Source organism: Loxodonta africana, chromosome 4 (assembly GCF_030014295.1).
Source record: "Loxodonta africana isolate mLoxAfr1 chromosome 4, mLoxAfr1.hap2, whole genome shotgun sequence".
In the NCBI taxonomy this organism is placed as follows: domain Eukaryota; kingdom Metazoa; phylum Chordata; class Mammalia; order Proboscidea; family Elephantidae; genus Loxodonta; species Loxodonta africana.
The window spans coordinates 87616639-87724447 of record NC_087345.1 but is presented as its reverse complement, the minus strand read 5'-3'; the positions used below and the strand labels follow the sequence as shown (position 1 = coordinate 87724447).

The 107809-nt window shown below is 44.7% G+C and overlaps 3 protein-coding genes and 1 long non-coding RNA gene across 13 annotated transcripts; 2 read left to right on the top strand and 2 right to left on the bottom strand.

Annotated features, from left to right (window-relative positions):
- The first annotated feature begins 18993 nt into the window (after positions 1 to 18993).
- LOC135231398 (uncharacterized) lies at positions 18994 to 21396 on the top strand. Its single transcript, XR_010321997.1, has 3 exons — positions 18994 to 19368; positions 19476 to 19654; positions 20101 to 21396. It is a non-coding gene; the product is annotated as an uncharacterized LOC135231398 (long non-coding RNA).
- A 13528-nt stretch (positions 21397 to 34924) lies between these two features.
- CBX5 (chromobox 5) lies at positions 34925 to 83972 on the bottom strand. Of its 5 annotated transcripts, XM_023557102.2 has the most exons (6): positions 70760 to 71061; positions 69697 to 69762; positions 53934 to 54112; positions 49566 to 49752; positions 46029 to 46129; positions 34925 to 44412 (listed from the first exon to the last, which is right to left on the bottom strand). In XM_023557102.2, the coding sequence occupies exons 3-6, from the start codon at positions 54068 to 54070 to the stop codon at positions 44262 to 44264; spliced, it is 576 nt and encodes a 191-aa protein (XP_023412870.1). In that variant the 5' UTR covers positions 54071 to 54112; positions 69697 to 69762; positions 70760 to 71061; the 3' UTR covers positions 34925 to 44261. The 5 variants fall into 5 exon arrangements, with proteins under 5 accessions (XP_023412870.1, XP_064140190.1, XP_010595589.1 ...); XM_064284120.1 differs by lacking the exons at positions 69697 to 69762; positions 70760 to 71061 and adding an exon at positions 83888 to 83972; XM_010597287.3 differs by lacking the exon at positions 69697 to 69762 and having other exon boundaries at positions 46029 to 46126; positions 70760 to 71063.
- On the top strand, positions 71466 to 78077 carry HNRNPA1 (heterogeneous nuclear ribonucleoprotein A1). Of its 3 annotated transcripts, XR_010321832.1 has the most exons (12): positions 71505 to 72082; positions 72169 to 72285; positions 72569 to 72715; positions 72837 to 73047; positions 73133 to 73225; positions 73307 to 73399; positions 73734 to 73808; positions 74035 to 74187; positions 74815 to 74970; positions 75151 to 75216; positions 77634 to 77733; positions 77938 to 78077. XR_010321832.1 is itself a non-coding variant. In XM_010597290.3 (11 exons), the coding sequence occupies exons 1-10, from the start codon at positions 71581 to 71583 to the stop codon at positions 75204 to 75206; spliced, it is 1116 nt and encodes a 371-aa protein (XP_010595592.1). In that variant the 5' UTR covers positions 71466 to 71580; the 3' UTR covers positions 75207 to 75216; positions 75453 to 76167. The 3 variants fall into 3 exon arrangements, 2 of the variants coding, with proteins under 2 accessions (XP_010595592.1, XP_064140187.1); XM_010597290.3 differs by lacking the exons at positions 77634 to 77733; positions 77938 to 78077 and adding an exon at positions 75453 to 76167 and having other exon boundaries at positions 71466 to 71595; XM_064284117.1 differs by lacking the exons at positions 74035 to 74187; positions 77634 to 77733; positions 77938 to 78077 and adding an exon at positions 75453 to 76167 and having other exon boundaries at positions 71466 to 71595.
- NFE2 (nuclear factor, erythroid 2) lies at positions 77716 to 88666 on the bottom strand. Of its 4 annotated transcripts, none has more exons than XM_003405068.4 (3): positions 88436 to 88666; positions 83888 to 84058; positions 77716 to 82711 (listed from the first exon to the last, which is right to left on the bottom strand). In XM_003405068.4, exons 2-3 carry the CDS (start codon positions 83999 to 84001, stop codon positions 81704 to 81706), a joined length of 1122 nt encoding a protein of 373 aa, XP_003405116.1. In that variant the 5' UTR covers positions 84002 to 84058; positions 88436 to 88666; the 3' UTR covers positions 77716 to 81703. The 4 variants fall into 4 exon arrangements, with proteins under 4 accessions (XP_003405116.1, XP_064140188.1, XP_023412891.1 ...); XM_064284118.1 differs by lacking the exon at positions 88436 to 88666 and adding an exon at positions 84990 to 88370; XM_023557123.2 differs by lacking the exon at positions 88436 to 88666 and adding an exon at positions 84198 to 84983.
- Between the last annotated feature and the right edge of the window lie 19143 nt (positions 88667 to 107809).

The following is a 107809-nucleotide window of genomic DNA, read 5'->3' as shown; positions in this document are numbered from 1 at the left end:
GCTACACTTTTCCCCAGGCTCCCCTAGTCTGTTACCAACAGGCAAAAAGTTAATGGATGTAGCAGGAGCTTTAGAGAGCTGTAACCAGTGACTCTGAACAAAGGTTGAGAAACCACCCTTTCCACCCTTGCGAAACAGTGAAAATGGAATTACTCGTCCACCACACAAAGCCCAGTATTTGCTGAGCTATAACTTGTACCAGATTCTCTCCCTCTTCCTGGTTCTTTGCCTCTTTCTCCACCTATGTAAATGTATCTCTCTCTCTAAGTCTCTTGTATAGCTTTCTCTCTGTATCTGTGTATCTCTGTCTCCTTCCGTGTACATCTGACTGTCTCTGCTCCTTTATCTGGAATGACTGAAATAAGAATATCCTAAGCTTCTAGGGGGCAGTGAATTTATATTAATGGAGGAAGAACAAATCAGAAAAGGAAGATGAGAATGGTTGCAGAACTCGAAGAATATAATCAATGTCACTGAATTGTACACATAGAAATTGTAGAATTCGTGTATGTTATACTGTGTATATTTTGAATAACAACAAAAATGAAATAAATTTTAAAAAAAGAAAAGAGTATCCTAAGCTTCTAGAACATTTGAATCCCATCTCAGGTTTCCCCTACCTGTGAGTATCTATGCATTTCTGTGTGTCTACACAGAAATGGAAGCCTGATGGCACAGTGGTTAACAGCTTGGCTGCTAGCCAAAAGGTAAGCAGTTCAAATCCACCAGCTGCTTCCAGTTCAACTCTGTCCTATAGGGTCACTATGAGTAGGAATCAACTCAATGGTACCTAACAACAACAACACCATCCCTTGGACAACACTGCCTGCCAAACCCACTCCTCAGCCACTTCCTTGGCAAGCACTTCTAGTTTATCATCTTGGTAGCCCCTCCACACTCCAAGCTGGCTGGCAGAAAGTTTCAGATAGGACATTAAGGAGTGGTAGGTGAGCAGAGGTCCATCAGCACCCCTCCCTCCCATTTTAGCTTCCGGGACAAATTGAATAACTGTTTCTGTCCCTATAAGCCCATCCACCACAGGGAGTCCATGGCTAGGGAATCCAGACAGAAGGAGAAAATGAGGTTTGGGCAACCCACCATGAGTTCCTGTGGAGACTCCAGAAGGTCATGGGAGCTTCTCTGCCTCTAGTCCATGCTGCCCCTCCCTACCTGGTGAGTGCCCCTCTGGGAAGATGGGAGTGAGGAGCTCCCTCGAAGTGGGGGTGGGGGAGTTTAGGAACAGAAGTCCTAAGACTTCCAAGAGATAGAGCCTGAGAGTTGAAACATGGGGTGGGGCCTTCCCAACCTGTCTTGTCCCTTTCTTAGTCTCCTGGCCCTCTGGAAGGTCTCCAAGAGGCTAGCTGACTGTGATTTATAGACAGCCTGTTATTTGTGGAGGCAGGGGCAGAAGCAGATCCAGGCTGTGGCTTGGATGAGAGTTTAGAGAGCTGGGTCACCTAGGCTGGGGCCAGCCAGGCTCTCAGCCGCCCAGCAGCCTGCTCCTAGGACTGGGTCCAGGCGAGAAGGAGTTAACCTGCTCGTCAGGTTTTCCTTTGGTCTCTTCGGGCTGCCAGAGCTGTGTTGAGCCGTGAGCGCCATCTATCGGCCTCTGGAGGTCCTAGCTCTGGCTGCCAGCACACTTGGGCTAGGCAAATCTTTCAGCCCTTCCAGGGTCTCCACGTTCCCAGAATAGGAACGTGGAGCTGTCTAGCTTCAGGAAACAGAAATTAGGTATGGGAGAAGTTGAGGATCGTGCTTCCCCCTCTTTAGGCACCGGGTGTCACCCTGTCAGCTCCCACGACCTATGGCCTGGGGAACCTCAGGAAGGTTCTGGTGTAGCCACCTCCCCTAGCTCTACAACACCAGGCAGTGGTTCTCCCTCCATCAGCCTGCCAAACATTGAAAGAACATTGTGTGTGGAGGGGGGAGCATTAGAGAGAAGGAGGAACATGGCAGAGGTCTTTAGAGTGGGGGCTCTGGAATCAGACGGCCTTGGATTTGAATCCCAAGGTCAACTAGTGTTTGACCTTGGATGAATTACTTCTCTATGCCTCAGTGAGCTCAGCTGTAAAATGGGATAATCATTGTAACCTGTGTCTGCTTTTGTGATAATTAAAAGATTTAATACATAAGATGCCACTATGGTGCCTCACACAGATGGTGTGCCCCATAGACGTTAGTTGTTGTTGTTGCAACCATATGCCAGGGTCTCAGGCAGATGCTGGGTCTCAGGGCCCAAGATTCAGGCCATAGACACACAAGCACAGAGGGACAAGACTGGGCAATTCATTCCTAAAGATATCAACAAAGAAAGTGGCCCACATGGGCTAGGCTTGGGGGCTAGAAGTTCAGAATCACAAGCAAAATACTTTCCCAAGGTCAGCAGAAGGGAGGAGGGGGTCGGAGAAAGAAAGCTTGAGGTAAAGATGTAGGAGGTAAAGACATTGACAGGCCCTGAAAAGGTCGTGGATTTAGGGAAAAGGAGGGGTCCCTGATCTGTGGGGTGAGCAAGGGCAACTGCACCCCAAGGACGTGCCCTCCTAGGCACAGCCACAAAAGTCTTGAGGTTTGTTCAGACTCCCAAGCCTCCAGAGACACAGTGTATCACAGCCCTACTCCAACTCTGTGGAGCCCTTACCCTCAATGTCTTTCTCCCACAACGCAGGCATCTATCTACAGGTCCTACAGGTCCCATCTCCAACTCCCTACCAGAACTGGAGAACCAGAGGAATTAGTCTCCAATTTATCAATTTGTTTCTTACCAGGCTCAGCCATCTTCCTATTTCTGTATCTTCTGTATTGCTGCCTCCATCTGCCTTACTGGGAAATGGGTACATAGGATTCTTCTTCAAGGGGTGAGGGTAGGAGGGGAATGAAATCCTCTCAGTTAAGACAGAAATGCACAGCCAGTGGGGATCCCTGGCTCAGCCTCATCACCCTCTGCCCCTCTACCAAACCCAAGGCAGCACAGTGAAGCTTTATGGATTGATGACCACTTAATTGGAGCTCCCAAATCTCCCCAGCTTAGGTGGCCTCCCTCTCTTTGGGGCCTAAACACCTGGGTCTCCAGGAGAGGAGTACAGAAAGGGTGGATGGGCTGATTTGCATCGCTTACTTGGGAAGCAATTATCGAAGGAGCTGTCAGCTCAGGGAAGCTCTCTCCTCGCTAATCGGATTTCGCCAGAGCCCAGGGCTGGGGGGGTGCTGAGTAATTTGGCTTGATGCAGTGGTGGGAAATGTCGGGGCCAGGTGGCTGCACAATCTGTCTGAGCAGTGTTAGAGTTGTCCAGAGCAATTATTCTGAGGGGACCCCACAGATATCAGATGGACACCCAGCCAAGGGGACTGGACTGATCCCCAAGTCCTGCAGCAGGAAAGAAGGAAGTCAGACTTTTGGCAGAGTGGGAGGAGCATCTCCCACGTGTCAGACAGAATTAAGTAAGACGAGGCAAGATGAGGTCGGGAGAGGGGGCAAGCAGCTAAGTGGGAAGGAGACTCAAGAACCACAGCTTCCAGCCTGCCCAACACTCACACCCTTCTCTGCCCTCCCAGGGTGCCAGCAAGAGCAGGGACTTGAACCAAGGATTAGCTTTCCCAGCCCTGCTCCTCCCTCTACAGCACTCCCACCCCACATTTTTCCTGCCTCTGTCTCTGACACTGTCACTTGCCTGCTTTTGCCCCTGCAGCCCTCTTGAACCTATCTCCTCCTTCTCACCCACACTGCCCCACCCATCTCTCCCAAGGTTTTACAGGGGACTGTTGACCCCACTCTCTGCCTTTGCTCTTCTGCATACCACCCCTTTCAGAACAGTGGTAAGGATGATAATAATCAGCAGCTAGCCACTGGGGAGAGGGGCAGTGGTGGTTCAGTAGCAGAATTCTCACCTTCCATGTGGGAGACCTGGGTCTGATACTCAGCCAGGGCACCTCATCTGCAGCCACCACCTGTCTATCACTGTAGGCTTGTGTGTTGCTATGATGCTAAACAGGTTTCAGCAGAGCTTCCAGGCTAGATAGGCTAGGAAGAAAGACCTGGCAATCTACTTCTGAAAATCAGCTAGTGTAAACCCTACAGATCACAACAGTCTGATTCACAATCAGTCATGGAGATGAAACAGGACCAGGCTGCGTTTTGTTCCGTTGTACCTGCGGTTGCCATGAGTCTAGGGTTTACTCGTCGGCAGCCAACAACAAAAACAAACTTTACTGAGCGCCCTCCTTCTATATCAAACACCAGCCTAAGTGCTTTACATGGCTTATCTCACTGAATCCTCACAGTAACACTGCGTTATACTATCACTATCTCCTTTTTACAGATGAGGACACTGCTGCAGTCTGAGCTTCCTGAGGGTAGGAACCACGTCTGATCTTTGCATCCCCAGCTACCAGGACAGCCCCGGACGCTGGTTGGTATACAGTAAATGTCTGCTGACTGAATCAATGACTGAATGAATGATTTACCCTGCTCCCCACTTCCAGCCAGCCTCCAGGTAACATTCACATTCCCTGGCTTGGCCTTTCAGCCCTCTCATTTTCTGACCCCTTACCATCTTAGCTACCATCTTAGCTTGGCCTCCCTCACACTCCTGCGCACACTGCATGCTCTAACCCATTGGACAGCTCGACTTCCTCATCCTCTCCTGCCTTTGCATGATAGCCCATGTTGATCCCTTTGCTTGGAACATTCTTCCCACCCCATCTTTGCCATTGAGTACATTCTACCTATTTTCCAAGGCCCAAGTCAAATGCCACCTCCTCTCAGAAGCATTCCCTGGTCCCGCCTTTGCTTGTGCCTCCCTGGTGACCCTTGTCACCAACTGGTTAGTGTTTCACTTATTGCTAAAATGCCTTATGGCCCCTGCTGGACCATGTGTACTGAGAGGTGAATGCTCAGTCTTCTCTCTCCTAAGCACAGGCCCACTGCTTTGTACAATCAATACCTGTCAAAAACATGAATCTCTGTTTTCCATTTTTATTTATTTCATTCAGAGATGCTATTATGATAAGTTGAAAGGTGCACTGAACTTTCAAGCAGGAAACTTGGATTTGGGGTCTGGCACTGACCAGATGTGTGACCTTGGACAGATCATTTCTTTTCTTTTAATTTTTTTTTTTTGAGCTTTAAGTGCAAGTTTACAAATCAAGTCAGTCTCTCATACAAAATCTTATACACACCTTGCTATGTACTCCTAGTTTGTCTCACCGTAATAAGACAGCATGCTCCTTCTCTCCACCTTGTATTCCCGTGTCCATTCAGCCAGCTTCTGTCCCCATCCAGGGTATATTATTTCTTTTCACTTGGAAGAGAGGATGACAATATCCACCTCACAGGGTGTGTGATGCATCCTTGTCTTACCTGCTCAGGGTCTGTCTCCAAAGCTGTTGGGGTCTGTCTGTCTCTCTCCATCTTGCTGCCTCCCTGTTGAGTCTCTGCCTCTCTGACCACCATCAACTCAGGCATGGAGTCCAGGAGTCCTGCCACCTAGCTCCCTCACTGTCACTCAGGCCTGTCAATTCTCCTGATGCTACCATTCCCAGGGGTGACCTCACCCTTTCCCAGTGATCCCAGAGGAACAGTCCCACCTTGGCTCCCCCACCCCCTAAAAAAGTGAGACCTTGAGTTCTCCCTCTGAAAAGATTAATAATGAAGAATCAAGGCACTGGGCAGGGAACTGGATGCAAATTAGCCCCAATTCTCCATCCAGGAAAGAGAATGCTTGAGCTATGGACCTAGAGAAATCCTGAGCTCGTTTGCATGTCATTTGCATTATATTTACATGTGATCAATTTCATGTTCAAATGCACAATCCTCCCTTCCCAGTTTTTTCCCCCAGGGTCCCCTAACTCACTGCCCCCATCATGCCCCCCAGCCCCTTCCCCTCTTCCCCTAGCCACTGCCACAACCCTCCTCATCTTTCTCCTTTTTCCTGCCAGGGTCCTCAGCCGCTACTCCCTCCCCTACCGGCAAGGACACACTTGCCCAACACTCAGAGTAGCTTCCTGGGGTCTTACCCCGTAGTTCAGGAGGGGCATCCCTGCCTGCCCCCTCCCACCCTGAGCCGGGCAGGCGCAGCAGACAGCAAGCGCGGCTCTCAGCAAATCCCAGTCCCATTCAGCCTGGTGATTAATGGCGCTGCCCTCCCCATGAACCTGCCTTTAATACTGAGGAAGTTATGAAACCGCTATACATCAGCAGCTCCGGCCCCACTGCCCCCGCCCCGCTACCTCCTCCTCTCCTCCACCCCCTACCCTCAGCTCCGTCTTCAAAATCTCATTTGGGCTCTTGCCGCCTGGGCCCACCCCTCCTCTGGCCTTTGGAGGGGGTCTATCTGCCCCTGCTGCACTCCCCGGTGAGGACCCACATCTCATTTTCCCTTCCTCTCTCCCCCCTGCTCCGCCCTCTCCCCCCTCTGCCCCCCCCCCCCCCCGCCACGGCTGCATCTCCGGACCCATTTAGAATTGCTGACATTTTATCTGCATTACATACATCACTCCGTCCCCAGCAGCCATCTCTCATGGATGGGGGGGTGTAGGGGCGGGGTGGTCCTGAGCTTGGGAAGATGGTGGAGAACAGGGTGGAGGTGGGGAGATGGATAGCACTTCATCCACACCCCTTTTCCCTTGGCGCCCTTTCCCCAGCCACCTAGGCAGGTGAGAGCCTAGCCTCTACATGTAAGCCCCAGCTACCTCATAACATCAAAAGACCTTTTTTTTAGGCTTCACAGATTCTGGGGAGGGTCGTGTTGCCCATCCCCTTGCAACAGGGCTCCTCCACAGGAGATTATGAAGATGATTGTTTAACCTCTTTTAGCTGACCTGCTTTAGTATTTCCTACATCTTGCTTTGGGGAAGTCCCTCTGGATATCTAACCACTGTGCCTCATGCTGCAGTCCCATTATTTTCTTCTTGCTTTGTCCTTAAAAGGTTGAAGAGCAGCCATTGACTCTCAAATGCATTAAGTCCTTTGTTCCAATGCCTTAGAAATCATAAATACAATCATCTCCCCACACACTCCTCAGTCTTACAAGAGGTAGAGGGTAGGGCCACCTCAGAAAGGAGGAAACCCAGACTCCAAGTCAGGAGGAGGAAAGGCAAGAACCTTCCCAAGACCAGGAAGCAAGAACCCAGAGGTCCGGGCATCCCAGAGGGCAGCTTTTCCTCCACTAAGAGAGATGAACGAGACAGAGAGCAGCAACAGACAGAGAGGTCTGGACCAACAGGCAGTCAGCAGAGGAAGAAGGTGATCTGGGAAGGAGGCAGACAAACAAAGAGACAAACAAAGAGCTAGACAGACAAAGGGACCATCAGCCAGGGACAGTCTGACGTGTGAGAGGAGGCTGACAGAGGCACCGATAGAGATGTTCCAGGCAGGACACTTGAGAAGAGCTCTCGCAGTCTCTCTGTCTGTCCCTGTCAGTCAGGGTCTCTGCTGGAATGTGTCTCTCTGGGTCTCTGGGTTTTCTGTTTTTTCTTCCTGGGTCAGCATCTATTCATCTTCTTGGGTATCTCCGTTTTCCTTGGGCCTCTCCACCGCCCCCCCCCCCGTCCCTTACCCCTCAGTCTCCCCTCTGTGGCCCCATCCCAGGCCCTCTGTCTCAGGCCATCTTTCTGCCCAGTCCCTGCTTTCCTGCTCAGCTCTGAGAGGCTCCCACAGGAACCAGGACAACCCTCCAGGGAGGGACAGAAGGGGCCAGGGATCCAGCCCTGAGGACCTGAGGAGGGAAAGAGCAGGATTGGATAGGCTTCTGTCCCCACTCTGGCCAGGCTTAGGCAATGAGGCAGGAGGCACCTTGGCAGGGAAGGTAAAGAGATCAGGACCCTCTACTCCCTGTGGCTCAACCCCAGACAAAACAGACTTAAGGAGAGAGGCACAGGGTGGAGTGACTGATTTACTTGTTGTTTGTATCTCATTTGCACCTTCCTAATTCCCAGCCACCCTCACCTACCCCATCCTTCCAATTTTCCAATTCTGGGCTCTCTCTAGCTCTGTTTAGCCCCTAGAGGCTGGGGGTGGGGGGTGGTGTAGAGGTTAGGGTGGGGCTCCCATGCTGCTGCCCTTGAATCTTTCTCACGCACCTCCTGCTGGCACAAGACTCATTCCTGCCCTGCCAGCGGAGCCTCCTCTCCTATCTTAGTGCCAGCATCTGAACCCTGTGCTCCACCCAAACACGCTCTCCCAGGCATGACTTTTACTGTCCTGCCTTTGACTTTTGCCCGCATGGTCCCCCCAACCTTCCCTACCCTTCTCTGTTTAGCTCAACCTTAGTCATCCTTTAAGGCCAGGCACCAAACCTCCTCTTCCATGAAGCCTTACTTGGTCATACAAACCCAGAGTGATCATAAAACTGCAGCTCTCAGTGCTGAAAGGCACCTCAAGAAAATGAACAGCCTGACTTACCTTCAGGTAGATAATGCCTTGGTGTTGCTGTTGTTAGTTACAGTTAAGTCGGCCCCCAACTCATGGCAGTCCCATGCGTTATAAAATAGAACTGCTCCGTAGGATTTTCTTGGCTGTAATCTTTATCTTTATAGCAGTTTTCCAGACCTGTCTTCCGCAGAACTGCTGGGTGGGGTCAAACTGCCAATCTTTTGGTTAGCAGCTTATCAAAAACTGCTTGAGCCACCCAGGCTCCTAGATAATGCATTATTATCCCCGTTTTATAGATGAGGCAACTGAGGCCTAGTATGGGTTAACTAAATTCCCCAGGGTAGTATAATCAACAAGTAGGGAAGAAATGAGAACACTCTTCTCAACATCCCCACCTCCTACCCTCTCCTACAGAGCTATTGGCAGTTCCCTGAATTCTCTTTGCTCTTAGAAACATCTTTGTCCATGGTGGTCTCTCCGCCAGAATTGCCTTTCTCCTCACCTCCTTATGAACCTGGCAAACTCCAGCTCATCCATCAAAACCCAGCTCAACTATCACCTCCTCTGTGAAGCCTTCCCTGATGTTACTCTTCACTCCTAGCACTGTAGGTAAGCTTCCAAGGCAGCAGTTGTCACACTGCTGCCAACAGCTCAGCCTCCCTCCCTAGCCACCAGTCCTTCAAGGGCTGGAACCACCCCATCCTGTTCAGCTCCTTCCCCAGAACTCACACAGACAGAGGCACAACATCTTTTAGTTGAACCAGATTTCATTACCTTCCTTCCCCATCCTAGGCTCCCAGAACACAGGAGCATCAACCTACTGGGGAGGTCAGGAAGAAAGGCCAAGAAGTTGGGGCAAAAAATGCAAGATGAGAGGTCCCAGGAGATGATCCAGGGGTGCAGGATGTACCTTTTTGCTTTTCTAAGTAATCACTTTCACCTAACTTAGTACTTAGTGAATGAATGAATGGAGAGAGGAAGGTGGAGAAACAGAGGAAGTAGAGCTGAAGGGGAGAAGGAAAAAAATAGAGACAAGAAAGAAAGGAAGGAAGGAAAGAAAGAAAGGAGGTAGGATGAGGGACAGAAGGGGGAAGAGGCAGAGAAGGGCAAAAAGAGACAAGGGAGGGGAGTGAGCAGAGAAGCAAAGAGAAGGAGGGAGCCAAACTCCTGACCTTTGAGCATGTCCAGCAGAGATCTTGGCCTTGGGCCATAGTCTCACCCCTGCCCCTATTTTCCTGTGTGAGAAATGGAAACATCTGCCCTTCTCCAGGATTAAATGAGACTGCCTGGGTGTGGAGGGGGGAAGGGGGAATGGAAGGACCTACTGTGCACCCTGAGGCCCTTTCACACACATTAGCTGAAAAAGCTCACAGCAGCCCTGAGAGGTAGGAATCATTATTTCCACTCTAAAGATGTAGGGACTGAGGCAGAGAGGTAAGCTATTTGCCTCCATGAGGTGGGGTCTGACTCCAAAACCCTGCTCTTCCCACAACTGCAAGGCCCTCTCAGCACTGAAGAGGCAGAAGACATTTCACTTTCTGCTGGGTAAGTCGAGATGCAGAGGATAGAGGGGGATCAGTCACCTCAACACCCCAAGAAGGGAACTCCCTGCACCTACTCAGTCTTTACCTAATAGGTTGATGATGTTCAATCCAAGAATCTGAAGACCTAACAGGGGCTCTGAAAACATAGTTAAGTAGATGCAGTAAACAGCTCAGTCATTTCCTCTGCCAGAGATCAGCAGCCAAGGGAGTATTTCAGGTGTTTCCCCGTCAACCCCTTTGAAAGGCACCACAGGGATCTCTTGGCTCTCTTCCCCATCCCCAAAGCCCAAGAGTATAGCAACAGCCATGGTTCCCTGAGGCTCAGAGATGCACAGTGGCAAGTAACGGTACCCAGCCCCCTAACCCCACTGGGAAGTATAGATGGGGGGAGGATAATGAATCACAGAGGTCTCCCCAGCCCCACAGGACCAGAGCCTCACTCCAGATGAATAGGCAACTTCCCTGTGCTTAGCCTCCCTTAGATACCTAAATCCAGTGGTCCATGCCCCTCTATGTCAGGAAGTCCCTCCTGATGTCTAGCTTACATCTCTCTGGTTATCTATACAGTCCTCAGCAATGATGGGAGGGCTGGAGTCTGAGCTCCAATGGTCAGGAGACTGGCAAGAGAGCAAGCACTTCCCTTCAAGCCTGGAGAGGGGATGGTAATGCAAAAAAGAGGGGTGGCCCAATCTCTTCCCCCTAGTCACAGCAGGAATTGAGTGTAGACAGCTGGAAGGACTTACGGAGAGAAGAGAGGTACTTCCGAAATAGGATTATGACAGGCAAAGGCTGTGTCCCCCTCCAGTGTTCTCCCAGGCTGGCAGAGACCCTCAGCAGCTGCAGGAAGATAGCCCCACTCTCCAGAAAGGCCTTGTGCTGGGGTTGCTGGAAATCCTTGCAGCTCCAGAGGAAAGGAGAAAAACCAGGCCCCGGAGCCCCCTTGTGGTCATACGAGGAATGACAGGTCGCCCTGCCTCTCTCTGCCCCAGAGGTCAGAGCCAGAGTCCAGGGCGCAGATGGAGGGGCACAGCGCCCAGTACCCCACCTTCAGTGAAAGGCCCAATAGACAGCCCCAAGGGCACCTGGTCAGGAAACAGAAGGGCCCCAAGAGAACTCTGGAAGGGGAGACGGATAACCCGGCTCAGCGCTTAATCTAATCTGCTACTCTCCATGTATGTGACCCTGGGCACACCTTCCACCCCTCCTGCGCCCCACCCCCCGCACTGACCCACCAATACCTTATAGGAATGTGATAAGAACCAAATGAGATAATAATGCTCTATATGCAAACAACTATGAATAGTTTTTAAAACCGCTTTTCAAATACGTGGGGCGAGGAACTGTGGGGTCAGGAACTGGGAAGAAATTTCAGACTTGGAATGGAGGGTACAGTTGGGACTAATGGGTTCTGTCCTTCCCTAAGCCCCCACTCAAGATCTTTTGGAGGAAAGGGGCAGGGGGCTAGGAGCCCTTAGAAGGAAGAACAAAAAGTACCCCAATACAGAAGAGGAGAAACTAGAGTAAGGAAGAGGGTTATAAGCCTATATAGAGGCAGATCAGTCTTTCCCCCTGGATACATATCTTCCTTTCAGGAGTGCTCTCTTTGGCTTTTTGGAAGTTCTCCCAGACATCTAACCTCAATCCTTCCTGCTGGGGTCAGAGAGGATTTCTCCTGGAGATTCCTCTAGCTTTTTGACTTTGTCATAAGCTAAACAAACAATTCTCAAATCCTAAAGAGGAAGGAGGGGCAAAGATTTGCGATGGATGAGAGGGAGGGAGGCAAGGGGGAGTCAGGTAGGACAGGTGTCAGAAAGGAGGTCCTCTCTCCTCTGTACCCGTGAGGCAGGACCCATGAGATGGACTCCTCTTGGAGGAGGGACTTAGGGCAGATGACAGGGAAGACTTCCCAGGAAAGGGTTGATGAGGACCTTCTCTCTCTCTGAAAATATTTCAGATTATTAGGAACTGGAGATGACAGGGAGAGAGAGAGGGAAGAGGGTAGGAGACGGGAAAGGGAAGAGTCTTATGCATCCCAAGAAGAAAAACCAACACAGAGTGGAAAAGAAAGCTGTGGATCGGAACCATTGGGACCTAAAACAGAAAAAGCTCAGGATTCTCCCACTTATTTCTCTGGGTTGTAGTTTCTTTCCTAGGATGGGGGGTGATAGTATGTATCTGGGAACTGAATGAACATGGTATAATGTCTAGTACTGTAGAAAGTCAAACACAGTGGCTTCCTCCAAACCACAGGCTGACGAGTGAATCAGAGCAGGAGGGGCCCTGGAAGGCCCTAGCCTTCAAGAGGGGCTCTAAGATGTCCCCAGGCTTTAGGATGCTCCCCTTCCCCCACCTTTCAAAAGAGGCCTTAGAAGGTCACCAGACTTCCAACTCTACTCCCGATCACCCAGAACCGATGAGAACCATGGCAGGGCTTATGGGAATAAAGCTAGGCTCCCACCCCAGAGCTCCCAAATCAGACTTTCCAGGCTAGGCCCAGGAATCTGAATTTTAGCCAGCTCCTAGGTGATTCTAACTCAGCCTCTGCTGGTATAGCCTCATGTTGTCATTTTGCAGGGGAGGGAAATGAGGCTCAAAGAGGTGTGGCAATCTGCCCAGGTCACCATCTGAGACTGGGCCCCACATGTACAGGCAGGGAGGGCTCCTCCCCTCCCCTCCAGAGCTCCTCTGTCCCAAACTCCAGGAAAGGTCTTCCTGGCCTTGTCCCTGGGTCCTGATAGGGCAGGGGCCTCCCTCCTACTCTCTGGCCCCTGTCCAGACCCCTCCTCTTTTAGCCACCAGGACCAATGTCCATCCCAGCACCTGACACAAGGGAAGTGTGCAATTGGAATTTGCAGAATGAATGACTCCAGCAGTGATCCCTCTTGGCCCCAGCCCAGAGAGCAGGGACTCCCCTGGAGTCCCCGGATGAAGACAAGGATGAGAGAGAAGTGTTTTCTCCTATTTCTTCCTGTTCAAGTTATATGGGGAGTTAGGACCCAGGACACCTTGGCTCCCAGTTCTCCCTCAACCAGAAGAACATAGGACCCAGCTCTGAGATGTGGTTTCCTTGGGGAGATGAGGGGCTGGTTTATTCATCCTTGAGATAAACCTGTAAGTTCACAGACCCCTCAAGAGACCAGGCAGTGTGGGTGGCATAGAAAGACCAGGGGTTATAGATGTTCCATCCCACCCCCATCCAAAGCTCTGGGCTGGAGATCAATCTGAAGGCTGCTGCTAGATGCAGGGGTGAGGTTCCCCCATCCAGCCTGGCTCATGCAGGAGGTACATCCCCCAGCCTGGCTAGGGAGGAAACCCACCTTCCTGCTCTAGGTTTTCCCAAACAGTCAGGCCCCTCTCTGTCAGCCCCAGGGGGTGCTGGCCTGAGGTCTCTGCTGCAGAAGACCAGAGGGCACAGATCATGAGAAGATCAGGTTGAGCCTGAGGAGGGGAGAGTGAGTAGGCTGTCCATGCAAATTGGTCAACAAGCATTCAAAGTAGCACCTGTGACTCTTGAGTCCCTGCAGGCTGGGAACAGGTGGGATGGAGTCAACCAGAGAGGAACAGAAAAGGGAAGATATGCCAGAGCTTGGAGCGTAGAGACAGCAAGAAGCAGAGAAGGTAGGGAGAGGGAAAGAAAAACCAAAACACACAGGATGGGGCCAAAGAAAGGAGGGTGATCTGCTTCCACATGCCTTCATTTCCCCTGTGAAGCTGTTGCCCGTAACAAGCACTCATCATCCAGCCTGTCGAGGGAGCCCCCAGTCCTCCAATTGTCCAACAGTGGGACCCCTCTATGAATTCTTAGAGCACCCAAGACCCTTTCAGAAATAGCACAGAGCACTGGACTGGGAGTCAGGAGCCTGGGTCTCGTTGCCCATCTGTCACTAATGTGCTCAACGCATTGCCATCAAATCGAGTCTGAATCATAGCCCCCCTATAGGTCAGAGTAGAACTGCCCCATAGGGTTTCCAAGGCTATAATCTTTACAGAAGCAGACTGCCACATCTTTCTCCTACGGAGCACCTGGTGGGTTTGAACCACTAACATTTTGATTAGTAGCCAAATGCTTAATGACTGTGCCACCATGGCTCCCCTACTAATGCACTCAGTGACTTTGAAAAGGTATCTACCCCCACCAGGTCCTTAATTTCCCCAGCTGTTAAAAAATAGGGGGTGCACTATTGTTGTTATTGTCAGCTGCTGTTGAGTTGGCCCTACTCACAGGGATCCTATGCACAACAGGATCAGACCATTGTGATCCATAGGGTTTTCACTGGCTGATTTTTAGAAGTAGATCACCAGCCCTTTCTTCCTAGTCTAACTTAGCTTGGAAAGCTCCACTGAAACCTGTTCAGCATCATAGCAAAAGCCTCCACTCCCAAACGGGTGATGGCTGTGCGTGAGATGCATCGGCCACGAACCCAGGTCTCTGGCATGGAGGGTGAGAGCTCTATGACCAAACCACCAAAGCCCCCAGGGGGTACACTAGGAGGTCTTTAAGATTGTGTCCACCCACTCCACTCAGAGAGGTCATGATGCCACGTGCTTCGAGATGGTATAAGGCAGTGGCAGGGTGGCATAAAGGGCCTAAACTGAAAATCTGGACTCCTAGGATTCTCGTATTTCACAGATGGGGTCACTGTGCCCCAGAACAAGCCCATTGTGCCAGGACTAGGAGGCACTACAGACTTTGGAGCTCAAAGTATGATCCATATACCAGCAGCATCAGCACCAACTGAAGGAGCTTATAGATACACAGCATATCAGCAACGCCCCCCCAGACCTACTCAATCAGAATCTGCATTTAAACAAGTCCTCAAGTGTAAAGTTTGAGAGCACTGAGACAGTGGATAGTTAAGTGCATAAGTTTCCCATGAAGCCACAGAGCTCAGACCCAGGCCTTCATTTTGCTCATCTGTAAAATGGACAAAATCTGCTTCACAGGATTGTTGTGAGGATTATAGCCAATATTGAATGAGATGTGTTTGACACAGTGCTTGGCACATGGTGAGCACCCAATGAGCAATAAGAGATGGTTTGGGAGACCATGGTTTTCACCATTGTATGGGATATATTATGCCTAAAAGATCCGTTGCCATTGAGTAGATTCCGACTCATAGTGACCCTATAGGACAGAGAAGAACTGCCCCATAGCGTTACCAAGGAGCTCCTGGTGGATTCAAACTGCTGAGCTTTTGGTTAGCAGCCAACCTTTTTAACCACTGTGTCACCAGAGTTTCCGTACATTATGTCTAACCCATTAAAAAAAAACCCATTGCCGTTGAGTCAATTCCGACTCATAGTGACCCTATAGGACAGAGTAAGCTGCAACAGTATGTCTAGTACTTGGCAATTGGTTGGGACAGCCTGGTTTCCTGCTGGCTGTGTGATCTCAGGCAAGGCCCTTGACGTCTCTGGGCCTCAATTTCCTCATGTGTAGAATGAGGTCAGAGTACCTTCCTTGTAAGATTATTGAAGGATTAAGTGATTAAATGATGTAGATGGTAATAACCACTTCACAAATGTTGGCCACAATAATAGTAACAATAATAGCTTCTACTATCATTATTATTATTATGAGAGCCCCCATCTCAGATACCCAGATTCTAGGGAAGGAGGGAAATCTCCTTTATCCAGATTGTTAGCTGGGGCATGAGGAAGAAGCCAGAGCAGAGATGGGAGCCAGAGAAGCAGAGGACAACTAGACCACTTCCAGGACGGAGGCAGCCTCAGCCACGGAGGACTAAGCCGTCACTTGTTCTGAGGCCCAAGTTTCTGAATGGAACAGGATTCACACCCACATCATGCTGACCCACAGACCCTGATAAGAGCAACGGAGTAGGAGTCTGAAAGCTCTGCTACAAACTCACTGTGCAAGCATGAGCAAGCAGCTTGCCTTCTCTGGGCCTCAGCCTGTTCACCTGAAGATAGGAGGATTGGACCCTTAGACAATCACCAAGCTCCTTCTGGCTGTAGCAGGCTGATTTGGTGGTTCTGGTACATTCTAAGATACACACCTGCCCCTGTAACATGGATAACCACAGGGCAGGCCATCTGCCTCGCCACACATACACACACAGAGGCACAGGAGTAGGAAGAAGGCACCCTGGAATCAACTTGGCCTTGCCACAGACACACAACCACTGTGCTCCCTTCATTGCCCTCCTTGCCCACTTCCCTTTTAGGGCCAGGTGAGCCTTGGCACACCCCTTCCTGGGTAGCACAGTCTAGGCATCTGCTGCCCCCTGCTGGCTAGCTAAGGGATGGCCGCCTAGCTTGCAGAGCCAGGCTCAGGGGGCCTGACCTGGTAGGAGGTGGGATGTCCATGCACCCTGTCCTCAGAGCTGCTCCATCCCTCCAGGATCAGGGTGAGAGTTATGAGAAGGAATTAAGAGAAGAAAATCCATTGGTCGACTGGATCCCTCTGCAGGGAAGAGAAACGAATGAACAGACACGCTGATACTTATGACATTAACAATGAGGTGGCACTTATGAGCTAGGCACTGTTCTAAGCACCTTAAAATATTACCTCATCTGTCCTCACAGCTAGGGACTGCACTATTTTCCATTTTACAGGTAAGGAGAGGTTCAAGGCAGGAAAGTTCCAAAGTTACCCCACACAGAGGCATCTGTCTAGACCACTAGGCTGTTCTGCTCCACAGACAGGAAGGGGCTGAGAGAGACCAAGCAGAGGTAGAGACACTTGGACACTGCTGTGTGAAACAAGAGAGAAATCTCTAGAAGAGAGGAGGGAGATGGGGGGGTGGAAATGGGAGGGGGAGGGAATAGGAGAGAGCAGCAGGATGGCCAGGACAGGGAGTGGAGGGAGGCGGGCTCCCCTTTGACCCCAGGGCCCCAAAGATGCTATCAGGCCAGACCCGGCCGGAAAATCCTTCCTGGATCCTTCCACATTCCAGCCTCTGCCGGGCTGGTTTTACAGCCTTGTAGTGCAGCCCCGACACTGTTTATGACAGCCCCATTCTCCGGTCCTTGTCTCCAGGCCCCAAAGGCATCTGGCCAGGCTGAGGGACGAAAGGCTTGTGGGGGCAGGGGTCCACCGCCCAACTTCCCAGCCCCTCCTTTGAACCCTGCCGGGCGCCGGAAGGAGGGGGCTGGGTGGGCGCCACCAGGGCCCCTTCCAGGCTCCTTACTTTGACTCTGGGAGGGAGGAGGCATACCCCCAGCATGGGCCACCGTGAAAAGGCCAGACACTTAATTCTAGCTCTGCCAGTTCCTGGCTCTATGACCTTGGGTACATGATTTAACCTTCTTCAGCCTCAGTTTTTCCTTCTGTAAAATGAAAATAATAGTATCTCACATTCGTTTTGAGAATTTCGCTTATTACATATAGAAAGTGCCTGCCCTGAACTGTAGCTGGTATCATTAGCTATTGTAGAGTTTGTGGATAAAACGAAGAACTAGAGATTCCCACCCCATTTAGTATCGTCTTCATGGTCCTAGAAGTGTCCTGCTACCACTACCCCCAAGTCAGTCATTACGCTGCAAGCTTCCACTGTCTTACCTCTCACCAGGGTCATCCCACCCTGAGCCCCTCCGCCTCCTCACCCTTCTGCCTGGGTTTGTGTGTGTTGCCCTCTGCTGGCAATGGGCAGAACTGCATGCTGTTCTCCCCTTAGCAATCTGGAAACCTGAGGAGCCAGAAGGTTCTCCCCAGTGCTTGGGGTGTCTGGGACAACCACTAGGGCATCCATAAAAGGGCCTTGGAGTATAGGGCCCAGGGATGAATGGAGTAGGATTCGGGGACTAGAACACCTGTTTTCTAGAGGAAAGTTTGGGCAGATGAAACTGAATGGAAGAAGAAGAGACTTGAAGGAGGGATTCCCAGTGATGCTGGGCAGGGTTAGCGAAGAGGAATAGGGTGAGAGAAAGTATAAGACGCCTTTTTCCAGAGAGGTCCCAGCCTAAGAAAGACTGGGGAGAGGGAAGCACATGGAGACAGAGTCGTATCTGTGATGTCTCCTAGAGACATACAGAAAAGGGGGGCACCAGGAATGGGAGGAAGATGCCCTCCCAACATACACCAAGGATAAAAAATTAGGAAGAGTTTAATTGAGTCTGTCTGCAGTCAAGAAAAAGACTCAGGCAGGGCTGGAGCTGGTTCCCTGGAGTGTCTTCTGGCTGAGAAGTGTCTTCTGGCTGAAGACTGTCTTCTAGCTGAAGACTAACGACCCCCAGTGAGAATCTGGAGGGAAGAATACGCATCCCCTGCCCTCCCTGCTCTTACCCCTTCCACTCCCCACTCCCCCAATCTCTTGCAGAGAAAGAGATGGAAGTAAGACAAGGGGAAGAACTTGTAACCTTGGCTGAGACTGGGCTGCGTTACCCTTTCTGACCCTGGGGTCCTGAGAACCCACCCATGCCTGTGAGGTGCCCACTCAGAGGTGGTACCAGGTGATTTCCTAAGAGGGCAAGTCAATCTCAGAGGACTTTGGATGCTAGTCCTTTCCTTCAAGCCCTCAGCAACAAGTCCTTGAACAATGTCAAGGGCTGCAGGGCTGCGGAGCTGCGGTCCCCCTTTCCACCTCCCCAGACTTTGTCAGGTCTGCTCTCTCTGCTCCATACCCTTCCCCACCAGCTGCCTCCACCACACACCGCCACCATCCCCAACCGCCAAGAATTCCAAACAAGAGGCCTGGTTCCCGGCCCCATGTTTATCTCATGACAGGCTCTATCATGTCAGGAGCTGCCCCTGGGCCTGACCCCCTGCCCGCCCCTGGAGCTCTGCTCTGATGAGAAGATACACTGAACAGGGATGCCCAGTGGACAGGCCCCCAGGGGCCAGGGTCTATGGAATGCAGGAGTCCCATAGCCTTACAGCAGCCTAAGCCCCAAACAGGTGGGGCCAGACATTTGAGGGCCTCTTCTTTCTCAGGATCTCTGGGCCACCTCCAGCTCCTTCCTCTTCCCAGCTATCCCTGCATTCAGCCTCCCCAACCCAGGAACCTGACCCACGACCACCACCACCACTGAGCCCCCTGTCAGCCTGACTATCTCCTCTAGTCGGCAAGGTCCAGGCTCTCAGACCGAGGCCCTCCCCTTCCCTGTTAGAGCAGGGTCTTGGTGAAGGGCCTGCAAAGAGGGCACCAAGAGGAGGAATAAACAAACAGTGAACGGGAGAGGAACTGGAGATACAAAAATGAAACTGATCCCGAGCAGGTCATAAACAAAGCAGTACCCACTATAAATAAAGAGTAAAATTTACCATAAACAGAAAGTGAAATGAGCTATGAACAGAGGGATCTGGAGCAGTTAAAAACATGATCACAAATCTCTTCCCCCTCCGCTGAGTAGAAGGAAGGGGATCTGGGAGCACCTGGCCCCAAGGAAAAGGAGCCCTGGGAAGTGGGACACAAGGGACAAGAGCTCTCGGTTTTCTGAAGGGACACCACATAGGCATATAGTTGATGGTATCTCCAAACAGCAAGATGGATGGAGGTAAGACTTGCAAAAGAACTTCCTGGTGTCAAAGGCAAATATAATCTGCTACCACTTCACTATCCATTTTTATTCTCACATCTCCCCTTAACCGCCCTTGGCTATAGTCCCAGGAAATGGCCCAGAAGGAAAGATTCAAGGAGCTGGGACCCACTCCAAACCTCAGGAAAGAGAACCTTGAGTGGGGTGAGAGGTGTGGAAAGGAGAGCACAGAAAAGGAATCCCCAGCCACCCCAGCAAGACAAAAATCCAGAATTCTGGAGCTGACAGGATTCCAAATCCAAAGGTAAAGAACTATTTCTATCCTTCTTCCTCCTCTTTTCTCCTTACCTGTCTCACCTTGCTTTTCCTCCTCCCTGTGTTCTCTGCCCCTTCTATTTCTCTCTGTCTCTGGTGGCATCTACACCATCCCAAAGCGTCATGTCCAAAGGCAGAGTTTTTAATCAATGCCAGAATGGTTCTCATGCATCAAATGACCAGTCAGACCGAGGTAGTGGGAATATCTGGCACCTTAGGGACTCTCTCCTCCAACCCGTCTTTCCCAGCTCCGTTCCCCCTCTGTCCCATACACACAAGTGTGCAATTTCTCTTCATTTCCCTTTCATTTTGTGTACATCTCCTGCCTCCTTTCTTCTATCTAAACTCTGGAAGACAGGAGGAGAATGTCGACATGTGTGCTGCCCTGGCAAAGAGACCCAAATAGACCCACCCATTTCTTTCCTAATCTCAAAGTGTGGCTGTGAGGGTGAGGGAAGAAATGGGAACTACAAAACTTCTCAAGCCTTGCTAGCATCAGGAGGAAGTCCAGATGAAGCCAGACCTCAGAGCCATAACCTGCTCCACCACTGCTCCCCCGACACACAATTACTATGCATAGTGCACAGCTGGGTGATTAATGACCTGATTAATAATTACTCAGGCTAATAAAATAATTAATTAATTTGGCAAGCCATTTTTTATCTGTTCATCCTCAGACTGGAACTCTGCAACTAGGAGTTTGGGAATCTCCCCTCCAGGCTCTTTCAGAAATGTGATCATTAATATGGGGAGGGAAGGGCAGAGGATGACACTCCTTCACCCTGAGACCCTCCCAAAGTGGAGAGGAAAGGGGCCCAGGGCTCTCTGAGAATGAAGACTTGGGAAGGACTGAAACAAACCGACCAGGTAACCTCAAACCCAGGAAGGAAGCTGACCAGGGAGGCAGAGGATTGGGCTGGGGTAGGGGAGATAGAGAGCACCACAAGCAACTTAGGCTAGGGGTCTGAGCTGCCGAGTACCCAGGTTTTGGGGAATTCTTGGATGTGTTCTCTCTAGCAAATGATTGATGACGCTATTTTCAACAAATGGTCTTTATCTCACCTCTTGTCTCCCAAATTCATGATTTTCCCCCAAGCCCCAGGCTAGACAAGGGGGACCCAGTGAGTTCTGTAGTAGGGGTAGACCGATTTGGGGATGTAGCCCAGGAGTCAGTGGGGAGTCTCTGGACCTCTATAGAGGGGAGAAGCCTTCCCCCAGCTGTTTCCAGGCTCTTGCAGTACTAAGTTCTGCATCGGACTTAGATTTGGATCCCCAGAACCAGAGGATCTGGAGTGTTCCCTCCCCACAGGAGGGAGGAAGAAGGAGGGTGGGGGAGAGGCAGAGGCCTGCCCGGAGAGTGAGGTGACTGATCAGGCAGTCTTTAAACAGATAAAGGCAGCCGTGCCATGTTCCGGGCCCAGGGGCAGACAGGAGACACCCCTTCTCTGGAGGCAGGACCGTGTCTGGGACTAAGGCACCTGTCGGCCATTAGCTAGGCTGACCTATATCGGGCTCTCAGTTATCTGGGCTTGAGGTTATCTGGTCAGCTTGTTTCAGTCCTTCCCAAGTCTTCATTCTCAGAGAGCCCTCAGGCCCTTCCACTCCACCTTGGGAGGGTCTCAGGGTGAAGGAGTACCAATCCCAGCCTTTCCCTCCCCCCTCAGACCTGGCCCTAGAGAACTCTAGTGCTAGAGGGAAAACGGACTTGTAAATAGAGAACACCTCAGGATAAATGGCATTTAAAAAAGAGATGTTGAAAAATGTTGAATTGGCAAATGTTGTTATATATATATATATATATATATATATATATATATATATATGACTTTTTTTTTTTTTCCTAAGTGTGTATAAAGTCCATGCTAGCACAGGAACATCCTGCCTGGAGTGTCAGAGGAAAAAATTCCAGAGGAAAGGACATTTGAACTGGGACTTGAGGAACTGGGAAAAAAAAAAAAAAACGCTTGCCATGAAGCTGACTGACTCATGGCGACACCATGTGTGTCAGAATAGAACTGTGCCCCATAGCATTTTCAATGGCTGATTTTCTAGAAGTAAATCACCAGGGCTTTCTTCTGAGGTGTCTCTGGGTGGACTCGAGCCTCTAAATTTTTGGTTAGCAGTGGAGTGCTTTACCTGTTTGTAACACCCAGGGCTCTCGGCCTTGAGGAATGTAGAAATTTGCCAAGTGAAGACAGAAAAGCATGTGCGAAGACATGGAAGAGCAGGGTGTGTTTGAAGAATTGCTAGCAGGGAGGCAAGCAGGGAACCTGATGAGATGGGAGGCTTCCGCTTGGCCAGATGACAAAGGGTCAAGGTGGCATGAGCCACAGTCTGGACCTTTTCTTGTAGGCAATGGGGAGACTGGACTTTTAAGTGGAAAGCGATCTGTACAGATTTGTACGTTAGAAAGAAAATATGGGAAGTGGAGAGGAGGGGCCATGGGAGGCAGGGAGCTAGAAGGCAGGAACAATCATTCAGGTGAGAGATTCTGAAGGATTGACAGGTCGGGACCAGGCAGTGGCCAGTCATCTGGGAGAAGGCAGACTAGATTTCAAGTCTCCATAAGCCTGGACATAAAGAGGTCCTGGTGGCGTAGTGGTTAAGAGTTACGGCTGCTAACCAAAAGGTCGGCAGTTCGAATCCACCAGCCGCTCCTTGGAAACTCTATGGGGCAGTTCTACTCCGTCTTACAGGGTCACTATGAGTTGGAATCGACTCGACAGCAGTGGGTATTTAAGCCTGAGGCTGTTGAGATTTTTCTCCTGGCCGCCTCCTGCCTGCCGTCCAGTGTGGTTGCGGAACTGGGCAGAAAACTTGGGACTTTGATTCACCCACACTTCTAGTGACGGGAGAGAGCTGGACCCACCACGGAGCTGAGGGGTGGGCAGAACCGGGCCCAGCTAGGGAGTCGGACGTCCTGACTTCAGCTGGAGGGGCGTGGCGGGGATAAGCAGAAACCCGCCCATTTGGTGGCGATAGGAAAGAGGGCGGCCGCAGTGGTGCCCCCCATGGCCAGCAGAGGGCGCGCGGGAGGCGGGCCGGACCTAAAAAGGTCTCTATAGCTGCAGTCGGCGCCCTCTGCCGGAGGCCAGGCCCAGAAATTCGGTCTGGTTGCTCCCACAGTAGGGCCTCTCTAGTCCTGGCTTCCTGGGCCTGCGCCACGATGGGCAACACCCAAAATCCCCCAGGTAACTAGGATCCTGTTCTGGAGAATCAGATCCTGGGTCTGGAACAGCAGGTTCCGAGGACCACCGGTCGCATTCTTGGGTTCCCTCTCTACATCTAACCGCTCTCCAGCTTCTGCTTGATAACCTCCAGGTAACCACTCCAAGAGTCTCAACACCGGTGTATGTGAGTGTATCTACGCCTGTGCACGCAACTGTCAGAGTGGCTGGAACTCCCGTAGCTTACATTTGCATAAAACAAGATACTTGCGCTTCCATTACTTCCCGCAGTCCTCCTTTTGACAGCCTGGGAAGTGAACAAGACATGAGTGCATTTCCATTTCACAGATAAGGAAATGGAGGCTTAAGCCGAGGTCACTGGTTAGTAAGGGGAAGACTTAAACCCAGGCCTCCACCCCAAGGCTATATGTGGTGTCCTTGTTGCTAACTGCCATCGAGTCCATTCCGACTCCTGCTAATCAAGGTGTGGTCCCTGTTCACAGGTAAAGAGTCCACCCAGGGAAACAAACTAGAGAAGCGAGAGGACTCCAGATCTGGCTGGTGCAAGCAGAGCCGGCTACCTGGAGGAGGGGGCACTTATGCTGGGCCCCAGCAGCCCTTTTCTACAGATGGGGGAGGACATCTCGGGAGTGAGCCTGAGGGCGCCAAGATGACTAGGTGGGACAGGTGAGGTGGAGGGCTCTGAGGGGATCTGTGAAGCCCGTGTGTGGCCCAGCCTCCGGCTCATCCAGACACAGCTCGGCTCATCCAGACACAGCTCGCCGCATTAGGCTCAGGAGAGGCACCCGAGAATACCGGGGCAGGGGCGGGTCGTGGGCCACCCAGGTGTCCGTCCCGATGGGCGATCAGAGGAATAGCACCTGGTGGGACTCAGCTTACCCCTCCGGCTCCACTACCTGTTCCCTGGGGGAAGGGTGGCTGCCTCCTCCTAGGCTTTAGCATTCTGCAGCTGACCCGTAGCTATATCCCACGGCCATTGAGGAGTTTTCATTGCAAAAATGTTTCAGAGGATTCACTTCCAATCCCGGGAAGGACCTCGTCATACTCTCACCCCATCCTCCAGGTCTGACACCAATGGGGAAGTCCTTCCTGGTATCTGACCACCCACTATTCCACCTGTAACAGCTTCAGCTAAACCTAAAAAGTTCTGTTCTCACTGGAAGAAGAGTGGGTGCCTCAACTATCCTTCTCTGAGCTAAACAATCCAAAATTCCAGCCCCTTTTCCATGGTCACACTTCATTTCCCCATCCTGACAATCTTTCTTCTCTCCTTCCTTCTGTCCTCAGGGTAATCCAAGCTGCGTTTCAATTGGCCGCTCCCTCCCTTCCAATTTTTCCCTCTCAGCACAGGACCTCCCCAGCTGTGCTGATCTCACACAGCTGGACCTATCCATGGCCTCAGCACCCTCCTGCTCCATCCCATCCAGGTTATCTCATCTCTCCTTCTTGCCTCTGAACAGAACACAGTCGCATTTTTTTTTTTCACCTTAAAAACATTTATTGAACTCATATTGTGTGTCTGCCTCGGGTTCCTTGCCTGGCTCCCTGCACTCCGGCAGTTCCCAAGGCTCAGAGGAAGGAGCAGGGAGCTACGCAGTGCAGATCCCCAGCCCCGAGCCCGGAGAACGCGGCTGAAGGTTGTCCGCGACTGGGCGAAACTGGTGGGGTGGGGTTGGGTGGGGGACATCGGGACACCTAAGGGCTTGGGCGCTCTGGGACTGCAGGGAGAACCCCACGCCGGGTGACCTGCCTCCCGGCGCTGGAGGCTTGCGTATTTCCCATTCTTAACGCAAGGAAGACCCCTTGTGGCCATTGTGGAAAGATCCAGTGAGGAAAAAGGGCCAGAGCGCAGAGAAGAAAGTCACCAACCCAGACACACTTCCAGGTCCTGCTTGGGGCAGGGCTCGGGGGTGGGGGCGAGGGGGAGGTTTTAGTGGCTAGCTGTGCCCAGCAATTCTTCACCCCCTTCTCACACCCTCAAAACCTAACAACTGGAACTTCGGGAAGAGAGTGTTCTTGCCAAACCTAAACTAGCAAGTGTGACTGTGGTTAGACTTCTGGAAGGACTTCTCAAGAAGCGGGATGGGAGGCGGGAGGATGGATCAGCAATGAAGGAATGAAAGAAGACAAGCATCCTAACCCATCTCTTCCCCGGCGGTAAGGAAAGAGAATTCTTCGAGGCTGGGGACAAGTGGGATTCTCGGACCCTACCCTGCGACCCCTACCCTCCCATGGTGAAGGAAGCAAGTACTGACCAACATAGGAACTTAGGCGTTCTTGCGCCAGGGGTCTTCCCTCTGCCAGCACCTTACGCCGGATGGGGGGGGTGGTGAGAGCGTGGGAGCACAAGGTCATTGGGGACACGCTGTCACGGTGAACGATCACGGTCCTGAGTCGGGACCGTCAGGACAGGGAAGATACACCCTCCACCTGCTCTGAACTCCTTTGGGGAGCAGAAAAGCAGTAACGATGCTGTTCCCCTTCCCCCGCGCAGTGACTCAGCTCGCCACCAGTACTCGGCCCGGACAGCGCTGATTTGCATACATTAGCATACCCAGCTGTGCGCAGCTGCATCTGGCTTTGGGCCATAAATTCGTGGCGGGTGGCTCCAGGCGAGCGGGCCCTAAGCGAGGCGGGCGCTCTATCAGCGCGCCTCTGCAGCGGCTGTTCACGCCCCGGGGGCAGGCGGGTTCCCAAGCCTCTGAGAGCTGCCGCCGGTGCAGCTCTGCCCTGACCAGCCTCCCGTGGCTCGCGCCACCGTCTGGGCATCTGTCTGCCTCGGCCTCGCACAGCCGCAGGCCAAACCTGAAACTGCGATGCGGGTGCCTGTCACTCTTGGATTGGACCCTTTCAATGTCTCCTGAAAGTGCGCAATCACCTTTCCCTGACGCCTCGGGCCAGGGATGTCTGGTCAGGTTTTCCTGCCAGGATTGGTGCATAATCTGTTAGGTGGTAGTCGTGCCTCCGGGGGTACCTTTCTAAAAGAGATCTGACCAAGGTCAACAGCTTAAAACACTGTGGACTTCCTAGGCTTGCAGGATAAATCTTATGGTGTTCACAGTCACCAAGGAAAGCCCCTCCTCATATTCTGCCTGCTTCTGTCTTATCTCTTGCATGAGGCCAAATCCAGGCAGAAAACTGAAGCCTGTACTTCAGTTACACAGAACTGCTCAAGATTCCTGAAACTACATGCACTCTCTCCCTCTCTCTGTCCTTCGCATGAGCCTTGCTTCCACCTGGACTGTTCTTCCTTTTTGTCTGATTGACAAACACATTCTTCAAATATTAGTTCAGATGTTTCCTCCTCCAGGCAGGCCTCCTACAGTCCTCTCATCCCCTGCAGATATGTAAAGCCATCTATTAGCATTTACTGAGCAAACGTTCTGTCAGTTGCACCCACCAGATTGTGAGCTCCCTCAGTTAAGTCAGAGACCTTGTCTGTTCGTTGCTGTGTCCCAGTTACCAGGACAGAGCCTGAAGGCCAGGAGATGCTCCAAAATACTGAATGAGTGAATTAACAAATGAATGGAGCCACGACTCTTCCAGGCACCCCTAGCACACAGACATACTCAGGGCTCTGCTAGTCCCAAGCAGCATTTACTTGACAACCACGAGCCCATAGCAGAACCCCCTCTTCCCCGTAACTTTTGGGTCCTCACATACTGCTCCAAGCACCCCAAGATTGTGAGCAGTGGGAAACCAGGGGGATTATGAAAGGAGAGCTGTGAAAGGGCACTAGACTCAGTGTCAAGAGACCTGGGTTCAAATTCTGGTGCTGTATGACCTTGGAAAAATCACTTCCTCTCTCTGAGGCTGTTTCCTCAACTGTAAAACAGGAATAATATTGACTGCTTAATCGGAACTTTGTAATGATTGAATAATATCGTACATAAAATGCTTACATATGTCAAAGCGTGTTAGATTTCTTGAGATTCCAGACAGAAGACATGAAGATCTGTCTTGCCCTTTTTCCCTTGGGGAGGACAGCCCCTCCACTAACATCAAAACCAAGAGGCTTGAGGCTTTCAGGGCCTAGAATTTCAGCAGTATACATTCTGCAAGAACATGCTGGACAGCAAGATATCCATCTGGTAGGATTAGGGTCCTGGGCACTAGTTTTTTTGTTGTTTTTTTTTTTAAGGACTTAGAGTGGCCCTCTCTGCTGTTCCCACAATGGCTACCAGAGGGCAGCACAAACCCCCCAAATGGCCTCAGACATCATTCAGGCTGCCTAACTGGACTGCGTTTTCCACCAGGTTCCTTAAAGGCCTATGGGCCCTTCTGGGTCTTCCTCTGAGGATTTAGTTCTAGTCCAAACATCCTTCTCCACTTTCCCCCTCTCCCAGGCAGGTTTTGGTCCCCATTTCCCAGGCCAGAGTGTTTTCTGTCTTTTCCTAGGGCTTTTTGCTCTGCTGGCTGACTTAGAGCACGTGCCAAGGCCCAAATTACCCAGGCTGTCCTTGATCACAGCCAATCATGCCCTAATTTTGACCCATGAAGAGACATAGTCTGGATCCAGCTTCACACAAGACAGGGATGTGCTCAACAGTAAGAGACTGATATAGGACTCCTGTCCACTCCACCTATAGAGTCCCACCAGGCATCTTTTCTGGGTAAGACAACTGAAACTCAACTACCTTATAGAGACTGGGGGTAGGAGGGTCAGGACTTATTTTATCCAAGAGGTTGGGGCACCACTGGAATCCCCCGCCCTCTCACCCCTCATCCTAGGTTTGATGAAGTTGTCCCTGCCAAGACTCTCACCACCTTTCTTTCATGGTAAGTGCCTGGACAAAACTCAGAGAAACACTACCCTTACTCTTACACCTTATCCTTCTCGCTTTTCTTTTTACTCTTTTCCTCTCCTTTAATGCACCCATCCTTTCTACTTCCATTTCCTCACTTCATTGAGGCTAAGTTCCTTCCTATTCTTTTCACCCTGTAGAAATCCTCTCTCCATCCCAAATGCGTTCCCCCTAGAACTGTCACCACCACCTCCAGCTCTTCATCACCTCCCTCTAATCCTCTTCTCTGTACTGTGCTTCCTCTCCCAGGACATCACCAGAGCCCAAATGATTTGCGAACCACGTTTTGGAAACCCCAGACTCAGAAGCCAACACCTTCTGGTGCTGCAAGGGGCATCAGGTGCAGCCTCACTGCTGGAATTAGCCTTACTGGTAGTGTATCGGGACTAGAACAGTCCAATGCAGAAACCAGCAAGGAAGAGGGAGGACTGTGGACAACAGTCTGAGCAAGTGAAGATCTTGCCAACCGTTGTTGGTGTTCTTGGTGACTTTCAAATTTGCTGATGATGATGGAGACAAATCCAAACTCTCTCATGTCATATAATTTTTCACATCCTTTTTCACTGTTCATCTTCAGAAAGTCTGTAATGACCATCCCCAAGCGCCAGCTATGTCTTAGACCATGAGCCCCAGAAGGCAGGGATGACATATAACTCCATCTGTAAAGCTCTTTGCATACTATCCCCTGGGACCAGATGTTAATGAAGGTTTTTCGGGGTTGCTGTCATTGATGAGATGGTGCAGGCAATGGAGTTAATAATGCTGGCTGTGAAGGGAGTGTGGTCATGATGGAGTTAATGATGGTGACAAGTGAGGGTGCTGACCAGTGGCAATAAGGACAGCACTGGTGAAAATGAAGCAAGCAGGAATCATGATGCTGACCACTCATTCATCCCACAAATATTTAGTAGGCACTTGCCAAGAGGCAGGAATCGGGGATCCAGAGATGAACTAGAAATGGACTCTGTCCACAGGAATTCAAGTTTATATCTTAATATAGATGAGATGCTGAGGGCTGTGAAAAACACAGAAGAGGGAGTGAGTAATTCTACTTAGAGAAATTCATGGTCTCAGGGAGGAAGGAACCACTGAAAATATGCAGAGTGGTTTGGTTGGGGGTGGTGGTACATGGTTTGGCCTGGAGCATACCCAAACCAAACCTGTCACCTTCGAGTTGATTCTGACTCATAGTGACCCTGTGGATTTTCCAAGGAGCAGCTGGTGGATTCTTGACCTTTCGGTTAGCAGCCAAGCTCTTAACCACTGTGCCACCATGAGGAATGCAAGGAGAAGGGAAGGAAAGGATGCAGTAAAGGGAGGTTTGGGTTAGACTGTGAAGAGTCTACATTTGAGGAGTCCCCAGGACGCTGACGAGGCAGCAGCAGAAGGCAAGTGAGCAACACAGAGAACAGTTGAGCCCTAGAGATACAGATTTGGGGTCATCAGTCCATAAGCAGTGGCTGGGATTATAAGGGTGGAAGAGATATCTCAGAAGGAGAAAGCAAAGTGGGATGAGAATAAGAGCTGAGGATGGAACACTGGAACCACTACTACTTCAAAGGTAAGAGGCTGAGATGAATGAAGTGGTCAGAGGTAGAAGGGGGACTTCCAGACCACAGATACTGCTAGAATCCACGCAGAGTACTTTATCATTTTAAACAATATTAAGAACATATAGTGTTCCAGATGTTTGTGATGTTACATATACAATATTTATATAAAAATAGGAATTTTTCTTATATGGGCAAAATCTGGTGAAGCACACAAAAATATAATAAGGTGATAGGAGTATGGTTTCTAGTTTTCCCTTTATTAAATTTTTTGTTAATTTTTTAAAAGATAAACTATTTTGTGAAAATAAAATTATTCAACATTTGAACTAAATTCCCTCAGGAGACTGATGTCCAGAGAGGTGAATTAATTTACCCAAAATCACAAAGACTGTGAATGACAAAGCCAGGCTTGAATTCTCATCTAATGATTTTTTCTCAGTGCTCTGGGACCTTATATTGCCTCCTAATCTCCCTCAATCCACGCTTTATCCTGCCATTGTGTCTCTAACCTTCCAACAGCATGCTGCCCCAGAGGCCCTCATTGCCTTTCCACCTGAAGAGGCACAATGCCCGCAAGTTTTTGCTTCGGATTTGTATGGTTGTCCTGGTGCAGGTCTACAGCAGTACCCCTTAATGACTTCTTCCTGGCCCAGAGAAGCCCACAAGGCACCTTCCAAAGCCTTTCCTGCGTGCCAATCTATACCACACCCAATGGTCCAGTCAGCTAGGGTTTTGAAAAGTATCAGTGTTCAAGTATCCTCATGGTGGACAATGCATAGCAAATGTCTAACTCTGAGACTGCTTGCTAAACCTCCTCCTGTCCCTCTCCCATCTTTGCCAGCATGTGCTCATTCTAATGCTGATCCAGGCAAAACAGTGGATCTGCTGGGGAATGGTGGTGAGGGATCCAAAGTACCTTTCAATCATAGTCATAAATGATTTGGGGAGTATCTGGTGCTTTGAATTGCCTAGGCCATTGGTTACCTTCCATTAGAGTGATTCAGCTTGGGTTCAATAGAGCTTAATATATTCAAATGAGCACAAATGTATGGAGAAAACCCATTGCCATCAAGTTGATTCTGACTTATAGGACAGAGTAGACCAGCCCCATAGGGTTTCCAGGGAGCAGCTGGTAGATTCAAATAGCTGACCTTTTTTGCTTAGCTGCCACAGCTCTCAACCACTGTGCCACTAGGACTCCAATGTACGGAGAGCTACATTTCAATTACTAATATTCCTCCAACTCTCATCCACATCTGGGCCTGTTTCCTTGAGGGGTGGGGGGCTGTTTGCCCCACTTCATCTTTGGAGACAACAGCAGCAATTCAGTTCTGAGAAATCTCCAAGGTGAAGTGAGGTACCACTACTTGTGGCCCACAAGTCCTGTACTGCCCACCTCCCTCCCTATATGCATTCCCTGGGATCACCTAAGCAGAACCGGGGATTGAGGGAAGAAATATTGAGATTCCAGGTTCTTCATCCCCCATTCCAGCATGGAAACTGAAGTCATTCGGGATGCAAAATCGTCTTCTGCAATAATCAAAATAGTTTCGATTTTAGGGAGGTCATGCAGTCCAGAGCAAAGACTATTCTAACTCAAAACACATGAGGATGAATGCTAAAATGATTCATTGCCCAGAGCTCCTCAGTAGTGAAGTTCCTGCCATCTGTGTTTGTCTAGGTGAAGAAGACATTTTGCCTGGAGGCAGGATACACAGCCTCAGAGGGTCTCGCCTGCCCTTCTCTGAGCTTCCACATTCCTGGGATCTGTGTCTTGGCATACACGTGTCATCTGTACATCATTTGTTTTCCCAAGGCTCTCATCGTCCACTCTTTCTTATTTCATTCCTCAGGATCCCACAGTTTTTCAAAGGTACAACCTTGTGCCTCTCTCCTTTTTTCCTTTTACCTCCTCTATCCAAGCTTGCAACTTGGTTCCCAACCAACCCCAACCCAGCTCCTTAATCCAAACCAGAAACCCTCTTCTCTGCTTTTAATGAAAGAAGCATGGGGAGAAGTAAAGGGTGGGATGAGAGATCCAATCTCTGTGCCTGCTACTGTCCTTCACCTCCTCCGTACAGGCAGGCTGGGCCTGTCTACTAGGGATGTGGGAGCGGGTCAGGAAAGTGGTTCTCCCTGCCCCATGGTCTCTTAGGCTAATAAATGGGGCAAAAAGAGATCCCCCCAAAAAAGAAGAAAAAAAAATTTTTTTTTTTCCCAAAAAGGGAGCAAAACATTCAGGCAAATAAGAATCCAACTGATTTAACTGGGCACTAAAGACCAGTGATTTCCAGTCTTGTTTCAACACCCCAGATGGCTCCAATCATCTCAAGGAAGCCTATGAAATTCTCAAAAATGAGCTCTTAATTTTAACAGAAATACACCACAAAGAGAACTGGCTTTGTTTTCCTGAAGATGGCAAGGGCCTCCCTCACACACTCAATTGCTAGGAACCCTGTAAGAATTGAAACTATTTTTCAAGGTTAAGAATCCCTGTTTTAGACATCATTGCTGAGAGAATCAGGAGAGCTGAGGGTGCAGAGATGCTAGAGAAGCAAGTTCCTCCTTCCCTAGAGCAGCAAAGGGGAAGAGGAAAAACGATCTATACTTTTCCCTTTGAACGCCTCCCCCCAACCCCTCTCATTAGCTCTCTACTGGCAACATGAAACTGAGAAACAGGTTGAAGAAAAAAGGAAAAGAGGAACTGAGAAGATGGGAAAAACAGTAACTGAGAAAGGGCGATGAATGAGGAGTCAGGGAGAGAGAGAGAGGAGGTTAAAGACAGAGAAAACACGGAAAGGGTGTATCCTCCGAGTCCTGGTCTAGAAGAGAGGAGAGATGTGCCCGCACCCTTGAGCAGCAGATAGCCCCAACCCTGCTGTCTCCTGGGGCCTTGCGGCAGCTCCAACCCCTTTACCTCCCAACTCCATGTGCAGACATGACTAGAATGCTGAGGCAGAAACTAGAGGTATGTGACAGAGGACAAAGGAGCACAGTCAGACCCAGGTCTCTGGGAGCTGGGCTCTCCCGGCCCCTGCTAAGAATAGCTGAAACTTAAAAGAAGCAGAGGATTATAGTGGGGATGGGTTGTGCAGTAGGAAGGCAAGGGGGAAGCAAGCTGCACAGGGAGGTGCTGTATGGTATTGGAAAATGCATGAAAGCATGGCCCACCCCATTCCTGCACGGCACAGGCAAGGGCCCCAGATCACCCGCCCACCCCCGACTCTACTGCAGAACTCTCCTGCCCTCCCTCCCCCCCCCACCAGCAGATATAGGAGCAGAAGTTCACAAGCTGGAGCAGCTGTGGCCAATGCCTCAGCTCCCTACCAACTTCCTTCCCCAGAAGACAGCAGCAGCAGGAAGGGGTAAGAAAAGGGGGAAATAACCCCCAAACTTATTAGCAAGCTCAATTCTCAGCATCCCTTCCACTCCCCCTGGCTCAAATGATCAAACAAGGGTGAGAAGAGGCATGAGGCTACTGAGCCGGCATCACTTCTAAGTCTGGGAGGGCGTCACATTATACACAGAAGGAGCTGCACCTGTTTCCTAGAGATAGCCGGGGGTAGAAACAGCTCATAAAGAGTCCCAGATTGCTGCAAGAAAGAATGTGATGGGGCTAAAACTAAATGTCCAAATTGAGGTTGCTTATGAAATTTAAAGGGAGTGGAGAAAACACAGAAATGGGAAGAAAAAAGAAAACACACACACAATACAGTAGAAAAAGGGGAGAAACCACTAAAAAAAAAACAAACAAACACAGACGCACAAATAGATAAGTTGAAAGAACTGGGAGCCAGAACTTGGAAAGCAAGACGTCACAGCTGCAGAGAGGGTGGGTAAAGTCGGAGAGCAATGGGGAGAAAAAGGACCCCGAGCAGGAGCCAAGAACCAGATCCTTCCGCTCATCTGCCTTCAGCTTGTCTTTGATTTTATGGAAGCAAGTTCTTGGTTTTCTGTACAATCATTCCCCCATCACTGCTTGAATAAAAGAACCCTACTCCGCCTGTGCAGGCACACAATAGTTAGCTCAGCTTTTGCCTGTTTGCCAATCTGTAACCCCTCCCACCCCCCCGACAGGTCACTCTCAAGGCTCGGGTAGCAGCTTCGCGTGTCCATAAGCTCTAAGGGACTCCACTCTGCACATGCTCTCAGCCCCAGCTCACACTCCCTTCCAAAGACAGAGGCTGTCTGGGGGCTGCGGACTGTAACATGGCGCTTTAGAGCTCTGAGCCGCGATCCCCTTAAGCGGCCCTCCCATTTTCCCCAGGCTGCCACTGTTTCATCGATTTCACTAGCTGTGCAGCCAGTCAGTGAAGACAGAAGAGGAGGCAGAAGTGCTCAGCTCTGGACATCTCCAGCAGACTAGGAGATTCCCGGGAGGAGTTATGAGTGGAGTTCATCTGAATGGAAGCCATTCAGGCACAGCCCCAACCTCACTGGTTTTTAGGTGCCGTCAAGTTGATTCTGACTTATAGTGACCCTATAGGTCACGATAGAGCTTCCCCGTAAGGTTTCCTAGGCTTTAATCTTTACGGGAGCAGATCACCAGGTTTCTCCCACAGAGCCACTGGTGGGTTCGGACCACTGACTTTCGATTAGCAGCTGAGCACTTAACCAGTGCACCACCAGGACTCCTTCAACTCACTGGAGGGAAACAAAAACCAAGACCCAGTTGTTTAGGAGTGGGAGTAGGGGTATCAAAATCCTGCAGTCACACTTTCCAGTGGGACTGACTGAGGCAGAGACAAAGCAGCAGGATGGTGTGAACTAGAGAGCAAAAGGACAGGGGCAAGCAGTCCAGGCTTCAGAGGTAGGAAATAAATAATGTCCAGAAGGGTCTGGCTCTGAAGTGGACCAAATGGCTCTCTTGTCCCATGTTTATGGGGTCATGGACCATTAAGCCAGCCAACCTACAGATGTCTTCATAAGACTTTACGAGATTAGACTGATGAGACCCTATAACTCAGCAGCAAGAAGGGAAAACAAGAGGAAAGAACTGCAGATAAGAGATGGTGGAAACACAGGACTCGGTCTTCAGAGTCACATCTCAGTGGAAGACGTGTGGGTTCCGGGAATGGCTCCATCTTCACTTCTCACTCTTCCGTGACAGTTTATGCCCATCTTCATTATTCAGAACTGCATCAGGCTTAGACCACCCAGTAAATTCTTGATTAGCCATGTAACTCTTCTTCATCATCCAGCTTCCAACTGTTCCCCCAGATCCCTGGTTCTTACCCCAAAAGCATTAGGTCCTGAGAAAAGACAGTTTCTTTGATATTTATGAAGCAAACCAGAAAGATACTAAAATACAAAGCTATCAAAAAACAAAGCTACTTTCACAAGCACATATTGGAATTTCCAAACCTGATTTACATCATTGATGTAGTGATACAAATTCTAATAACCATGAGCTGACTGATGTAGGGGCCCCTGGGCTCCTAAACGATAACGTTTATTCTCTCAACAGTCCTGGACAGACAAGAGCATGAAAACCAGGAAGGCATACAATCTCAAGTGGTTAAGGGATTAAAGTGCTAACACAATACACTTTCTCTTCGGAGAGCGTACGCTTCCGCCACCCAGCAGCTATTTGCAGTAAGTCTGAGACCAACAATCAGAAGCTGGGATGAGTGACTGCTGGCTGACACTCCAGGGCCCAAATTAAAGAAGGGGTGTGAGACCCATATCTTCAAATCACCACTCAGGATCCATATTTGAAAAGCAACCATTTATTAGAACCAATACAAGAGTATGAAAAGAGGGAAAAGAGGAAGGTAGAAGAGGGGGAGAGAATGAGGTCTGCATTGGATGTCAGTTGTGGAAACACATAAATGCCTACTTTTAAACACTTACATTTAAAATGTGAACATATATATATATCACTTATCCTTAAAAAAAAAAAAAAAAAGCAGACATGTTTGGCTGAAATAAAACCGAGACAAAACCTAAACTCTCCCACAAACCAAAAAAAGTCCACAGAGAATCCAATTTCCCACTTTCCATTCGGAAGTCTGACTACGAAGTATAATTTGTTTTGCTACTCAGGATGGTAGAGTGCTGAAAGAAACCCAGCCTCTTAGGCCTTAGATGCCATCTTGTGGAAAGTGGTGGAGAGGCCAGCAGGCCACGGGCAAGTTGACTCCTGGCTACTTGGCAGGGTATCAGACTGTGCTCCCCCCATCCTCCACAACTCCACAGAACCGTCTGGCATACCAAGTGCTGAGTCAACAGTGGGAGCAAAGTCCACAAAACACAAAGAGAACCGCAATACGATAGCAGCAAGGGGCCAGGACCTTGTGCTTTTTTATGGGTTACAAATCGAGGGCCAAGGAGAAAGTGCCCTATTGGGAAGAGGAGCTGGCTGTGCCCCTACACTGAGATGGGAAGAGTAAGGCTCTTGAGCCCACACCTGGGCAAACAGAAATAGTGTCCAAAGTTTTCCTAAACCAGAGAAAGAAAAGGTCAGGTTCAGCCTGTGGACACTGAGAAAAGAGATGACAGATGCCAAATACAGTGAACTGGATGACGTTTTAAGGAGTATCAATGCCCAAATCTGAGTGTTAAACGTATTTCTGAAAGAGAAAAAAAACTTTCAATGTGGCTCTTTTTTCATGGGGTGAGGTGGGGTGGAGGTGGTAGTTAGGTTTATTGAACCAGCTGGTTCCTATGAGCCGGAGGCTCGGGTACAGATACTACTAAGGTGTGTAGTGACTGAGCTGTCCTGGCATCAGTTCAAGGAGTGATAAGCAAGGATATAAATCAAAACCACTGGCAATCGCTTTGCTCCTGGGACACCCTAAGTATGCTCCGAGGCCAGGAAGAATGGGACCTTAATCTCCAAACTGCAGAAGAGAAGTAGAATCTCTGCCTCATGATTCCCTAACCCAATGCTCTTCGGTCTGAAACAGTCTTTTTTTGTGGATGCAAAACATAGAAAATACTAAGTGCCTTCCCCCATAACCTCTTAAGTCTGGTCTATTAAAACTCCAACATTCATGAAAACACTGTCAACATCTGAACTAGCAGCTTTGATGAGGGGTGGGGGGCAAAGAATTTGCTGAGATCACTAAGTAGTTCCAACCCTGGAGACAGCTCAGTGAGGACTGAATTAAGCGTGTGACAGGCTTAGATTTCGGCTCAAGGCATCCTCCATTGAGAACTCTATTTTATCAACTTTGATTTACAATGCCTCACAACACCCCTGTGAGGTAGGTCAGTATTATTACCCCCATTTGACAGATGGGGAACTGAGGCATTGAAAGGAGCGACTTGCCCAAGGTCAGTCATTAAGAATCAGTTGAGGAGGTTGGCAGATATGGTCAGCATCCACTCAATTCCTATTCTACTTCCTAGAGCATTTTACTTCTCAGAGAGCACATGATGGCAAAAGGAAACATGCTGGTAAGTACACCTCACTCTGTGAACTCAATCAATGCACAAGTATTAACTGAGGGCCTGTTATCTACCTAGCATAAAGTGAGGAACCTTGCAGAAACAAAATGCTTCTGAAAGTCATGTTAATGGATGTATAAGATTACATTTTAAACATGAAGGGCATCACCTATTCACAGGAACCCTGATGTGAATTCTTTTCCAAAGAAATACTTTACCCTCACTCCCCTTTGAGTTCAAAATTTCATGTATTATATTCTTTCAAACCTATCCCTAAGAGGTGAAGAAGGACTAAGTCACACTGATTTCTCAAAGTTCTATATCGAGAAAGAGAGATCCCTAAAATCTAGAATGAGGCGAAGACTGCACTCAAGCTGGAATAAGAATGAGAACCATGTCCTCACTGGTGGTCATGGTAGTGTTGTCTCAGTTGCAAGGCTGGTGGGGAAAGGTCAGCAACAGCAGTGGTGGCAGCAGCAGTAGCATTCTCTCTAGGTTAAGCTAGTAGCTAGAAATCCTAGCATCTCCAAACACCCTCCTGCTGCTTCTCATCCCTTCTCCCATAATACCCAGAGGGCAGAACCTCTCCCCTTTCTGCCTCAACTCAATGTCAAGAGTTGCAGTATCTTCAAACTCAGCTAAAGACTAAGGATGTAAATGGTGACCCCTGCTTTTCTATTGGGGGGTGAAGGGAATGAGTGTCTAACTAGTCAGACTCTTATAATGTTCTTTCCTCCAGCCAGAGGCATAACTTCTCTAACAAAAGAAAAAACATCTAATGTCTCTCCCCTACCCCCCATATTTATTCTGGATTCTGGTGTAAATCATTATGTCCTTCATCCTAAAATGAGGGCAGAAGGGGAACTAAACCCATAGACAGCCGTGGTTTGGAATCAAATCCTAACCGCAAAATACTAACTTCAGCTCTGAGTGTTATGACACAAACTCTATCTTTTCAGGTCTTCTCAAAGGCAGGAAGCCTCTCCTTCCTTCCCTACCCTCTCACAGCAGCCAGTGCTACACGATTCTACATACAAAAGCTCAAATAACAATTTATCAACACACACAGTACGATCACCAGGGATACTCCACTCACAGGGAGAACCAAACATCCCAAGATCTAAACATAAACTTTGACTGCTCATCACACTGGACAAGTCTAGGTGGTAGGAAAGTTCAAGACTAATGTTTAAAATGACAATGACAGTTCAGGTTCAGTCAGTGTTTGGAGTGGGCAAAATTCCTTAAAAAGTGTGATGAATCAGCCACTTGTGCCTGAATCAATGCTTAGGGTCACACCTGCCAATCCCAGGGAACATCACAGAAAAAAAGACAGAGAGAGAAAGAGAGAATGACAAGATAAAAAGTTCACTGGATTCAATTTGGCCTAATTTCTTGATAATAGTTTCCTATTAGATTTTCCGATTAATACTGATGGCTCTTACCTAGGCTGTGATAATTAGGTTTTGATCTATTGTGACATTAATGATCACAATCAGTTGACTTTGAAATTGTCTTAATTAATGGCTCTTTCCTCCCCAGCTGCCTCTAGTGCAGGCTCCTTTGATGATCACTGTCACCTCCCCCAGCACCTTGTTTTAACTCCTTCTCTTACTGACCTCAGAGACAAATAGAGGATCACTTTCTTCTCATATACCAAGATTTTAAATTATTTTAAAACATTCTGACAGAAGAGCAAGATGAGATGATGTTAGATGAAACGAGGATCAAGGTGACAAAGCAGGAGAACATGCTATCACTGAACAGGAAAAATTCCATCTTAGAAAAGATCCCAAATCAAGCATGTTAAAATGGCAAGGACAAGAAGCTGAAGTAACTCCAAAAAGACAAGATGAGGTAGATTAAAATTCAAGAAATTCAGCTCAAGCAAAAAAGAAACTAGAACTGTGTTTTTGTTTTTCTGAAGCTATTCAAAGAACCTTTATACTTTTCAGAACAGTTCATCTAACTTCTGAGAATTCTGACTTCCAAAGCTAGTCAACATTGAATTATTCAGGCAGGGGTAAGTATCTTTTCTTGTGGTCACATGGGTCAGAACTGAAAACCTTAAGGTCAGGCTGTTTCTTAAAGGGGTTAGGCCCCACCCTAGACCTCTCTAGATCTATTGAATCAGAAAGTCCAGGGAATACGTATTTCTAGGAAAGGTTTCCACATAATTGATATAAGTCCCTACTTGGAAAACACTGCCCAAAATAAATGCTCAGGTGTTAAAAGATGTGCCCCAAGCTTCCATTTTAACAAATCTTTTGTCATTGAAAAGCACATCCCTGCTTTAGGCTCAAAGCTGGCCTCACTTTACTGTCTCCAAAAAATAAAATGGTATGAGCAACTCTGATAAAATATCCATGAGGAACAAATTTTGTTACAGAACCCACAATAATGTAACCCATAACTGGACCTGCAATAGTCAATACTTCCTACAACCAATGATTAACCATTAAATACTATGGCAAAGAGCCTAAAATAGGGACAGAAATCAGAGGTTCTCAAGCCCCCCAAACCTGTTGTTGCTGTCTCAGTATAACAACATTTCTAACTAGCCCTCAGACATATTTATTTTCTAGAATAAAACAAACCTTTCTTATGGTCTATGGCCAGGTAGCTCAGTTCATCCAAGGTCTTAAGTCTTTTCCACAGATGAACCAATCTATGTCACCCTCCTACTCTAAAGCCACACACTGGACTCACATCAGCCAGTTGTCTCTGCTTCCATGTCAGAAATACATACCCCTGTTTACAGCACCTATTACACTGAAATATTATTATTATTGGTCAGTTCATCCTTATCCAGTACAACAGTTCTTGATGGGGGTGGCGGTAGGGGGTAGGCCTTTTGTCTTTTTGAACTTTGTATCCCCAGGGCAAAAATATTTGTTGAATGAAATGAATGCTGTTGTAGGCTAAAGTGGATAGAATATAGACCCGAAACCCAATGCTGTCAAATTGATTCCGACTCATAGTGACCCTACAGGTCAGAGCAGAACTGTCCCATAGAGCTTCCAAGGAGCACTTGGTGGATTTGAACTGCTGACCTTTTGGTTAGCAGCCATAGCACTTAAGCACTACACCACCAGGGTTTCCAGAAAATACACAGTTCAATGCAAATCCACCACTATGATTTGGGGGTGGGGGGGCAGATGGCACCCAATTCAGAGCATCTAGTTTTAAAAACGTAATTTTTATGATTACTGGGTAAGGCTAGCATGAACCTGGAATATACTGGGTCCAGATCTTTCCCTTCTCTGCCTTGCAGCAGGTACGCCTGGTGGTCTGATTACGAAGGCATAGACCATAACACTGTTAATTTTTACTCTAAAAAATCTATACCAAAAGGATGGGGTAGTCATAGATGTAAAATGAGCTTTTCCTTTGACATCCTTTGTGGGAAACAATTTCTGTATTTCAAATCTAATGATCTAACTCTTCCTAGGGTTCTCATGCTGTTGCAAAGTAGTATTTTAGGCATCAACTTCTAACTCTAAAGGGCAGAGACAATCACCCCCCAGCCCTAACACAGATCCCTCGGACCCCTTATTGTACCTCAGGTGAGCTGGGTCAAATAAACAAAATGACACGATGAAAATTCCCAAAGACCTTTCCCAAGGTCCTGTAATTTGGCCTGAATATAAGGAAAATGGACTGCAGTGTGGCTACCAAACAGGAATAAAGAGTTAAGAATAATCTATCTGCCCAAGCTATGGGAACAGGACCAGCCCTTCATCAACAACAAAAAGCAGAAGGCAGATATGGCTGGAGGACTGCCAAGGATCATCTAAAAACTTCTGAGTGTTAAGGAGCACCACAGCGCCAAATGCTCCCTAGAGCAGACAAAAACTGGACTGGTATTTGAAGGAGGGAAAATGATATGCCTCTCTACAGGTTTAAAATGGGCGCTTGCATCCAGGGTGACTTTTTCAACAGCTGACCATAACATTATGGCTATCTGCCTAGCCCAAGAATCAGACAGCTGCTAAATGGACCTTGGTAGACTCTGCTTGGTGAAGCTCTGCAACAGTTTGTGGAAAGGGAGATCATTTAATGCTGATTACTAGAAGAGATGTTTGAAAAAGGACTAAACACAGAAAAAGTATATTTTGAGAACCTGGGACCTAGACTTTTAAGGGTGCTTAGCCCACATCTACTAACTCTTAACGTATGAAAACAGGTTTCTGTTTGAGGCCGCAATTCTCCAAAAGGGCCAGGGCAATTCCTCAACACAAACAAATGCCAGGGGCATGGGCGGACATCTATCTGGATTCCTTTGTGCTGAGGGCTCAAATCAGTATTGGCCTCTGGCTCCCTACATTTCTACAGAACCAGCTGGGAGTAGATATGGAGAGAAAAGAAGTTGTTCTAGCGATAACTCAGTACAAGACTGCGATTCAATAAAATAAGGACGGAAAAAGATGGAGTGAAGAGTAAGGTATTAAAGGGTGATGGGTACATGATGATAATGGAATTATTTTGTTAAAAGAAAATCAGGTTTTGATGAATGTCTTAAATATTACCAACCACGTGACCCAGATTTCTCAGGACCAATCTCAGAACCAATTCTGTTGTGCTGTTCATCCACATCCTAGATTTTTGGTTTTAAAAATATGGTCATGGCTTGAAGGTAAAGGACCATATAGGCTTGGGATAGCTATGTCAACTGGCACAGCAGAGTCCATAAAAACAACGTTCTGCATCCTACTTTGGTGAGTAGCATCTGGGGTCTTACAGGCTTGTGAGTGGCCATCTAAGATACAACTATTGTTATCTTCTAGTCTGGAGCAAAGGAAAGTGAAGAAAACCGAAGACTCAAGAGAGTAATTAGTTTAGAGAACTAACGGACCACATAACTACAGCCTACACGACCCAGAGACCAGAAGAACTAGATGGTGCCTGGCTACCACTACTGCTTGCTGACTGGCACCACAATAGAGGGTCCCGGACAGAGTGTGAGAAAAATGTAGAACAAAAAGATCAAATTCACAAAAAAGGCTAGACTTACCGGTCTGACAGAGATTGGAGGAACCCCCGAGACTATGGCCATAAGACACCCTTCTGACCTGGAACTGAAACCGTTCCCGGAGACTGCCTTTCAACCAAACAACTGACAGGCCCGTAATATAAACAATAACACCCCAGAGAAACGCGCTCCTTAGAACAATCAATTATATGAGATCAAAAAGGCAACATTTACCCAAAAGCAGACAAGAAGGCAGGAAGGGATAGAAAATCTGGACGGAAGCTACCTGGGAACCCAGGACAGAAATGGGGTGAGTGCTGACACGTTGTGGGGAAAGTAACCAATGTCATGGAACACTCTATGTACAAACTATCCAATGGGAAACTAATTTGCTCTGTAAACATTCATCTAAAGCAGAATAAAAAATAAGGAAAACAAAACTATGGCCATTGCAGTTTATATGCCCACTGCCAATGGGAGGTACACACTCACTACATAGGTAAGACTGCCATTTTCTCTGACTACAAGTCAAGAGACCCAGATTACCACCTCAGGGGCTCTGGCCCACTCCTGTCCTATTTTTGTCTACCCTAGTTGATACCCTTGGTTACTTATATGACAAATCTGCTTCCTGATCATCATTTCTTTTTTCTTTTAGATGCCCATCAAATTAAGTACTAACAACTGTCAATTATCTAGCACTTGATTTTGGCCTTTAATTCTTTTAGAGAGAAAATAAAGGAAGGTGGAGATAAAATTCCCACCTACTTCAGCTTTAGGTTATGAGTTCCCACCCAATCAAATTACCATTCAGAAGGATCTCCCTAGATGACCTAAACCAAAAGTTTCATTGTTCCAGTCCGTCACATCACTGCAGCAACAGCTTTCTCAATTGTGCAGTATAATTTTTTGACATAATTTACACACGCATACAGAATTCAATCAGCAGCTGAGCAGGGAAGCAACGTTAACAAATGCTATGAATGGGGATATGATTTGCATATTGTTTGGCTCATCTGTGGACTGGAGCAATCTATCCATTCCCCTCATTACTGTGAATAATCCAGAAATGGTTGAACGCTCCTGGCCAGGTAACTGTATGTTTTAAAAATCAAAAGCAACAACAAAAACAGCCTTAGTGGCTAGTGAACTCTAGAGTTAAGGCTATTTCAAGCATTTATTCTTATTTCCTCAGCTTTGAGGCTGGGACAAAGATGCTCAAAACCCTGCTTATTTCCTTACTTTTAGTCCTGATCCTCTAGCCCTCCTCAACTGCAAAAAGAGGGTAAAGAGAAGTAGGGCATTTCTTGGGGGACAAAAGTAGGATATGTTCAGAAAAATAACCTCAACATAATGGCAAAGCAAGAGAAAACCGAAAAGGAAATATTTTGCTGTGACGGGGGAGACGGTTGTGCCAACATGCAAATGCCAGGGCCTGTCATTTTCTGAGGTGATAGTCTTCCAAGGAAATGCATTTTAAAAAATACAACTAAAAGCTTAAGGGCAGAAAAAGGGACGAGCATTAATACTTTAGGGACTCTTGGTGACAAATCCAAGAGTCAACAAAGCAGGAAATGTATGACTACAACAAACACTATGAATGTTTAAAATTGGTATTGTGGCCAATGGCTCCCCTCCAAGAAATTCCCACTGAAAATAATCGCATGAAGGGGCAACTTGCATCCACTGAGGAGTGAGAGTCAGGTCTGAAGCCTCTTTGGTAACAGGAATGCTTCGGGAGGCCACAAAAGTTGGCAGGGTTAGAGGGTGCCTAGCACCTTGGCACAAGCAAGCACCAGGCAGTCACTCATACCTACGTAAATACATATTCCAAATATGAGAGATGGAAGGAAATAATACATATATACCGCATGTGATAATAATAAAGACAATTGTATCCTACCCCTACCCCATCACCCTCACGTACGACAGCTAAAAATGTCCACAGTTAATAATCTGGCCATCTTATGGCAGACTGACACCACCTTGCAGAAGCAGAATAAGGGACTGCTAAGAAACAGGGCCAAAAATCCTGGGGCTCAAGAAACTTCACCATAAATTTTCCAGTCCTCCAAAGGATGGAGTTATTCTGGGAGGATGGGCGAGAACAACAACAGACGGTGGCCCAAAAGACCACACCAGGAACCCCGTATTCTTCTGGGTAGGGCTGAATGAGACTGAGAAAGCCCCAAAAGGTAGGCAGTTGCTGCTGGCTTTTTAAACAGATGGGCAGCATGCTTTCCATCTCAACATCTCAAAACAAAGGCCAGCTGGTCATCAACATGTTCTAAAAACCAAAGCAAGAAACCAAAACTCATCATCATTGTAACAAAATTCCCCTATCTAAAAAGTGGCCAATTCTGAAAAGACCAAGACTCTAAGGAGATTAAAAAGTTAAAACGCATCTTGAGGTCACAGGAGAGCAGGAGGAAGAGACTGGGCAAGGAAAAGGTCGTAGGAATTACACACAGTATGTAAATGCCTGGTCTTCACAGAGACACTTATCATGAATCAGACCATCAGTTATGTTACAAGAGAACCAATACCAACATTTCTCCTGTGGAGCACAGTGATAAGCACATTTTTTATGGATGTGTTTAGGATAGATAGGGATGGGTAGACGGGACAGGAGGCAGGGAAGTGAATGTATTATATACAAAGAGAAATGACAGAGACCACCCCTCCTTTAGCTCTTGGCCGTTTCTTTCTCTTTGTTTTCTGCATCCTCAGGATATGCATGCCATGTCAGTCTCTCTTCATAAAATGCTATCACAATCTGTGGACATTTCACATTAGCTTCTTTTGCAAGAACCAGGTCAGCTTCATCTGTGTCTTTCCTGGAGAGAAAGAATACAGAGGCTTATGCCATTGCATGGGTTTAGCTTACCTGATTTCCTCTTCACTCTGATTTCAAGGTGAAAAGGACCCCAATAGTTCAATATTTTCAAGGAGAAATATAAGTAAAAGAACTAAATTACTCATCTTTATCATTTAACTACTACATCAGACAGAAACAGGAGTTTTCAGCTAGAATTTAGGAGCAAAACATGGTAGGTTCAGTCAAAAAGACTGAATAAGTTACATTTAGTCTGCTTCCATAATACTTATTTGTGAGCATATGAGTGAACATATAATCAAGCCTACATTCAGACCTATTGATCATGTATAAGTTGATTAATCTAGTTTTTGGATCATCTAAGTGAAGAGGTCCTAGCCCTCCTCACCTTGTGGACTTTTAAACACTCATTATCTCCTTGGTCAGAACTGTGGATTGGAACAATAAGAAAACAGAAATTTACATCAGCAACAGTACTTCTAAAAGGTGGAGTAAGGAAGAATGTAAAATCTAGACACTAAAATGAATGTAGGATTAGCTGACTAACTTCATTTATACAAGTTACGCACAGGCTCTGCTACACATATAACAAAAATCTAGCAACATCTCCTTAACCATGATCCAAATGAAGAAAAAATATTTTGAATTAAAATTCTGAGACGCAGGCAGAGATAACTACCTCCTTTTCTAGAAAGGTGAGATGTTTAATTCACAGAAGTATTATGGGCCAAAAGGGGAATACACACAGCTTAGAGAAGGTACTTAAATTTGGACTGTGGTGGAAAAAGCTAGTTAATACGTACATATAAACCGTAAGTATCACATATAGCTGAGTGGGAAAATGCAGTCTCTAAAGTTCCTTACTTCTGACAGAGTACAGTGATTCTTTAAATATAGGCTTGGGGGTAATTTATCAGCAGCATTTCAATCAGATAAAATATTAAACCTTTTGATTATACAATTTTTAAGGTCATTAGCTTCCTTAGTGGCACTGTAGCCCGAGTCCTCTATTTAGAGACCAAGCGTAAATCAAAAGCCCAGAATACTTGGAAACAGAGAAGTACTGAGGGCCACACCATAAATCATACTGTCTTTAAAAACCAAACTGAGGGGAAGGATTACACTTTCCTCTAAGAGCCATTCTTTCTGCCGGGTGAAATAACTTGTGCTTTGGCCAGTATTAGCCTTAATGCTTTTTGTTGAGATTATTTTTCTCTTTTAAATGTTATTCAGTGGTCTTGGCCTTCAGTGACGGCAGAAATACTCATCCAACGCCTGTCCCATGGCCACAAGCTCAAGGTCTGACGGTAAATGATTCAGAACTGTGTAAAAAAAATGGTTAGGTCATGTTTATAACTTTCCCTACCTCAATTCTACATTTTCCTGGTAAGCAGGCTAGTATCATATAATTTGGCTTAATACTAAAGCTTGAGAATGTTTTAAGTCCATTCTGAACATTAATTCCCATTTAATACCGACAGCTGGTACCGGTTGAGGATCCTCGACCATCAAAATACTCAGTTTGGGAATACTTGGTCTTACCACCCTATCTTCCATACAAATTCAAGTCCCTGGCAAAAAAACACCACTGTGAAGTGAGGCCCCAATATCTCTCACCATTTCATTAGGAACATTAAATCGCCACAGGAATCTGTTGCCCCAATGATCTTTTCTGGTTCCAGTCCTCTCTCAAAGCCCCGAGCGATATCATTGCTCTGCTAGAAATAGAAGATAAAGAAAGGTTACGGCTTGGGAGAAAGAGCAAAAACCCTGTTTCTCAGTTCAACAAAGCACAACCTAAGTTAATACCATGACACCATTTTTGTCACCAATTCAGAAAAATTCTCAGAGCTTAAGTACAACACTGGGTCTGCCTGTGACACTGATGCTAAGAGATGTCTCTACAAGAAGATATGGCTGCTCTTCCAGGTATTCCTTCAAAAGATTAGGAGTGATCCTTAAAATCCTTTAATATCACTTAAAATGTTAAGTCGCCATCCAATTTCTCTAATCTCACCCTGAATTGCTTTAAAGTTCTAAGTTGACTGCCCCTAAGCTTTAGCTTGTAAGATGATAAACAAGTCCATGTTCACGCCAACTAAACCCTTTTTCATTTTATAAACTTCAAATATACCACTATTTTTTTTTTTACTTTTAGTTTACCTTAACATTGACCAATATTTGTAATACTTCTTTTCACAATCATCTATTCTTATGAAAGAACAGAGGTAAGAGGTAAGAACGAATCAAGATTAACAGTATAAAATGGCAAATTTCAGAGATCAGATATACCAATTCCCATGCACCTGGGTGGAGAAAAAGCCCTGATATCTGTGCTTCTCCCCTCTTGAAGTGCATGAGTTGTTAGCATTAGACAGCAGAACTGGACGGTGATTAAAACAAAAACAAGCTGATAATTCACTAGAGGATTATTGAAGCTTGGCTGAAATGCAATCCAGACAAGCGGCAATCCAGGTGTAATGGCACTGGTAAGAGCAAAATGGTATGATTTTATACAAACCAGGTAGTCTTTAGAAGAGAATACAAGCAAATCTAGTGGTAACACAAGAAGATTTAGAAAGATTGCCCAAACAAACTAAATCTCTGATATCTGATTTTCATAATAAAGTCTCTTTGATCTGATATTCACCTTGCTTTGCTCTGAGAGATACAAAGCATTCATGGTTCAGGTAGTGCCCAAAGATACCAGAACCCACGTTGAGAAGAAAATTCCATTTACGTACGGATCAAGCGGAAATACTGACTCTTAAAAACATAGCCTCTTTTGGGGGTGCTTAGGGGGAAGAAGTTCCCAGATGTGCACACAGCTGGTCACAGCTGGAATACTGGCACATGGACTGAGTCGTAAATCATAGCTGGCGGCTGAAAACAGTTTGCCACATAGGGAGGGAAGGGAGAGAGAATGAAAGAAAAATGTTCAAGCTGCTGAAAAGGAGCCGAACCGAGGAAAATGCTAAAATCATCACACAGGCAGTAATCTTAAATCAGGCATAATGCCGACTAACAAATTTCTTCTGCACTGGTAAAGAAAGAAACGTAACCCCCTCCTGTACCTTTAAAACATACAATCACCTATCTGCCCAGCTGCCTACCTGACTGCCGCCAGCACTGCTGCAAATGCTGCCAGGGGCCCCAGATGAACAGTACGATGTAAGGGATGCGTGGGGGTTGTTTCAAGGTCGGCAGCATTAGAACCTGGGCTAGGAACAAAACTCCCTGCCGTAGCCAATGATTCTAACTAGATTGCTCAGATTACGCCTTCTTAAAAGGACAGAAACCCAAGGTTGAGGGAACACACACTATATGCCACAATGGCTAGTCAGAAGTCTTATGCTATGTTGTCTTCGCTTTCTTTAGGCATTCTGAAGTCCTTTATCAGTACAGCATATCACGATATACAGACCTTACCAGAATAGGGCAGTTTTAAATATAAGATTGTGAAAAATAAAATGGATCAGGGAAACAACTACGGACACAAACCCAGAGTGCATTTTCACTTGCACCTTCTAATCTCTCACGTTCATTTCAATTCTTTTTAGAAAATCTTTTTAAGAGTGGTGGAAAAACTTGGAAATGGATAATGGGATGGTTGAACAACATGACAAATATAATTAATGTCACCAAATTTGTATGTGAGAAAGGTTGAAATCACAACTGTTCTGTAACATATATAAATGTATGTATACACACACACATATATAAACATATATCACCATTTCTCTCCAAAGGAGGCCAGGAATCACCTGTTTAAGCCTTTGTAAAGGTACTTCTGGCAATTCAACAGGAAAACACATGCTAGACCAATTAGAAACAGAAGCACAAAGTATAACTTGCCCTTTACTACAAATGGAAAATGGTGTGTTGGCGTTATTAAAAGGTACCTGTCTACTCTTCTCCAAGCACTGTGGTGAGATTAGAAACATACAAAAATATACAGATAGTTCACTTAAAATCAAACGTGCTTCACTTCACCCCCAGGAAGGATTCCCAAAGTTAAAAGGTGTCTTCCTTCAAAATTTATCTCTAAACAGTGGTTCTCTGCCTTGGTTCCATACTGGAGCTTTAAAAAATACCGATGCCTAGGTCCAACCCATAAAAATCGGAATTTACCTGGTCTGGGGTGCATCTTGGGCACTGGAGATTTCTTTAAACCCTTCTGGTGATTCTACTGTGCAGCCAGGGTTGAGAACTAATGCTCTAGAATGATGGGTATCCAAGTAAAATGAAGGTAAACAGGGGTGCTTTGCGGCAGTGATGCTAGAAGACTCCGAAGTAAACGTCTGCTTTTATTTTATTAAAGTTTAAGCATATGTTACAGCCTTTACAACAAAGGCCTTCACAACCTTGAAATAAATGAAAGGACTGGAAGCTCAGTGGAGTGTGCGTGCGCATGTGTGTGCGCGTATGTGCACGTGAGCACATTCAAGCAGATGGAAAAAATATATATAAAAAAAGAGAGGCAATTAACAGTGCTGGTACGGGTTACTTGAGAGCTAAAGATCAAAAGGAGTAAAGCAACGGAATCAAACCAAAATTTTATAAACACGCTTAACAGACTGAACAATTAAAAAAATTGAAAATGAAGATAAAAATTAACTTCTTCATTCAAAGTAGAAATAGGATTGAGAGTATAAATGCTACCAAACTGTATACTTTACAATTACTATTGTTTGTTACGTTAATTTTAATCTCAATAATAAAAAAAAGAGGGAATATAAAGGGTTGAAAATAATTGCTATCTTTGGAACAAAAGAAAAAAGGAAGAGAAGTGGTCAACACTTCAAAGTCCTTTCCCATCCTAAAAAATTCGCCAAAGATCTTCCCTCTCTAAGATAACTAAGTCTTCCATTTATGGAGACAGCAGAGAATTGTTTAATGTTTTAAAGAAATTTAATTTTGCCAACTGAATACAATTCACTGGACACAAATTACGTTTCTCACTTAGCCAGGAGGGGGCGCTGTAGTTAATCAACACACCACACAGGAAACTCTTTGTTCCACAATTTTCCTTGTCGAACAGAAATAACGAAAATAAAGCTTTTCTTTTCAGGAAGAAGAGTCTACAGAAAACAACACAAAACAATAACAAGAACAAAGAAGAAAAAAAAAACAAAACAGGGAAAGGAAGCTTACCTCCCTCTTTCTTTTAGATTTGATATCATCAGTACTGTTTGAGAAATTGGATTTCCTCTTGTTACTTTCTGACTTCTCCCTGGGCTTGTTATTTTCACCCTCCTTCATCTTCTTATACTTTTTCATAAACTCAGAAATTAACTCAGGACAATCAAGGTTTTTCTCAGGTTCCCAAGTATTGTGCTCCCTGGGCAAGAGGAATGGAGAAAAAAGCAAAAGAATGAAGGGGGGAAAAAAAATCCAATGCCCTATTTAAAGACAAAATGACATGTATACAAAACGGAAAGCAACCTTATGATTAAAGGAGATAACAGATTTTATCCTAAGAATCTATCCAAGAGAAGCGACAACCTATGTCTACACAGACACTTGTACACAATTGTTTATAGCAGCATTCGTAACAGCCAAAACGGGCAACAATTCAAATGTCTACCAACCAGTGAACGGCTAAACAAAATGTGGTATATTCACACAACGGAATACTATTCATCAATAAAAAGGAAATATCGATACCAACCACCACACTGAAAAACCTCAAAAACATATTAAGTGAAAGAAACCCGACACAAAACACCATATATTGTCCCATTCCATTTATATGAATATAAAATGTAAAAAAAAAAATTTTTAGAGAAACAGAAAGCAGATCAGTGGTTACCTGAGGCTGAGGGTAGAAGTTGGGATTAACTGCAAACGGGCTCAAGGGAATTTTAGGGGGTTATAAAAATGGCCCCAAGACTGGATTGTGGTGATGACTGCACAACTCCATAAATTTACTAAAAATCATTTAGCTATGTAACTCTTGAAAGGCAGACAACCTAACAAATCATGCAACCCCATTCCACACTGTCTTACATGTTACTCATATTTTGAATGTTACTCATACTTTGAAATGCCAACAGATTATTGAAGATCAGAAATAGTTATTTTTGAAAGGCAATAAGGTTTAAAATCATTAGAATACGGACAAATGATAAGAAGGAGAAGTCTCAGAAGTAGAATCTGGAATGTATTAGTTTAAGTGCTCTGGATTCAAGTCAACTGTCACAAGGCAGTCAAAATATATTTTCAAATTAATAAAAAACCAACTAAATGATCTGATTAAATTTGGATTAAGGGAGTCTTATTATGAGGAAAATAAACCGCTGGTATTCTCAAAGTTGTTCTCTATATTCCTGGCATAGGTTTTAAAAACCAAACCTCTAATTGCATCATTAGCTTATAAAATCCAAAGCCAGAAATAAACCTATCTGGGAAAAACTAGACCAGGTATCCTCTTCACCCCTCACCTGGTCACAGGCTCTCCTCCATAAATGCATCATAGAAACAATTTATGTAATCCCTCAACTGACTTGGGAAATTCTTTTAAAGAATGCACTACAATTTTAGATATTTTTAAAATAAAGTATCTTTAGATGGTTTGAACGCATGCCATAAACCTGATTCAAATAGGAAGCAGAATGATGCTACCCAGGGAAACATCTGAGCTATTTACTCAAGACCTAAACAACTTCCTACAAAAGGAGCTTAAAAATGAGACAAAACGTATTTCTAAGTCGTTTGGACTAATACTGAAAAGGCTTCTCCTCATATCACTTCTCTCTGTAGAAAAAAAATTCCGTATACAGTAACTTTCCCTAAAATTCAAACTAAGCTTCTATTAAGGGTGGTGGAAAACCTTGGAAATGGATAATGGTGATGGCTGAACAACATGATAAATATAATTAACGTCACCAAATTATACGTGTGAAAAAGGTTGAAACCGCAACTGTTTTGTAACATATGCATATACGTACGTATACGCACACATATATAAATATATATCACAGTTAGTTATCAGAGGGGGAAAAAAAAAGACTACATAGTTTTACTATCCCAGAGGAAGTGAAGGCACCAAAGTAGACTTGGGAGTGGGGGAAGAATTTCTGCTGATAGCAAGGAAAACCAGTCCTATATTTGGATTATTGCTTTTTCTACCATTTTGCTACCATTGCTCCTACTCGACCAATTTTCACACACACACACACAAAAAAGACAGCATGGTATAACGTAAAAAGAGCCTGGGCTTCAGGACCAAAGAAATTTGATACTGGATCCTTGTTCTAGTTCGGCTCTCATTTCTAGGGTAAGTTGTGATATTGCTCCCCTTTAGAAATCCGGGGGGCATTTTATGATTGTTGGGGTGATTGGGGGAAGGCCTTACCCACATTTAGTGCTCTAGGCCCAGAGATGCTAAGCATTGAATCTAAATGCCAACAAGTGCTTCAGATAAGAAATCCTGATCCATGTAATAAAATCACCTTCTGTAGGTTTCAAAGGCTACTGACTCACACCTTTATCCAAAGGCATTATCAAAATATTGAGTCTTTTAGTAAATCCTATACTTTAAAGCTATTATATTCAATTAGCTACTGAGTACTTGAAATGCAGCTAGTTTGAACTGAGATGTGCTATAAAATGTAAAATATACACTAGATTTTAAAGACCCAGTATGAAAAAAAAAAAGTAAAATATCTCATTAATAATTTTTATATTGATTAATGTTGAATGTTTTTTGTATACTGGGTTAAATAAAACATTAAAATTAATTTCATCTTTTTTTTAATGTGACCCTAGAAAGTTTAAAATTACATACGTGGCTTACATTATATTGTTATGGGACAGTATTACTCTAGAGCCCAAACCAGCTTCTATCAGTTCACTGGGGTTCACAGAAATTCATTCTTTGTTATCAGGCACCCTGGGAAGATAATTCATCAGAAATTGAATCAAAATGCCTAATGATTATATAGTCTTAGGTATTTCGCCTCTAATCTATTTCTTCCATCTTTCAGTTTGTACTCCTATTTATTCTAAAGAAGAGAATAATTTACTTTAGCATTTCAACACAAAAGCCAGTTGCTACCTAACAAAGATTGTAGTCAACAATTCATTCTTAAGGCTCTGCGATTTAAAAACAGGGTTTTTAAGGTCTTTTAAAAGAGAATGATAAAGAGATTGATAAAGAGATTTATCCTATTAATATAATATTAATTGTAATATTAATATTAATAGGAATATATTAATATTCTATTAATACATTACAACGTTAATAGGAATATACACCAATGTCTACTGCAACACTATTCGCAGTAGCTGTGATCCTTGTTTTCTGATTATTGCAGTGATTGAGGGAAATAACCTAAATGTTCATCAATAGAAGAATGAATAAACAAAATGTGGTTCATGCATACGATGGAATATTATGCAGGCATGAAGAGAAATGAAGTCCTGATATACACTACAACATGGACTAACCTCAAAAACATCATGCTAAGTAAAATAAGTTAGTCACAAAAGGTCATATATTGTACGATGCCACTGATGTGCAATATCTAAAACAGGCAAGTATATATAGACCTAAGGTTATTAGTGGTTACCAGTGGTGGGTAGGAGGGAGAGATAAAGGGGACTCATTGTTTAGGAGACACTGAGCTTCTGTTACAGATGATGGAAAAATGTGGAAACAGACACTGGTGATGGCTGCACAGCATGATGAACACAGTATCACTGAGCTGTACGTATGAAGAATGTTGAAATGGCAAATGTTTTGTTACGCATATTTACCATACCAAAAAAAAAAAAAAAAAAAACCATGTTGCCAAGAAGTTTCTAAAGTTTAGAAAGACCACCAAAAAATAAATAAATAAATAAGTTTTTAAAAAGCAGAAACTATGTTTTATATTTGAGTACTGCAAATTTCTTTTGCTTTGGCTGTATGTTTGAAATTTTTCAAAATAAAATTTTGGGGAAAAAAATGTGGCCTCAGCTTTAAGTCTCTCCTTAAGATGGGTGCTTTGTTCTGCAACACTTCTGAGATCCAAGGATCATTTTGGAGAGTTATGGGCTATAGGATTGATTTCTTCTTTTTTGCTTAATTTATACATTTTAGCTTAGTTGTATCCAAAAGAATAGTAACAATAACAGTTTATATTTACCAGGAGCTTATCTGTGTCAGGCTTTGTATATCTACCCAGAAGCCCTATGGTGCAAGCACTATTTTTTATCCCTATTTTGTAGAGGAGGAAAAAAAGATTAAGTAATTTTGCCAAGGTTAACCAGTTTGTATCATAGATGTGGAACAAGAATCTGGATCCAGGCAACATGTGCACCTAACCAATTCATTATACTGCCTCCCAAAAGGAGTATCAATAGAAGGTCAGCTCACAAGAGTGGAGACTTTTTTTCATTTACTGCTATGTCTTTTGACTCTTAAGAAAGGAATGCAGGTAGGAGAAGGAGAAAGACAAAGATGGCAGTGGTTCATGGGGAAGTAAACCAAATGAGACTACTCCTGCAGAGTTCTAAAGCCTGAGAGAGGACACTTACTCAGAAAAGCCTTTCCACTTCAGTAGATACTCCACTTGCCCCTTAACCACACGCCTGTCTAGCACCTTCTCCACGACATACTCCTCCTCATCCTCTGAAGAAGAACTGTCAGCTGTCCGCTTGGTTTTCTTTCCCATGTCTCACACTGTTTCACCTGAAGAACTAAGGCCACCAGGTTCCTGCAAATGGGAAGGACAATATGATTAGAATCAATGTGAGGAGTTAAAACTTTGTTTTGCCTGGATGGGATGTAGGGGGCAGAACACAAAGTTGCCACATAGCCTTCTCTTGGGTCCTGGAGCATTCTGTAGATGAATACCAAGAATTTAATTTAAAAAAATAGGTCAAGCCCCACCCACAACTTTCCTTTCAGTTAAACAGACCAAAGTTATTAGATGCCACAATTGTCTCTCTCTTCTAATTTCAGATCCTAAAAGGCAAGTAGTGTGGTATGTTACCCCTGGCTACTTTTGTAACTATTCACAAGCCAAGAAGTCAAAGGGAAATGTGGAAAATCTTCAGAGTTAAAAGAGCCTTAATAGAATTAAAATCTTTCCTCCAGAGTGAATGAAGTTCTTTATAAAAACAAACAAACAAACAAAAGCCACCAAAATTTAATTTCCCTGCCTGAGCATCTTGACCAGTCTCTTAGCAGCATAAAAACGGTCTGCTCAGGCATCTTTCACCACATTTTCAGTGACTCGGTACATTTCCCTTAAACAAATTGAGCTTGTCCCTTCAGAGTATCCATCAGCTCACAAAAGCAAGGCTGACATCTCAAACACACTAAACCTCCTTTAGCAAACTCATGGATGGGGGTGGGGGGGTGGGAGCAGGGGAGGGGTTTAGGGCAGGAAGGAGTAAGAATTTTTATTTTTAAATTCAAAATTAGTCACTTGACTGTTCAGTAATTCCCAAGGCTCAACTAAGCCAAATAGTTAAGAAGGTAACCTCTCCTCTCTTCTCAACTGACATTGACTTCGGGCCAAAGGAAGAGGGGGAAGAAAAAGAAGTCTGGCCCCAGACTCAGCATCAACATGAAGTCTCAAAACACAGAGGAACCATTCATAGGCCCAAGGAAAGCTGCAGCAAGGCAACACAAATGGAAATTGAGTTAAACTCAGAAATATGCACACTAGGGGGTACGCAACAGAGGATCTAGTTTTTTAAATTACAATGTTGTTGCTACCATCATCATTTTTAAGATTTCTTCCTTAACCATGTTAAATGGTGCCTACAGTCTGGGTTACAGAGTAGCAGGAATTGTTTTCTTAGCTGAACTCCATTTTTATTTTGCTGTCATCTTTAAAGATGTTTTTCAGCACTCCTTAAAATATTTCCATCCTGACCAGAAGACCGCTCCCAGGAATAGAAAGAGCAACTACTAATCTCAGAATTATGTTCAAATCAAGTGATACAAAAGTTGCATTTATCAATTTACTTCAAATTTATAATATGCAAAAAAAGAAAGTTGGAAACCGTATCTCCAGAACTTATTAGCAATAGGTTTACCCATACAAAAAATTGCCTGTACCCATTACTGTCCTGTAATTAAACCATTTTCATTAAAACACTTTGTTTGGAAGAGGGAGTAGGTAAGAATGTAGGTATGGGGGGTTAAAATAATTTCTCCATGAATTTAGAAGGGAGCCCTAAGCTTGAAGAAAACATATCTGATTTGGTTTATTTGAAATAAAAACAGCCTCCAAGCTCACTAGAGACAGGAAATGGCATATTCCAGCGAGAGCACCCCACCCCCACCCTCACTCACCTTGGAATTTCCGGGAGCTGAGCAGTTTAGGTCAGAGCGCTAGGGTTAAAACCAGCCCCATGTTGGATGCATGCAGTTAAGCATTGTGGCTATGGCCTCCCCTGCCTCACCAGGAAAAACAAGGATTTACATATGTGTTCTTCAGTTTGAGGGAGGGAAGAAGAAAATCTCCCTTTGTACCTTCATGCAGAAGAGGAGCCCCAAAGGTAGAAGATGAATGGGGGTTCCCTGCTTTACCTACCGGATCGCCCCAGTTCTTTCTTTCCCTCTGGGCTAACAGGAGGGGCCTCCCCTCCTAGGTCTGGGGCTTGGCGGGCTGGCTGCTCCCCCGCCCCCACCCAGCTGCCTGGGCGCCACTGCGCAGCTGTCCCAGTCCGTTGCCATGGCAACTGGCAGCAGTACTAGTCCAAGGGGGGAGAGGCAAACGGAAAAGTTAAAAGGCTTAACTTTCCTTTTCAGTAAAGACTGGGTGGAGAAACTGGAAGGTACCTTCCTTGGCCTCAAGGGAATTGCTTCCAGGGTTTTAAAAACTTGTGCTTATTTCTCTAAAAATTTCACTAAGAGCACTGTAAATCAATCATCAGCATTTTAAGATCACCTAACAGGATTACAGCTCTACTGGAAGGGGGAGGGGAAAGACTAGGTCCTTCTACAGAAGGATCAGTACAAACCACCACCCCCTAATCCTGCCCACCAGGAGCACTTTGGACAAGGCCTTTTGTACCATCTGTCACTGAGCAGTTAATTAAAATTGCCTGAGGGGGAAAAATAACAGGAAAAAGCAGGGAGATAACTAAAAGATACAACTTTCCTTCTTTGGGGGATTACTAGATACAGAAACAGAATCCAGAGACTTGACGCACTACCAAAACACACATTTTCAAGTGAAATCATAACTAGGGAGGAAAAAGAAAAACAAACCACTAAGTAGTTAAAATAAAAAAAGAGGGAACAGCTCAGCGACAACCATTACTGTTATATTTAAGACCACTTCTTCTAATTAGTTGTCTCTGTAATGTTACCAGATTTCTTAATAACTATTACCCACTTGATATATATTTTTGATATATATTAATATATCATATAATAACAACTCCCTTTTTTTTTTTTTTATAACAATACCTAGTACTTGAGGACTGAGATAAAGGAAAAAGATACTTACAGACCTCAAAGTTCCATAAATTTTCCTTTCTCTTGGCTCTAAAGAACATTTTTGAGAGCCCCTAAACCTGCTCTGCTAACAGATAAGGGTCTTTAGTCAGAGGTTGCTGTCACAGGAGAGTAATGAAAAGGGACCAAAAAAAAAAAAAAAGCAAAAACCGCAACTGAGGAAAAAAGCAGAAAACGGCGATTACTTTGGCGGTCAAAAAGAAGAAACTACAGGGTATGAGGAGCCCTGGTCGCGCAATGGTTAAGAGCTACAGCAGGCCACGGCTGCTAACCAAGGCTGTTAACCAAAAGGTCAGTGGTTGGAATCCACCAGGCGCTTGCTCCTTGGAAACCCTTAAGGGGCAGTTCTACTGTCGTATAGGGTCACTGAGTCAGAACGGACTCAAGGTCAACAGGTTTGGTTTTATAGGGTATGAAAGTAAAATTAAAAAAAAAAAAATCGATTACAAGGAATTTTCTCAAATTTGAATGGCACTATCAAGAAATCTGAGTGCAAGCTGCCTTTTTGGTCTTCTTTCTCCAACTCTTTTTTTTTTTTTTTTTTTTAACTTTTCTTAGTTAAAGGATATGGAAACAATGCCAAAGGAATTAGATCAGGGTCCTGATTCTGTGATTAACTTGCCATGTGTGATCCTGTGTAAATAAATTTCAGATCTAATCCTGCATCACTAAAACATGCCAAATAAATCCCCACTGCCTACCTCTTTGGGAAAGAGTGCGCTTATGTTGAAACCAAAGAGCTGTTATGTCCCCGAAAGAGAAGCTTTTGTAAAAATATGCTAGGGCTGAATATAACAGCAGCAGGAAACATGTGACCTTCCAAATTCCTCAGCTGTTAAACCATATCACACACAACAGGGTAAAGTAACTCCTGCAGTTCAAAGTGTCAGTAAATGGCAAGAAAAGAGTAACAGTTTTTGTTAACTAGGCACCCGAAACTAATAAACCTTTCTAGTGGGTAGACTAGGGCAGGTATGTTTTCTCTCAAGGGTAAAACACTTATTCCATTTCCTTAAAACTCAGAAAAGCATTGCCAATTACAAAATTAAAAGACTACCTGACAGTAATTCTATGAAGGGATAAAGGACAGAAAAGAATGACAGCAACACTAACATTTTGCTAAAAATCTTCAAAAAAAAAAAACAGTGAATTTAGCAAGGAAATGAACAAAAATATTCTGGTGTCCACTTCTCCCCCTAAAATTACATCAGGAAATAGATCAATTCCCTCCTTTCCACCCTTAAGAACTACCTAAAGGGCACATGGACTGAGGTCCCTTTCTCTTTTGGAAACGGGTTTCGTAACAGCTGACAAATGAAATTGGGCCTGATGCCAGGAGTCAGAGTCCAACCATAATATTCTGTAAAGAATGGCATGCAATTGTCTTGTAAATCTCCTGGACAGTCACAGATCAGAAGCTGGCAAGGATGACGACATAGTTCTGATGGAATGTGTCTTATCTTAACCTTGAAGTTACAGATCTGCTCAGGAGCAGCAGTAAGAAATGAGAAATGCACTCAGACATCGGAGGGGACATAATTCTCTTTTAGACAGTGCGACCCAGTGTATTAGGGTCAAATGAAACACAAAGCCAGACGAACAATTTAAGGGCTAGAGCCTGGACCAGATAAAGCATCCAGACTGGTGGTTCACGCCGAGCTTGGGAGGAGGGAACGTTCCAGTATGAGAAATGAGACATGGCTGGCAGGATGATGGAGTGATTAAGGTAGAATCCTGAGACCACGACAGAAGGAAGAGAGGATGAGCCTCTGAGTGCAAACTTATCCTTGTGGAAATCTCCACGGGAAGGGGCAAGCAGCTTCTCAAGTTTCTAGAGCATCTTTCAGGCATGGCAGCTCTCAGCCCTCTCTTCAGTATAATCAGGAACTTTCTGGTAAAGGCATCAACAACTATAGGTGGATTCCAGCAACTAAAATCCATAAGAACAGGAGAAAACCGCAGGTTCCACCAACCCTTCATGTCAACAATGCAAGGCAAATTCACATTACAGGCTTCCAAATGCTGGGAAAAGCACCTAAGGTAGGAAGGCTTGGAAAAAACATCAAAGAGCTTGTGGTCAGGCAGTCAGGACCCACATTCCAAGCCGCTGACAGGAGGACAGGAGACTCCTTTAACAGACGAATCATCCAAAAAAAAAAAAAAAAGGGCGGGGGGAAGAGGTGAGGAGGTGAAGCAGAAAGAGAAGAGGGAAAAATATCCCATACAAATAAGGGTAAAAGGAAGAGGTTTAAAAACTAAGTCCCCAGCAATTACAAAGAGAAAAAAGGAGGCATTACACAAAGCTGGAGAGATCCGGAAGGAAAAGAAATGCAATGGTTAGCTCTTTGCATTAACTTATCAATCCTAGAACCACAGAATCACCCACATGGGTCTCTGGTGTCTGCTCTGTCCAGTTCAGACTCTGCTCTAGTCCCTTCAGTCACCACTGTCTTAGTCAATGCCAGCTGTCTTAGTGGCTTTGCATAGAGCTTGGTATAGCAAATTTTATTTTCATCACCACATAACCAAAAGCATATATAATTCTAAATATTTCTCTAAGCTTTCTTTGTACTGTTTAAAAAGGAATGAAAAACAATTAGTAGGAGGTGGTAACCAGACTAAATGTCCAAAGGCCTAATCAATATGCTCTCTCATTTTAGACTTTCAATATAAATTCTGTAAGCCTACTAAAACCAACCCAGTTCACTGAGTTGATTCTCAGCAACCCTACAGACTAAGAGTAGAACTGCCCCATAGTTTCCAAGGAGCCAGCAACTACTGGATTCGAACTGCCGACCTTCTGGTTAGCAGCCGAGCTCTTAATCACTGCACCACCAGAACTCCATAAGCCTACTAAGAAGGCAAAATCCTCCAGAAAGCAAGCCAGGGCTAAAGACCAGGGAAGGGCGAGGGCATATGTAAAGCTCCCTATCACATGGATTAATTTAATATGCCACTGATGCGTGACTTCAGTTGGCCCGGGTTTGAGAGATTCCCACTGCTCATCTAATGTCCCTGGGGAAAGAGAAGTGGCTTGGTTAAAAATTAAACTGTCAGCTACAGCATTGTCTTCAAGAAGTCCTCTATACAGCCTTATTGCTGCAAATAAACCCGATGAAAACAAACCAATTTACAGAACCATTTTAATCTGCCCTACATCTGTTCTTTGGTCTTTATGCATCTTGAAGTACTGATGGTCTTAGGCATGTTACACACATAGCACAAAACTAAAAGACCCTCTTATAAAGATGTTTTTTCCCACTGGATTTATGATTTCCAAAGTATTAGCCATTTTAACAAAACAGCAAAGAGACGCACATTACAAAGGTCCCGACTGTCTCAGGTTTTGTTAAATGGGCTGGTAACTATCACTACACCTCCACCAAAAGCTCATGAGCACCCAACTCAAGAAGAGTTAAAAGCTTTTTAAATGTCTATTTAAGAGGCTGGATTAGGAAAGAGTTGAGGAGAAAGATTAACTGTGGTCGTTAACACCCCTATCATTAACAAGGCACATACAGACAACAAAACTTTATTAATAGACAGGAGTGTCGAAAGAGGAAATGTTTTCCCTTTGGCTAGCTCAGCTCCAGATCGTGATCTTTTAGAAATCAGGCCAAGGCACTGCTACAACCACAGTCACAGAATTACTATTCTGGGGCAAAGTATCCTGTTTGCTGATTATCCATGCCTCCTGTTCCAGTGAGTAAGGGAGTAAAGGGCCCTTTGTTCTTTTAGATTAAAACACATACATTATAAATGGAGATAATTGCTGTCTTGTAAATTTTATTTGGCTGTACTACCCCAAGCTCTGATCACTATTTAAAAATATAAATGAATGTGGACTACAGGACTCATTTCTCAGAACTGCTTGAAGTTTATCATTCTGGAAAACTAGTATATTTAGCAGCAACACACAAATTCTTGGCATCTCATTACCAGATCACCGTCTCACAAAGTAATTTTATATGTGATTTATTTTACTAAAAGCTACTAGATGTCTTCTCTCAAGTATCAGTCTTCTTTAAACTTAGGGCACGCCTAAACTCGCCAGTAGGCAAGAGGCTGGATATCCAATTGTTCAAAATTTATGAGAAAGCAGAACTTGGCACCACTATGGAAAATGTCTTCCAGATGGTGCTTTCCAACAACTCTCCTTGGAATGCACTGAACTCATCTCAAGGCCCTCAACTCTCAGGTGGGTGTTAATCTCACACCCACTCCTCTCTTAATTAAATGCGATGAAGCATGAACTAGTAGACCCTGTCACCTCTCACGAAGAACCTGGCTATTCCATCATAAATTACTCCTAAGAAAAGTGGATAATAGCAACGTTTGAGTAGATCACCACGAATCTTAGATTTATACACGATACCACCCTGGCAGATCATGTTCACACAATGTGGAAGGGTTGAGAGAGAACTGGAGTACCCACCCCCAAATAAAATTATGGTCACAGAACATTTTCCAAACATCAGTCATAAAATTAAGACTCAGCGCTGACATCAACTAGCTTACTAGGTTTTGGATATCAGCAGCTTGAGTTACAAAGACCCCTTCAGGTCATTTCAACAAATCCTCTATTGTATGGAAGAGCCTATACTAAGCTAGATAGTTTAGGTTCTCGCACAGTCTTAGTTTAGCAAAGGTACTAAAATTAATTTGCATAATCATAAACTAAAACCTCTAAAATATCTCTAATTGTTGAAAAGACATTAAAATTTAAACTAATATATGAAAATCTCGTTAATCCATGTTAACAAAAGAGTTTTTGTATAACTGGAGTAAGAATAACTCAGACTGTAAAACTTCAGGGAGTAAGAGACCATTCCTTCAACATATGGCATAATTTTGTGCTCTATATGTGCAATGTGAATTACACTGAAGTCACAGCCTACAATTTAGATAAAGTCAACCTGTATTGAACTTTTCCCCATCCCATATAAGAGGATTCTCGACAGCTTCTTGGCCATCTATTATGAGCCTGACCAATTTCTCTCTGTGGCAATTTAAAAGCTGTAAAAAAATACATAATGGGTGATGACAGGAGAAACAAACCCATACCAGAAATTATTGAACCTTGGAGGCTTTGCAAGTGTCTCTATTGACATTTAAGTGTGAGTTACTATGCTACGATATAAAAGTGTGCTCCACACTTCAGATATATCGATAGTTAAATGCAAAGAAAGGCCACCAGCAGATAAATGGCTAAAGGGACGGTCAATTTCAGACCACCCAGCTCTTCAACTGACTGTTTTGATGTGTAACTTATGCCAAAAAAGCTTTTCCTGACTTTTTTGTTCTAGCTTCCAACTACATTCCTAATTCAAACCCTACGCCAAAGGGATGGTTAATACCGCAACTCTGAACCGTGCTCTAAAATTATTTGATTGGTTATGAAAAACTTATTGAGGGCATAATATGTATCAAGCACTGCATGGGTACTGAGGGTTTTTAAAGTTTCTCCTTGGTTAAGTCAGCACTGGTCCGTACCATCTCTGAAAGCTGGGGCTACTAAAAAGGACAACTTGTTAACAGTAGAAAGATCAGCACAAGGAATGAGACCTGGGTTCTGTCCTAACTAGATCACTAAAAGGTCAAATTAGACAGTTCACTTAACCTGGTTGTTGGTTATACCCTCTACTTAATCCCACAGATCTGTTTGAAAAATACAAAGCAAATGAATAGAAGATAAAATGTCTGACAGTAGATGAAAAAACAACTAATACTTTGGTAAGTGTTCCCTCCTCTTCTATTTTCAAGAGTGTGTGGAGTTGATATTATTTCCCTGAAAGTTTGGTAAAATTGACCAACGAAGCCACTGGGCCTGTAGTTCTCTTAGCTGGAAGGCTTTTAACTACGAATTCCATTTCTTTAATAGATAAACACCAAACCCATTGCTGTCAGGTCAATTTCGACTCACAGCGACCCTACAGGGCAGAGTAGAACTGCCCCACAGGATTTCCAAGGCTGTAAATCGTTCTGGAAGCAGACTGCCACATTTTTCTCCAGCAGAGCAGCTCGTGGGTTCGAACTGCTGACCTTTCCGTTAGCAGCTGAGCACCAAGGCCCCTTAATACAGACCTAGTGAGATTCTGTATTTAAGTGAGCTTTGGTAATTTATGTCCTTCCAAGAAGTAATTCATCCAAGATATTGAATTTACTGCATAGTTGTTTATAATATTTCCTTGCTACCTTTTTTATGTCTCTAGTGTCATGATACCTCCTCCTTTAGTCCTGATGTTGGCAATTTGTGTCTTTTTTTTCCTGATCAGATTTGCTTAGTTTATCAATTTTATAGAATTTCTCAAATAACCAATTTTCAGTTTCAGTGATCTTCTTTACTGTTTTTATGTTTCATTAATTACTGCTTTTATCTTTATTATTTCTTTTCTTCTGGTTACTTCGGATTAAACTTACTCTTCTTTCTCTAGGATCTTACGGTAGAAACTTAAGTCACTGACTTTAGACCTTTCTTTTTTAATTGAAGCGTTTAATGTAATAAATTTCCCTCTAAACACTGCTTTAACTGCATCCCACAAATTTTGGTATCTCATGTTCTCATTTTCATTCAGTTCAAAACATTTTCTAATTTTCTTTGTGATTTGTTCTTTGATTTGTGAGTTACTTTAGAAGTGTGTTTAGTTTCCAAATATTTGGAGATTTTCTGGACATCTGTTATTGATTTCAAATTTAATTCCAATGTGGTAGGAAAACATACTTTATATGATCACATCTTCTTAAATTTGAGACTTATTTTATAGCCAAGGGGATGGTCTATCTTGGCTAAATGTTCCATGTACCTTTGAAAAGAATGTGCATTATGCTGTCCTTGGGTGGAGTACCCTACAGTTATCAATTAGATCAGGTTGGTTGATAGTGCTTTTCAAGTCTATTTCCTTACTGATTTTCTGTCGTCTTCTTCTATCAATTATTGAGAGAAGAGATGTTGAAATATCCATGTAATTGCAAATGTCTATTTCACCTTTCAGTTCTGTTGGTTTTTCCTTCATGTGTTTTGAAGCTTTATTATTAGTTGTATAAACGTTTAGGTTTGTTATGTTCTCTTGATGAATTAATCCCTTTGTCACCTGACCTGGTACCTATTTCACAGGTCTGGCATGAAAAAAGAACAAGAAAACACCGAAAAATATACAGCTAATAGAGGGTAAAAAATTTGGTAATAGAGAAAGTTAAAAATAACTTTAATAAATTTTCTGAATTATCTAAGTTTTATCTATGCTTGTCTCCATCTACTCATATAAATGAGGTTTGCCTATGTCTTATCAGATCCTTAGGTATAATTTATCGTTGTGAAACACTGAACAAATTAGCAGTATATTACTCTCTACAACTCCCTGTGAGGTAACTGAGTTTTACTGATTTAGGGATGAGAAACAAAGCACACAGAGTTCAAGGATTTGCCACAGAAACAAAACGTAAGATAGATCTCTCAGTCTGTTAGTTGACCTTTTTAGCACAGGGCATTTTATTCCAACATAATTATGCCCATTGGCTCAGATATGAACTTGCTTTATTCTAAGAAATGTAGATTACAATCAGAGAAATACTTGAATTCAATTTATTTCTTCCTCTCCAAGGAATAAATAAAAAATGAGAACATGTTTTAAAATGGATCTTGTAACAGTCCTTTTAACTACAGCATCTCAATTCCACGTTTTCTAGTATTCTTCCTAGCAAAGAAGCACAATGGAACAGTCAGTTAGTAAGTCTGAAGAATAAGAATGAAGGTAAAATTTTTTTACCCTGTACATGTCCCAGCTTCTTTCAAGCAGAAAATCTGTCAGTGTTTAATTTTTACCAACTACTATTCCCTGATAGGTTCCTGGGTGACAAAACGGTTAAATGGGTGACTACTAACTGAAAGGTTGGAGGTTCAAACCCACATACAGGAGCCTCGGAAGACAGGCCTGGAGGTCTGCTTGCATAAGGTCACTGCCTTGGAAACTCTAAGGAGCAGTTCTACTCTGCACACATCAGGTCGCCACCATGAGTCGGAATCGACTTGGCAGCAACTAACAACTATTACCTGGGAAAGAAGTCCAGACGACACAGTTCACAGTCTCATAGCTATTGTTACCATTCCTATTCAGCAGGATGAATCAAAATGGCCCAGCTAGCCCATTACATCCTTTTAGAAAGTCTTTTCTTTCAAAAGGTTTAAACACACAGTTAACAAGTAAAGGTTTTTTATCCTGTTAATTCCCTGAGGAGCTGACATCTGCCAACAACTCAGTCTTCAGTCCTAGGCAAGAAAACTAGATCTACGCTGGTCCAAAATGTTAGTATGAGTTCTTGATTCACATTTAAAATTACTACTTCAATAACAAGAATTTATAATTATTACTTCAAAAACAAACTCCAAGACTTAGAGTCCACAAAAATTTTAAGTCTAGAACACTATTATCTATCACCTGGTGGTATAAATGGTTAATGTGCTCAGCTGCTAACTGAAAGGTTGGAGGTTTGAATCTACCTGGAAGTGCCTCAGAAGAAAAGCCTGGTGATCTGCTTCTGAAAAAATCAGTCATTGAAAGCCCAGTGGAACAGTTCTACTCTGACACACATAGGATCACCATGAATCAACTTGACAGCAACTGGCTGGTATCCAACTCCTCCATATAAACTGGAGAAAATAAAGACCAAAAAGACCAAATGGCTCACCCAAATCTACACTTCTAGTTAATGGCAGAAGGGGGAAGAGAACCCAGGTTTCCTGAGCCTATTCTCCCCCCCTTTTCAGTTGCCTCTCCTTCATTTTTAAACAACCTTTTTAAACATTTTCAGGTCAAATTTATTTGAACAGGAATTAGGAAATGAGAATGTAATGGGCTGGATGGTAGCCCCCCAAAAAGATATGTCCATATCCTAACTTCCCAAACTTGTGAATACTGTATGACAAAAGATGTGATTAAGTTAAGGATCTTGAGAGGAGTTTATCCTGGATTTGCAGGTGGGCCCTAAATCACACGTATCTTATAAGGCAGGGACAGAGAGAGTTTTGAGATATTCAGTGGAGGAGACGTTAAGACAGAACACAGTGAGATGTGGCCACAAGCCAAGAAATGCTGATAGCAACCGGGAGCAGGAAGAGACAAGGAACGGATTTCCCCATAGAGCCTCCAGAGGAGTTCAGTCCTGCCACAGCCTTTATTTCAGACTTTCCTGGCTTTCAGAACTATGAGAGAATAAATTCCTCTTGTTTTAAACCAGCAAATCTGGGATAATTTGTCACAAAAGCTACAGGAAACTAATACACAGGGAAATTTAAAAAATCACAAAACTGGACATACATAACGTTAATTACTGATTTGAAAAGAACTGTGCTTCAAGCGATGCAAAGAATGCCCAAAATGTTCACTCCCTCATTCCAAAGGGTAAACTGAGGCAATTACAGGAGCAGTTTGGAAAAAAAAAAAAATTGGCAGACCTAAGAGAAACTCAAATAGGTCTAATATTTACATAGCTGTGAACAAGAACAGTGTAGGTTTTTCCCTAAACACGCTCACTGGTAGAGCTCCTGGACAGACTAAACATAGGCAGCAGTTGTCACTGTGGGTGTTCTGCCAACACAAGTGTAAAGTTGTCATCAGAAATGAATCCGTGGCTTCAAATGGCTTACAGAAATCCAACAAATCTGTATCTTGGACTCTGTGCAAGCCAGCTCTTCTCAGGATGACCTGGACTCCTTCCCATTGGTACAGTTATCAATAAAAGCCATCCTTTATAAGCAGGGAAGGGAAATCAAAGTTTATGTCAGGGAAAAAAGATGATTGCCCAGAGTCCAAGTTCATGGATAACAATGCGTAAATAGTAGCCATACAGAATCAGTTACAGGTGATATCTCCCACTGTCACGTATAACTTTTAAAATCAATACCCACAGCACAGCTTAAAAACAGACCAAATAAAAGGATCAACAAAACCTAAAATGCTTTAACAGTGGGGCGTTATTAAACAGGTCATTCCAACAAAACATGGAAATCATGCTACATGGTTAAATTTAACTCCTCAACAAAAACATTAGTCTTTGTCAGAAGCCTCTGTATCCTGGATACCTTTTTCTCTTTTCTAGAGCTACTTTTAAGGGCCCTGAGTCTCCAGAATTTTCCTAAACATTTAACTCCAGTCACTTCAAATGTATGTTCCTTCTATTTCCCAGCTATCATCCTGCTGTTCTCCTACTAAGAAAATTCCAGGTTACTTTTCAGACAGACCACTGAAGACATGTGATTTTCCCTTTTAGTAAACAATTCTTTAGGTTTTGCTGCAACAGTATGACTCTAAATTCTAAGCACAAGTGCTTTAAATCTAACTTTTCTAATACAGGCTCAACTCTTTAAATTAGCCATTTAAATTTCCCCACCAAAGACAAATGTCCATCAGATGTATTAACTATCATACTGGAAGTGAATTCACAATAAAACAGGCAATTTTTACTCATGTACCATGGAAAAAGGTTCTGTAATCTTTCAAAGCAAAATACACCAATAAATACATCAATTGAGGGGATCGAGATGAAACTGTGTATAAATCTGAGTACCTGGGGCTAGAGAGAGCGTAATCCCCTCGGAGAATATATAAGGTGGCACAATTTTGTATTCTTAAGTTCAGTGTTTTCGTTTTTCCTAGAACTGTGAGTCTGTACAGTGGTAGGCTGTGAAATCAGCTCCGTGGAAACTGACCTGCGTTTAGAAAATGAAATACTAGATTGCAGATGAGAAAATATCAGAGTGCTTTGCGCGTGTAGTTGTTTACTGAAACTTTTTTCAATCTGTGTACAGGGTCAGTGCAAAATGTATTTCTTACTGAGGGTCTAAGTCAAAAAAGTTTGAGACATTGATCCAAAAGAATCCCAGGAAAGGAAAGAGAGCTAAATCAGATGAAAATGCAAGAAGCCTCTGAAGCAAAATCTACCTTCTTCAAAAACATATTTGTAATTATTTTGGGAAGCCAACACAAGATGCAGTCAATATGTTTGAATTGAAAGCAATGGTGAAAACTTAAGCCACTCCCTAAACACTTCATCTGCTCCCTTCTTTAATTTTGAGTGGGTAAAATAAAATATTTTGAAGAGATAATCAACTCCAGCATCTCTCATTTTAGAACAACAGTTTTCAACACTGGTGGAGATTTTGCCCCCTCCCCATCACATCTGGCAAGGTCTGGAGAAATTTTGGTGGTCAGAACTGGGGGTGGGGAGGAGCATAGGTGACTTGCTACTGGCATCTAGTGGATAGAAGCCAAAGATGCTGCTGAACATTCTACAATACACAGGTCGGAAAAAAAACACACAACAACAAACCTGTTGGCATTGAGTCATTATGACCCAATAGGACAGACTAGAATTGCCCACACGGTTTCCAAGGCTGTAACCTTTGAAGAAACAGACTGCCATGAAGCGGCTGGTGGGTTTGAACCGCCAACCTCTTGGTTGGCAGCTGAGCTCGTAACCACTGCGTTACCAGGGCACGCGCAGGACAGCCCCCCCACAATAAAGAATCATCCAGATCAAAATGTCAATAGTGCTAAGGTTGAGAAACCCTGTTTTAGGTCAAGATTGTACTCTTTCTCAACCTAAATAAATTGGGGACAAACACCCTAAACTCAGCTTACTTCAGTTCTTACAAGCTAAGCAACTGCATCGTACCATATCTACAGATAGAATTATAACTTTGTTGTTTTGCAAGTGCCAGAGAATGTGAAATCTCTGTTCATTATGAGTTCAAGGAAAATAATTTTTCATTTTGGGGGAGCAGTAAGTAGGAAAAGTATCTAAAGTGTACCTCATATGCAGTCAAGTTTATCACCATACACTACCTAGTATTTTTCTCTCGACTTAAATAAATCAGTGAATAATAAAGCAGTAAAGAGTCTGATACAGCCAATATGTAATGAAAATTTATATATTTTCCCAAAACATCCTGGAATAAACATTGCCCATAGATGGGTCCTGTTTAAAAAAAAAAAAAAAAACTAGAAGAAAATATAATGAATAGGCAATGAGGTATCCAGGTGATGTATGGGTCCTCCTGTCCCCAACACCTAAATATAACCCTCCTTAAGCAGCTTCCTTCTTCTCCATATTCAGACATCGTCAAAGGAATAACAAAGAGAGACTAAAAATCTTTAAAAGTGTGGGAAGAAAAAAAAGGATATAGGGACAAAAATTCCTCAGAGACTAAGATATAGGCATTAACCAAACCCCTTGCTGTCAAGTCGATTCTGACTCATAACAATCCTGTGATCCTATTAAAAAAAAAAAACTAGTATGATCCTATAGAACAGAGTAAAACCACCCCATAGAGTTTCCAAGGAGTGCCTAGTGGATTTGAACTGCTGACTTTTTGGTTAGCAGCTGTAGCTTCTAACCACTACGCCAGCAGGGTTTCCAAAATATAGGCATCGGAGACATAGAAAAAGCTTGTAAAGTGCTTAGCACATACTAAGTCCTCAAAAAAAGTTACCTATTATTTTCACACCAAGAATCACTTCAGATAAAGGTCTGCCTTGAGCATTATGCCCTGTTAAGAATCACCTATATGGGATCAAAGTGACAACAGCAACTTAAAAGATTAGATAAAAACCTTAGGATGCAGTGAATTTATGTTGAGAGAGGAACAACTCAAAGAAGGGGCGTGAGAACAAGTTGCACAACTAGAGGAATGTAACCGATGTCACTAAATTGTACATGCAGAAACTGTGGAATCGGGGTATGTTTTGCTATACATATTCACAACAATAAAATATATTAAAAAAAACTAAAATCAGAGCGCTTACCTCTAAAAACAAAAAGACTCACCTTAGTTCTTAAAGGAAAAACAAGACTCTTTAGAGGCGTAAGAAGGAAAGAAGTGGTGAGAAGTACCTGAATTACAATTGGAAACACAAAAAGAGCTACCTTTATTTTTCATTTAATCTTAATCACAATTATCCCTCCAAAGATTTAAATATTACAATTAAGATCTAAGTGCCCACTGACCAACCCAACCCACCTCCATCCCACTATATCCCTGGAAGTAACACTTTGCTGTGTACCTTTCCACAACTTTTTCTGTGTATTTACAAACAAATCTATTTGTCCATAGAAACGTGCATAATTTAGATTTTCCTCTGATGCCTGTCCAGGACAGCGTATAGAAGTTTCCCGTTCGTTTTAACAGTCATCTAAAGAAGCTAGTTGCCCAAATCAAAATTTCTCTCCTGCTTCCCACAAAACCTAGTGTGATGGATGGTGGGATGTACCGATGTGGGAAAAAATGCCAAATTCAAGGCTTTCCTACCAGGGAGGTGTATGGGATGGAGGCTCAAGGCGTCGTTACAGAAGTCATTGTGGATAAAATATCCACTCCCACACACCGTCACAGGCTTTGAATTCCCCTCCTTACAACCCCAAATGTAAGACTCCTTCTCTTGGAGCGCTGATTGGACGATTTGCCTACTGGCTTCAGATTTGGTCCATCCATTTACCGCCCGACTCCCGCATTCCCAAGTGGGGTCAGATCCCCGCTTCTCGGATGGAGCCCAACCTATCGCGCGCTTCGTCCTCATTGGTTCAGTAAGCCGCTACTCAGGAGGGGAAAACCCGCCCCCCACATTCCGAAGGCCCAAGGACCTATCAGTCGGTGGCTGAAGGCAGACCCAATTGGCCTATAACCTCGCCAGTCACACGCTTGGGTTGTACAGCTCCGACGAAGCCACATAGATTAAAACATCCCGCCCCCTGCTCTTCTATTGGTTGGGCCAAATCGCCGCTCCCCCTCCGCTATCCCCCACCTCGCGGTCCATTCATTTCACACAATAACGGGCCCAGCTGAAATCCATTTAAGACCTCGTACGGGTAGGCAAGATTGTCTGGCACTTACCAGCGATCGAGAGTGATCACTCAGGCTAACGTCTTTCCTGTTCCTCTGTGGCGAGGCCGGACCACAAGCCACCGCTGCCGCCGCCTTCTGCGCAACGCCAGCCGCCCGCCAAAACGGATCTTTCCCTGCGCCTGCGCGACCAATCCTGAGACCGGACCCTTTCTCCGCCCATTACGCCTGCGCATCTCCCGCCAGTACGCAGGCGCCGTAGGTTCACCGCCTCTCCCACCGCCATTTCACATGTTCCAAGTGGCAGCTGGAACTTCTTAGTGCGCCTGCGTAAACTCACCGTATTTTTTTTTTTTTTTTTTTTTTTTTTTACATGCGCTGTGTAGGTGTGTAGGTAGTCTTCACCCCTCCCACCCGAAAGATTTTGTAACAGTCTAAATTCTTATCTAACGCACAAAAGTAAGCGTGCTTTGAAAAGGAATTGAATGTAATATCTGAAGAGTGGAGAGTCCAAAAATTTAAATACGCTTAAGTACCTTCAAATATGAATGATAGGTCCGCTAGCCAATCAGACTAGTTAAGACATCACGACTCAGTAACCAATGAACTACAAGGGGTGGACACTGCGTAGACCGCCCAAACGGATGACGTTTCATAGCAATGCGGCACCATAGACCAATAGTAGGAGGAAGCTATTTCAAATGTCCAATCAGAACTAAGAAGGGGCGGTGTCTACCAATGCCGACAGCGAGGAGGCGGGATAAAAAAGAGAGGCCGTAGGTAGGCTGGCAGATACGTGCGGTAGGTTACTCCTTTCTGCTTGTGGACGCCGCCGAGGGAACATCGTTAAGTAACCTCTTCTTACTACCGTCATGTCTAAGTCAGAGGTAAGCTACCCTTATCAACTTCATTTTGTTCCTCTTCCCTTCGTGAGTTCCGTAGATTTCGGCTTCGTTTTATCGCGCGAATTAGCCCATGCGGCAGTTCCTTCGGCCGCTGCCAGGGCTTACCCCTCCCAAAGTTGGAGTCGCCATTTTGTCCTCGTCGTCGCCATGAGGCCGCCATCCGGCAACCATTCGTTATTAGGCCAGGCTCTGGTTAAGTCCGGCAGAACTCTACGTCACAATTGATCTGTTTTTTCCCTTGATTGCATGGGCAAGTTTGTTTGTTTGTTTGTTTGTTTAAAGTTTCTGGTATTAGGTTGGCGACATACTCCTCCCGCCAAGTCCTATTGTTGCGCGTGCGTCTTAAAGCGCGTAGGGGCGCATGCGCTTGAGCTTGAGCTCTCGCGGACATTGCAGACTCAACACGGCGCCACCCCTGATAGGGAGAAGCACGTGGCTTGGAGCAGCCAGAAGGAACAATAAATGCTATGTACGTTGTTGCCTAGTTTTATGTGTCTGAACGGGAAACTGAGTATCGTTTTATAGCCTAACTTAACACCTATTTTCCACCATTAGTCTCCTAAAGAGCCCGAACAGCTGCGGAAACTCTTCATCGGAGGTTTGAGCTTTGAAACAACGGATGAGAGTTTGAGGAGCCATTTTGAGCAATGGGGGACGCTCACGGACTGTGTGGTAAGACAAAAGGGTAGTAGTAAGACCGCCTTGGCTTGTTATTTCCGTAGTTCGTGTTTGAATGTAAAGATTGTTGATAGGATTGTAGCTTGGAAGGTAGGATTTTGTTAATGGTTTGATTCTTCAGGTGTTCTTATAGGGTCTCGACTCCCCACAAGCAGTACTGAGAACCTAGAGGGCTTTGTAGTTACCCTACTATAAAGTTTTCCGTTTTCTTGCTTAACGTAGGAGTGATGATAGCTTCTGGGATCTTAGCATGTGCTAAGTGAATTAAATTTTTCAGGTAATGAGAGATCCAAACACCAAGCGCTCCAGAGGCTTTGGGTTTGTTACTTATTCTACTGTGGAGGAGGTGGATGCAGCCATGAATGCAAGGCCACACAAAGTAGACGGAAGAGTTGTGGAACCAAAGAGGGCTGTCTCACGAGAAGTAAGTTTTCTCTTTTAGCTATTTGGAAACGTGCCACTAAGTGGGTTTTAGTTTTTAATTTCATGTTCTCAATTTGGGGGTAGCTTTTGCTAAATAATTAAGTGGTGTTTTTCCTATTAAGGACTCTCAAAGACCAGGTGCCCATTTAACTGTGAAAAAGATCTTTGTTGGTGGCATTAAAGAAGACACTGAAGAACATCATCTAAGAGATTATTTTGAGCAGTATGGGAAAATTGAAGTGATTGAAATCATGACGGACCGAGGCAGTGGCAAGAAGAGGGGCTTTGCTTTTGTTACTTTTGATGACCATGACTCCGTAGATAAGATTGTCAGTAAGTATTAGATGACTGGAGCTTACTAAGGATTCTAAAATTCACCTGGTATTTGGAACCTTAAGGTTTTGTTTTCATTTTTTAGTTCAGAAATACCATACTGTGAATGGACACAACTGTGAAGTAAGGAAAGCCCTGTCAAAGCAAGAGATGGCCAGTGCTTCATCCAGCCAAAGAGGTGTGTTTGTTGCTCAATTAAACCTTAAGGGTAATAGTGAGTAATCCAGTTTGTATGGTCTGACATGATTAATTTCTTAAGGTCGAAGTGGTTCTGGAAACTTTGGTGGCGGCCGTGGAGGTGGTTTTGGTGGGAATGACAACTTTGGTCGTGGAGGAAACTTCAGTGGGCGTGGTATGTGTGATTGTAGTTTCCAGTAAACTTGTAGTTTAGTTACCCCAGGTTAACACCCATTTTGCAATCTATGATAATATGTAACTAAAGAGCTACTGCTATCAAGTTCAGTACTATTCTTCTAACGCCTATGGGTCAGTAGAGATGCCCCGTGGGGTTTCTGAGACTAAATGTTTCACAAAAGCAGGCTGGTGGATTCCAACTGCTGCTGCAAAGTGCTTAACCACTAGACCCGTTTTATTTTTAAAAGTTCTTCTGGGTAATGAGTGAAATCACTGACTGGCGATTTGTTTTACAAAACAAAGGCTGCCGTTTAAAATTTAACTTTTTTCAGGTGGCTTTGGTGGCAGCCGTGGTGGTGGTGGATATGGAGGCAGTGGGGACGGTTATAACGGATTTGGTAATGACGGTGAGTATGGTTTTTTGGTTCATTTGTGGGTTTTTTATATGTATAAGGAACATGCAGGCAGTCTTCCGTTATCCTTAGAGTAGATTAGTAGAGACTAAAATTAGTGCATGGGAAGCTCAATTCTCACCATAATATGCATGCTGTGAGCAGGTTTTAGCCATTGCGCTTGCACAGATACTGATCATTGAATACTTTTGTCTTATTGAGAAGAATTGTATTCTTGTAGGTGGTTATGGAGGAGGAGGCGGTCCTGGTTACTCTGGAGGAAGCAGAGGCTATGGAAGTGGTGGACAGGGTTATGGAAACCAGGGCAGTGGCTATGGCGGGAGTGGCAGCTATAACAACGGAGGAGGCGGAGGCGGCTTTGGCGGTGGTAGTGGTAGGTATCCAGTGATCCAAGTCTTTGGTGTGATAGCTTAGACTAGCCTTAGTTTGCCCATTATTTTGGGGCTTGATGCTCTTAGAAGCATTATGTGTTACAGTGCATGGTATTCAAAAGTAAATGGACTTGCTGTGCTACCTCCTAGCTTCAAGCTGGGGCCGCCTCACTCCCAAAAAGATGAGTAAGTGGATAGTGGTGTCTTCATTTGGGGTTAGATTAGCCTCCGTTGCAGGATTTAGCATCTTAACTATTCTGTTGGGATCTTAGGCACTTAGTTGATATATCCAAGAAACTTGTCTGCAGTGGTCCTAGATGGAAAAAAAAAAAAGCCTTCAAGGCTAGAAACAAAGTTCTTAAAATCTGTGCTTTAAAACTTTTGACAATCAATCTTACGGCGATTTGGGTTGATAATCAAGCTGCTGGATTTTTCGACATAATGCTTTGCCTAGACAAGATGGAAATGGAAGAATTACCAATTACTGGAGCCACCTTTTGGGTGGAGCCACCCTTTGGGAGGAAGGCAAGCAAATGTCAAAACAGCCTTTTTCACTTGTAAACACTAACAGAACTGGGAACTGTGATCTTCCTCCAAGTAACAGACAAAGGCCCTCTTTCCCTTCCTAGGAAGCAATTTTGGAGGTGGCGGAAGCTACAATGATTTTGGCAGTTACAACAATCAGTCTTCAAATTTTGGACCCATGAAGGGTGGAAACTTTGGAGGCAGAAGCTCTGGCCCTTATGGTGGTGGAGGTCAATACTTTGCCAAACCACGAAACCAAGGTATTGTGTATGTGTAATATTGGCTAATTGTAGCTATAGTTAGTACACTGGTAAAGGGAACACTTCCCTTGCAAACTTAGGCAAGGGCCATTTTTAAATGTTCTCTTGAACTTGTGATTTACCATATGTATCATTGTCTCAAATGAGAGAAAATTAGAGCTTAAAAAATTTCATTTTTAGGTGGCTATGGCGGTTCAAGCAGCAGCAGTAGCTATGGCAGTGGCAGGAGGTTTTAATGACTGCCAGGTAAGTAAGCACCTTTTCATGTTTTGACTTAATTTTTTTTATAATTGCAAATGAACCCAGTAACCCTAATGTAGCTGAGCATTGCAACATAGTTAATATAATTGCAGTAAAATTGTGGATGGATATTAAGTTAATATTCAGAATAGCAAAATTTGTGGGAAACAACTTGCTATTGGATTGTAGTCTTGAGTCTTAATATGTTTAGATTAACAACTTTATTCCATATTGTTCAACAGGAAACAAAGCTTAGCAGGAGAGGAGAGCCAGAGAAGTGACAGGGAAGCTACAGGTTACAACAGATTTGTGAACTCAGCCAAGCACAGTGGTGGCAGGGCCTAGCTGCTACAAAGAAGACATGTTTTAGACAATACTCATGTGTATGGGCAAAAAACTCGAGGACTGTATTTGTGACTAATTGTATAACAGGTTATTTTAGTTTCTGTTCTGTGGAAAGTGTAAAGCATTCCAACAAAGGGTTTTAATGTAGATTTTTTTTTTTCACCCATGCTGTTGATTGCTAAATGTAATAGTCTGATCATGACGCTGAATAAATGTGTCTTTTTTTAAGTGTGCTGTGTAAAGTTAGTCTACTCTGAAGCCATCTTGATAAACTGGCCCGACAGTGTGAAGTTTAGAATTCCTTCAGGGTGATGCCAGGTTCCATTCAATATTTATTTACAACCTTAGAAGACTGCTTGGGGGCAGAGCGAAGCCATTGTCTTCAGAAACCTTGGTGTAGTTGAACTGACGGTTATTGAGTTGTGACCTGGAGTTCACCATTACAATGGTCACCCAAGCAAAATTATGGGATTTATTTGGTTATAAAAATGATTGTTGGCACATCCTATGCAATATATCTAAATTGAATAACGGTACCAGACAAAACTAGATGGGATTGAAACTTATGTATCCATTATCATGTGTAATCAATAAACGATTTAATATCTTGAATGATATGACAACTGTATGGATTTGGGACTGGCAGAGATTTGGACGTACCCTACCCACTATCCCTGAGCAATGTTGAATGCCCTTCCAAATTCTCGTTCAAAACTCTGCCAGAGAATAGAGACCAGCTGGCTAATGGCTACCCCTTAAGTCCACAGATTAGAAGCATTGGGAGAGACCTTTTTAGAATAAGACCAGTACCAAATTTTATTCTCAACATTAAGAAATAGGTTTACATTAAAGGAAAACTGCAGTTTTTTTTTACTGGGTTGTGGTTGGGTGAATCTTTGTATAGATTAAGCACAGTTCGCTGGAAGTTTAAAAAATTAGTAACGGTAAAGAACATAGTTGTTAGCCATATAAATTTGTCTTAACTGCAGTTTTCCTTTAAATATGGCACAGGAGCACACAACCATCTTGAAGTGTTAATTGTATAGAAAATGATTCTTAAATCTTCGATTGGTTACTTAATATCCAATAATTGTTATTTGTACGTAGGTTCTTCTGAACCTTCATTTTGGTGCCCTCTCAATTTCAGTGCCATTGTACCTAGTAGTAATAGAGCTTGTCAATCAATAGGACTGTGTATTTCATCCCATGGGTGTGTTGCTTAAAGTTTGGGGAGGAGGGTGGAGGGGGGGTGGGAGGTGGTGGAGGGGGGGGAAGCATGGATGATAGTTCCGTGGGTTTGGTATTGGCTGAGTTTGCAATAGCAGGTGAAACCTTAACTGTTGAGGGAGTTTGCAGATACCTCAGGACTCCTGACAATGCCTTTAAAGATCCAGGAGAGATGTTCAGCTACTAGGAACTGCTAGCAAGTAATAGCGCGAATGGCTCCGAGCTCAGACACTCTACAGCTGAGAGTAGACACTTGTGGTATGTGAAGTACAGATAAGCCAGGGGCAGGCACGGCTCGCTCCATGAAAGCTAGGAGGGAGTGAAGTTTCAGTGACCATCGCAAGGAAGGAGGCAGACAAGAGTAAGGCACACACCTGACTCTTAGGACTAGCAGTCAGAACCAGAAGGAAAGGTTTTATTGCTATGCTGGTAGGTAAGAACAGATTTTACTTACATCCATATAGTTATCTAAAATCCAATTTTCTGTTAAATGCTTCTTACTATATTGAGCCAAAAAAAAACTAGTCCGGTTAAGCTGAACTTGGTTTTTCTGGAGATGAACTGTAAATCAATGCCCTAGTCTTGGTGGCTCTCAATTGAAAGAAGTGAGCACTTAAATTATTTCTACTGTAATTAAATTACTTACACTGTGATATATTTTTACCCTTTAATTTTGATTTTTACTTTCCTTTTACCTCTTAAAATAACGGCTCAAAGTAATGCATTACGATCTTTTCCCCAAAATGATTATGGGAGGGTGGGTGGGCCATTAATGGGAGGGGGAGGATTTAGCTTGAGATGGGATTTGGTCCAGAAAAAAAGCTAGTTCTAAAGGTTGTCTACTTTTCTAGGGAAGAATCTGCTACTACAGGCTTTCGGCTCTATTAAAAAAAAAAAAAAAAAAAAAGCAAAAAATAAAACCCCAGTAATCTCTTCTGTCCAAGCTAAAAGGTAAGTTTTTTTTTTTGTTTTTTTTTTTTTTAATCTCAGTACTTCCATAGTGTGAAGTAAGAATGGTAAACTGCCTTTCAGACCCAAGAATGCTTTCATAATCTGGTCGTATAGTAAAACTATATTTCCAGGAAAGAGAATGGAGTTGTGGAATTCCTTAGCTCTGCTTATGTAAGTGCTTAATGACATTTTCTCCTTTTGCAGGAACATCCTTGTGAGGACAGCCTTTATCTGAGCTACTGTGCCCTTCATTCTCACTGCCATGCAGTTCATGTTAGCTGCTATGCAGTTGAAGTCATTCAGTTTTGTGAATGGATTTTTAATAAATTGCCTTCAATTTTGTTCCATGTCTGTTTCTCTTTTTTCTGTTTATGGCAAATGAGATGCTGCACATTATTTCCCATTTCAAGTTTGGGCATGATAATTAGTCTTGTTTAACAGTCAAAGCCCCTGTGCCCCTACTCCTTACTGGTGCTTCTTTGGAGCCTTAAAATTAGTTTGTCCCATCGCACATCATGGTTTTAGTGAAAGTAGGGAAACCAGCTCCAACTGTAGGAGGACCTTGGCCCAGTATAAGTAAGCCGTTAACTGTCTTGCTCCACTTGAGCATGTTACTTTGTTAGCTCCCCTGGCAATGGAAGAACAAGTTATAAAACAAGCTAACAGCTGTCATTGAGCGTCAGTGAGTCTCTTCTGGGAGTTTTGCTTATAAGCTGTTAAGTTCTGGAGGGGTATAATGGGTCTCATCATAGTGAACAAACTGTATTTATTGGCCAGCTGTTTCAGAGCCTTAAGGGGATGAGCGGACTGTAGAAGAGAAACCTTAGTTTCTCTAAGGTAATCATTTTAAATGCAGTTGCTTACCACCTTCAAGAAAGGGTCATCCAGCCTCAATTTTAAACTAGCAAAAGCTAGGTTCTCTTGTGATTATAAGGGGTCGGGGCGGGGGGCAGATTTGCCTCTATGCTAATGTGACATACCCCCTGTATAGGATTATGTTGTTCATGAGCCCCATACCACTTGAGTGATTTCAGGGATCTCAGGTCTTACATGTTTCCAACAAGTTTGCTACAGAGATCTTGGTGAAGACTGGTGTTGCTCATTCAAGATTTCAAGAAGTTGCTTCCCTTAGGTATCAGGAAACAGCAGTCTTAATGCTGGGATTCTGATAAGAATCTACGATTTTAACTGTTAATGTTTTTTACAAGAGGCTTCTATTTTGGGCAATCTAGGCTTTTTGGAGGGATAGAGCAACTCTAAGCCACCAAACACCAGTTGCCCTTGAGCCACTTCCTACTCATGGTGTCCTGCTTGTGTATCAAAGTAGACCTGTGCTGTGTAGGTTGAATTTAAAGTGCATTGCCAGGCCTTTCTCCTGAGGCTCCTCTGGGTGTACTCAAGCCTTCATCCTTTCAGTTACCAACTGAGCATGTTAACAGATGACTGCATGAGTTTTCTGAAACTTGGAAGTTTGTTACTATCCAGTTACACTCCCTATACTTCATGCTTTACACAAAAAAACCTGTTGGCTTGGGTGGATTCTGACTCAGTGACCTTATAGGACAGAACTGCCCCATAGAGTTTTCAAAGCTGTATAGTCTTTACAGGGAGAAGCCCTGGTGGTGCAGTGGTTAAGCAAGCACTTGGCTGCTAACCAAAAGGTAGGCAGTTTGAACCCACCAGCTGCTCAGCAGGAGAAAGGTTTGGTGGTTTTCTCCTGTAAAGATTACAGCCTTGGAAACCCTATGGGGTACTTCTGCTCTATTGGGTCACTGAGTCAGAATTAGCCTGAAGGCAATGACTAATCTTTACTGAAGTAGACTGCCATATCCCCTGTGGTTTTGAACCACTGACCTTTTGGTTAGCAGAGTGCTTAAGCACTGTACCACCAGGGCTGCTTACACTTAAGATTACTAAAGGAAAATTCTATATTTTATACATAAGGAAATAGACTTGTCTAAGTTTCAGCAACCACTGGATCACAAAACCCAGGTCCCTCTGGCTCTAAAGCCATGTTCTACTTTTTGTTTTAGGTCAGTGCATATCAAACTACAGCTAGGCCAGATTGTATGTGTGGTACACGTAGTCCCCAGCTTAAGATGTGTTTATGGTGAACCACACAGGATTTTTTTTATATCTTATATTTAGTAGTGTATACCATATACAATGTAGCAGAATGTAATTTGCTGTTATTCTCAGATGTTCACTTGAAGATGTTCAATGTTATGATTTGTAAAGATACTGATAATAAAAGGCAATAATGAATGCCAAAAAAACTGAGCTATTCGACTTAATGACTGAGTCATCAGAATGGAACAAGTCGGGGACTACCTGTATATAAATGTGATCTCCATGAGAACAGGGCATTGTTTCTCCTCTTCACTGTATCTCTAATTATTAAAATAGCTAACTACAGCTTACTCAATATTTGTTGAATGAATGCCTAAATTTGCCTTTGAATTACAACCCATTGTGAGCTTGGTTACAATAAAAATCAACCCTGAGTATCTGATGTCCCTTAGGTGAGATGAACTAATAATTTCTGAACTGCTGGTCCCAAGTGCTATCCTTCACAGCATGATCCCACATTTTGAATTTTTGAGAGAACATAAGTTGGTAAGTTGCCTGAACATTGAAGTCTTCAAATCTACTAGAAACTTCAAGTTGCTATTAAACCCAGACCGTGTGTTTTCAGAATTTGCAGACGTGGAGATATCACATCTCCCTTAATCATTTCTATGCTTTTTGGTCTCAACATCTGTGATGTCTGTATCAAGAAACTTTGAAGTAAGGTTTCCCTGCTACGATGGAGCTAGTAAAATTGAATAGAAACGTAGAAGTAAAATACTCTGAAGAGGTTCAGTGATTGGGAAGATTGGAAACCACCCAACTCCAAGCAAGGAGGAGGTGTGGTATCAGGGAGAATTGATTTTGATTGATATGACTAAGCAATCCAAATCAATTGTATTCTCTTTCCAAATTAATAAAAGGCACATCTTCAAGGATCTAGAAAAGGGAGTTCAAAGCAAGAATTAGGTAGTGTTTGTCTAACGTAACCAGAGAGAAAACTTCACAGGAATGGATATTATACTCCATTGTGAAGCCGGTTTCACCAAGGCCTGGGTGTGAAATCCTCAGAAACTTGGTTTCTGATCAAATTCTCATTTCAATCCAGAGCAGCTCACTCAGTCTTCTGAGAAAGTGTTAGAAAAGTGGGGAGGGTAAGAACAGATGAAAGGCATTATAGACTTTCTTGTGCTCTAAGAATTGAGAGGAGCAAACCTAAACCCCAGAGCCCTTGCAGAGAGTGTACCCAGCTTTGGCAACTCTCCTAGCTTTATAAATAGGGGACCACCAGGGAGTGTGGGGTTCCTTAGATCATTCTCCTTGGCTCTGAAAAGGGAGATGAAAGTGACAGAGCTTCATACCGCTTGAGGCCAAATTTTGTGTGTACTTCTCTCCTCATTTGACACCCCCTCTCTTTCTCCCAAACAGAGCTCACAGGTGAGAGAAATGAGCTTGGCAGGATCCCTTCCCACCCCAACAAGCAGTAAACTCCAAGGGGTGCTCAGCTTCATCACCCTCCCTAGAGAAGAAAGACACACGGAAGTATATTTCTGCAGAGCACTTTATAGACCAAATGTTAGACAAGACCTGGAGGATGGAAACCTGGGAAACTGAGTCACAGAAGAGCGTTTCCAGCCTCCCCTCACATACTGGCCTCAAGGTGAACACACCCTAAACAAAAAAACAAACCCAGTGCCATCAAGTTGATTCTGACTCATAGCGACCCTATAGGGGTCGCTATGAGTCTACGAGAACACACCCTAGAGCCTCTAAATGCCAGGTGTGCCCATTGTCCACTCTAGTCTAGAAAACTCAGTTTCTTCCAGGCTCAGGGTTAGAGAGTACCTTTATCAGAGGAGAATGAAAGAAATCCTCATTACCAGTCCCACCCTTCTGGGTCAGGTCAGTCTGTGGCCTCCGTCTTGGTTCCCCGGGGCACCAGGAAGATGGCCCCATCAGCAGCCTGTTGCAATGCATACTCCTCAGGGGAGTAGCTGTTGCCTGCTCCGTCCCGCAGGTGCTGGAAAATGTCCTGATACAGCTGGGTCAGCTGTTGGCGCATGGCATCCAGTGTCCGGTCTGCCTCCCCACGGGCCCGAAGAAGCCTCTCCCGCTCACTGCCCAGCCGCTCCAGTTCCCGCTCCAGCTGCACGATGGTCTCCAGCTTTCTCTTGCGGCAGTTTTGGGCGGCCACCTTGTTCTTGCCCCGCCGTCGGATGTCCCTGACTAGTGCCAGCTGGCTCTCAGTCAGTGGGTACCGTGCCAACAACTCATTAAAGTCATCTACCGGCAAGTTGACAATCTTGTCCGTGGGAAAGGGGATCTTCATGGCCAGGGCCCTACGCTCATCCCGGCTCCCTGCCTCTCCCCGTGCAGTAGGCTTGGCCCGCACAGGGCCTGAGGAGGGCTCTAAGGCCAGGGGGGTCTCAGTAGGTGGCAAGGAGTAATTGGGATGGGCCAAGGAGTTTGGCATAAGTGAGTAGGGGTACTCCACTGGGTACATCTCTACATAGTCGTTGCGCCGCCGTCCAGCCTCTGTCCCCTCCAGCTCAAGAGATTCAGCATCACTATAGTTGAGGGATAATCCCGAGTCTGATTCTGGGTCTTCTTGGGGCTTGGGAGTCCCCGCAGGCAGCCCAATGTCCAGGAGGGCCAAGGGGTCTGAGAGGGGTTCACTGAGCAGGCCTGAGAGGGTCAGTGGCTTGGAGACTGGTATGGCCATGTTGCCATAGGAGTATGGGGAATCTTGTACATGGGATGTGGGTGCTGGGAGCTCATAGGGTGGTGGAGGAAGGGGAAAGCCAGCATCGGGGTGAATTGAGCAGGGGCAGTAAGCTGGGGGTTGTGGGGGCCCAGGGTATGGGGCTGAGGCTGGGGACTCAAACGATGGCTCACTTGGAGTGTTTAGGCCCTGCAAAGAAAGACAAAGATGTTTGGAGACATGCTGAGGAAGAGATGCCAGCTCTTTCTCAGGGCCAGGCCGGGTCCTTCCGAAAGACCCAGTGAGACAGTAACAAGGGAACAGAAAGTTGCTAAAAATCATCAGAAGCTTCTTATAAATCTGTGATGCATCTGTTCCAAGAGGAAAGCAGCTTAAGAATGGAAGTCACTAAGGTCAGATTTCGGAAAGGACTACCTTACATTGGAACAATTATGGAATCTCCTCAGACATTCTTACTGGGTTAAAATGGCTCACGTTCTTTTGTTTCCTTCAGGAAGACAAGGAGCTGTTATCCAAGATGACCTCTCAGAACCTTGCTTGCAGGGAGTTATCCAGGGTCCAAGGGTCAAGTTCAGACCCTGGCCTTGCTCCAGGTGCCCAGCAGAGGGAGCTGCTGTGTGGGAGGAAGGCCTGGGGCAGATCCTGAGGATGCCAGGCAGTGATGGCAGGGGAAGGAAGGAGGGCGGGACAAAACCAGGGCTGGGAGCTAAGAAACACCCCGGTGAGCCAGCCCAAGCTCTGCCCTCTCCTCTCCAGGCTTTCTGTCCCTTCCTAGGTGCAGCAAAGAGGAGAGAACATTCTAGAAACAGGGCCCCCAACCCACTTCGGGGAAGCCACCCTGCTCCAGCCCAGCTGGGGACAAAGGTACCATTGTTCAGCCAACAGACACCCCTTTGTCCAACTAGCCAGAGGAGAGGACCCCAGCATAGTCTGACTACCCTTCCTGAGGCCCCTGAACTACTACTGCTCTGTTACCTGAGGGAAAGGGGCCTAGCTACTAAGGGCAGGGGGAGGAAAACAGGGAAGATGATGGGCAGCATAGGAGGAAAGAGAAGGTGAGAAGGGGAGGCTGGGGAAAGAGAAAGGAGGTGGGGCAGGAGGTGGGATAGAGTGATGTGAGCAGAGTGGCTGCGGAGAGAGCCTACCCCCTCAATCAGATCCTTCCCTCTTCACCACTCTTACCCCCTGCTTGATATTCTGGTCTCATTCAGATCTCCCTCAAACTCCAGCCCTTCCTTCTCCAGTGCCTGGAACATTTTCAGTTTGAGACCCTGGCCCTGCTCCCTTTAGCCCCTGCCTCAGTCCAGCCAGAGCCCTTGCTTCTCAGCAATTCTCCTCTACTGCCCCACCTTCACCCCTACTCACCTGCAGCTCAGTGATGGACATGATCTCTTGCCAAGTCAGTTCCATCTCGCCCAGATCCGGAGTAGGCAGCTGTGTCACCCTGTTCCTGCTGTGCTGGGGAGGACAAGGGGGCATCCTACTGGCCCGGGGCCTAGTTCAGGTTCCTCCAAAGCCCAAACGGCCCCCAGCAACCTGTGGCAAAGAAGAAAAGGTTAGGGTCTCCACTGCTAGCGGTCTGCACCTTTGTCCTCCCTCAATTGAGTGGTTACCTCCAACTTCACCTGAGGGAAGGAGAGAGCTTAGCCCCCTCCCTCACCTGTGCTGGACTCACCCAACCAACTCCTTAAGCTGAAAGGTCTTTTTCTGCGGTGGACTTCTACCACACTTGCTGTGGCCGCAGGCAGTTCCTTTGGGAACACAGTTGGACTTTGCCTTTTTTTTTTTTTTTTTTTCAGACAAGATGCCTTCTCTTTTCCCTTAGTTCTTACTCCCCAAAATTGGCCAGGGGCAGAAGTCAGAACTTCCGGGTTTTTTTTTTTTTTTTTCTCCTGTCCTCTGGGACATCAGGGGAACACCCATGCTTTCCTCATCCCGTTTTAGAGTCTCTGCCTTTTCTTCCCAAGATGAAAGTGAGTGCTTGGGAATCCCCAATGGGCGTGTTGTGGGAAGAGTCAAGCAGACAGCCCTTCCCCCTCCCTGAGATAGGGCCCAGGCCTGGTGGCTGATAGCAGCCCTGCCTTCGCCTCCTATCCTGGTCCTGGGCTCCCCTGCCTGTGCCAGATAAGAGGTTTATCAGCTGCATGCAGCAGAGGAGGAATGGGCTCTGGAGACACTGGACCTCTGCCCCGTGTCCCCGCAGGGTCATCTTGACCATTCCCCAACCCACACAGCCAGGGGTCTTTCCTCTTCTGAGGTAATATAAAAAAAAAAACATAGCAAAGACTTATTAAGCACTTGTCAAGAATTGTGCTGGTGTTTTATAGGCCTTAGTTTATGAGATTGATTTTTACAAAGCTCATCTAAGTTCCATTCAGAAACTGAGACCCAAGCTGGTCAACGAAAGGGTTAGGTCTAAAGCCTATACTGGCTGACTCTACTCTCCTATACAGCCTTTCAGACTTACAGATGACTTCCCATGCTGTTTCTGTGTCTCTGTACTCCATGCCTTTATTTGTGGTCTACACCAATCAGTTCTCTTTGTGGAGTCTCAGTCTCTTTTCTCTTCTGGGGAATATCTCTTTAGAGCCTTGAATATATCCTCCACTCCCACCCAGCCCCTTTTCTTTTGATCTAGGCTCTAGCTGCAGGTCTGCCACAAAGCAGCAGTGTGATGTTGGGCAAGTCATCTCACTTCTCTGGGCCTCTGTTTCCTCATTTGTAAAATGAGGGAGTTGGACAAGCTGTACTCAGAGGTCCCTTTCTGCGTGGACAGCTTAAAGTTCTCAGCAACTTCTCACCCCTGCCTTCGCCTTCTGTCAGTGCCTCTCCTTATTCTACCTCTCTGTCCCTTGACCCCAACTCTCCCTGCATCTGTTCTCCTTGCCTTGCACAAGGGATTCCCAGAAGCTTTGGAAGGGGCCTCCTGATGTCTCAGGGCCAGACCCCATAGCCTTGCCCACCCACCCATATAAGTAAAGGTAACCAGGCTGGGGTAGGTGGGGGAACTTGTAGAAGGACATTGAATAGGACTGGATGACCTCAAATTATATGACCGTAGACTACCACAAGGATGGCGCATCACAACGGTTTAATATGGAATCCACTCTGATTTACCACAAAACTATTGAGAACTACAAATTATCTTTTTGAAAGAGGATCTCCCAGCTCTTGCCCCCGTCCCCTTGTTAAATTGCCATCCCCAGAGCTGGGAGTTGGTGGCCAGTATGCAGAGTGGGTGGGGTGTTTATATCTGTCCAGGATGCCATTTCAACACCGGAACCCCACCCTCCCCACCCAGGTTCTGGCGGAAATTGCCCAAAGGCAAAGTGAATGGAGAACGGAGTTGGGGGGCAGGGACATTGACTCTTGCCTCACAGTCCTTCACCTCCCCCCTTTGTCCCTCCCTCTATCTTCCTGGATCTGACTCTAAGGTGCAGTACAAAGATTCTGCCCTAGGAGGCAGGGGACCACATTCTCTGGCTCTCCAGATGCATGACCTTGGGTAAATTGCTTCACATTTTTGGAGCCTCCTCTGTCAGTCTCTTCAGTTAAATGGAGACAAGACTAGAGAACCTCACTGGTATATGAGGCAGTAGACTGCAAGTACCCCAGGGAGTCACATACTTTAGTGTATGCCACTTTCCCCCCAGGGTACTTATAAAAAGATTCTTGGAGATTGCCCAGACCTACTGACTCAAATCCACAGGCACTTGTACCAGGAATCAGCATTTAACACCTTGAGAAACAATGAACAGGTCCAAACGTATGGATTCACAGAAAAGATCACAAAGCCAGAAAGGAGTCCTGTAAATGATCTCCAGGCTTCCTCTAGCTTCCAAACTTTGACCCAGGCAAGGCTGGGCTCCAGGTTGCCCCAGTCTCTGAGGCTAAATATCATCCCCTTCTCATTAAGCCCAGGAGCTCAGTCTCCCTCTGTCCCTGTGAGGGAACTGAGAACTTAGAAGGGGAGCAAGGGAAGGGAAAAGGCAGGGGAGGGGAGTTGAGGGGAGCCTCCTGATCAGCTCCAACCAGGTTTTGGTGCAGTAGCAAGTTCACACCAGGTCAAAGGGGGAGCAGTTTGTTTTTCCCTAGATGCTCAGGGATGGGTCGTGATCTACACACCAAGCATAGGGCCCTTTGGGTCTTAAAACCAAAACCAAACCTGTTGTCATCAAGTCGACTCCAACTCATAGTGACCCTATAAGACAGGGTAGAATTGCCCCATAGGGTTTCCGAGGAGCTTCTGGTGGATTCGAACTGCCAACCTTTTGGTTAGCAGCTGTAGCACTTAACCACTACACCACCAGCGTCGCCCCTTTGGCTCTTAGGAGACTACATTTAAGAGGACAGGGGACTGGCAGCCAGTGGAATAGATCAGAAAGGAGGGTGAAGTCAGAATGGGATCAAACAGAACATCACAGAGGGTGCAGGAACTAGGGAGGTACTGGGAAAGAGGAGCGTGTCTGGGAGGAGCTGATCTAACAGAAATCTCCCAGTGTCTCTCTTCTTTTACAATAAAGAGTTCCCACTTTCCTGTTTAGCCTGCACTTTGAGGTCACACAGCTATCTTACTCCCACTGGATTGGTCTGTTCCTTCTTTTACTTTCCAACATCTTGGATCAGGTAAGACTGGAGCAATCTCCAGGGACTGGCATCCATCCTCCTCCTTCTTATCCAGACAATCCTACCCAGAATGGCTTGATCACAATCCCTAAGGACCCACAGAAGGGTACTGGAGCTTTATCGCTTACAGATACAGTATGAGGATCATTTGGAGAAGGATGCTAGAGAGAGGAAGGCATTCAGCTTCAACTGCTGCCCTGGTACTCTAATTTCCTGACTAGGAAAAGTGGTAGAGAGCAGGCTGCTTTGGGGTCCCTGTTTGGAGGCTTATCAGACTACTCTACCACTCCACGTGTCAATAGAGGCAGTGAAAGGATATGGAGGGATCAGGAAACTTGGAGTATGGAGTGACAGGTGAGCAGCCTATTTAGAAAGATTAGGGAGAACTCCAAAGAGGCAGAGGGACACAGAGGCCATCTAGAGAAAAAGAATGTAGGACCAGGGAGGAGAGATTTGATCAGAGCAAGATTCAAACCCCTGCGGGGCATGCATGGCTTTGATCGGTATATGGGAACAGGATAGAGGGGGAGAAGCTTCTGCTATTCTGTCACCATATACCTAGACCCCAACCTCCAGTCCTTTGAGGGCTAATGACAAGAGAATTCCAGCCCCCAGCACATCTTATAGTTCCCCCTTCCCTTCTGCTGCTTCCCAGCCCCCTACCTCTCAAGCTGCCAATAGTTCCAGTTGGGAAGGGACTACATTGGGGGGTGGATGACTTCCTTTCCCTTCCAGTTACAGTAGATCTCTACTGCCACTGGGTCAGGAGAAGAGAAGGGGCAAAGGCAAGAACCCAGCACCCTTGCCCGACCACCCCATCATGCTACAATGAACACATTTTAGAGATCCAGGCATCCAGCATTCCCAATTCCTCAGAGTCCCCCAAACCTTCCCAGCTGGCTGGACAGGGCAGGGTTATGGCATGGGGTGGAGGGGAGAATGGTACCATATGCCTGGGAGTCTATCTGCTCCCCTAGAGCAGCCAGCCTGTTGAAGGCTCCTCTGGGCCATTCCCCAGCTCCTTAAGGGCCCTGGGGGACCACTGTTTGGTCCCCATCTACAGCTTCCCACCCCAAGGATCCCAGCATTCAAGAAACCATCTAGGACTTTTCCCAGAGGAGTTCCCAAAGATATCAAATTCCTAAACCAGGGGCAACCTGGCCAGGCCCCAGATCTCCTAGGAATGTATTGAAAATAGGTTGTTTTCTCCCTTCACCTCCTCCACCTCCCCAGCCAACCCCTCATAGCTCACTAGAATTCCCCCTTCCCACCCCAGCCCTCGGGCACCTGTGGCAGAGTCCAGGCAGGGTATGGAGAGAGTTGAAACTCCCGGTGTCGTCTCTGAGGAGGCTGGGCCCCGGGCTGACACCTCCTGGGTGAGGATCCCTCACTACCTCTAAGAACCAGGCAGAGCCGCGCCCCGCCCCCGAGTCATTTCTGAGCACTGAGTGTGGAGGCTGCGCCTGAACTAGGGGAGCCCTGGGGCAGGGCAGGAGCAGGAGCCTCTTTGAAACTATCGGCCTAAGTTCTGGTCCTTCCCCCAACCCTCCCCTTTTCCCCGTGGCCCTCCTCTCCTCCTGCCCCTTCTGGCCAAGAGAGGAAACTTGAGCCCGGTGTGGTTTCTGCCCACACTCCCGCCCCTACCTTGCTCCTGGCCAGCGGGGGTACACATTGCTCCAAGCCTCTAGGAGCCCTCCTTTTGAGCCCAGGAGCCCTGCCGGTCCGCGTTTCGTCCCTATGTAGGACGAATCCTGACCTGATGGTCTGCTCAAAAGTAACCTCTAAACTTTATACAGGTTGTAGCCTCCTTCCCTCTGCCCCCTTGGCTCTCTTAGGGACAGGGAAACAGTCATAGCAAGGTGGAGGGCAGCTGTTGATAAGAACCAGGTGTCTAGGTTCCCAGCTGTTTAGGCAGGTGAGCATTTAGGGAGCAGGGTTCATTTAAGAAAAGTCTTTAAAAAAAAAAAAATGTTCCCATGGGGTCTATTCTGACTCATAGTGACCCTATAGGACAGAGTAGAACTGCCCAGTAGAGTTTCCAAGGAGCACCTGGAGGATTCAAACTACCAACCCTTTGGTTAGCAGCCATAGCACTTAACCACTACACCACCAGGGTTTCCAGTGACCCTATAGGACAGAGTAAAACTACCGCATAGGGTTTGCAAGGAGTGGCTGGTGGATTTGAACTACTGACCTTTTGGTTAGCAGCTGGAGCTCTTAACCACTGAGCCACCAGGACTCTGGGAAAAGGGTAAGAGAGCTATTTTGGGGAGGAGGGGCAGCAGCTGCTTTGATGTATCCTTTCACCTGTAGCCTTCTCCCCTCCCCCCAGCCTCAGATATCCAAGGACAAAGGCCTCTTTCTTGGCCAGATTTTCTGTCTGTGTGCAAGGGGAGTTGAGTGGAGGGGCACCCAGCAGGGAGATTGTGTGCAAGAGGAGTTGAGTGGAGGGGCACCCAGCAGGGAGATTGTTCACCTGCCTTAAAGGGGCCTCCAGGGGCCTTCTGGTCTCTCTCACAGGAAAGGCACCCCAGTCACATGGCAGCCACACACCCTGGACAGGCTAGGGCAAGAGTGTAGGATATCAGGTCAATCCCTAAATACTCACAAGAACTCTGTGTCAGGCCAACAAGTATCCCTAGAAGTCACTCATTCATCCCTTTGCCTCCAAGCCATACGACCCAAACCTCAGGCCAAAAGGAGTTCTCTCCAGAAACTAGGGGAGAAGGCAAGTCTTGCTTCCTCATAGCTTTTAGTGGCTTTCAGCACTAAGGAAATCCTTCCTTATGTCTAGCCTCAATCCTTACAGCTGCAACTTACACTTTTTCCGTTTTTATCTCACAGTGTTTAAGTTAAATTGGAAACATTTCAAACCCTTTCAAGACCCAATTATCTTCTCCTTTGAGTTTTTTGTTGATACTATCTTTTTTCACTAATGAAGGCATGCCGATTAAAAAATCAATTCAGAACTTTTGTTACGAGTTATGAATTTTGGTACCCATTATCTGGGATTGTGTATATCCCCAGCGGACCCTGGATGATGTAAATCCTGCCAATATGAGTTAATGATTAAATTGGGTTTTTTTTTTTTTAATCTAATTTCTTGAAAATTTGCAGAACATGAGGTAACACGAAGGCACCCGGCAATGACTGCACGTACATTTTATTCTAGTCCGCTTCTTCTTAGCCTTTTTATTATTTTTTGTGAAACTTTTCAAAACATGCATTCTTCCTTACTGCAAAAGCAGTACTTACAGCCCAAATTAATAAAGCCAAGGGATTTTTATCTTAGGAAAATTACCACTACAATGCATTCTTCATTACTGCAAAAGCAGTTCTTAAAGGCAAAATAAACAAAACTAAATGAATTTGAATCTCAGGAAAACTACCACTACTATGTATTTTTTGTTATAAGAAAAGCAGTACTAACAGCTAAGAAGCAGAAACAGCTGCCCTGGAATACTGTAGAACTGCTTATAGGGGTGCATTCCACCAGCTACATGTGGAACCAATAAGATTGAATGCCCTAAGATTGAATGCAGGGTAAGAATAATATATAGGAGTTCCAATGTATTGAAATGCACTATTCCTTATTGCAAAGGCAATAAGTGTTGAGACGCTAGAAAAGCAGGGAGCCAGTAACGCCTGGAAACACTGAATGGCATCAGAGGGAAAATGGTCACTATGACTTAATGAAGACTGGCAATAGTTTATTCTTGTGATAAGTACATTCTCACAAGAATATAGTAACTGGGAAACAGAGTGAGTAGGCTTGTCTCACAGAAATAAAGGAAATCTGTCAAAAGTTCAGAAAATTTACATATCTGGGAGGCATCACCTAAGACAATGCTCAATCTACACAAAAATGAGGCTCCATTTCAAAAGGCTCCCACCTTGAGGCTAAATTGTTAAAACTGGGCTACCCCCTTTCTCACCACACCCCCTTTCTGAAGAATTCTAGAGGCATAAAAAGTGGGTGGGAGTTAAATGGGGAAAAGACAGTCTCTTTAATAAATTTTTTTTTTTTTTTTTAACAAATAGTGCTGGCATAACTGGATATCCAGCTGCGAAAAAAATGAAACAAGACCCACACCTCACACCATGTACAAAAACTAACTCAAAATGGATCAAAGACCTAAAGATAAAATCTAAAACAATAAAGATCATGGAAGAAAAAATAGGGACAATGCTAGGAGCCCTAATACTTGGCATAAACAGTATACAAAACATTTACTAACAATGCATAAACACCCAGAGAGAAACTAGGTAACTGGGAGCTCCTAAAAATCAAACACCCATGCTCGTTCAAAGACATCACCAAAAGAGTAAAAAGATTATCTACAGACTGGGAAAAAGTTTTTAGCTATGACATTTCTGATCAACGTCTGATCTCTAAATCTACATGATACTGCAAAAACTCAACAACAAAAAGACAAATAACCCAATTTAAAAATGGGTAAAGGATATGAACAGACACTTCACCAAAGAAGACATTCAGGCAGCTAACAGATACATGAGAAAATGCTCACGATCATTAGCCATTAGAGAAATGCAAATCAAAACTACAACGAGATACCATCTCACTCCAACAAGGCTGCCATTAATCCAAAAACCACAAAATAATAAATGTTGGAGAGGTTGTGGAGGAACTGGAACACTTATACACTGCTGATGGGAATGTAAAATGGTACCACCACTTTGGAAATCAATTTGGTGCTTTGTTAAAAAGCTAGAACTAGAACTACCATATGATCCAGCAATCCCACTCCTTGGAATATATCCTAAAGAAATAAGAGCCTTTACACGAACAGATATATGCACACCTGTGTTTATTGCAGTACTGTTTACAATAGCAAAAAGATGGAAGCAACCAAGGTGCCCATCAACGGATGAATGGATAAATAAATTATGGTATATTCACCCAATGGAATACTACACGTTGATAAAGAACAATAATGAATCTGTGAAACATTTCATAACATGGAGGAATCTGGAAAGCACTATGCTGAGTGAAATTAGTCAGTTGCAAAATGACAAATATTGTATGAGACCACTATTATAAGAACTCAAGAAAAACTCAGGAAAAAATATTCTTTGACGGTTATGAGGATGGGGAGGGAGGGAGGGAAGGAGAAGTGTATTCACTAATTAGATACTAGATAAGAGCTATTTTAGGTGAAGGGAAAGACAACACATATTACAGGAAAGGTCAGAACAACTGGACTAAACCAAAAACAAAGAATAAACCGAATGCTTCGAAGGCCAGAGTAGCAGGGGTGGGGGTCTGGGGACCATGGTTTCAGGGGACATCTCAGTCATCTGGCGTAATAAAATCTATTAAGAAAACATTCTGCATCCCACTTGGGTGAGTGGCATCTGGGGTCTTAAATGCTAGCAAGCAGCCATCTAAGATGCATCAATTGGTCTCAACCCACCTGGAGCAAAGGAGAATGAAGAACTCCAAAGACACAAGGTAATTATAAGCCCAAGAGACAAAGAAATCAGAGAGGGACTACATCAGCCTGAGACCAGAAGAACTAGATGTTGCCCAGCTGCAACCGATGACTGCCCTGACAGGGAACACAACAGAGAATCCCTAATGGAGCAGGAGAGCAGTGGGATGCAGACCTCAAATTCTCATAAAAAGATCAGACTTAATCGTCTGACTGAGACTAGAGGGATGCCAGAGGTCACGGTTCCCAGATCTTCTGTTGGCCCAAGACTGGAACCATTCCCAAAGTCAGATCTTCAGACAGGGATTGGACTAGACTACGGGATAGAAAATGATACTGGTGAGGAGTGAGCTTCTTGGCTCAAGTGGACACATGAGACTATGTGAGCAGCTCCTGTCTGGAGGGGAGAAGAAAAGGCAGAGGGGGACAGAGGCTTGCTGAATGGACATGAGGAATACAGGATAGAGAGGACTGTACTGTCTCATTAGAGGGAGAGCAACTAGGAGTACATAGCAAGGCATATACGAATTTTTGTATGAGAGACTGACTTGATTTGTAAACTTTCACTTAAAGCACACACACACAAAAAAATGTGGGTGGAATATCTTGTGTCCCACTAATCTTGAAAGGGTTAAAGACTGGAGAGATGTCAGACAGATGCCACCCCAAGGCAGTGCTGGCAGTTAGCCAGCATGCCCTGATACGATTGTGCTCACTGTTAAAATAATGAAAATGTTCTGTCCCAACTGATAAAGAACATCTGCTCTGAGTCCTCCAAGTGCCCCCTACCACTACCTTAGCTACGCTACTACCCTTCACAATCCAGCAACACAGCCAAACAACTAAAGAGGCAATGCTGATACAGCAAGAGGACCCCTGCACAGACCGTGTGCGCTGGGATTGATCAGTAGTGTCCTTGTGCCAAACCCATGGTTAAATGTTTTGCATTCCATCCTGTCCCAGGAGATCATGACTCTACTTGCGTGATTTATGTACGACAGGTGGTGACAAGACCCCCAATGACTTCATTGCATATTACATGTGGGTTCAGAATTCCTCGATGACTTGGACTTGAATCTGAATCACATACTTGGGGATTCAAATACAGCTCTCTCACATGCATACTTATTTAGGTTCCTCAGAAGGGATGAAGAGTAGTGGTAATCATACTTGTGGCTAATTAAATAATGATATCAAGTTACAGTTAATCAACTAACACTCACTGAATGAAAACTACCAGTTTGTAGTACTGCAGATACAATTATGGATAACACAAGCCTCATCATGCATTCGTTCAACAAATGTTTATTGAGTGTATACTATGTTTCATACTCCAGGGACACAAAGATGAATAAATCATAGTCCATGTCCTCACTCACAGTACATAGTCAAAGAATATGTAAAGGTATATATATATATACGTGTATATATATATATATACACGTATATATATATATATATATAATACTATGGAGTGGAGGAGGGAATAAATTCTGCCTGGTGAAGTTCAGGGAAGGCTTCATAGAGGAGGTGACAATTGACCTGGGCCGTGGAGAATGGCTCTGAGTTCACCAGGCGGAGAAGGGACTGGGAAAAGGGTAATCCAAGCACAGATGGAAAGGCACAAAGGCATTAAAGAGAATGAGGTTTGGGGTGGGATGTGGTATAAGTCTGGAAAGTTTGGGTCTAGATCTCGGTGGCACAATAGTTAAAGTGTTTGACTGCTAATCAAAATTGGCAGTTCGAACCCACCCAGCAGCTCCATGGCAGAAAAGACCTGGAGATCTGCTCCCATAAAGATTTATAGCCTAGGAAACCCTATGGGGCATTTCTACTCTGTCCTATATGGTACTTAGAAGAGATTGTAGAAAGCCATGCTAGGAAGGTATTTCGTCCTGTAGGAGATGGGGCTTCACAGAAGTGTCTGAAACAGTTTACTACTTACATGGTCATATAGCGTGAGCTAAGCAAATACACAGCCTTCACTTAGTCCACTGAACAGGAGGATGTGTCCCTCCCATCCCCCTCATTCCCCTCCTGTAGGAAGAGGCCGTTACTGCGGTTCCCAGGCTATGTCCTGCCTCTAGAACACTCTCTACAGCCCTCAGACAGTTCCTTTAGTCCCCTCCTCTCGGGTTCCTGAGGCCCAGAGTCAACACCTATCAACCTTAAGTCTCCTTTGCTTGATTTATGATTTGCAAGGGATTAGGAGCCCACGTGCCAGCCTGAATGGGTTGGATAATGTCTGTGGCTTGGCAAGGAAGGGATGCCTAAGATTTTCCCATTCCCAAGATCCTCCTATTTTGGCAAAATTAGCATTGACAGAATATGGGGAAAAACATAGCCATGAACCTTTATGACTATACCGCCCTCCAGCTTACCAGCTCCTAAAAGGTTAATATGTCACCCCTGCTCAGCCTGCCCCTACCCTCACCCCCACAGTGCATGTGCACACCACCACCGGCATCACGTCAAGCCACAAGCAATGTTGCCAAACACCCCCACTGGGTTATGCAACCAGCTTCCCCCGAGAAGGGTGAGAAGGGTGGGTGGGGAGGGCAGAGGTGGAACCAGGGGTGGGCAATGAGTCCCAGAGGGAGCTGGCTGCTTTGCCTGCTTGTCTGCTGGTCTGACCACAGTGGCCCCAGGGGGCGGGGGCAGGGTTGGCCCTTTATCAGTGCCCTGCAGCGTTGCACCCGACACCCCCTGGCTTCCTCTCTCAACAGACGGAAAGGGGAGGCAGCCACAGGGGGCAAGGGGAGGGCTGGTTATCCTAGGCAGCAGAGCCAGGGCGGTTGCCCTGACGGCTGAGGGAGGTGGTAGAAGGGGCCTGGGACCGGGAATAGCAAGGCTGCTCTTAAGAAAGTAAGAGGGAGGGTAAACTGAGGCCCAGATGGTAGAGTCAGACCTCCCGAGCTATCCACTCTTTTTTTCTTATATTCCGGTTTGAGTAAGGATAGGATTAAAAAAAAAAAAAAAGCCTGATAAAAGAGGTTCTTTTTCTCAGGTAAGAATTCTTCGAGGATTGACTCAGGAGTTGAGGGGAGAATGAGACCCTTTATCAGGCCTAAAGAACTTGGAGTTCATTCATTTTGGGGCTTTTAAGGGTCCAGGAGTTGGGTGAGACTGAGGTTCCCAGTCCATGGCAACTAAGTGATATGCCCTGCTAGCAAGGCCCAGTACAGAGCCCTGAAGGAGGGACTGAACCCAGAAAGGATGAAGGCTGATAGATGAGTCCAGAATAGTCCAGAAGAAATAACCCTTGGCGCTTAACTCTAAATTGAGAAGAAGTTGCGTGGAGTGGTAGAATGAGGACCAAAATTTGAATCTTAAGACCTGGGCTTCAATCCTGGTCTAAATTTTACTGCCTAAGTGACCTTGGGTAATTCAATCTTTGTTTCCTCTGAGCTTTGTTTCCTCACCTGAAAAATAAAGATAATGATGATCATATCTATTTCATGGAGGATGAAATGTGATAATCAATATGAAAGTGAGTCTGTTAAGATTAGGACATGAATGGTGCCTGGCTACAACCGATGACTGCCCTGACAGGGAACACAACAGAGAACCCCTGAGGGACCAGGAGACCAGTGGGGATGCAGACCCCAAATTCTCATAAAAAGACCAGACTTAATGGTCTGACTGAGACTAGAAGGACCCCGGTGGTCATGGCCCCCAGACCTTCTGTTGGCCCAGGTAAGGAACCATTTCCAAAGCCAACTCTTCAGATGTGGATTGGACTGGACAATGGGTTGGACAGGGATGCTGGTGAGGAGTGAGCTTCTTGGATCAGGCTGGACACTTGAGACCATGTTGGCATCTCCTGCCTGGAGAGCAGATGAGAGGGTGGAGGGGGTTAGAAGCTGGTGAAATGGATATGAAAAGAGAGAGTGGAGGGAGGGAGTGGGCTGTATCATTAGGGGGAGAGTAATTGGGGGTATGTAACAAGGTGTATATAAGTTTTCGTGTCAAAAAACTGACTTAATTTGTAAACTTTCACTTAAAGCACATAAAAATTATATATAAAAAAAAGATTAGGACTTGAAAATTAGAAACCTGGAGGCCAGAGTGCCTAAAGGGCTGGTGGAATTGAGAATGAACTATAGGCAGTCCAGACTGGTAGAGAGACGCTTGGGACAGAACTGGAGAACAGAAGCGGGCAACTGATTCTGAGAGAGAACCAGGGCAAGGATGCAGCAGTGCCAGAGGGGTGGGGGTGGGGGGGTCTAGATTTTCAGGAGTCAACTCTCAGGCCATGGCTCTCCCACCCCAGCACTACTGGGCGGGGCCACTTCTAGCCTTACGATGGGCACACTGCCAGCCTCAAGGGCTGCATTCACCTTCCAGGAACCCCAGAACCCTCACCCCACCCCACAGTGTTGCAATCCTCTACAGTGGGTGGAGCTGTTCAGGAAGTCCCACCCTCTGCTCCTCAGAGGATGGTAAGCCAGATGCCTGGCTATTTACAGTCCCAATTTCACAAGCACCTTGCTCGCCTCAGCTTACCATCTTTGTTCCTGCTCCCCTCCACCTGGAATGTCCTCCTTGGTCCTTTCTACCAACCTGAGGCAGTACGGAATGGAAGAAAGATCTGAGTTTGAATCTCCATTCAACACTTGACAGTGTGGACTTGGGCAAATTTTTTAGCTTTTGACCTCAGTTTCCCCTTGGCAACCCTATCACCAGTAGTTGTGAGGGATCAGATGAGACAATGTACATACAATGCTTGTACAGAAAGTACATTAATGTTGGTTCCCTTGCTGTGATCCCCTCTCCAAGGCTCAGTTCAGTTCAAGTTCTATCTCTACAACACTTTTTCTGGCTACCTCAGCCCATATACATATTCCTCTTTTCTGACTCCTTATGCAATTATATATTATATGTATCATAGAATTAAGAACTGCATTTAAACATTTTATTTTCTAATTGTCTGGACCATATAATTTCATGTTTTATTATAGCAACATGTAATAGTGATGGTCTTGGGCACCACAATATAACAGTTAAGAGCATGAATTTTACAGTCAGAAGTGCCAGCGCTCAAATGTTGGCTCTGACATTCCCTTTGAGATATCAAGCAAATTCTTTAATCTCTCCGAGCCTTATTTTCCCCATCCATAATTTTTTTTTTTTTTTTTTTTATAATTTGGGGCTAATAATAATACTTACTTTACAGGTTTATGTGAGAAGTAAATTAGTTTTTAAAAAATAGATGTATTTAGTTTAGTGGTTCAGTGCCTAGGACATGGTAAGCACTATTAAATTGTACAGTTATAGGACATATAGTTATTATTAACTAACAGGTAAACTTATTGGGAGGGATTGTATTTTATATTTTGCCTTTTTTATATATACCTCAAAGGATCTAGTTCTGAGCCCAATATAAATTCATTCATTCAACAAACATTTATAGAGTATTCACCAAATTGATAAATTTCAAACACCAGCAGGGTTACCCCTGGTGGATAGGTTTCAGCAGAGCTTCCAGATTAACTCATACTAGGAAGAAAGGCCTGGTGATCTACTTCCAAAACTTAGCCAGTGAAAACCCTATGGATTAGACAGACTACTGTTTGATAAAGTGCCGGAAGATGAGCTCCCTAGGTTGGAAGGCACTCCAAATACACAGTGGCCACAGCGTGCTCGAGCATGCCAACGGTTCTGCTGTACCAGGGATGACCACGAGTTGGGGCCAACTTTATGGCAACTAACAACAATAACAAATTTTGAGGATTCCAGAGTAATTAAGGTGTGATCTTTGCCTTTGGGCATTCACAGTCTAATGGAGTAGACACATCTATAAACAGAGATGGATGTGGCCAGTGGTAAGAGGATGGATAATAAGTTCTGTAGGAACAAAGACGAAGGAGCAACTGCCCCAGGGAAGTCTTCGGAGAGGAGGGAGCCTTTCAACTAGTCTCGAAGATCGGAAGAATCTGAGTTTTCTGGAGAAAAACAATATATGTAAAGGCACACTTATGGGGGAAAATTCTATAAAAGTTTGATTGATTAAAGCATGAGAGCCCCAGGGTTGAGAACAGGAGGTCTGGGTGGGGAGGAACTTTCCCGTAGTTTCCTGGGGCAGCAGAGAAGGTCAGGGTGACCAAGACTCAGGGTTATGCCCTCATATAGGAGTCTAGTTGCCTGTCAATGTTCTCAGATAGCCCTCGCCCTCCAAGTACTCAGGGCAGGTTGGGCTGACCTATCCAGGAAAACTCAGAGGGCTTTACTGAAGTATTTCCAGCCTGTATAAGTGACCACCTTGCCCAAAACTAACACAGAGGGAGAGTCCTGTAGTTAACTGTGATGGGCCCTGACCCCGTTGTTTCTCCTAGTCTCCTGTAGAATACATCAAGACTCAGAATGAGAGGTAATTTAATTTGCCCCAGTGCCTCTGGACCCCATCCAAAATTCTGTTGTGTTTAAAGCTCTTCTCAGTAATGCTGTCTCCACACCCAGGTCTCATACCCTCACTTTTGGCAGTTCTTCTAGTCTGTGTTCTCTCCAGTTGCAGGTGAAACTCATGCTTAGAACCTGGTTGCTGTTGCCTTTGGCCATGTTTTCCCCAAGGGAATCACTTGCCACAGAGTGAGACTCTCACCAGGAGGAAGGTGTAGGGCTCCTGGCCTCATCTCCCTCAACTATTAGCTTTCATTTTTCCAGAATGAAGAGACAGAAAAGGAGAGGCAGAGACCCATACTGAGGATTGGTGGCAAGCTATTAGCTCAGTCGCTCAAACAGGAAATGAAAAACAGACTCCATTGCTCCTTTCTCTCTGGTGGGAGGGGAGGTATTGTGTGCCACTGAGTTGATTTTAGCCCACAACGACCCTATAGGACAGAGTAGAACTGCCCCATAGGGTTTCCAAGCTGTAATCTTTGTGGAACCAGACTGCCACATCTGTCTCCCATGGAGCAGCTGATGGGTTTGAACTACTGACCTTTTGGTTAGCAGTGAAGTGTTTAACCATCGTGGCACCAGGGCTCCTTAGAGGGGAGGTAGAAATAATAAGGGAAAAACAAGGATTGGAAAAGAAAAGGAAAAGATGGAGCAATTAAATGCAAAGAAACTCCTCTGAAATGTTTATTTCAAATATTTCATTACCATCTTCTGCCTTTCCTTCTCTTACCCTGATATTCTTCTTCTTATACCCAGGAGTCCTTGGGTAAAACGGTTAAACACTGGGCTACAAGCCAAAAGGTTGGTGATTCAAACCCACCCAGAGACACCTCAGACTAAAGGCCTGGTGATCTGTTCTCGAAAGTTCATAGCCTTGAAAACCTTATTGAGCAGTTCTACTCTGCACACATGAAGTTGTCATGAGTCAGAGTCAACTGGTTTGTTTTTTAGTTTACACTAATATCCTTCCTACTACCCTAATACCCTTCCTTCCACAAGGACCTCTAAATCATTGGTACTACCTTTTTACTATCAGAAAATATCTATTCACTCTCCCTCATATCAAGCACTATAAACTTAAATATCTATCCACTTTCCCTTATATCAAGCACTATAAACTTGTAGACATTCTTAACTTTCTTGCTCCTCTCTGTCTCCATTGAACTCTCCTAGAAAGACACTCAATTTTGGTAAAACCCAATAACTAACCTTCACATAATATTTACCTGAGCAGCTAAATATTGACGGAGAAAAGTCTGAGACTCTTGCTGACTGGTATCACTGTAAATTTATGCCCCCCAAATGCAACAACGTCAGATAATTCTACATTTCCCTGGTAAATTCTCTTTTCTACACTGCGCAATAACTGTTCCACATCTTTTCTCTTCGAAAGTCTCCAACACCCCCTTCACTGCTCTCTCAGCAGATGAGCTTGCCTCATATTTCATTGATAAGGCACCTTGGAAGAAAGGCCTGGCAATCTACTCCTGAAGGGTCACAGCCATTGAAAACCCTGTGGAATCCAGACACTACTCAATGGCAACTGGTCTTATTTTTCCAATACCAAATTTACCAGCCTACTTGCATTTATCCCCACATGCTTGGCCTTCTACCCTATTATGATGAAAGAAGTACCCCTGCTCCTAAGTAAGGCCATCCCCTCTCAGCTCTGTGAAGGAATGAGAAAATTAGATTCCTTAGAGTTCATAACTAACATTCAGTTTTGCACCACAGCAAGAATGCTGTTTATATAGCTGACTGTGTATGATGCAGCCTTGAGGAAGGGTGATAAAATAATTCAGAGGTAGGGCTGGATCGCCAAAGGTTCATCCAGGTAGCACTCCCAACCTAGTCCCTTGGATGAAAGTAGTAGCTATAACCCCCGCAATCTTCCTCTTTGTGGTCTTCAGTTTCATCATAGTTATATGCTGGGGAGACACCTCCTACACCTAAGAGACAAAGCCAGACTGCTGTTAGGTCAGAAAGATGCTACTCTTCTACGGTCTCCCTGACAACCACTTCACTGCATTGGAGTGTCCCACTGAGCAGCCAAGCACTGATCATGCTGTGAGGGGGGGATGTGCCACTTCTCCTGGGAGCAATGGTAGCTGCCCACACTCTGCTGTCTGTGATTACCAGTGTGCCATGCAGTTTCCCAGGCCGCAGGGGCTGTAGTAGAAGTAACCTATGATTGCTGTAGCAAGATGTGGAACAAGCCCGCTAGGAGTTAGTGCACTGTGGCCCTAGGCAACATGAATCACGTCTCTAATTCTCTGGTTCAAACAAAACAATGAAAAACTCTTCTCACTTTCTCTCTCAGAACACTTGGAATAAGGCTCCTTCTACACCTGGGTTGGAACCCTGGTGGCGCAGTGGTTAAGCATTCAGCTGCTAATAGAAATGTTGGCAGTTTGAATCCATCAGTTGCTCATTGGAAACCCTATGGGGCAGTTCTACTCTGTCCTACGTGGTCACTGTGAGTCGGAATTGACTCCATGGCAACGGGTTTGTTTTTTGGTATACCCAGGTTGATGTTAGGGTGACAAGACATAGAAACATTGTTGTTTTTTTGTCTCAGAGGCTCTGAGCCTCAGCTTGAATGCCCAGAAATTTGATTTTATCAATTAATTAGGCTCGGAAGAACTCATTTATGGTGACCAAACTTATAAGAGCCTGTTACATAAGGCATATGGCTGATTTACGTATTTGTACGTAAAAGTTACAGTGGCCTAGACAATCCTTTGGAATGATCAAAATAGTTGATGACTTCAGAAGCTTTGAAAGTCAAATATTGTAATCAGAAGGTTGCTTAGTGAACAAGTGGAATTGTTGTTAGGTGCCATCGAGTCCGTTCTGACTCATAGTAACCCCATGTACAACAGAAAAAAACACTGCCCAGTCCTGTGCCAGCCTCACAATCATTATGCTTCAGCCCATTGTTGCAGCCACTGTGTCAATCCATCTTGTTGAGGGTGTTCTTCCTTTTTGCTGATTTTAATGGCTAATTGAACTGTATATTAAACGACGCAGGAAGCATCAAAAGAAAATAGGAAGAATACACCGAGTCGTTATACGAAAAAGAATTGGTCGACGTTTAACCATTTCAAGACGTAGCATATGATCAGGAACTGATGGTGCTGAAAGAGAAAATCCAAGATGCACTGAAGGCATTGGCAAAAAAACAAGTCTTCAGGAATCGACAGAACATCAACAAATGGATGCAGCACTGGAAGCACTCACTTGTCTATGCCAAGAAATTTGGAAGACAGCTACCTGGCCAACTGACTGGAAGGGATCCATACTTATGCCTATTCCCAAGAAAGTTGACCCAACCAAATGTGGAAATTACCGAACACTATCATTAATGTCACATGCAAGCAAAATTTTGCTGAAGATCATTGAAAAGCAGCTGTAGCAGTGTAGCCAACAGGAAACTGCCAGAAATTCAAGCAGGATTTAGAAGAGGATGTGGAACCAGGGATATCATTGCTGATGTCAGATAGATCCTGGCTGAAAGCAGAGAATACCAGAAGGATGTTTACCTGTGTTTTATTGACTGTGCAAAGGTATTCGACTGTGTGGATCATAACAAATTATGGATAACGTTTCGAAGAATGGGAATTCCAGAACACTTAGTTGTGCTCATGAGGAACCTGTACATAGATCAAGAAGCAGTTGTTTGAGTATACATACTAGACTATGCTGGCATTTCCTGTCTGGAGGGGAGGTGGGAGAGCAGACGGGATCAGAAGCTGCCCGAATGGACGTGAAAATTGAGAGTGGAGGGAAGGAGTGTGCTGTCTCATTAGAGGGAGAGCAATTAGGGGTATATAGGAAGGTGTATATAAATTTTTGTATGAGAGACTGACTAGATTTGTAAATTTTCCCTTAAAGCACAATAAAAAAAAAAAAAAAAAAGAAGAAGCAGTTGTTCGGACAGAACGAGTGGATACTGCATGGCTTAAAGTCAGGCAAGGTGTTCATCAGGGTTGTATCCTGTCACCATACCTATTCAATCCATATGCTGAGCAAATAATCCAAGAGCCTGGACTATATGAAGAAGAACAGGGCATCAGGATTGGAGGCAGACTCATTAATAACCTGCCTTATGCAGATGATACAACCTTCCTCGTTGAAAGTGAAGAGGGCCCGAAGCACTTGCTGATGAAGATCAAAGACCACAGCCTTCGGTATGGATTACACCTCAACATAAAGAAAACAAAAATCCTCACAAATGGACCAATAAGCTCCATCACGATAAATGGAGAAAAGATTGAAGTTGTCAAGGATTTCGTTTTACTTGGCTCCACAATCTATACCCATGGAAGCAGCAGTCCAGTAATCAAAAGATGCATTGGATTGGGTAAACCTGCTGCAAAGGACTTCTTTAAAGTGTTGAAAAGCAAAGACGTCACCTTAAAGACTAAGGTACGCCCAACCCAAACCATGGTATTTTCAATGGCATCATATGCATGTGAAAGCTGGACAATGAATAAGGAAAACCAAAGAAGAATTGACGCCTTTGAATTGTGGTGTTGGCAAAGAATATGGAATATACCATGGACTGCCAAAAGAAGGAACAAATCTGTGTGGGAAGAAGTACAACCAGAATGCTCCTTAGAAGCAAGATGGCGAGACTCTGTCTTACATACTTTAGACATGTTGTCAGGAAGGATCAGTCCCTGGAAAAGGACATCATGCTTGGTAAAGCACAGGGTCAGCAGAAAAGAGGAAAACCCTCAATGAGATGGATTGACACTGTGGCTGCAACAATGGGCTCAAGCATATAACAACGACCGTGAGCATAATGCAAGACCAGGCAGTGTTTCGTTCTGTGGTACATAGGTTCACTATGAGTCACAACCGACTCGATAGCACCTAACAACAACAACTGAACTGTATCCATCTCCTTTCTAAAGATACAAGATATTCATTTGGGTTGACCAAATAGAGTCACTTCTCCAAATATCCCTAAAGAAATATTGACAAATTTTGTGGGGGAGAGAATTCTGTGCAGACGCTCTCCTATTCCCCTTCTGTGAAGACAAAGTACAATTCAATTGCTTGAGTTTCAGCTCCAGCCAAGTTAATATAATTGATTCTGTTTATGTTAGCCTCAGTTATTTTATTATAACTGATTGGGTTAGAGTTTTGATTGTGTTATGACTCCAGCCATTTTACTTTAAGTGATTAGGCAAGCTAGAGCTTTAGATACGTTGATAGAATTATGCTTTTCTGAAACTACATCAAGTCATTTGTTACTTCTAAGAGGGACAAATGCCTGATCTTGTCTGTTCATTACATTTTGACTTCTCTTAATTTCACTTTTAGGGAGCCCCAGTGGTGAGGTGCTTGGTTGCTAACGGAAAGGTTGGTGGTTCAAATCCACCAGCCAGTCTGTGGGAAAAAAAGACGTGGCAGTCTGCTTATGTAAAGATTTACAGCCTTGGAAATCATATGGCGGTAGTTCGAGTCTGTCCTGTAGGGTCACTATGAGCTGGATAACTACGGTTAATTTCACTTGTGGGGCGCAATCTTTTGGGGACATTTTCTTACTGTCACTGTTTTGTGTTCACTGCAACCTACAGAACTTCAGAGCCCTCATAGTTGGTCTTTCTACCTTTCACCTCTTCTTCCCCAATACTTCCTGCACACACAGGTGTCAAAGTGATCATCGTAAACGTGCTTCCATAATCTCATGCTTTTGCTCAAAAATGTTCAGTGGTTCCCAGTAATGTGTAAGATAATAAGTAACAATAGCAAAGCATTTAACAGTTTACACGTATTTTTACACATATTATCTCATTCAACCTTCACAACTTTACCTTCATTTTGATGTACACTCTTTTTCCCTTTAAAGTAAAATTTATTTTATTGTAGTGAAAAGATTTTTTTTATTAGTGCTAAACTATATACACATGTTTGTTGTTACAAAGTCCCACTATACCAACACATATAAAGAAAAATTATTTAATAATCCATTCCTTCCATCTCACCCTCTAGGGGTAGCCTATATTAGTACTTCTCTTACACATCTTTCTTTATATTCTCTCTTCCTAGAATACATTTCCCCCCAAATAACAATATGGCTCATTCCCTTATTCATTCTAGGTCTTTTATCAAATATCTCCTTCTTATTAAGGTCTTCCTTGATCATCTATTAAACCTCTTTTCTGTCACTTGCTTCTCTTCAATTATGAATGGTATCACTCCAAATTGTGCAATGGTTTGCCCCCCTTCTCCTTTTAGTTTTAATTTTCTCCATAACACTTATTACCACCTAACATCCTTTATGGAAACCCTGGTGGCATAGCGGTTAAGTGGTATGGCTGCTAACTAAAAAGTTGGCAGTTTGAATCCACCAGGTGCTCCTTGGAAAGCCTGTGGGGCAGTTCCACTTTGTCCCATAGGGTCACCACGAGTCAGAATCGACTTGATGGCAACAGGTTTTTTTGGTAACGTCCTTTATAGTTTACTTATTTCTTCAGTTTAATTTCTGCTCCTGCTGCCTAGCTAGAATGTAATTGCCATGAGGGCAGGGATTCTTGTCTGTTTTGTTCACTGCTATATCCTGAGTGCCTAGTGTGACTGATATCCAATAAATATTTGTGGAATGAAAGAGTATATTTACAGAAACATACAAACATCCAATACTCGTCTGTTGGTTTGTAGTTCTGTGGTGGTCTACATGTTGCTAAGATATAGGAACCTATGCCGCCGGTATTTCAAACACCAGTAGGGTCACTCTGGCGGACAAGTTTTAGCAGAGCTCACAGACTAAAACTAGGAAGAAAGACACGGTGGTCCACTTCCAAAAATTTGCCAATGAAAACCTACGGATAGCAAGTGAACAAATCAGTCTTAGAAGAAATACAACCAGAATGTTCCTCAGAAGCAAGGATGGCAGAAACTTTGGCTCACTTACTTTGGACATGTAATGAACAAAGACTAACCACTAGAAGAAGACATCATGTGTGATAAAGTAGAGAGTCAGTGAAAACCAGGGAAACCCTCATGAGATGGAAAGACACAATAGCCACAACAGTGGACTCAAACATACCAACAATCATGAAGATGGTGGAAGACTGAGTAACATTTTGTTCTGTTATACTAAGGTCATCATGAGTTGGAGCCAGTTTGATAGCAACTTAAAACAACAATAACATGCAAACATAGTTAATTCATTATTAGAGTCTGTTATGAATTGAATTATGTCCCCCCAAAATGTGTGCCAACTTGGCGAAGCCATGATTCCTGGTACTGTATGGTTGTCCACCATTTTGTGATCTGACGTGATTATCTTATATGTTGTAAATTCTAACCTCTGTGGTGTTAATGAAGCAAGATTAGGTTACATTAAAGAGGATTAGGGTGGGATGCAACACCCTTACTCTGGTCACAGCCCTGATCCAATGTAAGGGAAGTTTCCCTGGGGTGTGGCCTGCATCACCTTTTATCTTCCAAAACCCATTGCCAGTTGAGTCAATTCTGACTCATAGTGACCCTATAGGAAACCCCCATAAGGTTTCTAAGGAGGGGCTGGTAGATTCAAACTGCCAACCTTTTAGTTAGCAGCCTCAGCTCTTAACCACTGCACCATCAGGGCTCCAAAAGGGGTAGAAGTGAGCAGAGAGTTGGGGACCTCATACCACCAACAAAGAAGCGCCAGGAGAGGAGCATGTTCTTTAGATCTGGAGTCCCTGCACTGAGAAGCTCCTAGACCAAGGAAAGATTGATGACAAGAACCTTCCCCTAGAACGGACAGAGAGAGAAAGACTTCTGGAGCTGGTGCCCTGAATTTGGACTTCTAGCCTCCTAGACTTTGAGGAAATAAACTTCTGTTAAAGCCATCTACTTGTGATACTTCTGTTATAGCAGCACTAGATAACTAAGACAGTCTTAATTTTTTTTTTTAATGAAAAAAATGGAATCACACCATATAAATTACTCTGGAACTTACTTTTTTCATTTAGCATCCCATGGATATTTCTTCAGTTTAATGCATATAAATCTAACATTCCTTTTTATTAGTTGCATATTATTTCACAGTCTGGATGTACAATAAGTTATCCAATTATTCTTCTGTTGATATACAATAATGTTATTTTTTTGCCATTGTAGACAATGCTGCAATAAGCAGTCTTACATATGTATGTATGTACATACAGTCTTATACATGAGTGTACAGACACACATGCGTATACTGGGTTGTTTTTGTTTTTTCAGGAGAAGATATATTCATGTTTAATTTTTCACCGTATTGACAGAACACTTTCCAAAACCTCCAAGTTTGATTATCTCCTCTCTGCTCCTCACCAGCAGCTTTCTCTCTAGTCTTCAAATAACCAAGCATAAGCACCCCTGATTGAACTCATAGTCAACTTTCATGCCTCTTGTTTTATGTAAAGTATCTTAATCTGGATCTTCCCCAAAACTTGGCTGAAAAACAGTCAAATTGGAACTTTCCTGCTTTGAGATGGCTCAGATTGTGTCTTTCAAAGGTCCTCCCCTAAAGAGGTTACATGTGACAAAGAGGGTCCAGTTTCCAGCCTCATCAACTGAAGCCTTGGGGTGGATCTCTGCTTCCTTAAACTATAAGCTTCTAAGTTCAGGCTTTCTCAAGTCCATAGATAATGGACCTTCTGGCTTTGTTTCCAGGGTTCAGCATCTAAGCAATTCCAAGAGGACAAAGTGATAAACTAAGCTCAATCAGGTATAAAAGAAGTAATTTCTCACACACCATTCCCTCAACCTTAGCTGACTTTTCCAATTTATATTTGGGGCCCTAGATTATTGAGGCTTGTCACTT

Bases quoted from the DNA above. Each gene is read 5' to 3' on its own strand.
- HNRNPA1 (XM_010597290.3), top strand. The intron at 73,048-73,132 runs GTAAGTATTAGA...TTCATTTTTTAG, and splicing joins CTCCGTAGATAAGATTGTCA to TTCAGAAATACCATACTGTG. The intron at 73,226-73,306 runs GTGTGTTTGTTG...TAATTTCTTAAG, and splicing joins TGCTTCATCCAGCCAAAGAG to GTCGAAGTGGTTCTGGAAAC.
- CBX5 (XM_064284120.1), bottom strand. From the start codon at position 54,070: ATGGGAAAGAAAACCAAGCGGACAGCTGACAGTTCTTCTTCAGAGGAT. The intron at 49,753-53,933 runs GTAAGTGTCCTC...CCTCTTGCCCAG, and splicing joins AAGTGGAAAGGCTTTTCTGA to GGAGCACAATACTTGGGAAC. The intron at 46,130-49,565 runs GTAAGCTTCCTT...TTCTATTTCTAG, and splicing joins AATCTAAAAGAAAGAGGGAG to CAGAGCAATGATATCGCTCG.
- NFE2 (XM_003405068.4), bottom strand. From the start codon at position 84,001: ATGCCCCCTTGTCCTCCCCAGCACAGCAGGAACAGGGTGACACAGCTG. The intron at 82,712-83,887 runs GTGAGTAGGGGT...CTTTCTTTGCAG, and splicing joins TGTCCATCACTGAGCTGCAG to GGCCTAAACACTCCAAGTGA.